The following is a 144,179-nucleotide window of genomic DNA, read 5'->3' on the forward strand; positions in this document are numbered from 1 at the left end:
AAGAGATAAGACTCATAAAAGGAGTTGAGGCAGTTAAAATAACAGTGAAGTCAAACGCAGTGTATCTGAGAATATCGCCTTATAACATGACCCCAGAAGCAACTACAGGAATAACTCCCATAATTTATCATTTCATCGAACAAGGAGTTCTAAAGGAAATCTTGTGAAGCCCATTGCAGATTGCGGAAGCCAAATGGAAAGTACTGCATAGCTCAGGATTTGAGAAAAGTGAATGAGATTGTCATTTCATGTTGTCCTGTGGTACCGACTCCAGCAGTGTTTTTTTCCATATTCCTTGTGAAGCAGAATGGTTTACGGCCATTGATATGTGCCAAGCATTTTTCCCCATTCTTCATGAGGACAGTCAGTTCCTTTTGCCTTTAAATTCAGAAGCCGTGTTTTCTCATGGTATCGTATGCCTCGAGGGTATACAGAGTCATCATCAATTTTTAATTTGATTTTGAATAATAATTTGGAGTTCCTTAATATGCCGTTTCGTTCAGTTTTGGTGCAGTACATTGATGATGTGATTGTTGCATCAAATACATGTGAAGCATGTAGGAGAGATGCAATTGCACTGATAAACAATTTAGGAGAAAATGGACATAAAGTTTCCCCAGCAAAGTTGCAGTATTTTCACATAGAGAAAGACACAAGGAAGGTGTTCCAAGAGAGAATTTCAGCAATAATGCAAATTAACCTACCAATAACACAGAGAGATATCAGAATGTTTTTGGGAATGGTTGGCTACTGCCACCAATGGATCCCTTTTGTCCAAGCCTTTACAGAGGCTGACACATAAGGATGTATCTGATCCGGTACCATTTGATGCGTGCCAACTCAGAGTTTAGAGGAAGCCTGTGCTGAGCCCCAGCTCTGGGAACGCCTGTTTTTCCTTGTTTTGCTGCAAAACAGATGGTTACGCTTTCTGTTTTGACACAGTTACACGGAAGTGCCAACAAGCCTGTAGCCTACTTTTCAGCAGCACCTGCCCCTATAGCGCTGCGTTGCCTGGCTCTTTAAAAGCAGTGGCTGCTGTAAGGGCAGTATAGGACAGTGTGCAGGTACTGTGATGGGTCATCCCCTGAATGTTTTTGTGTCCCATTCCGTTGAAATTCTTTTGACCCGTACGAAGGCCCAGTACCTGACCAATGCTCGTTTAACTCGGTATAAGCAGGTCATCTTGGGGTCAATGTCAATATCAGGAGATGTAATGCTCTTAATGTGGCAACGCTCTTGGTACCTGTTGAAAATGTGGATGATCGCAAGGAAGAGGTGGAGCATGACTGTCTCGATTTGACTGAACTGTGCACCAAACTAACACTCAATATTCAAGATACCCCACTGATGAAAATGACTATGGCCCTAATTCCAACCCTGGCGGTCTATGACCGCCAGGGCGGAGGGCAACGGTAGCACCGCCAACAGGCTGGCGGTGCTTCCAGGGCTATTCTGACCGCGGCGGTAAAGCCGCGGTCAGAAAAGGGGATCCAGCAGTTTCCCGCCGGATTACCCCTGGCCCAGCGCCGCCATGGGGATTGCAACCCCCTTCCCGCCAGCCTGTTTCTGGCGGTTTACACCGCCAGAACCATGATGGCGGGAACGGGTGTCGTGGGGCCCCTGGGGGCCCCTGCACTGCCCATGCCACTGGTATGGGCAGTGCAGGGGCCCCCTAACAGGGCCCCATTAGGATTTTCACTGTCTGCTTTGCAGACAGTGAAAATCACGACGGGTGCTACTGCACCCGTCGCACCCCTGCAACTCCGCCGGCTCCATTCGGTGCCGGCTTCATTGTTGCAGGGTCTTTCCCGCTGGGCCGGCGGGCGCCCTTTTGGCAGTCGCCCGCCGGCCCAGCGGGAAAGTCGAAATGACCCCCGCGGTCTTTTGACCGCGGAGCGGTCTTTCGACGGGGAACTTTGGCGGGCGCCTCCGCCGCCCGCCAAAGTTGGAATGACCCCCTATGTCATGTTCGTTAATGGCTCCTGTTTAAGAAATACTGATGGAAATCTGACTTCTGGTTATGCACTTTGCACAGTCTCAGGTGTGATAGTAGCTTCATGGCTTCAAGGAGTCTTTTCTGCCCAAGTAGCCAAATTGGTTGCTCTTACTAGAACATGCTCTGCTTCTGAACAGCTTTAAGTGACCATTTTCACTGACAGCCAGTATGCTTTTGGTGTAGTTCATGATTTTGGAAAATTATGGTCTTCAACTCCGTGGACCAGGGCCATGTGACGGTGGTTCTAACCTGTGCTGGATTGGGACCACGTTTCAGCAGGATGAGACGCGCACTCGCGTTGCGGTTATTTTTGGCAATTCTACCTAATTCTACGCGGATACGGCGATTCTATCATTTACGGTTTCAATTGAAGACGGATTATAATGATTTAGGACAAAAGACGAATTATATATGGCCATGAACAATAATAAGTTTCAACTAAAGTCATAATTTGGATTGGTGTAAATACGAGCCCTGAAAAAGTCGTACGGGAATTCAAAAGGAGACTTCCCTAGACGAAACACGTGTTGGTTGCAAATGATTGTTGGCTGAAAATAAGCTTGAAATGGGCTGGATTTGTATTATCAAGCCGCATTATTTGTATCACTGTATATAGGATAATATTATTGAAAAAATTTCAATTATTTTTTATTTTCAATTCTTTGCAAATTTTTCATTTTGGTTGTATTATAATTGTTAATTCATATTGGTATCATTTCGATCAAACTTTTGATAAATATTTATATCAAAAACATATTGTATATGGACTGTTGTATCCTTAACAAACTGTGGGTTGATATTTCTTTTGAATGAGAGAGCTGCCACGCATCTTTTGTTCTCATGGTGCAAGCCCCCTAATCTAACCCCACAGCAAGGGTACAAATCAACGGGATCCTTTCAGAGGCATTTCTCATTCGTAGGGGTATCAGACAGGGGTGCCCCGTGTCACATCTTCTGTTTGCGCATGCGATCAAACCCCTAGCACACCTTGTATGTATGGATAGTCAGATCCAGGATTGGAATTGGGGAGGGGGAAGAGAGGACCATATTGTACTCTATGCGGATGATGCCCTCGTCTACATGGTCAACTTGGCTATTACAGGCCCTTAAAGCCTTACTATCCTTCTACGCTTCGAGGAAGCGTTGTGCCTCCGATTGAACCCTTCTAAATCAGTGTTGATGCACCTAGCACCCACCATAGACTGTTTTGATTGGCAAACCAATATACCCGTTCGTAGACTCAGGTTAAGATACTTAGGCATCTGGGTGACTTTACACCCAGAACTCATCTGGTATCTCAACCTACAAACCTGCCAATGTAACCCATATGAAGGAGGTCTGGGAATTACAAACTTATACCTCTATTACTTAGCATCCCACCTTGTGGTGGTGCATGACTGGTTTAATGGTGGGTGGTCAAATCGCACCTTCAATCTAGAATTGTCACTTATGAGTTTCCCCAAACTCTTATCCATGCTGTGTGGATCTCTGAACCCCAGAGGTACCATCGCTGTTATCAACCTGGCACTGTCCTCTTGGAGAGCAGCACTAAGGCACGTCCAATGGGTGAACACATTCTCAAAACAAACCCCTCTCTGGCATTGCACCTGGCTTAGGGAATCTACAAAACTCCAGGTCTTTAATAAATGGGACCTAATAGGACTCTAATATTGGGGGGGAACGCACATGATCAAGATCTTCACCAGGAATATGCACTCACATTCACTCAATTCTATAAATATTTACAACTACGTCATGCTCTGTGCAAACAACTTCCACAGACCGACCCAAAAACCAGATTTTAATCCTTTAGAAGCCAAACTTTTTATGGGGTCAGTGGGCAGAGGAAAAATCTCCCAAATTTATTGCACACTCATTACAAATACCCCAGGCAATTTCGACCAGCTTAGAATACATTGGGAAAACTGGATCAGCCCTCTGGGTAAAGAGGAGTGGAGAGATGTCTTAATAGGCACCGAAAGCACTCACTATCTCCTCTCGGTTGCGGCTGATTTAACCCTATCATTCACACTGGGCTTATCTGACACCACAAAGGCTACACCGGGCGGGGCTTCTTTCTGAACCTAGCTGACCCCATTCCAGTGCCACCCCAGCTAATGTTTATTACATGGCCTGGATGTGCCCTCGGATCAGGCATTATTGGTCCACCATAACTGCGAAACTCACAGAGATCCCTTATCCTCCCTGGTGATCATACTGGGAGTCCAAGAGAGGGTGGATGGTACAAGAGCAGTTTTTTTTTTTTTAGGAACAGCTCTATTGATAGCCAAATGAAATGTTGCGGCTCACTGGTAGGCTCCTTCTCCCACACCATAAGTCAGTGGCACCAAGGAGTGGGCTAGAGATTGCCCCAAGAAACATGGCTGAGTGTGGGGGAAATGGTTGGGACAAATCCGTGACAGTGCAACTCGCGAAGTCAATAGAACTATGTTAGGCCAATCACATGTGTTCGGACTTAAGTAGGCCTTATACTTATTTGTGTACTGTAACTTAATGGTGTTCATGTGAAGGATATGGCCTGTGTGTCCTTTTGTTCAATTGCAAAAATCAATAAAAATTGGTTATTAAAAAAATGGCAGTTCTCAAATGTGCAGCACATCAAAAGTCAAACTGTTGCATCTCGTTAGGCAATGAGTGTGCTGACAAAATGGCATGTTATTGTGGTATTCATGGCACACCCTTTAATGAGGAATGGAAGCAGCATCAATGAGACAAATCAAAAGTTCTTTATGATAGCAATTGATACTTGGGAAGAAGTCAAAAGATTGCAAGAAGAAGTGGCAGAAGAAGAACGAAGAGGTTGGAGTAGAGCAGGTTGTGTTTAGAGAGATGATGATGTTTGGGTTTCCAGTTAGGGTAAAGCAGTCTTGTCCAATAGTTTGTTGTTCCCCGATGGCCAGTTATTACCACATGCCGGCTCATATAGGTAAGGACGCAATGATCAGAACATTCAGACAAACATGGTACAACCCACAATTTAGGTTAGTTGCTGAAGCAGTGTGTCACAGATGTGTAACATGTCAACAGATGACTGTAGGAAAATGCACTATGGTTGACCTGAGTCACATAGGTAGATCAGGAGGTCCTTTCAGCAGAATGCAACTTGATTTCATTGAAATGCCTATGTGTAAAGGATTGACATATGTTTTGGTTGTGGTGTGTGTCTTCTGGCATTCGGTCGAGGCATACCCAACTCGCAGGAATTATAGCCTCACAGTTACAAAGCTGTTTTTGAGGAAATTGATACCTCGATTCAGCTCTCCCACTTCTCTGGAAATTCGAATCCAGCTAAACATTTTGGAATTTGAAATTGCTTTAGAACTTAACTTAGAAATCTCATTGCCGCTCGATGAACAGAGACACTATTTTCTGGAGGTACTTATAAGTGATTATCAGATGGTTTATTATTAGAGACATTTGAACATTTTTAAAGCGATTTTAAGCATTTGCAAGTAGAGAAAAATATTGATGAACTTTCTGAAAAGGACGAGAACTTTGTAAATAAGAAGATACATTTTTGAATTTTGGTTTTTGTTTGCTCACATTAAAAAAAGAAAAGATGCTGTAAATTAATTGGGAGCCACTTTTGCATTTTTTAAATTTTTGAATTCAATAGATTTTGGTCTAAGTCTGGACAAGCTGTAACACCCAACCAAGGTAAAAAGTATATGTGTGTAGGATTATCAACAGTATGTGTGGTTGTGAGTATTTTATTGATAGTTGGATTGAGTCTGCCAGTGAAAAAGGAGATTGAGAGCATTATTACACCGACGCTAGGAGATTCAACTGCAGGACGAGATCCCCTGTACGAGGACGAGCGATTGCTACCTTCACCACCCATATTACTGGTGGCATACAGATGCTTTTGGCATAGCCTAAATATTACCAAAGCAGCGGTGGCAAATGCGCCAGCTTTGGCACTACAGGGCATGCTGCGAGGGAACAGATTTACTATGACGGCAGAACTGACCTTGTGAATGGCGGTAGAGGTAACGATGGTGGGAGACCTGTATGGAGATGGTGCACTTTTAAATGATGAGGCACTGACAGAAGTAACGGGTCTACCCCCTGGGCAATTTTCGCTGCATGCCTCTCTTATAGGCACTATGCTAGATCGCCAGCAAACCACCTGTGCACCTAAACATACAATACCTTCATGTCATGGGAGTGGTTCAACACTTGGTGCGGTTGGAATAGGTTGTTCAAAATGTTCTGGTTATGGATAAAAATGCACTGTGTGTTGTTGCTGATGCTGGAGATGAGATACTTATTCCTGCTACAATGTCGCTTACTGGAAACGTAAGATGCTTACATCCACATCCTGTGAAATGATCTAGTGGGGTGGCAGATATATAGTCAAGCGGGTACGAATACTGCAAAAGTTATTGACACCTGACATGGTTAGCACACAAATGGTAATTTATGCTAAACTTCTTTTAGTTACTGATAAGTGAAGAATATACTCCACACTCATACTGTTATTGTAAGCACTGTAAAGAGTAAATGATTTATTGTGCAATATCTTTACTGAAAAACAACAATAAACAGATTAAAACAAAAAAAATGAGAATGAGCGATTGTTACACACTGATAATTCAAATTGAGATTTGACGTCTAATGTGTATTATAAATTGTTGCATGTGAACATAGAAACTATGGAAGTGTGTGATTGCTATGCTTGCACCCAGATCCCTTCATCAGATGAGGAAGGAGTCAGTTATCACAGCTTACCATTAACATATGTAATTTCATGTAGCCTGTTACTAACAGTTGTATGACCTGAAGTATATCCAATACTTCTATTTCAATTATGACTTAGGCCCTCACCATGACCCTGGTGGTCCAAAGACCGTCAGGGAGGCTGTGGGGGTGTCACTGCTGATGTGCCGGTGGTGAATACCACCAAATTAGGAGTTTGGCGGTTTGGCCGAAGCCAAACCGCCGAGCCTCCACCCGACCCGCCACATTACCGCATTCTGCTGGGCTAGAGGTGAGCACCTATAGTACGGCAGAAGGTGTGATACCGCTAGTAGTATCATGGCCCGAGAGGCCATCGGCATTTTTCTGCCGGTCGCACCGCCAGAAAAAGCTGGTGATCTTGCACCCTGTTGACAGGAATAAGCATTCCTGTTGCCAAGATACACTCATACACACATCCATGCCCGCACACATGCACTCACATACTCCCACACACAAACACACCCCCACTCACCACACACTCTCGTCATACACCCCCATTCACACTAACATACATACACAAACACAGCAAACACGCACACACCCACATATACACCCTCCCCTAACCTCCCCCTGCATTCATGACATTCACATGCACACTCACACACGCAGACAGGAGCACCCCCCCACCACCCCCACGTCGGACTATCCACTTACCTCATCTGTTGAGGTAGTCGTCCAGGCGGGGATGGGTCCTGGTGCTTCCACTGCCAGCAGCACCTTGCCATCTGGACACCGCCATGCTGTATTACAGGTTGTAATACAGTGTGCGGTCTCTTTCTGGTGTGGCGGTACCAGTGGTGGCACCACCTCTGCACCGCTGACCGCCAGAATGACTGGTCTCGGAATTCCACCCAATTTCGGGCGGAATTCAGATCAGTCATATTAAGGTGGTATTTTGGTGCCGGAAGCTTTGGCTGTCTTTGGAAAAGACCGTCGAAATCATGATGAAGGCCTCAGTGTTTTCTTTTGTGCCATTTCTTGAAGCACCCCAGTAGTGTTGCTAAAGTCAAAAACGTTGGCATTTTGGAAGGTTTTTTTACACTGACCCTGACTTTTGGAACCACATATGCACACAAGAAAAATGTAAACTGCATTCTTACACCAGCAGAAAATGAGTTAATTGGACAAGTAGATGACAGAAGGAAAGCAATGAAAGTCAAGATAGAAAAAGAAGTAGTTTTACAACAGTGGCAAAAAGACCCTGTACATGCTTCAGGCAGCAATAACCAAAGATACTTAGCTTTAGACTGCAACACATAGGGAATGGCCTAAGTCAAAGGCAGACATACATTTTGGGGGTACTAGTAAGTGTAGACATGTATTTTTGTTTAAGAGTGTGTGGACCTTTATGTTAAATGGACAAGAGCCCACCATACCGGGTGTTTATTTCATTTGTGGAAAAAATGCCTATTACAAACTGTTGAAAGGCTGGTATGGTACGTGCTACCTGAGACAATTTTAGCAACCCAGTCTAGAAAGAGGAACAGAATTCCAGAGTTAGGAGAGGAGCTAGTGCTGCAGGGATTATAGGAGATATTTTTGTTGCCATCATTCCATCAGTTGGAGTAATTTTGAATGATGAAGAAAGAGTTGTGGCTGTGTAGAGATGGTGCGCACTTCCAACTGATAAGCTGGCGTGAGTAAGCAAAAAGCATAGATGATCAAGTCTCTAATGATGCGAGGGGTGCTCAGGTGGTGTAACACCCAGCCACAGGGTGCTTGGACTATTGCCTCGAGGAGGCCACAGTCGGTTTGTAGAAAAAGGAAGAACCACGGCACATCGTAGATTCATTGATAAGTCCATTTATTCTTTTGTGCAAGAGCAGAAAAGACATTCCATAGCCCAGTAAAACAAATTGTGTATCTTCGGGAGAGTGTAAATGCAAGGGAAATTGGGCGTCGGGTTGAAAAGGTATTTGTATTCAAGATCTTTTAGGAGACCCCTGTCTCTCCACAGAACCAATTTGGTTTCTATATCTCTTGTGATTCTGCCTATGGGGTTACTGTTAAGTTTACAATATGCCTCCTGGTCTTGCAGTTGCCTATCAATTTCCCCGATGTAATCTGCTCAGTTCATAATGACGATATTTCCCCCTTTGTCCGCCTCTTTTATTACTATGTCTTTGAGTAGGTCAAGGGAACGCAAAGCCTTGTGCTACTGTTTGCTCATGTTGTGTGTCCATGTCTTTCGTTTGGTCATATATTGGATTTCAAGTTGGTAGAGATCTCTGGTCACTGGTTTGTAAAATACGTCAATTGTGTTAACTGGTGATAAAATTGGTGTGTACCTGGAACGTGGTTTTAGGCCACTATCGCACGTTGCTGAAGCCGCGATGCCTAAGTCTGCTAGAATGTCGTCACAGGTCAGTGAGTGGTGGATGTTATCAATGTCCTCCAGTGAAAGTAGGGTCTGTATATTCTTTACATCGCCAACAGAAAGTTCCCATGGAACCATGTCCTCCCCACTAGGTGGGCCTGTCTGTTGTTCATGGTTGAAATGTTTCAGTAATTTACATCTACGTGTGAATTTAAAGAGATCAATATGCATCCCTGTAAAGTCCGGAAATGAAATAGGTACAAACCCCAAACCTTTCCTAAAAACATTTAATTAATTTTGAATAATATCAAGATTAGGAAATTGTGAACAATAGTAGATAAGCTATCTATGGATTATGCAGGAGCTATGTTTTTAATGGACATAGAAATGGTTGCTGTGAGATCAATGGTATTGCAAAATCATCTTGCATTAGACATCTTACTCACAAAGGAGGGTGGGTTGTTGCACGTACATACTACATAGTAGTAAGGAGATAAGGGAATGTATCTCAAACATCACTAACCTGAAGAATGACCTAAAAGAACTGACAGCCACCTGTGCATGGGGGACAATAGGTAATGTTTGGAAACTCGGGAAAGGGAGTAGTGGGAATGATCTTGAAACCAGTGTTGATTGTGGCTTTGTGTGCTTTAGTTGCACTTGGATTATACAAACTATACACAATGTGGAAAGGGAAAATAACTAAGACTAGACAGAGGAGATAGAAATGGAGAAGAGGAGAAGTATTTATTAAATTAATCTTAAGAAAATAGAGAATTACAGCTGACCTTACCGGAAAAGAAAACAAACTTTTGAGTTGTCTCATTGACATGAGAGTGTGTCCTTTTTGTGATGGCATAAATTGCCATCAAAGTAAGTATTCTTGGAGTGTAAATTTTAGTAATGATTTTAGTGACCCATATATCAGCAGAAGGTGAAAATTTATATCTCATGTTTGACTCCTAATGTAGAAAGCTGCACTGGCACGCATTTTTAATGTGCTTATGTTTTCATTGTTGATGGTCACAATTGTGCCTTCCTTATTAAACAACGTTAGTGAAATAAAAATGTTGTTAAAGTGTATTTTAGGCTCTAGGTTAATTTCTAGTATCAAAATGACTTTGCATTTCTCATACTTAGTAAAAGATAAATGACTTCGAAAATATGTGTAAATGAGAACAATACACTTCTGTTATACCTAATGTAATGTATTAACACAGTTTTACAATTTATAATGACATGTTTTATCTATTCTGATGGTATATTATTAATGCTGAATGTATAAGTTTGCATATTATTTGTGTTTTATTAACAAGTAAGTTCAATGCATTTTATATTTTCTTGTGTTAGCATAACTTAGGCCTGCAGTGTTTGTATCTTACAGTCATGTAAAAGTGATGAATCACTGTTCTTTCTAACATGAGTTTTTCTTTAGGTTCGGTTCTCATGAGAAGCTTTGCAAGTAGTAAGGTTCATCATTCAATTGCACAGAGACTTTTAGTTTAGTGACCTTGAAAAAGAGCATCTAGGTATGGGGACTTAACGTAAAATAAAATGTTGATTTATGTGTTTTATATTAGGGATGGACTTTGAAAGCTGAGAGCTGATCTTCAGACCCCTTGACCCTAGTCAGATGAGATTCTCTCTCTGCCCCTTGCCTGCTGACATGCCTGACTGGACTTTACTGCTGATCTAAATGAATTGCTGATGAAGAATCCCTGAATGCTGTCCCTTGGAGAGGTATATCTCTCTCAGCTGATTGCCTTTACCCCTTGACATGCCCCTTTTTCTAGAATAGAATCTATCATGCTGACATTAACTCTCTTATTTTTCTAACTAGTATTCTTTAGACCGCAATATATTTTTTCCAAATTATTTTTGTTCTCTTTTCGTATTTTGTCCCTATGTCTCTGTCCCCACAGATGCATTTCCTAATTTGGATAGCTGTAGGGCAACCTATGTCCAGCCCAAATTTGAATACTCGGCTTAATGAAGCTTGAAAAATGTTGATACAATCTGACCTGAGATATGTTTCTGTACCTCAGATAATTTCATTAATGATATGCCTGATTCTTCTTGAATGTCTAATTGAGTGAATACCAACTTGTTTGAATTTGTTTCACGGCTTTGGGCAACCAATGGTGATTATATACCTTTATCATTTAATTTTATCCATTGTGTTCATGACACAAATTTTGTGGTTGTAGAATAAAGCATTTAACCTTATTCCTGGTTGGAGTTTTCTTTCTGTGGCCACATTGGTCATGGTGTCTAAAGTGTTGGGGTGGTGTTGATGTAAATTTGTTCATGGTTCACCTCACTTCTTTCTGGTTCAAAAGTCAGTCAACCTTTGTAAAGCATTTGATTCCTGCAAAGGATGACCAATGACAAGTTTACATCAGGTTTAAATTGTTTGATGATTTCACATCTCCTGCCGATTGGGCAGGAAAGAAGAGCAGCCTGCCCGGGTGGCAGGAGAGCCTCATCGGAGGCTCTACACGGCCGAGAGGGTGTGCACAGTGCCCCCAGACGAGTAGGGGACACCTGAGGAACAGGACATGGGGAGGCAAGGGTAAGTCCCTCTTCCCCGGTCACTGCGATAGGAGAGCAGGAGCTCCGTGTGCATAGAAGTCAAGGAGTCATTTTCTATCCCCCCCCCCCCATGAGAGCCTCCCATGGACTCCGGGGGGTATTATTTGTGACTTGGGGGGAGTATCAGGGAGAGATTCACCCCACCAGTAAACCGCGTATGCATCGGGCCTGGGCCTGGGTGGCGAGCCATCCAGAGGTTACCAGCCCTGTCACCATCATACCTGCGTTACCCCCACTCAGAGTATAGGAGCTCCTGTGTTTCACCTATAGGGTTAAGGTTACAGCCCCTTGTATAATATGGGTGATAGGGTGTGCAGGATAATATCTTGACTTCCTGGTAATATGATGGTTTAGGTAGACGTCTATGATGTTATTCAGCATTTTTAGTGATGTGTTTCCTAGGACAAATGCATTCCAGATGATATGATTTTCATGACTTCCATATAGTTTGGCATGTTCCTTTTATGGGCACGTTGAATGATTTTTTGACATATGCATTATCTTAGTAATGTTTTCCTGACTACTGCTTACGTTGCAGAATAATTAGTAACCTGTGTATTATATTTGACCACTGCTGATTTCTGCAGAGTAACAGTACTGTGTAACGTTCTGAGAACTGCTTGGGTAGCAGGGTATTACTGACATGTTGTGTTTGGTCCAATGATGTTGTGTACAATACAGTTTATTTTTATATAACTTGGTGTTGTGTTCCCTGTGTGGTGCATTCATTGCGTCACATGTGTTGTGTGTGTTATGCAATCGCTTTACACATTGCCTCCAAGTTAGACCTGACTGCTGGTGCCAAGCTACCAAGGGGGTGAGCAGGTGTTATCTTGGACGTGTAATACCCCCTGCCCTGACTAGAGTGGGTGGGTTCTGCCTGGCTTAGGTGCGTACCCTAGCCAACCAGAAACCCAATTTCTAACAAAAGTTATTTAGACAGTTTTCTAACACTTTAAGGTCATTTCTTCATTTTGTTACTGTTTCAACTTTAGATTTCCACAGGTAAAAAATATCATATTTCACTGCATTTTCAAATACTTTTTTCTGGTAGGCACATAAAAAATACAGGCAGGTAACAAACCACCCAAAGACACACTACTCACGCACTTGATGGCAAGACAGACATTTATCTCACTGACACACTACTGAGCACTGACCATGACCTTGCCATCATCGAAACACACACACAAAGCAAACCTAGACTAAAACACACGACCTCTGGCGAAGGCAATAGGTCTAATCTTTGAGACCCATTTGCTCATACTGTACACTGCATGGCATAAACAACAAATTAAAAAAGGCTCAACGGTGTGGTGGCTAGTGGGTGCGTCATTTTGTATGTGCATGGTTGCACTCTTCAAAAATGGTGCAAGTCTCTTTTTTTATTGTAAGCATTTTTTTTTTTAGCAATGGAGGAGCTGTTGGGGCTGAGAAGCATTGAGAGTGGGTGGGCTAGGGGAAAAGTAACACACAAGAGCAAAACAGGGAGACAGCAAGAGCAATACAGAGTGTGGGGGAGGAATGGAAGCACACGGGCAAAAGAGAGCTACACTAAGCACTTTGAGAAAGGACAAGGATGAGACACAATGACACGATGCTGGGGGAGGAGAAGTAGAACTGGAAAAAACGTGCACTCTCATGGCGTGCTTAAAGAAAAAGAAAAAATAATTTCTTTAAACATTAGAACAGGAAGGACATGTATAAAGACACTATGCTCCAGGGGAGGGACTGACACATGATGGACAAGGCAAGCAATTGAAAAAGCAAGCAAATTAGATTAACAATAAAGCCAACCAAGGGTAGGCATTGGGCGACCATCAAGCCCTCTATAAGCTCTTGTACAAACGGTCTTTTACTAACAGAGCTGTCTGGTAAACTCGATCTATCAAATGCGTTAGGGTGTAACATGAAAACCCATGATTGGAAACTCTTTGTCAAGATAAAATGGAATTAGGTAGCCACACTATGATGTGGTTAGCTGCCATTGCTTTTGTACAAATCATTATTTTTAATTGTGTCAGCAAGAATACAGCACATATGATGCGCTGGTGTCACTTGAAAGTGCAATGCGAGATCTGCAGTGGAATGTGAAAATCTTGACTATCTGGTAACCCTGTTCTATAGCCACCCAATGACTTTCAAGTGTAACACCTTCAGCCAGTGCCGATATTTTAGCATTTGGCAACATCAGACTCAATGTTCACAATAACCACCAAAGTAACTGTTTAAACATTCTTACATGCATAGTTCTTGTGGCTAAACAGACAGAACTGCCTACAAAAGTAACGAATGATTAAAGTTAGCAACTCAACAGCTTTGATTTTGTATACTTAATTATGATTTTTATTTTCTTTAGACTAACTCCTGTTCGTCATTGTGTGGGTTTATGGCTTGTTTTGGACTTTTTCCCCCAACTAATTTTTAGTTTATTTTTCAAATCAGACCTGGTAACTCTGCACTAAATACAACACTATATGTAAAGAATAATGGGTGTCAGTTTATTCGGTTCGTCTTGGCTATTAAATGCGAATACGTCGTTTTAAATGTTCTCATTGACTTTCTGTTCGATTAATTTTTGGTAGTACGGCGCTTAAAGACATTTAGGATGGCCTCACGGTGATAAACATTATTAGAGTTGAGCTTTATTTAGTAGGAATTGCCTCTATTTTCGCTGTCTTTTTAGGAGTAATCGGACGCTCTTGGTTTTGGAATTCAGATAAGGTGGCAATACCGCACTAGGAGCTTATATGAACAGCGATTCACGCTTGTACCCCGGGATGCAGGGGGCTGCTTATTTTCCTGCAGCCCAATCTTTACACAGTTCTTTGGCTCCTCTTCCAAGACCCGCGGCACATTTAGTTCCTTGAAGCATGTTTTTAAATGCACGCGGTGCAGCAATTAAAACCCCAAATGCAGGAGCCCTTGTTTTATTATGTGTACAACTGAATTCCTTCCCCATCTGATCTTCCAGTGTTGCTGCAGAGGAAGGGAAGTGACTATAAACCCGCCCTCTCCTGCAGAAGAGGAAGCAGTCCCTGCATCCGCAGCTCCCACAATCCCCTGCGCAGGATGGACTGCCGTACTGTAGGAAAGACAATAGCTTCTGAGGTGCGGCAGGAAGAGATGGAGTCGCAGACAGAGAGGCGGGAGAGAGGTAAATTGTAAACCCACGACTAATCTGAAGAGAGAAAAGAGGACAAAAGATGTATGTCAAGCAGGAGAGGCATGCAAACATACCGACGGGCAAGGGGCACATTCATTAGGTATAGCCACGGAGACAGGTCTAAAGGAGGGGCAGAAACAAGTAGAGTTAAAAAGAGAAACAGCAGCGTAAAGAGCCACTGGAGTTAAATATATATGCCCGACAAGTGACAGTAAAAAGAGACCATGAGAAAACGTGAGCGAGCAGAGACGATACAATAATATTTTTGCGGGGCCAAGGCAGTGGTGTTCTGTGACTCATAACAGAAACACACGCAGACTTGAGCGGCCGCTTGCATTCCCAACATAGATGCACATGTAAGAGACTGGTTAGGAAGACGTGCACTCGCGTCCTATTGAAGCAAGCCCTTCTGCCCCACTGTCCACCGAGCCCATGTCAGATACTTTGCCTGCTCCGACCTTCGTTATATGTGTGCGACTGGCAGGTGTAGTGCGTGTTTGGGCTCACGGGAGGTGAGAAGGGTGCTCTAGCTCTCTAGCTAGGAAATGTACCCACTTGTTCAAGTGGTTGCCCATAACGTGGTGGTTCGAGGGTACAGTGCACTGTCCTTCACTTCCTTGTTCGGCTGTGTTCTGCTATTACTTTCTAGAATGTTGCGAACAGGGAGAAAAAGTGGGCAAACGGAATTTACTTGTGGCAGTCAGGTGCCCATTTTGTGATAATGCTTGATTCAGACACACGAACATTTGTATTTCAGAGTCTAGAGAACAGCAAGTGTATTCAGCAGATGCATGCTTCTTTTTGCACTATTATGCCACAAATAACGCACAGATGCATGCAGGCTTGTGCTGAGCAACAGTACCATAGGCTCATTTCGACAGTCAAGAAAAGAAGCCTTCAACAGCCGATGGCTTATCCTGGTCTAATAGACTCAAATTGTTACTAACAATTGTGTTTTAAACCGTATTGGTGTTGTTGTGAGAAGTCTGGTAAAGTCGATATTTAAAAATGGTTCACATTGGCCAAACGGTAGTTGCTCATTGATATATAAGGACTGCAGACCTTTAAAACCTAAATGTTAGACTCATACATGCCAATGTCATCCTAATTTAGCAGTAGCTTTTTAGCCCACAAGACTTTACATTCTGGTATTTAAAGTGTGGTGGAATAAGCAAACCTAAATGAGGAAAAGCGTTACAAAACCCAAAACCCGATGTAGTGTGTTCGCTAAATAGCCAGGAAAAGAGGAAGGTGACCTCATAACACACTATGGGGCATATTTATACTCTGTTTGCGCCGGGATTGAGTCGTTTTTTTTTACGCAAATCCGACGCAATGCTAACTCCATATTTATACTTTGGCGTTAGACCCGTCTAGCGCCAAAGATCTTGGAGTTAGCGTCATTTTTTAGCGTGGACACCTACCTTGCGTTAATGATATGCAAGGTAGGCGTTCCCGTCTAAAAAATGACTCCAAGGCATATGCGCCTTATTTAAACTCCCGTGCAAAAATGGCGCACGGGAGTGGGCGGGTAAAAAAAAATTACGTCCAGCCGCTTTTGTGTCATTTTTTAGCGCCTGGTCGGGGCAGGCGTTAAGGGACCTGTGGGCTCGGAAGGAGCCCAGAGGTGCCCTCCCATGCCCCCAAGGACACCCCCTGCCACCCTTTCCCACCCCAGGAGGACACCCAAGGATGGAGGGACCCATCCCAGGGAACTTAGGGTAAGTTCAGGTAAGTAATTTTTATTTTATTTTTTTGTGGCATAGGGGGCCTGATTTGTGCCCCCCTACATGCCACTATGCCCAATGACCATGCCCAGGGGACAGAAGTCCCCTGGGCATGGTCATTGGGCAAGGGGGCATGACTCCTGTCTTTGCTAAGACAGGAGTCATGTCAATGGAGGGTGGGAGTAAAAAAAAAATGGCGCAAATCGGGTTGAGGCAGATTTTTTGCCTCAGACCGACTTGTCCCATTTTTTGACGCCCAAGCTCCATTTTCCCCTACGCCGGCGCTGCCTGGTGTGGGTAATTTTTTTTGACGCACACCAGTCAGCTCCGCCGGCTAACGTCATTCCATAAATAAGGCGCCCGCATGGCGCTTTGGAATGGCGTTAGCCGGCGTTAACATTTTTGACGCACAACTGCGTTGGCGCAGTTGTGCGTCAAAAAGTATAAATATGACCCTATGTTTTTTTTTTTTTTGCAAAAGCCCACTTCTCTTCTTATACGCCACACAAAAATTCCAGCTATCTCACGGCCAAACGGAGGTCACTATTCTTATTTCTTAAGCCTTGCAATTCTATCCATCCCCATTTTCTTTCTTCGCGACTCTCACCTTCAAAATATGTTCCAATTCACTCGTCAATGAGCGTGAACTCATTAATTTAAGGTACTGCCATGGTGGTATGTCTCTACCTTCTCAATATTCGGAAATTGTGCCCACTCTTACGAAATAATTTGCCGTTAAACTTTAGGAGTTCAAATATATTGTAGGAAAACTATCTTAACTCAATTTGTTCAGAGAACTGTGATGCTAAGCCACACTGTAATAGGAATGTGCAGGGGTGCATATCCTCAGTACTCTTAAGACCGCAGTCTTAGAGGAGGGTTTGCATCACAGACTTGTGCTTAACCTACGCCTATTAAGCTCGATCGGAGGGTCCTTTCAATTGACGTACACATTCACCATTTGAGTTCTCAAGTTTGTTAGTAGCAGCTGAAGCCTAAGTTGTTTTTTTATGTGACTTTTTATTTCTGTTTAACCTTGCAAAGTTCACTTTGAGTTCAAACAACGTCAATAGTAAAATTCCTGTTCACCAATCCTGTAAGAGTAGATACCTTTTTAGCAAAGCTAAGGAATTATATTCACATCTTACTGACTGACTCATTTTTTCAATGATAAATTCATCTTTTCCATGGTATTCTTCAGTTGTCCCAACTGTAGTCATGTGCGTTTCAGTTTGCCTAACCAGTTCCATAGGGTGAAGATAAATGCGGCCGGGGCACCGTTTTCTCTTTATAGCATGGCTCTCTCTTAAAATAATAAAATGGTCTTTGATATAGCATGGATAAGAATTATATTTTAGTCAGCTCTGGGGAGCAAATGTTCTGTATCCTAAATGTATAATGCCACCTGTTAAGCTAAATGCACAAAATAGTGTCTATTGTTTTAAACACTTTATTTTAGGCTGTGCTTCTTCTACCATTGTGAACTTGATCTCCATGCTACCAGCTGTTATGTGAGAAGGCCGCAAGTAAAACTGTGACATGTAACCTGTTGTTACCATTGTTTTTTTCAATTTAAACATCTATTGTTTTCACTAATATTATTGATATTATGTTCCTTTCTGGACTGTACAATATATAGTATGCAATTTTGGGGATCGGTGGGGTCCTCCATGTCGGACACTCTCATGTCATTCGTACTGCGTTTTTGTTGGTGCTTGGCATAGCAGTGGGGTGAGGGATTGTGGACAAGATGTGACGTGGGTTCCTTTTCTTTTACTGTCCCTGCTTTCCTGTTTCTCCTGTCTTCAGTACTTCCTCTTCTTTACACCGTCCATCTACTTTACCAGTGAACGAGAAGTGCAGTCTGTCTACCTTCATTAGATCAGTCGTTAACAAAACTTTTGACAATTTTCGTATTCACTTTCAAAACTATCACTTAAAGAACGTTATCCAAACAACATCATGCACCTCATCCCTCATAAGCAGCACTTCCTACAAGGTATATGATTACAAAATCCTTCATGCCAACCTAAGCAAATATTACTGTTTATAACCTGAAATGTGAATGGTTTAAATAGTTGTTGCAAATGGCCATTTGTGCCGGTTTATTCCCAAACAATTTGCCTTTTACCTCTTGTTTTTGACTGTGTGCTGCATTTTGTGTTTGCTGGCTTTAGGACTCTGGGCATTTTACCACTGCTGACCAGTGCTAAAGTGCAAGTGCTCTCTGTCTAAATGGTATTGGTGATTGGTTTAGCCATGATTGGTCCCTAGTAAAGTGCACAATAGGTGCCCAGGGCCTGTAAATCAAATGCCACTATTGGGCCTGCAGCGCTGATTGTGCCACCCACACGAGTAGCCCTGTAAACATGTCTCAGGCCTGCCATTGCAGTGCCTGAGTGTGCAGGTTTAAACTGTCATTTCAATGTGGCAAGTGCATCCACTTCCCAGGCCCAACCTTCTTTTGTACTACATGTAAGTCACCCCTAAGGTAGGCCCAAGGCAGCCCCATGAGCAGGATGCAGCGTATTTAAAAGGTGGGACATGTACTGATGTGTTTTACTTGTCCAGACAGTGAAATACTATACTGCTAAATTCGTTTTTGACTATTGCACAAGAGCGGCTCCTTCACAGGAGCATTGACCCGCTACTGCTGTAAGCCACTACATCCCAGGCTCATTAATTTGTTTAACAATTAATGTAAATAGCCCCATACTCCCATTCTTTTTTCTTCCTTAAGTGGTGTGACTGGTGCTCTTGAAAGCCGTAGGTGGGTGGGATGAGCAGCTGAGGCTGATACTGAGTTGCGCATGTCAGGTTGGCCGGTATTTTTACTGTGGCCATCCTGACTTGTGCAGTTCAGGCTTCTGTGGAGCATGGTGTCTGCATGCTCCAGCCAATCCAAGCACCGCTGCTATGCTGTGTAGTATTAAAAGCAGCATAAAAGTAGTGCTTGGATTGGCTGGGGAGCTTGGGTTGATTTTTCCCCAGCCAGAAAACAGATTAACATATAAGCAGTGCGACCCTGCGAGGCAGGAGGATTTAACCTCAGAACTGGGAATCAAACGGGTGAAAGTGTGGTGATTCACATATTTCTGAGCTCTTTGTCAAGGGTAAGATCCACTTGCTTGTCACAGATGTATCAGGATAAATATTGAAATTTACCAAATCCTGTTTCTGTTGAAATCTGATAATATAAAACTGGTAAGGAGGACCTAAATCCTACAATTGTACGAGCACAAACTTTCCTTACACTCTTATACATTTGAGAGCCCTGAAGTTACCTTGTGCTGCAAATAGGAAAGAATGTTCCCTGCCATCCAGCATGGAGGGTGATGTTGCTCTGGCTCGTACATGGCCTAGCCACACCCAGGAGTACCATGGAGGCAAGGTATGCAGTCAGGCTCTGACATAAAGCTGCGGATCTGGGCTGCACATCACCACAGACCGCTCAGGTAGGCATTCCATGTTTAACCCCTACGGTGCCTTGGACGAGGTGCTCTCGTCCCAGCACACAGTTCACACCTCGTCCTGCACCGGGCCCACGGAGGAAGCGCTCCCCGCACGGGCCCCCCACCCACATCCCTGTCAGGGATGAAAGGGGAATCGCTTCCCCTTTCACCCTGACCCCCCCCCCCCCGATTTCCCCCAGTGACGTCTGATGACACCAGCAAGCAATCGCCTCCTGTGCTTCCAGCGCGATGCGGAAGAGAAATGCTTAGCATTTCTCTTCCGCTCGGGAGGAGGGGGGCAGGAGAGACATCGGAAGAAAGGAAAGGCTTTTCCTTTCTTTCAATGTCATTCGGAGCATTTCTGCTGCCCGATCGCGATGCGATCGGGCATCAGAAATGCCCACTAGACACCTGGGAATTTAGTTATTTTTTTCAAATTTACATGAGGGAAGTGGCCCCTTGGGCAAGGGTTCGCTCCCTAGGGGGCCAAATAATCTTTAGGTCGACTCCAGAGCAACTTCGGAACTGGCTCTGCTCTCCAACTATGCACCACTGCCTGCGCCGGAGCGGTGGTCCCTGCTGAGTGCAATGACTGCAACCTCCAACACAGGCCCGACACTGGGGCAGTGCCTCCAAAGTCCCTGACACTGGGTATTGATGATGGTTTGACGGACCTCTGACTGCCACCACAGGCCGAAACGTTGACACTACCTTCTCATTTGACAAGCTGAATTGAAAGTCCATGATATTACTTGAACTGGGACTGAAAAACAGGCAATTATTGTGCAGGACTGTGTCAAGAGGAGGGTTATAACCGCTTCCTGGATCTTCTGTTGGGATTCAATCTTGTGATCTAGGGAGGTTATATACAGTGTTGTTGTTCATGAGATGGACATTGGATGGATTTGTTGTACTTTTTTTAATTTCCTGAATCCTATTGATTAATATATTGGATTTTAACAGTACAGAGGTGTCTTATTCATTAATTGAAGACTGAATCATGTGTACACAAACTATATCTAAATAATTCATCTAGGAGCCTTTTTAAGTGAAACATTGTCTGTACCCAGATCCTAGAGGAATACTGGATTGCCCCTAAGTGTGTTTACTTTCTAAAGGTGGCATTTCTAAAACAGTAATAATGAATCTGACTTTACCAGTAAATAGGATTTATTATTACCATTCCAATGGTACTAAGTATAATGTAGCTACTCCTCTAAGATCAGGAATTACAGCTTAACGATTTTATAAGGAATTCCCAATGCTGGCCTATGAGAGGAGCATGCCTCACAGTAATGAAAAAAATACTTTAGGAGTTTTTCATTATTAGGACATGAAAACTTAGAGGTACGTGTCCTGCTTTTTGCTTACATGACACTGTGATGCTATTAATTCTGTTTGACCAATGACTTTGTGTTTCACCACTGCGCATATTAGTTGCTCAATGTTCACCAGTAGCACATTGTATGTTTTGTTCAGCCTAGCCGCCTATTGGCTTTGACATGGCATTAGCCATTACTTTCGGTATTCAATTTAGCTGCCTATTGGCTTTGACATTGCATTAGCCATTACATTCTGTATTCTGCCTATTGGCTTTGACATGCTGTATTCAGCTCAGCTGCCTATTGGCTTTGACATGATATTAGACATTGCATTTTGTATTCAGCTCAGCTGCCTATTGGCTTTGACATGATATTAGACATTACATTTGATATTCAGCTTAGCTGCCTATTGGCTTTGACCTGACATTAGACATTACATTTGATATTTAGGTTAGCTGCTTATTGCCTTTAACGTGGAGTTAGACATTGCAGTTGAGAATCCAAGCTGTATTTTTCCAAGCTGTGTTTTTGCACAAGATGAACCAAGATGTTTTTCTCACACCAGACTAGACCTGATAAGAGAGAGTACATTTGGTGTTTTCCTTTCTGCTCAGGCCTGGGAAGAGGAGCAGTCTAGGAGATCTGGCCAGTCTCCAAAGGCTTGCATAGTTTTCCCGAATCTGAGAGGAGGGGGCACGCTTTTGTAGGGATGGCTCGGGCTTCAGAGAATTAGATTATTTTCTGCCTGACTTCGGACTGGAACTTGGTGCCAGTTGCCAGTCTCCCGTGTGGGTAGATAATCTCTTTCTCGCAGTTGACCGGAGTCATCAACTTGCAGACCCCAGAAAGATGAAGCTTTAAATAGTTTCTCACACGGTGAAGTATTTGTTTTGCTTTGCATTATATATATATATATATATAACCTGCTGTGTACATTGCAACTGAGAAGAACTGAGATATATTTTGTTTTAATGCTGTGACTACTTTTGTGCTTGAAATCTATTAATTCGTCCCTCACGAACTTGTGGGTGGGGAAGAATTAACAACAATAAAGGTCTTCTTTGAACTCAGAAGTGCATTCTTGACATGTTCTGTAAGCTCTGATACGAGATAAGAAGGAAAGCAGAACATTTTGGTACCAGAAGTGGGGTAGGGTTGAATTATAGATTTCTACGTGCACAATTTAAAAGTGTAATTGTTTTTTTGTTGTTTGGAGAATTACAGAAGCACGGCAGACCATGTTTGAAAATGCATGTGTAGTTAAACTGGCTGATGGTGCTGTGAGAAATACGTTTTCTTTCTGTGATGAAGTATATTTAGAAAATGTGCCTTTTGAGAGCAGTGATGTTCCTTTTGTTTTTGACAGAAGGGTTTGGGAACTTTTATCTGCTTACAGAGAAATGCAGGAGAAATGTAGGCAGTTGGAACATGAAAATGAGAATTTACGTGAGCAAATTAGCCAGAATACATTAATGCAAGATAATGCTGAAAGTTATAAAAATGCTGTTTTAGAAGAATCTGTCTTTTCCCATTCCAGTAGTGAAGGGGTTAAGACAGCTGTGGGACAGTCTGAGCCGTGTGAGCCAGGTTTTTTGGCAGTCGAAGTGCATCCCTTAACTGATAACACGAACGGAGCTCAGAATGTGATTTACGAGTTGCCATCGCAAAATGCACAAGTAAAAGGAAAGATTTTAGAGCTTCTTACTGTTTGCACTAAGCAAGAGACACCGAGTTTCATTAGCTTGTTTGATTTTTGGAAACAGAATAGCCCTCATCTGAGTGAAATCCTAACACTTTGGTATATGGGAAAAATTATATGCAGCTTGTGATTTGGCAAATGAAATAATTCAGACTTTAGGTTTCTGCGCAGTGCAAGAGGGAAACACTGATTTACATGTAAATCAAGAACAGGGGAAGAAAAGAGTGCCCCTAGCTAGGATCATACACTGGATCTGGTACCTGCAAGTCAGGGCTAGAGTACCACAGGTAAAAGAGTCACCAGTGAAATTGAGTGCACCATTTGAATTTGTGTCCACTGAGGATAAAAAGCATGTTTGTTTAACTAATGATTCATTGACTGAAATGTTTTCTGGCACAGGAGAAGGAACAGCGTTGTACAATGGGTGTCAGATTTTAACCGCTTCTGTGCCTTGGACGAGATCATCTCGTCCAAGGCTACAGTTCCCCTGTGCCTTGGACGAGATCATCTCGTCCATGGCACAGGGGAAATTGGGGGCGCGCTAGTGCGCCCCCCGTGCACCCCCCTCCCCCCCCCCAAGTCGGGGATGGAAGGGGAAGACCTTCCCCTTCCACCCCCGACCCCCCCACCCCCCCCTGTGACGTCAGCGCGCGCGCGCTGATGTGTCACAGGGGCCTCCCTCGTCGCGCTGGAAGCTCTGCTTCCAGCGCGATTGAAAAAGAAATGCAAAAGCATTTCTTTTTCAATCACTTGGGAGGCCCGGAGGGGCTTCAAAGGGAAGGAAAAGTATTTCCTTCCCTTTGAAGTCCCTCCGAGGGTTTCAAAAGCCGGATTGCTTGCAATCCGGCTTTTGAAACCCCACTAGACACCAGGGATTTTTTTTTTCTTTGAAATTGACAAAAGGGAGCGACCCCTTGGGCAAGGGTCGCTCCCAGGGGGGGCATTTTTTTGAAAAGGCCTTTTCTGCCCCCCCTGGGGGCAGATCGACCTTATTAGGCCGATCTGCCCCCAGGGGGGGCAGAAACCTGTAGGCACCAGGGACAATTTTTTTTATTTTTTTTATTGAGGTGGGGAGCGACCCCTTAGGCAAGGGTCGCTCCCCTTGGGGGAAAATTATATTTTGGCCATTTCTGCCCCCCTTGGGGGCAGATTGGCCTATTTTGATGAGGCCAATCTGCCCCCAAGGGGGGTAGAAACCACTAGACACCAGGGATTTTTTTTATTTTTTATTGTTATTGACAAAAGGGAGCGACCCCTTGGGCAAGGGTCGCTCCCAGGGGGGGCATATTTTCGGGAAGGCCTTTTCTGCCCCCCCTGGGGGCAGATCGGCCTACTATTAGGCCGATCTGCCCCCAGGGGGGGCAGAAACCTCTAGGCACCAGGGACCATTTTTTTTTTTTTTTCATTTTTTTTTTTTTTGGTGGGGAGCGACCCCTTAGGCAAGGGTCGCTCCCCTTGGGGGAAAATTATATTTTGCCCATTTCTGCCCCCCTTGGGGGCAGATTGGCCTATTTTGATGAGGCCAATCTGCCCCCAAGGGGGGTAGAAACCACTAGACACCAGGGAGTTTTTTCTTTGCGTGAATTTCACGCAAAGGGAGCGACCCCTTAGGCAAGGGTCGCTCCCTGGGGCGGAGGGCAATTTATTTTAGGCCATTTCTATTATTAGGCCGATCTGCCCCCAGGGGGGGAAGAAACCTCTAGGCGCCAGGGCAAATTTTTTTTTTGTGTTTTTTTTTTTTGTTCTTTCTTTTTTTTAGAGATGGGGAGCGACCCATCAGGCAAGGGTCGCTCCCCTGGGGGGCAAATTGTATTTAGACCATTTCTGCCCCCCTGGGGGCAGATTGGCCGATTTTAGGTCAATCTGCCCCCAAGGGGGCAGAAACCACTAGGCACCAGGGATTTGTTTTTTGGCGCCAATGTCACGCAGGGGGAGCGACCCCGTAGGCAAGGGTCGCTCCCGGCGGGGGAGGGTGGGGGTTGGGGGGGCAAATTTATTTTAGGGCATTTCTGCCCCCCCCCCCCCCCCCCCTGGGGCCGGCTGAGCTACAGGCCAAACACCACAGGTAGGCACCTTGCAAAAAACACCTCTGTTTTCTGTGAAAAAATATGTTGTGTCCACGTTGTGTTTTGGGCCATTTCCTTTTGTGGGCGCTAGGCCTACCCACAGAAGTGATGTACCATTTTTATCGAGAGACTTAGGGGAACGCTGGGTGGAAGGAAATTTGTGGCTCCTCTCAGATTCCAGAACTTTCTGTCACCGAAATGAGAGGAAAAAGTGTTTTTTGGGCCAAATTTTGATGTTTGCAAAGGATTCTGGGTAACATAACCTGGTCAGAGCCCCGCAAGTCACCCCATCTTGGATTCCCCTGGGTTTCTAGTTTTCAAAAATGCACTGGTTTGCTAGGTTTCCTCAGGTGTCGGCTGAGCTACAGGCCAAAATCCACAGGTAGGCACTGCTTTTTATAAAAAAATGTGATGTGTCCACGTTGTGTTTTGGGCCCTTTCCTTTCGTGGGCGCTAGTCCTACCCACACAAGTGAGGTATCATTTTTATCGGGAGAATTGGGGGAACGCTGGGTAGAAGGAAATTTGTGGCTCCTCTCAGATTCCAGAACTTTCTGCCACATAAATGTGAGTAACATGTGTATTTTTAGCCAAATTTTGAGGTTTGCAAAGGATTCTGGGTAACAGAACCTGGTCCGAGCCCCGCAAGTCACCCCTCCTTGGATTCCCCTAGGTCTCTAGTTTTCAGAAATGCACAGGTTTGGTAGGTTTCCCTAGGTGCCGGCTGAGCTAGAGGCCAAAATCTACAGGTAGGCACTTCGCAAAAAACACCTGTTTTTTTCCAAAATTTAGGATGTGTCCACGTTGCGCTTTGGGGTGTTTCCTGTCGCCGGCGCTAGGCCTACCCACGCAAGTGAGGTATCATTTTTATCGGGAGACTTGGGGGAACGCTGGGTGGAAGGAAATTTGTAGCTCCTCTCAGATTCCAGAACTTTCTGCCACAGAAATGTGAGGGACATGTGTTTTTTTAGCCAAATTTTGAGGTTTGCAAAGGATTCTGGGTAACAGAACCTGGTCCGAGCCCCGCAAGTCACCCCTCCTTGGATTCCCCTAGGTCTCTAGTTTTCAGAAATGCACAGGTTTGGTAGGTTTCCCTAGGTGCCGGCTGAGCTAGAGGCCAAAATCTACAGGTAGGCACTTCGCAAAAAACACCTCTGTTTTTTTCCAAAATTTAGGATGTGTCCACGTTGCGCTTTGGGGTGTTTCCTGTCGCCGGCGCTAGGCCTACCCACGCAAGTGAGGTATCATTTTTATCGGGAGACTTGGGGGAACGCTGGGTGGAAGGAAATTTGTAGCTCCTCTCAGATTCCAGAACTTTCTGCCACAGAAATGTGAGGGACATGTTTTTTTTTAGCCAAATTTTGAGGTTTGCAAAGGATTCTGGGTAACAGAACCTGGTCCGAGCCCCGCAAGTCACCCCTCCTTGGATTCCCCTAGGTCTCTAGTTTTCAGAAATGCACAGGTTTGGTAGGTTTCCCTAGGTGCCGGCTGAGCTAGAGGCCAAAATCTACAGGTAGGCACTTCGCAAAAAACACCTCTGTTTTTTTTCCAAAATTTAGGATGTGTCCACGTTGCGCTTTGGGGTGTTTCCTGTCGCCGGCGCTAGGCCTACCCACGCAAGTGAGGTATCATTTTTATCGGGAGACTTGGGGGAACGCTGGGTGGAAGGAAATTTGTAGCTCCTCTCAGATTCCAGAACTTTCTGCCACAGAAATGTGAGGGACATGTGTTTTTTTAGCCAAATGTTGAGGTTTGCAAAGGATTCTGGGTAACAGAACCTGGTCCGAGCCCCGCAAGTCACCCCTCCTTGGATTCCCCTAGGTCTCTAGTTTTCAGAAATGCACAGGTTTGGTAGGTTTCCCTAGGTGCCGGCTGAGCTAGAGGCCAAAATCTACAGGTAGGCACTTCGCAAAAAACACCTCTGTTTTCTCCCAAAATTGTCGATGTGTCCACGTTGCGCTTTGGGGAGTTTCCTGTCGCGGGCGCTAGGCCTACCCACGCAAGTGAGGTATCATTTTTATCGGGAGACTTGGGGGAACATAGATTAGCAAAACAAGTGCTATTGCCCCTTGTCTTTCTCTACATTTTTTCCTTCCAAATATAGGAGAGTGTGTAAAAAAGACATCTATTTGAGAAATTCCCTATAATTCACATGCTTGTATGGTCACCCCGGAATTCAGAGATGTGCAAATAACCACTGCTCCTCAGTACCTTATCTTGTGCCCTTTTTGGAAATGCAAAGGTTTTCTTGATAGCAATTTTTTACTCTTTATATTTCAGCAAATGAATTGCTGTATACCCGGTATAGAATGAAAACGCACTGCAGGGTGCAGCTCATTTATTGGCTCTGGGTTCCTCGGGTTCTTGATGAACCTACAAGCCCTATATATCCCCGCAACCAGAGAAGTCCAGCAGACGTAACGGTATATTGCTTTCCATAATCTGACATTGCAGGGAAAAGTTACAGAGTAAAACATAGAGAAAAATTGATGTTTTGTTCACCTCAATTTCAATATTTTTCTTTTTCAGCTGTTATTTTCTGTAGGAAACCCTTGTAGGATCTACACAAATGACCCCTTGCTGAATTCAGAATTTTGTCTACTTTTCAGAAATGGTTAGGTTTCTGGGATCCAGCATTGGTTTCATGCCCATTCCTGTCACTGACTGGAAGGAGGCTGAAAGCACAAAAAATTGCAAAAATGGGGTATGCCCCAGTAAAATGCCAAAATTGTGTTGAAAAATTGGGTTTTCTGATTCAAGTCTGCCTGTTCCTGAAAGCTAGGAAGCTGCTGAGTTTAGCACTACAAACCCTTTGTTGATGCCATTTTCGGGGGGAAATCCACAAGCCTTCTTCTGCATCCACTTTTTCAATTTTTTAAAAAAAAAACGAAATTTTCACTGTATTTTGGCCAATTTCTTGGCCTCCTTCAAGGGAACCCACAAAGTCTGGGTACCTCTAGAATCCCTAGGATGTTGGAAAAAAAGGACGCAAATTTGGCTTGGTTAGCTTATGTGAACAAAAAGTTATGAGGGCCTAAGCGCAAACTGCCCCAAATAGGCAAAAAAAGGCCTGGCACAGGAGGGGGAAAAGGCCTGGCAGCGAAGGGGTTAAAGCAAGAGCTGCGTGAGATGTGTCATTTTTACGCTGATTCTTGGTTTACTGCCAATGGTTTAGCCGTTTGGTTTTCCACATGGCTTGTACCTAACTGATTCAATTCCCTTGCAGATGTTAAAGAGAAAAATTCAGAGAGAGAAGTGTTCACCCAGAATTCTGACTTAGTGGGGATGGCTAAGTGGATGCACCATAAATGTGAACAGCTGAGAGAAAAAGCCACTTACATGTGGGCAGAGATGAGAGGGATGCACATTCCCCTAAATTTGATAAAAACTGTGCAGCACGCACAAAAGAAATCTGTCCCACAAGCAGTCACAGAGAGAGGAAAGTTACCAGTACAAATATGGCAAATTGATCAGGTTTTAGGGCAAGTGATTGCTGCAGATTACCAAGGAGAAATCAAAATTATGCTGATACCTAGAAAATAATCTGATTCATTCATACAAATTGGAGACAGAATAGCCCAACTTGTCAAAAGTGCAATGAATGGAGGTTTGGTAAAGAAGGAGTCTGCCCCAGCCCTTCTGACAATGCAAGAAAAGGGAAGCTGTGGCGCAGCAGATAAAAACCTCAGTGCTGAGATGTGGGTTGAAGCCCCAGATAACCCTCCAGAACCTGCAGAAATCATAACAAAGGGCCCTAAAAACGTCCTGCTGATTATAAAACAGGGAAAGAAAGAGGAAGGGTACATTTTAAATGAAAAATTTTATTTGCAAGAAAAGTCATACTTGTTTCTTTTGCAGATCCTACCATGTTTCGCCACTGTCCCGGAGTGTGCTGTGTGGTCCCCCTTCGGGTGTGTGCGTGTGGGGTCGGGGAAGGGACCGAACCCCCAACCTGAACCTGACTGAGTAAAGTGCCAGCACCATGGATCCATTTTGTGCAAATGGCGCCTTCAGTTCAAGTTCAACTTGTTTGATTACATTCTTCCACTGGAACTAAGCAACCTTAACAGTTAACTGTCTGTGTTTTCTCGTATGGAACTCTGACTTTCACTTACCTTCCAGCAAACCTTTCAGGTGGACCGTGCACCTTTACATGAGTAGAACTCATGCTGCATCAAATTGCTATTTTAGAGACACTATAATCTCATTCAGAGTATAAAAGTTTCAGTCTTTTCTGTGTAGATGTATCTGATGTGAAAGGTTATGGGATCTATCTGTTAATCCACTTCCATTGCTTTATAGTGATTGCTTTGATCATTCAAATCTGACTTGCTGATAATGTTTTTTTTTTGTGCTGATGTTTTTTTTTGTTTTTTGTTTGAAACAAGAGATATGTGAAACAAAAATTCATTGGTCATCGGGTGGAATGTGATGCTATTAATTCTGTTTGACCAATGACTTTGTGTTTCACCACTGCGCATATTAGTTGCTCAATGTTCACCAGTAGCACATTGTATGTTTTGTTCAGCCTAGCCGCCTATTGGCTTTGACATGGCATTAGCCATTACTTTCGGTATTCAATTTAGCTGCCTATTGGCTTTGACATTGCATTAGCCATTACATTCTGTATTCTGCCTATTGGCTTTGACATGCTGTATTCAGCTCAGCTGCCTATTGGCTTTGACATGATATTAGACATTACATTTGATATTCAGCTTAGCTGCCTATTGGCTTTGACCTGACATTAGACATTACATTTGATATTTAGGTTAGCTGCCTATTGCCTTTAACGTGGAGTTAGACATTGCAGTTGAGAATCCAAGCTGTATTTTTCCAAGCTGTGTTTTTGCACAAGATGAACCAAGATGTTTTTCTCACACCAGACTAGACCTGATAAGAGAGAGTACATTTGGTGTTTTCCTTTCTGCTCAGGCCTGGGAAGAGGAGCAGTCTAGGAGATCTGGCCAGTCTCCAAAGGCTTGCGTAGTTTTCCGGAGTCTGAGAGGAGGGGGCACGCTTTTGTAGGGATGGCTCGGGCTTCAGAGAATTAGATTATTTTCTGCCTGACTTCGGACTGGAACTTGGTGCCAGTTGCCAGTCTCCCGTGTGGGTAGATAATCTCTTTCTCGCAGTTGACCGGCGTCATCAACTTGCAGACCCCAGAAAGATGAAGCTTTAAATAGTTTCTCACACGGTGAAGTATTTGTTTTGCTTTGCATTATATATATATATATAACCTGCTGTGTACATTGCAACTGAGAAGAACTGAGATATATTTTGTTTTAATGCTGTGACTACTTTTGTGCTTGAAATCTATTAATTCGTCCCTCACGAACTTGTGGGTGGGGAAGAATTAACAACAATAAAGGTCTTCTTTGAACTCAGAAGTGCATTCTTGATATGTTCTGTAAGATCTGATACGAGATAAGAAGGAAAGCAGAACAGACACCTTGCTCTATGGGCTTCTGAAGGCCTACCATAGGGGTGACATTTGTAATGAAAGGGGAGTTCTGGGCTTGGCAAGAAGTTTTAGATGCCAATGTGGGGTGGCAGTGAGACTGCACACACAGGCACTGCAGTGGCAGGCCTGAGACATGTTTACAGAGCTGCTTAAGTGGGTGGCACAATCAGTTCTGCAGGCCCACTAGTAGCATTTAATTTACAGGCCCTGGGTATATGGGATACCACTCTATAAGGGACTTGCAGGTAAATGAAATATGCCAGTTGTGGATACACCAATATTACCATGTTTTAGGGAGAGGCACATGCACTTTAGCGCTGATTAGCAGTGGTAAAGTGCGCGTTCCTAAGGGCAACAAAAAGATACAGTAACAAAACAGGAGATAAAGGCAAAAAATATGGGGTAAGACTACCCCAAGGATGCCAGGTCTAACACTTCCCCATTACAGCAAGCTGTGGTTGTGTTGCCCATAACATGCCCCCTATAAATATTGCCAAAGGATAACCTCCTCAGGAAAGGGCACAGAACAGACATCTCAAGGATCTTTCTTGGTAAGGGTAGTTTTAGGTTTGACAGGGATAAAAGACAGGTAAAATGTGAATTTGAGAGGAGGAATATGGGTAGGAGGGGAGGGAGAAGATTGGGTTTCTGAGCAAGAGGGAGCTGGAGTGGGTGATGTATGTTTGGCAGTTGCATGTGGGGGTGGTGTATGTTTGGATGTGTGTGTTTTGGCAGGTGTTTGGTATTCGGTGAGTGTGTGGTTGTTTTTTGTTGTTTTGTGCGTAGGTATGCTTTCATGTGGGTTGGTTTGGATGAGTGTGCTGTTGAGGTGGTTGTGGTGCATGTCTATATGTTTGGCAGCTGCATGTGGGTTTGGTGTATGTTGTGTTTGCATGTGTGTGGTGTGGCTGGTTGGTAGTCTGGTGAGTGTGTGTGTCTGTTTTTGGTTAGTGTTTTATGTGTAGGTGTGCTTTTGTGAGTATTGGTTTTGATGAGTGTGCTGTTGAGGTGGTTGGTGTGGTAGTGCTTGTGGCTGTGGTAGTGGCTGTGGAGCGTGTGGTTGTGGGTGTGCTTGTGGTTGTGGTACCTGTGGATGTAGTGGCAATAGTGGGTGTATTTTGTGTTTGTTTGTATTTGTTTGTGTGTTTGTGTTTATGTGTATGTGTGATTGTGCTGCTTGTGTCTATTGGAGTGGGTGGCTGCAAAGAAGTGAGTGTGCATGGGATTGGGGTGGTAGTTGGGATTAGGGTTGAGGAAGGGACTTGAGTTGGGGCTGAAGGCTGGGCTGGATGGGAGACTGTGGTCAGTGAGGAGGTTATTTTTGCAGCGACCTCTGCATGTTAGACATTGAACTGTGAATGGCATACAGAAATGCAACCATTTGTTGCAGTTGGCAGCTAAGGTCCTGGATAACATTCACTATAGCAGTCTGGTCTACTGAGATGCTGCATAAGAGGTCAATAGCCTTCTTTCTCAGCACAACCGGGGCGACGGGGGCAGGGGTTGAGGTGCCTGTTTTGAAGGGGACCCCTGCCCTCTTAGAGGGTAGGGTTTGGTCAACTTGGGGGAGGAACAAGAGGAATGGTGGAGATGGGTCTCTGGGTGGTGGACAAGAATAAGGTTAGTACATTGCCTGTAGGGTCCACTACCAGTAGGGACTGGTCACTTGTGGAGGCCCCTGAAGATGATGATGACTTGGTGGCCTCTGCTCCATTCACCTCATTCTTCATGCCATTGTGCCATCAGTGTCAGATCTTTCCCCACTCGAAACACTGTGGCCAACTGCTTCCCCGCCTTCTTGGTCAATGTCCCCTAAGCATGCTCCTGAATATGTTCTAAAGAGAGATACAATAGTTTTATTGTATCTGTGTAAATATGACTGATCATGAACTTTTTCCTCAAAACATGTTCCAGATTTTCATGTTTCAAGTGCTTCAGAGCTTCTAAACTTTGGTTTATTTTTATCATTATCTCATTTATGTAGCAAACATTTTCAGAAACCATTTGGTCACAGTTTGGTAGTTTCTCATTATTGCTCCAATATTACTTTTTATCATGCCTCTTACCATTTCAGTTCTCGCAGGGAACTGTTTAACACCTCTAAATGGTTCTGATTTGTTTTGAATAGTGAACCTATGTCACAAAAATTAATATAAATAAAAAATCCCTCTGAACATTGTGTGTATAAGGCAAAAAAGCTGTTTTTTAAAACAAAATATGAATAAATGTATCTTAGTATTTACTGCAATGTTGTACCAATATTTGTATAAACTGAAATCCTGTTTCTTTTTTTTTTTTGGGCATTTCAAAATGGTGAGATTTACTCCAAGTGACATAAGTATTTTTAAAATGTTTATGAAATCAGTACTTAAGTTGCTTATTAATGTATCACGCCCTATGTATTTACTTATGCTGTTGAAGAAATACAAAAATAATGTTGTTGGTATTTTCCAATTACCTCTAGAGCATAAGTAAATACATAGGGCTTGTTATATTTTCAATCCACTTTACAGATATTTAAAAGATGTTCTCTGAAATAACTTCATTTAATTATATTTTTTAAAACAATGTGAACATTTTAAGAAATTTAAACCTTGCTTTCAGGTTAAATAAATATTGGTACAACATTACAGTTAAATAAAGCAAACATTGATTCATGTGGAATTAAAAAAGAAAAATACATTCAAAATTAATTTTACCAGCTTTAAAATGTTACTTTGATGTAGTTCCTAAATTTCACAATTAATCATTTTTTGTGCATGATTTGGATTTTTGAAGATAAAATACTCCAAGATATACATGATGAAATTTCCCTTCCTCGAAGTCCAAGTGTATTGTAAAATATAGATCTTAGAATAGCTAGGACACATTTTCAGTTTTCTGTGTTATGGAACACTCCATCTGCAAAAGTCCCTTTAAGGAATCTGTTTTCATCATTTTCAATATTACAACGAGACATAACAAAAAACACTAAATTAAACTGTTTTTGCTATGTGTTATCCTGTCATAAATGTGTTCACATTCCTGTCAGTTATTTAGAAAAAACTATGCCTATAAAATCAATTTTTCTAAAAACAGACTGACTGACATGCACATTGATGAATTAGACATCATGGAAAATTGTTACATTTGACAAACATTGGCATGTTTTCATTATTAAAACAAATTTATAGTATGTTAACATTCAAATTTAAACCATTTATTCTGATGTTTTTGATCATTTTGACTCACATGTTTAATACTGATTGTTCGAAATACTGACTCACAGTTGTGAATTTTGAAACACCCACTGCATCAAAAGTGCATTTGATGCTGTCACTTGTAATAGGGGGAAAGTAACAACCTTCACAGTTGTGAAGGAGTATCAGACCTTACACAAAAATAAATCCTGCCCTGTTTGCTACAACTGTCCTGTTGGAAATGTCCCTCTCTACAGGGTCACTCCCAAACCTTTTGCCTTCCTCCTCCAACTTTTTGGTGGACTTTTGCTTATTGGCCTTAGAACTCTGTGCACTTTACCTCTGCTAACCAGGACTAAAGTGCTTGTGCTCACTCCCTTAAACATAGTTTGATTGGCATATACCTTATCGGTATATTTCATTTTACATGTATGTTCCTTGCAGAGTGGTATACCTTCTACCCAGGGCCTTTAAATTAAATGCTGCCAGTGGGCCTACAGCACATATTGTGCTTATGCCCTATGTAGCACCTTAAAACATGTCCCAGGCCTGCCATTGTAGACTGGAGGCAGTGTCCCACTGCCATGTCAACTTGGCATTTAAAAGCCCTTACCAAACTTTAGACTCTCTTTTTTATTACATAGAAGTCACCCCAAGGTAGGCCCTAGGTAGCCCAAAGTGTAGGGTGCTGTGTTAAAAGATAGAACATGTACTTTTAAGTTTGACATGTTCTAGTAGTGAAAAACTCCCAGATTTGTTTTTCACTACTGAGAGGTCTACCCCTCTCATAGTGTAGCATTGGGCATTACGTATTATATGTGATAAGTTATAATTCCTAAACCAGAGGTGGTAGACATGTCATGTTTGGTACCTATGAACTAGTAATGATAAACCCACTTTAACGGTAAAGTCGGATTATCATTGCAAGTTTGAAAATGCCACTTTAAGAAACTTGCCATTTTCCTGCCCTTAGCCCTATGTGCCTGCAGCCTGCCTTAGATCACATGACTGAATGTAATTGACAGTTGAGACTTTGTGAATTCACCACAGACATCCCACAATAGTGGGATTAGCAGAGCCTGAATGGGCCATTAACTGATATGAAGGTGGGGTTAAGCTAAGCACAGCCCCACTTGCACTTCAATAGGGTGGGCTCTGCCACCACACATTAGGCTGTATTGTCTGTACAGCCAGCTAGAAGCCAGGGCAGGGGAGGCAGGAACATCTTGGAACTCCAAAGAACCCTTCTAGAAACTTTGGTTAATTTCTAGGAGTAGGACACCAGGATATAAAAATAGGGGTCTGAGATACTCTTCAGTTTACTACTGGACCTTCAGAATGACTCTCAAAGGACTGCCTGCTGCTGTGACCTGCTGTGCACTCTGCAAGACTGCTACTGTACCTGCTTTGCCGCCTGTAGCCTGCCTTGAACCTTCAGAGGCCAGCCTTGCTGTGGAGCCCTGCATCTTTACCTGCACCCAGGACTTCCAGAAGTGACTCTAAGGGCTAGTTTTGCTGGTCTCTTGTTCAGAGCCATAGGGGCATAACAGGCTTCCCCCATCTTGAGCCCGTGCCTGGACCTAGTGTGAGTGAGCCCTGAACCCCCACGAGGTCTCAATCCACTCTTATACCCTTGGTTGTGGTGCTAAAGGTGCCCAGGTGGCCATTTTCCAAAACTGAAGATTTGCTGTTTTGAACCTTAGCTTTAAAAAAGTTATAACTCCGGTTCTACTTATTGGATTTTGATGCTTTTGGTGTCAAATACTTGATTACAATTTTCTTTGTCAGTGAAAAAATATAACAGTATTCTTTTTAACACACCATAGCAAAAAAACACATCATGATACACCTTCTGCAAACCTTTAAGCCTTCAAGAACATTTCTTATGCTTTGGTCATTTGTCACCCTTAATGTTGAAGCCAAATTCTGTTGCTGTAACAAAAAGTTATTTGAAAAGAACATTGAAAAGTAAACTTAAACCCTTCATCCTGCTGTCTGACCTTCAACTGCCCATCAAGGTAGGAATAGCCCACCGCAAGTATGTGGGCCATTCAGGGATTCAGGATGCGGCAAATGCACTTTCCTTGTTGGGAGGACTGGCTGAGATGGACTTAAGCTGAATTTTTGGTCCATCATAATAGGTCCTCCTAGGGGGTTCCTGCAGTGAATGCTGCACAGCTTGTACACCCCTATGGTCCACACCTTCTTTGCGATGGCCTTCCATTCGCCCTTTTTCTGATGGGAGTTGACCTGCATAGATGCAAAAATTGGAAGAGCAAAAGATTTTACTGACTTCTGTTTATTTATGTTTTTATGTAACACAAATTTGAGAAATCATTCACAAACATTCTTCTACATTAAACCAGCATATTATTTATTCTTTTTGATTTGTGTTTTAATTAATTTTACACAATAAAAAAACACAAATGTGTAGTAATTTAGGCCGAGTCATTTGTCAAAATCTCGACAACAAAAAAAAATGTAAAAATATGTATGTTAATATGCATATTAAATATGTTCACGTTTGAATTAACTTTTTTCAGTTTTTCAAAAAATTAAAGTAAATAATTCAAAATACGTACATCGAAATACACACCAAACAATAAATCTTTCAAGCACTCAACTCATACTAATGTTGTGTTGTATATTTAAAATGTGTTTAAAAATACAAACCATAATTTACTATCTAAAAATAAAAGGAAAGTCCATTTCAATCACTACACTTCACTCGGGAACTAAACAGGACATTCTAACATTCTACCTGTTCTTTTGGTGAGCCAAAACACTTGCTGCACCAGGGCAGGACCTCATCATCCAGCATTTCCAGCTCTTCTGGCAAAAAAGTTTGGGGCCCTGTCTCCTGATTCACCAGGCATTCTAGCTCCCAGAGTCAGTAAACGGCCGCAAAAGTTGAGGAGGTGTTGGCATTGGCACTGTTAGGAGGGAAGTGAGCTTTTTTCTGGAGACCGTGTACATGCACACAACATGCTAGACCATCAGCAAAAACAGACACTTCCATTGGCTCTCGTACATAGCTTCCACATGTTAGCCTATGGCTGTGTCCGTCATGGAACTGCACACCCACTACCCTGTCAACTTCCACTGACTTCTGTCTACTTACAAAAGTCTTGATGGCAAGGTCAGGTGTCCGCCAATTTAGGTAGTCAAATAGTGTGTTTGTCACCGCCACTCAAAACGGTGCCTAGTTTTCATAAATATACACAATGATAAAGTTATTTCCTTGTTTTTTTAATTATGGATTATGTTGTGCATTACTGTTGTAAAAGGCTATATATACGCAGTTTTCTTTACAATTGAATTGTAAATAAGATTTAAAAAATATTGAATTTGTAATTGATTAATTTAAAATGTCTAATTTAATCAATTTCTTTGTTTTTAAATTAATAGGCATAACAAAAATGAAGTTTAAAAATATATTTACAAATAAATGTTGTCTAAAAATATGCTGTAAAAGCATCTTTGAAATATTACTCAGGGCCTCATTACGACTTTGGCAGTCTTTTCTGAAGACCGCCGCAGTGGCAACTGCTAAAAGACCACCATGTTGGCAGTCACCTGACTGCCAAAAATCCGAGACCGCTAGGACACTGAGGGCAGGAAAGTAGCAGTCCCACCACCAACAGCACCACCAGCCCAATACAAATCCGCTCACCAGATTACGAACTACAAATCACCTCAGCGGTTCTTTCATGGCAGAAAACCATTGATGGTGCAAACCCACTACTGGCAGAACACAACACTACTTTGAACAGTTTTAATACCCCATACCTGACACACATCGTGGGCCTCTCCTCCTCCCCCACAGTTCACATCTTGGGATGAGAAGGTCTTGGACATCCTGCATTCAGAGGCCCTGACTGAAATACCTGGAGGTCTGGACTCTGGTAAGTACCCACAACTTCCATGTCACACAATTGTGTCCCCATTTCACTGTTTGTCCCACTACGCCTCCCACCTATTCACCTAATGCTCCTCTCCTGCATGCCACACCTCCACCCAAACCAACTGCCCTCACAGCCCTTGGCAGTAGCATGGATAGCATTAGCTAATACTATCACTACGACTCCCACAATGCACTAGCCCATATATGTGAAAAACTGGAATGTGCACATCACATCTCTTGCATGTATGACAATTGTACAAGCTACACCAGCTAGATGGTATGACTGAGGACCACTACATGGCAATGACAGCAATGCAGTGGCACAGCACAATGGCAACCAAGGCTAAAAACAGCTACATCACTGTGACAAATCCAAATGACCATTCATTTAGATTTCCACCTCTGAAATGGACTGAGCATGGTATGGAAAGTAAGATGACAAGACTCCATGCACAACATGCAGAAACAGGACATTTAACCTTCCATATTCACATACTGTCTTCACACTGGGACACCATGGTGCAATGTCAAGCCGTTTCGTGTGACATATAACTAGCCTGACTATTCACTAGGTAATAGTGCTGAACAGTCAAGTGAAGTATCAGACAGTACCTGAACCCATCTACAGTGCTAAATGTACCAAACCTGAATGACAGCACCCAACATGGAGTATAGAACACGTCATAGACTAGTATGTACCACCAAAGTTATACTGTGTAGTATCTGTCATTGCCATAGTGGGGATTCATGTTAAGACTCTGTATGCATCTGACAAAGAGATAACCAAACACTCTCTCCATATTTAACTCAGTGTCTCACTCCATCCACAGGTACCCCTTACCAGAGGCTGCCAGCCCTTGTCAGGATGAATGCCCCAGTGAGGACAACACGGCTGGATGTCTGGACGGACAGTGATGACCTAGCTGGCCCGTCTGGGACACCTGGTCTGTCTATTACTCCCTGCCTCACACTGCTCACAATAACCACCCCCGCCAGTTCCTACAACATCACAACCAACCTTTCATCCCCAAACCTGTGTGCCAAGGACTGTTTGAACTATTGTGAGCCTCACAGTACAGGGACCTGAGTCGATTCCATGATACCCCAGACAATGAAGGTCCTGCTGAGACTGGGAGTGGGCACACTGTGCCAGGGGCACAGGCACCTGGGGGCATGGGGTATGGGAGGGAAGCTGTGGGCCAGAGGAGGGACCCCAAGGGACTCGACTTACCAGTGAACCATCTCTCAAATCCTGGGAGAATATCAAAGTTCCCAGGACAGGATGGGCCAGATTATCACAATATTGGGGCAATACCAAAGGCTGCAGAGGTAATACCACCTGGAGGTCATGTAGCAGTTGCAGGCCCACAATGCCAAATGGCCCCCATTGCAGAGGTGCTGAGGGACATCAACACCACCCTGCGTGGTTCCTCGACCAACCATCAGGCCCGTTCTGCTAGCAACCTTACATCTACCCCATCTACATCAGTGGCAGCTAGTGGGATGGAGGCCCTGCCAGGGGAACCACAGGCCTCAGACAGCCCTCCCTTTGTAGCAGAAGAAACCCCCCCTGCAAACGTGGACGTCTACACAGACATCTGGCCGGAGCAAATGCCAAGACCAAACCCACTGCCAGGAAGTGAACCTCACCTGATTTGTCTCCCTTGTGTGCAACAGAGGCACCCTGTTGATTGTTCAGAGACATGACTCCATTTTCCCATGGCACGTGGATACTAGACCTGTGCAACCAACTGCTGTAGCAGCTACTTTGATGATTCCATCTACCATGACCTCACTCATCACCTTTATGTCAATTTATGCATTTTATTTTGACTTTCAATATTATGATATGCACAATAAATCATCATTCAACACAGCTACTGTAGATTTGTCTTTAATGAAAAATCTACAATAGTCATGCATGCCAACTGTGGTCTGGTTATGCCCCCCTGCATCGAATAGGCAGTGTAATGGACAGCAGAGGTAGGCACCCTTAGCAGTAGACAAAAAATAAACAGATATGTCCCAGGCAGATGTCAGAGAGGTAAAATCCAGGGCCACACAAGAGTATAGTTGGTATTCCAACCTGCAAAAGGACCATGAAAGAGAGTACCATCAGGATGGAAGGCATGGTGCACACAAAGCACATATGCAAATCATCGATGTCGTGCCTAGTGTAGAATATCTCCTAGGCAGTGGCCCCCAGATATTACCACTTATCACCAGTCACAGACTAATCAAACAAATCATTTGCCTGCAATCTGTCATGTACAGCCCTCATGCCTGGAATCATTCGGCAATGGCTAATGACTATGAATGCCTCAACCCATATGAAGCAGAGGCACAGATTATAAACCACATGGTGAGTGGGTGGAATGACATGAGAACAGGAGAATGCAGCAAACATAGCTCAATACTGGTTCTGTAGTGAACACACATGTTAGAGCTGAACTGCTATTATAGTGCACCTTACGTTAAATCAGTCAGCTTCCACAACTCACACATAGGGATAGGACCACATTACACCCCCCACTGATGAAGCACGTCAGGAGGACTTTTGTCATCATTCCACCTCTGAATGTGGACATTTAAGACTTGAAAAACCCACTCTACATACCTGTATGTCACTAGAAGTACTGATTGATGAGCTCTGTTCTAGAGTCTGCTGCACGTTCTTCCTCTGGCTCCTCATCACTTGCCATTTCAGTATTTTATTTCAAGACAGGAGGCTAGATTGTGGAGCATGCAGCAGGCAACGATGATTTGGCATACTTTTTGGGGCGAGTAGAGGAGGGCACCTCCAGATAGGTCCAGGCACCTGAATCTTGCCTTCAAGAGGCCAAAAGTGTGCTTGATTACACGCCTTGTCCTCCTGTTGGTCTCATTGAAACGGAGTTCCCCTTCCGTGGCAGGTTACCTCACTGGTGTCAAAGGCAAGGAAGGTTTGGATAGTCACAGTCACCTGTGTGCACAAATGTAGGACTTGTGAAATAATAGGTACAGTGACTGGGCAGATTGTGATGACAGGTGCCAAACAGACATCTACATATGCATACATACCAAGGAGTCAAGCCCTTTCTGTTTGTAGTCGTTCCATCACGTGCTGGACATTGCTATTCCGCAAAATGTAGGAGTCATGCACTGATCCTGGAAACTTGGCTGTCACTTGTGAGATGTACTGGTCTGCCAGACACACCACCTGAACATTTATGGAGTGGTAGTTCTTCACGTTCCTTTGCACCTGTTCATTGGCACTGGGAGGGACCAGGGCTAGATGGGTGCCATCAATGGCCCCTATCATATGAAGAAAGTGTCCCATATCATAAAAGTCTGCCTTCACATGGACCAAGTCCACATGTTGGGGGAACCTTATGTAGCTGTTCAGGTACTTTAAGAGAACACACAGGACATCCTTCAAGACACACCTGAACATGGGGTGAGACATCCCTGCAGTTAAGTCCACTGTATTCTGAAAGGGGCCTGTTGCCAGGTAGTGTAGCACTGACAAGACTTGTACAATGGGAGGGATGCAATAGGGATTCTGTATGGCTGGCAAGAGATCTGTCTCCAACTGTGTACATAGATCCATGATGGTCTGACGATTCAGATGATATGTCTGGATTACATGCTTGTCCTCCGTGATTGCAAGGTCAGTTAGTGGACGGTACATTCGTGGTTGTCTCAATCTCCTCATGGCAGGATATCTGTGTTGAGAGGAGAGAATGCACAATGAGTAAAACAGTTTGAAGTTTTAGCACCACGTGGTATATTAGTTCACACCTAACACTATACTGGATGTGTTGCACTGCTGACATATTCAATAACGACCATAGTTATGTACATGTCAGACCCTAATTGCTGCACATTGGTTGACATGTAAGTCGTATAGGACATATGTCATGTGTAAATGAACATCTGTGGCTGACTGAGCTGTGCTGCACTGATCACACATTTATTATTGGAATTGACCCATACATAGCCCTCACCTATGTGCCTCCAAGTATCTAAACATACCTATCAACATTCATACAGCCTCAACACGTCATTGTGTCATGAATGTCACAATTCGAAGCACTAAAGTGATGGCACAACATAGAGTTACACCACCATTTGGGCAAGTATGTTTATGGTGCACTTACTTGGGCGTATCCATCAATCAAAAGTGCAAAAAATGGCAGTCGCCTGCCCTGCTGTAGTGGACATATGGAAGTGACCTAAGTCCGTCGGCGGAAGTCATCATGGCGTTAGGCCATCGCAACCGCTGTGCAACTTGTCATTGGTTAACATTTCTTCCTGTGGTGGACATGGGTCAATGACGATGACCGCCGGTGGAGATGGTCTATAACTTGGCGGCCATGACCTCCATTTTCTGCAGCCTTGCTCACATGACTGCTGCTACTGTTGCTACTGTTGCTGGCTAAACCTCCACAACGTGAGCTACTGTATACTGCCTCTGGAAGGCATCATGCCACATCCTGCAGGTGATAGGGCCCCTGCCTTCACCCCGGAAGAACTGGAGAAGCTGGTGGAGGAGGACCTACTCCTATATGGACAGCTACATGGGGCACCAGAGGAGCAGGTGAGTCAAATGGATCAGCCATGTGTGATAGGGGTTGCATGTGATGTTGATTCAGGCATGTGTACTGGTGAGGGAGTATATGCATGCAGAGGATATATAGTAAAGGCGTATGGGCAGATAGGATGGGTATGTATGGGCACTTGCTGTGACAAATGTGTAGTGTCCACTCCTGTTGGTATGGTGCATGTGTACATGACTTTCTCCTTTTGTCTGTGTCATCCATGCAGGTGAACGCCCAACAGAAGAAAGGGATCTGGCGTGCCATCGCCAAGCACGTGCGGACCCTGGGGGTTCACAGCCGGCAGAGCACCCATTGTCGCAAGCAGTGGGAGGACCTGAGATGCTGGGGCCGGAAGGCCACGGAGGCCCAGCTAGGGATGTCCTCCCAATGAGGGAGGGGTGCTCATAGAAGCCTGACCCCCTTAATGGCCCGCATTTTGGCAGTGGACTACCCTGAGATGGATTAGCGTTTGAGGGCAGCACAGCAGTCACAAGGTGGTAAGTACTGACTGTATCCAGGTACTTGGCTCTGGTTGTATGATGTTTGCTGCCCCACTTTAGCTTCTGTGTCAATGTAGTAAGTGCAACATGCATGTAGACTAGTGGACATGTGTAGTTCCCACCTTGCCTGAGTAATAGATGGCTTCATGGTTTGCTATCAGTAAATTACATTTCCTGTATTAAGACTTCGCCATGTCTGTATGTGGAGATGGGCATATGACAATGCCACATGTGTTACTACATCCTGCCTTTTCTATGGATGTGAGCTTGTTTATCACCCTACCCACTGAGTATGACCTGGTTCATCCATCAGTACATAAGCATTAGTGACTCTAGGGTGTCTGTCCACTCCCATATGTATTGATCACATGTATTTGCAACTGGCTGACTCATCTTTTGGTACAGGGACTATAAACATCTAGTACTACTACAGGTATAGACTCCATGTGAGGCAGCCATCTCATTTCCACCACAGATATGACCTCTATAGGACTGTAGTTATGGCTTAGTAGTTGTATCCCCATTGTCAGTTCATCTTCAGTCAATGGGGAATGTGAAGGTAGCGACAGTAGGCTAATATGATTTGGGTGTCTGATTTGGTATAATAGGAGTCATCATGCATTTCCATGTGCTTGACTTGTGGGGATAAATCCTTCAACCAAAAGGGTTTGTTCTAGAGGAGGTATGTTGCTAGGCAGATTTTGCCTTTGACAATATGCTATAGCAATTCCATGTGTGCCAGTGCCATGCAGATTACTGTACAACATAGCTCATTTGCAGCCTACATCATGTCTCAATGGTTACTTGGGGGCACATCTGAAGAAGTGAAACAATGACTGCTAACCTTGGCCTAGCTGATGTGGGTAATTTTGACTGGATACGGTTTTCCTTGACTTATGAAATGGTGATATGATCTTTATGTTGTATCATCATTCCTGTAGCTGTCCTGTGTAGTAGTGGAATATGTTGTCAGTGCATTGGCAGTTGTGTAGGTCCACATGTGCATAATGCACACACATATTCCCATCTGACGTGTGTTGTCAAGACTCAGGTACAGGTAATCACAAGTCAGGAATGGTGTGAGTGATGTAGGTTTGCTCATGTTGAGAAGTAGAACTACTGTAACTGCATGTCAGGTTGAATGGTATGTGTCTTATAATATAAAACGTGGCTTCCCGAAGTTAATTAGTTGTGGCACTGCACTCCGTGATTGTCTGTGGATGTATCATGTGTGCTATGTAGGCCATTGTAGATGCACATTGATGTATGAATTGTTGTGGTGTATATGTGTTAGGTGTTTTCAAATCTTCCTCTGTGATTGTGTCAAGCTAATCACATGGCTGTATCCCAGACTTGTATTCTACACATCAGATGTGACCTGTGTGGGAGTCCAACTTGTAGTGGCTACATCAGTTTACGTATAGTGTGTTAGGTCAGCCATGTTATGTGACTGGCAGGTGTTATGTGGTCTGTGAGTGGAGTAGTCTTCACTATCAAGGGACATTACAGATGGACATGGACTGATCAGGTGTAGTTCCAGTACAGCTCAGGTGTGTATTGTTTAGTAAGGTGCTCTTCTAATAGGTGGTAGGAGTATGGAGAGGTCTATTCAGGAATTAGGTAGTCGTTTGTACTTCAGCCAGGGCATGATTTGCATGCAGACATGACTTTGCTGATGATCATTGGGATTACTCCAGTCACACTAACTTACTTGGAATTTGATGTGGGTGTGAGGCTTGAAAAATATGGGTGGCTAGTGGTGACATGTTGTGACATGATGTAGGATATGTGTAATGCCAACAGAGATAGCCTAGGCAGGAGATGTTTACCTACAGATGTGTTTGTTTAAATATGTGTATGTTATGATTACGTTAACTCTCTCTCTCTCTCGCACAGAGGGCAGGGGAGTGCCACGGAGGATACCGGATCTTCCACTTCATTTTCTGAATCCTCCTCCAGTGGACACTTCCTGGCAGTGGCTGACCCTTCTGAGACCACCCCAGCACCGTCTTTGTCTGCCACCCCCCTCACTACCACCATTCTCCCAATAGCTCGCCACCCAGTTTTCCGTGCCCGCTCACCCAGGAAGGTGGGTGTCTCCTTCCCCACAGGCACCTCTGCCCCTGCCCCAGTCAGCCCTGCTGCCCTCAGCGAGGAGGCTATTGACCTCCTGAGGTCGATCTCTGTGGGTCAGTCGACCATTGTGAATGCCATCCAGGGACTAGCAACTCAAGTGCAACAGAGTAATGCGTTCCTGAATGGCATTCACAATGCACTGGCTGGCCTACAGAGATCCTTTCAGGCTCTGGCCTCCACAATGATGCAGCCAGTCACCCTTTCTCTTCCGTCCCCCTTCCACCTACCTCTTCCCAACCCAACACCCCTGTTCCCCGTCCCAACCAAAGCACACAGACAGACAAGCATGCACTCACCTCAACATCTAAGGCTACAGCTGACAGACACAAGCACCACAAGACCCACCACTGGCATGCATACAAACAACACCCACTTTCAGACACACCAACATCCACTACCTGCACAGACTTCCCCACCAACCCCAACTTCACAGTCACTACACTGGACACACCTGTAGACACTACACCAACATTCTCCGATACAGCCACCACTCCAGTCCTACCCACAGTCACCACAATAGCAGACATCACAGCCACTGACACACCCACATGCAGCACATCGTCCATACCTGCAGACACCACCCCAAAAGACAGAGACTCATCCACCATGGCATCTCCCAGCACCTCCTCCCCTTGCCTCCCAAGACACATAGGCCTTCATTACAACCCTGGCGGTCAGTGATAAAGCAGCTGTAATACCGCCAACAGCCCGGCGGAAAAAAAAATTGAATTACGACCATGGCGGAACCCGCCAACATAGACAGCCACTTGAACACTCCGACCGCCAACAGACAGACGGAGGACAATGTACCGCCTATCTGCCACCTTTTCCGGGGCGGTACCAACGCTATCAAAAGCACGGCGGAAACAGGAATTGGAACAGAAACCACTCACCTCTCGACACCCAACGAGGAACAAGGACGCCATGGAGCCCGAATTACAGGTCCTGTCCATGCTGGTCTTCCTCTTCTTGTATCAGGAGCAGGAAAGACGCCGTCAACGACCACAGTGAGTACTGCACCTACAACACAGAGGAGGGTGGGAGGGAAAAGAGTGACACACACACACGCAACACGCAATACCCCCACCCTCACCCACAACACCATACACACAAATACATGCAGCAACATTACATATACACCCCCTCACCACCTGGAAGAATGCAACGATAAAAGGAAATGATTGTAACGATTGTAATCAATAAAAATCAGTATATACAAATATGTACACCAACTACACAAGTCCGGATATTATCCAAACATCGTCCATGGATCAGTGTCCCAAAATGCATGGGCAAAGCCCACACAAGATACCTGACTCGAAACAGAGAGAACACTGCGGGGGCATCAGATCGAAATGAAAAAGGCATCTCAGGGGGAAGGGGGGCACCTCAGCCGGATGAACGCACAACGCCACTGCTCCACGAGGGGGGTCCATGACCACTGCTGTATCCTGGGGAGTGCAAAGCCACAGTCTCACAAGTCCTTCCAGTGAGTGGTTTGCCCACTGCTGTATCCTGGGGAATGCAAAGCCACAGTCTCACAAGTCTTTCCAGTGGGTGGTTTGCCCACTGCTCTATCCTGGGGAGTGCAAAGCCACAGTCTCACAAGTGGATGTCAGTCTCCACTAATCCTGGAGGGGGCTTTGTGCCCAGAGTACTTCATCCTGCCAAGGACTGAGGAAGTGGATGCATCTCTCCACTGGTTCTGGAGGGGGCTTTGTGCCCAGAGTGCTTCATCCTGCCAAGGACTGAGGAAGTGGATGTATCTCTCCACTGGTTCTGGAGGGGGCTCAGTGCCCAGAGTGCTTCACATGCAGTGTGGCAGGTCCCATTCCCTCACATGGGTGTGTGTGCCACAAGATCGCCTGGGAACAGGTAGTATGATACGCCATGGAGGCAGAGACACACTCCACCCTGCTGCGTCTTCGCCTGCCACCTGCAGGTACAAACAGTGCTGAGAGTCATGCCTCGTGGACGCTGGGCAGGGTCCAGGACGTCTCCTGCAGCCTCGGACAGCTGTCCACTGGGGATGATTGCCATGCCAGCTGTGGTGGCACGTCGCTGGGCTGGTGGCAGTGGTTGCGGCGGTGTCTGTGGCGGAGGTGCTGGCAGTGGTGCATATCTGCACCTGTTGAGGGACACAGCAGGACGTCTCCTGCAGCCTCAGACGGCTGCCCACTGGGGATGATGGTGGGGACTGTTGGTGAGGCAGCAGACATGCAGGTGGTGGTGCTGGTGGCGGTGCTGGTGGCGGTGTCCACTGCCGTACAGGGTTGGTGTAGTGGTTGACAGAAGGGGTGACTCTGGTCCCTCAGTCGGAGCCACCGTGCCCTGTCCTGACCTGCTCTTCGGCTTGTGTCCCTTCCCCACCTTTGATGTTGCTGCTGGTGTCTTGTCACTGTCCCCTTTTGGTTTGGTTGAGCCCTTGCTTGCTGGTAGGTGCGGCTTCTCCCTCCGGCATGTGGGCACCTTCTTCACCTTGGCAGGTGGCGAAATGGCCTGCTCCTTGGCCTCGCTAGGTGGCACACTGGCAGCCCTGATGGGTGGCGCCCGCGATGAGACCGGAGTTGCTGGGACCACTGTGCTTGGGGATTTGGTGGCTGAGATGCTGGGCTGGGACCTGGACAGCCTGGCCCTTGGGGAAGGACGTGGGGGGGGAGGTGTAGGGAAGAGGTCAGTGTTAGCCAGGAAAAGTTTCTTAGACACACTGGGACGGGAAGATGGAGGGGGTTTGGGAGTGGAGGAAGAGGTAGTGGTTGTAGATGTGCGTTTACTGAATTTTGGTGAAGGTTCATGGGCTGGAGGCTATCGTGAGGTGGATGGCTGTTGGGTGGGTATGTGCCTGCGTTTGTGTACTTTGGGAGGAGGCCTCACAGACACACTGGGAGAGGACACAGGGGATGTGTGAATGGTAGTGGGGGGTGGTGAGTGTATGTGAGCAGTGTGTGGTGATGGGCGTGCTGGTGATGGAGGTAGTGGCTGAGGATATGGTGCATGCAGGTGTGAGTGGAGACGAGGCAGGGAGGGAGGAGGATGAGGACGTGGTGAAAGGGGACACAGTGGAGGCAGTGGATGTTGCTGTGTCTGCATGGGGATTTTGCTTGTGTGAGTGCCTGTGGGATGTGTGGTGCTTTTGTTTGCCATGTCCACTCTTGTGTGTTGATGAGTGTGCATGCTGGTCTGATGGTGTACTTGGGATAGGCTGAGGTACAGGGGATTGGGTCTGGGTGGAGGAAGCTGGAGGGGGGAGGCTGGACATAGGGACAATGGAGCGAAGGAGATGCCCACCCTCCTCGGCACGGGATACACACTGAGGGGCTGCTGGCAGGGCGGTGCTGGTAGGGGGGGTGGCGGCTATACCTGTTGATGCGGTGGGCACAGAGGTGCCGGCCACCGGAAGGGAGCTCTCATCGGAGGAGTCGCCGCTGTCGCTGGTGTCTCCTCCTGTCCCTGTTGTGGAGCTCCCCTCGCCCTCCGTCCCACTGCTGCCTTCAGACTCCGTTACTTCACCCTCCAGGGCCATGTTGGATGCAGCTCCCTCCTGCTCCGGTGCCACTGCTCCTCCGCCAGATGATGCTAATGCATGCAAGAATAGGGTGACAAAACAAAAAGGGGGGGGGACAGAAGATACACATGGTCAGTGCATGCAACACTACTACTGTTGGTGGACACAACACACAGGGAGCAGCCCTATGCACTAAGCCATGCACTAACAGTGCAGGGGAAAATCACATGCCCAAGGGGGACTATGTCTAGAACCCTTTTCATGCGCAGCTGGCACCCATGGGAGCCTGACTAGGTGTAGAGGAAAAATACCACCTTTGGGGTTGGACTGGGAATGAGGCTGCAAAACAATGTATCTACCTTTGCGCGTATGCCCTTGCCTAGGGGAACCCACAGGCCACCACCCCCACCCAGACACCTCGTCAACTGCGCAGAGTCAGCGGACTGAGCGTGTACTCACACCCTTGTGGCTGCTGTGATGCCCTCAAGCGCCCATCCAACTCCGGATATGCCACCGCCAGGATCCGGTTCATCAGGGGGGTCATGGTGCAACGGCCACCCCTTCCACATTGGGAGGCCATCCCCAGCTGGACCTCTGCCGTCTTCTTCCTCCAGCAGCGCAGGTCCTCCCATCTTTTCTGGCAGTGGGTGCTCCGTCTATGGTAGACCCCCAGGGTCCGCACTTCCTTGGCGATGGCACGCCAAATCCCCTTCTTCTGGTGGGCGCTGACCTAGAGGAAAAGTGAAGTAAGAATGGATGTTACTATCCCGTGCAGTTCTTCTCACGCATTGCCTAAAAACCTCCCACCCTGGCCCAGACATACATACACACACACTATCCTCACATGCTGGCCTGTCCCCCTCCCCTCCCTCTTCCATCCACGACCGTACAGTTGCGTGTACTGAGGGAGGACCCCATCTACTAGTTTCTCCAACTCCTCCGAAGTGAAGGCAGGGGCCCTTTCCCCAGACACTGTAGCCATTGTAGCTTCCAGACACAGGTCACAGCAGCACTTGCAGTGTAGGTCCTCTCCTGTTGAAGGTCAGGTATCAAGTGAGTGAACTGTTAGAAAAGGGCGGCCATGTCTGCCGGCGGTTCGTACCATCACCGCCGGCTTACATCGTCATTGGCTCCTGGAACCCACGGGGCCCAATGTTAACCAATGCTGAATTGCGCCGCGGTCTTCGACCGCCTACCGCGAATTGTACAATGCCAGCGCAGTTACATCATTTCCCCTTGTCCCACCTTACAGGTCAGGCAGCCGCCATTTCAGGGGCCACATGACAGGCCAAATAACCTATTTAGGCCAGGAATACGGGCAGACAAAGGCACATGGAGAAATTGTAACATTTTTGCAAAAAAACATTGTGATACCTAAGTGTTGTGTGACCCTCTGCTCACCGTTCTCCTCCTTAGGGCACGTCCGCTGGGGCAGGTGATGAGATGGCGGCATCCTCCGGTGTACAGACCCCTGGTGGACCTGTCGACAAAGGAAGAGAGACACATAATTATCACTTACAGACTTGATTGTGCAACAATCCAGGAACTGTGTGCCCAGTTGGAGCGAGACCCGATTTCAGCTATCCGCCATCCCACAGGAATACCCCCTCTAGTGCAGGTCCTGTCTGTACTCCATTTCCTGGCCAGTGGGTCTTTTCAAACAACATTGGCCATGTCATCAGGGATGTTCCAGCCAATGTTCTCTAATGTGTTGTCCAGAGTGTTGTCTGCCCTGCTGAAACACATGCGCAGCTACATTGTTTTACCTCAAGTGGAGGATTTGCCCACAATGAAAGGTGACTTCTATGCCCTCGGACATATCCCCAACATCATTGGTGCCATTGATGGTACACATGTGGCATTTGTCCCCCCGGAGGAATGAACAGATGTACAGAAACCTGAAAAGCTACCATTCAATGAATGTGCAGATGGTGTGTTTGGCATCCTTTATGTGATGGGGCAACTCCAGAGGTACCGTGTGTGGCTAATAGGTGAGCCTAAAGTCCCAACACAGTTTCATTTGGTGTCTGGGTATGGGAGATTCCCTAATGTTTGGAGTATGTCTAACAGTTGTCCCTCGATATTTGCAGGTGACTCAGGTTACCCCAACCTGTCATGGCTACTGACCCCAGTGAGGAATCCCAGGACAAGGGCTGAGGAACGGTACAATGAGGCACATGGGCGAACTAGGAGGATAATAGAGCGCACCTTCGGCCTCCTGAAGGCCAGATTCCAGTGCCTCCATCTGACAGGTGGATCCCTATACCACTCACCGAAGAAGGTGTGCCAGATCATCGTGGCCTGCTGTATATTGCACAACCTGACTTTGCAACGCCAGGTACCTTTTCTGCAGGAGGATGGGCCTGATTTTGGTCTTGTGGCAGCTGTGGAGCCTGTGGACAGTGAAGAAGAGGAGGCAGAAGAAGAAGATGTAGACAACCGAAACAACATCATCATGCAATACTTCCAGTGAGACACAGGTAAGATGATGGAACTGCTTCCCACATCTCATACTATTGTAGGACCTAGCATAAGTCTGCCTTTTTCACTCTGTGTATGGACCCTGACTTGCCACTTTGACTTTCCATTTCACAGATCTGGGTCCCAATTCGTGCCCTCTGCTATGTTTACTCCTGGCCTACGGCTGTGTAACATTGGTATGTGAACAAGTACATTGACATTGCCATATTCCAGAGATTTTGCAATTACACATTTGTGAAAGCACAGACTGGCTCCAGATTGTTTTGTGATTCAAGGGTGTTTATTTCTGTGCAAATAAGTGGAGGGGGTGTGAAATGGGCTGGGGTGATGGTGGGGGAATGTCCATGGCAGAACCCAGTCTCTTGGTCTCACAGGTGCATTGTCCAATGGGGCATAGGAAGTGGAGCTATGGCAGTCTAAGGTGACAGGGTGACAAAGTGGGACACAATGGTGATATTCAGGAGGGTCTTATTTCCTGGCGGGGGTCTTGGCAATGTTCTTTGTCTTGTTCCTGGATCTCAGGGATCGTTTGCAGGGTGGTTCTCCTTCTGCAGGGGGTGGGGTGCTGGTGGCCTGGTAGTCCTGTGGCGGTGCCTTCTGTCCACTAATGCCGGCGGAGATGGAGGGCTGTTCATCGTCCAGGCTAGTGTCAGGGACCCGTTTGCCACTGTGTCCCTCATGGCGTTGACAAGGTCTGCCAGCACCCCAGCAATGGTGACCAGGGTGGTGTTAATGGACTTCAAATCCCCAGGTAGTGTTCCTCTTGCAGCCGCTGGGTTTCCTGAAACTTGGCCAGTACCATGCCCATGGTCTCCTGGGAATGGTGGTATGCTCCCATGATGTTGGAGAGTGCCTCATGGAGTGTCGGTTCCCTGGGCCTGTCCTCCCCCTGTTGCACAGCAGTCCTCCCAGCTTCCCTGTTATCCTGTGCCTCTGTCCCCTGAACCGTGTGCCCACTGCCACTGACCCCAGGTCCCTGATTGTCTTGGGTTGGTGGGTTTGCCTGGGGTCCCTGTAGTGGTGGACACACTGCTGATTGACGTGTCCTGGGACAGAGGGATGGGCCCGTTGGGTGGGTGCTGTGGTGGTGTTTCCTGAGAGGGGAGGCTCTGTGGTGGTTTGGGACTGTGTCAAGGGAACCGACTGTCCCGAGGGCCCAGATGGGCCGGGCTGGTCATCTTGATCCAGGCGTGCAGAGCTGCTGTCATCACTGTGGGCCTCTTCTGTGGGGGGACTGGATATGTCTGGCACCTCCTGTCCGGTGACGTTGGGTAGGGGTCCTGTTGGGGTGTAAATGCATATTTTTAGTATCTGTGTGTGCCATCTTGTGGATTGGGTGAGGTACCTTCTACTCATGTGCTTGCGTCATTGTGTTAGCCCTTTGGTGATAGTTGGTTTGAGTCTGTGTGGATTTCTGTACTGGACATGCTTTGGTGACGGTGGTCCATGCATAGGTGTTGCATGCACGGCCTTGGTATTGAGATGTGTGGGTTGTGATAGTGGGGCATATGGAGATGATGGTGTGATGGGGGTGAGGGTAAGAGTGGGAGTATGTGATGGCATGCAGGTGGGGTGGGGGGGTGAAGTAGTTAAGATATGACTTACCAGAGTCCAGTCCTCCTGCTACTCCTGCGAGGCCCTCAGGATGCATTATTGCCAAGACTTGCTCCTCCCATGTTGTTAGTTGTGGGGGAGGAGGTGTGGGTCCACCGCCAGTCCTCTGTACAGCAATCTGGTGTCTGGATACCACAGAACATACCTTTCCCCCGTAGGTCGTTCCACCTCTTCCTGATGTCATCCTGTGTTCTTGGATGCTGTCTCACTGCGTTGACCCTGTCGACAATTCTCCGCCATAGCTCCATCTTCTTTGCAATGGATGTCTGCTGCACCTGCGATCCGAATAGCTGTCGTTCTACCCGGATGATTTCCTCCACCTTGACCCTTAGCTTCTCCTCTGAAAACCTGGGGTGTCTTTGAGGTGCAATGATGTGGTGTGGGTGATGTGTGAGGTGGTGTCTGTTGTGATGTGTGGGGGGATGTGTTGGTGTGTGTTGTTTGAGGTGCGTGGATGTTGTATAAGTGATGGTGTTGTGTGTCTGTGGATGCTGGTGTTGTGTTAGCTAATCTCTCTCCAAATTTTTGGTTGTAAGGGTTTGTGGGTAATGTGGGTATGCGCTTTAGATTGGATTGGGTGTGTGGGTGTGGTGTGTGTATGTGTATTAGGTGTGTGTATTTAGAATTGTCTAATGTGGTTGTGTTTTGTAAGTGTGTGTTTATTTTGAGCGCGGCGGTGTGTACCGCCAATGGATTACCGCGGTTGAAAGACCGCCGTGTTGATTCATGGGTCGTGATAGTGTGGGCATATTCTTGATGGCGTTACAGTGTAGGTTTTGGTATTGCCAGTTTATCTCTGACCTTTGGTGTGGCAGACTTGTGTGGGTGTCTGTATTATGGCGGAAGATGAGCTGTGGGTCGTAATTCCTGTAGCAGATTTCTGCCGCCGCAGCGGTATGTTGGCGGTCTTCAGCATGGCGGAAAGTAGGCTTTACCGCCAGGTTTGTAATGAGGGCCTGAATGCCCACACACACACCCAACAGACACCCAGCACCCACAAGCATTCCTCCCACAAACATGCACCCAAGACATCCACCAAGACACCTCCTACAACCACTCCCTCTCCTTCCACTCCTAAATGCTTTTGCCATGACCGTCCCCGTGTGTCCACAAAGGTATTCCTCTCAGAGGTTTCCCGCTTCCCTACTCCTCTCCCACCCTGTGATAACCCTAAACACACTGTATCCCTCTCCCAAGTCCAGCCCTTCCACCTCCATGTCCTCTCCTGCGTCCACTGCTAGTACCAGTGCCCCTCCCCCTGCAAACAGTTGACCCCTTCCAAGTGTCCCCAGCCCTCCCCTAAACCTCACCCTAAGTTCCCCCTCCCAAGCCCTTACCCACTCCCAAACCGAAGCCCAACCCCCCAATCCCTGAGGTGCCTGCCTGCCCCCTTGATGCCATTACCCTGTTGAGGTCATATAGCAGTCATGCGTCTTGTAGGGACACACTGATGTGCCACATGTGCATTGTGCACATTGTTGTATGGACTGGCCTATGGCCTTTTATTTTGTACATAGTTCCTTATTTATTTCCATATTTATTTTTATAAACAATCTGGGCCAACCAGATGTTGGTCACATATTTGTTTTGCCTTTTTTTCAACATGGCTGTTTTGGTCTTGCCTGCTTTGGTTCATGTGTGAGTAACTTTTGTGTCCCCCGTAATATGTTCCAGCACAGTCTGACCCTGTTCTCGTGGAGAGAAGAACAAGTTCTATGTGGAAAACAAGTTGTGTGTGGGGAAAACACCTGCACTGCCCTGCAACCGTGGCAGAGAACAAAATGGAATCACTCGCACAAAATGGAGTTGATGGTCAAACATGGAGTCAGTAGTTAAATACACATAGCATCAATCAGCTATTTTCCAAAGAACTGGGTTGTTCGGCTTTGTACAAACACAAAATAAGGTTAACATCTGTGGCAGTACCTGTTGGAGCGAAAGTACGAAGGATTCTTCTATCCATCCAAGACAGTGTTGGTAAAGAGTTACAAATCTGATGTAACTTATGGTTATTAAACTAGTTGGGGCCACCAAGCGGTTGGCTCTGATTTTAGTGGCGTGCACAACATCTTGAAAGATTTGTCTGCGCATTGACTTGTGGGCGTTGAACAAGGAGATGGTGGTAGACAATTTTCTCTTGACAAATATTGATAAGATGGTTGCTGTCTTGGTTTGGTCAAAGTTCTTTACAACCTTAGATTTTATGTTGGCATTCCTTTATACCTTCAGGTGGAATTAGAAGAGATTTTACAAGAACGTATTGCTTTTGTAACCTTGATGGATGCTTATAAGTTCAAACAAATGCCGTTTGGCTGGTGGCTTTTGTTTTTTAACAAGTGATACCCAGAATCTTAAAAGGTATACAGGGGGTAAGATTTTACCAAGGTGATCTTTTGAGCTTTACTAGCTCAAGCAAGGTACATGATTTGCAGGTCAAACTGGTTCTACCAAGACGGATGGCTTCTGGTCTGACTTTGAAGAAGAAGTGTCAGTTTGGAATGACAGAAGTAAATTATCTGGGTCAACACATTTCAGGCAAGGAGGGGTACCTAAGGAGGATTTGGTCAATTATATTATGGGAATGCAGGTACCATTTAATAATGAAGGGCTTTATATTTCCTTGGAATGATAGAGTATTACAGTAAATTTAGTAGAAACTATGCTGACAGAACTGTGAATGTAAGTGCATTGATTGGGAAAAGACTTGAATTTGTGTTGTCAGAGAGTGCCAGAAGTAATTTGAACAGCTCAAAGTAGAGCTGAAAGAGGCACCCTGTTTGCAAGTATTTATACCAGGTCATGAGACTGATTATTGCTGAGACACGGTCAGGAACAGTTAATCGATTGTGCTTCTAGATGTTTGCATGATGCAGAATTGAATTATTCTGTAATAGAAGGGGAGTCTCCAGCTTAAGGCTCCAAGAAAGTTCATGATTTTGATTTGGGGTAACAAGAGTGTATTCTGACTGTAAACCTTTAAGAGAAGTGTTTATGAAGAAAGGTTTGAATGCTGTGTCCTGGAGGATCAGAAGATGGGTGGTAGTATTACAGGTCTTTGATTACATAGTTGACTGTACTCCTAGTGTAAAAAAAATTCTGTCAGCGGGTTGTTTGTCGAGTTGGTCCCTGTATCAGAAGAAGGTGACATTACTCATGACTTTCCAGATGAGGTGAGCATTTGTGAGATAATCATGGGACTCATTTCTGAAGAGCAGTGGAAAGAGGAGCTAGCAACAGGTCAAGAGAGTATGGAAGTCTTGAAAGAGGTGCAGTCACTCATTAGGCAAACCATGGTTCATGATTAAGAATTAATTCTCTGTAGATATAGGTGTGTTGCGCATAGGTACAGGTTAATTCCTTCGGTGGGACTCAAGGAGAAAAATCATTGATTTAGCCCATGAAAGTCACATGGGGATTGCCAAGATGAAGGTGAGGGTTTTTGGTGACCTGGGTTGGATGTGGAGTTTGAACGTTGGTTAGGAATTGCATTGAGTAATGCATTAGTGATAAGAGTTTGGTCACCAGGCAAAGCCCTTTGGTCTGTAGACATTAGGCGGAATTCCTGCGGAATGAAATTGAGATTGATTTTGTTGGACCTTTGAGGGGGGAGACACCAAACATCTTATTTGTTAATAAGCTTGCACTTCTAAAGAAGGTGAGTGTAGGTTTATAATGTTCATGATATCTCTTCAGCAGTGATCATAATGTTTCTTGAGGGTGCATTTAAAAGGGCATGTTTTCCTAGGTCAATTTTATCAGACAATTGTATGCAATTCTGCTTGACAGAAATTGCAAATTACTTTGAGGCATGTGGAGTTCATCATAAGAAACATCATTGTATCATCCAGACACCAGTGGGGCAGTTGAAGTACTGAATAAAATGCTCAAGAAAAGTGTCCAGTTGGTTAAGGTGAATTATTTGGATTTGAGGAAATGTTTACAGCAGAGACTTACAGCTTATTGAATGGCACCACATTCTTCTACAGGGAATTCCTCTTTTGAACTCTTTACAGAGAGAACTCCTATTAGTTGTCGTGTACTGGTTGGATGAGTTGGGGTAAGGGTGTAAAGCATAATAGCGTAAAGGAATGGAGACAAAAAGACTAGGACTCGCAACTGAAAAAGGAAGCCTTATTTTGATGAAGATGGAAGGCCAAAGAAACAAGTTGGGTGTTTTGTAAAAATGTGTGCTTCTATTGTTGTTTATAATGACCACAATTTACCGAACCACTTAGAGTGGTGAAACGGTTTAAAAATGCAATACAGACTGTAGATGAAAGAATTTGGAACAAACAGGTGGTGCTTTAAGATGAAAAAGGATGATAATGATAGTAAGTCTAGAAGGTAGAATGTTTTAAGTGAACTGGCTATTTTTTTTAATTTTTTTAATCTCTTTATTGAATTTTACAGTTAACAGCTCTAACATTGATTTAATAAACAGTGTAATTATTATGCAATTGTGAGTTTCTTTTTTTTCCCATTATTTTGCTTCTGATCAATTTATACATTTTGTTCTACATGTTTTGCAGTTAGAATCTTTATTGCATTTGGTTAAAGGAGCATTGTAAAAGTAATGAGAAAACTGGAAAGAGGAAAACAAAAGAGAAAGAAGCCAGATTGGGGCTGTGGAAACAAAGTTATATATATATAATGGGTCGGGGGAGGTGAGAAAGATGCTAGTGGTGGAGATGCGTTGGTGGGGGAGTTGACGGTTTCTTTGTGGGTGTTTGTTAGGGCGGCGAGGTCCGTGTGGGATTTGGGGGGTTCTATATTTCAGTCTTGTGTGTTTCTTTTAGAGGAGTATTGCGAGTACTTGTATATGGTTTACGGTTGTAGTGTCTTGTTGCTGTAGTCATTTGCCGTTATCTTGCATCATTGTTCTAAGGTGGGAGGGTATCATCCTTTTCGAGTAACTGCTCTAGGAAGATGTCCCATGTCTCCGCATTTTTTACTACAATCCCTATATCTTTTAATGAGTCCAATACATGTTTTTCTGCGTTGGCCCAGTGTATTAGGTCTTTATGCCATCTGTTTATATCCTGGGTACCAGGAGACTTCCATTGTGTTGCGAAGAGACGTTTAAAGATAATAAACGCTAGATCTGCGCATCTATGTTTTTGCCTGTCTTTATTGCGTCTGTGTCGTATGCCCAGTATGCAGGATTCGGGGGTAGGATTCAGCTTTAGACCCGTCCATTTATTTGTCTGTTGTGTGACGGTGTGCCATGTACGAAGTAGTGGTGGGCAGCTCCAGGTCATGTGACAAATCTGCTTCCATGGTTCCGCAACGTGGACATTCAGATGTTGCTTGTGGGAACATGCGTTTTAATCGAAGTGGGGTTAAATATGTCTGGTGTAAAGAATTTTGTTGGGTGTATCCGAAGCGGGCGTTGCGGGAAATTTCTCGCGTGGTTTGTAGGGGCATGGTCCATTGTTGCTCTGTGAGAGGTGTTTGCAGGGCCTTATCCCAGTGCGATTTAGCTTGTGCTTGTGTTTTTGCAGGGTAGGCTTGTAGTATTTGGTATATGTGAGATATACTTGGTGGCGTGTTAATATCTGCTAGTACTTCGTGTAGGGCGGGGGCTGTTGGTGGTTCTGAGTTGCCTTGGCCCCATACTTTGCGTATCAGTCCTTTGAGTGCCCCGTATGTTATGAATTCCCCTGGTCCTAAGTTGTATGCCTCTGCCAATTTTGTATGTTATGTATTGCTTGTCTACATATAGGTCGCCGATCTGCTGTAGATCTTTTGTTATCCACGTCGCTAGATACAGTGTTTCGTGCAGTTTATTTATCCCTGGTATGGCTAGTAGGGGAATCTTTGGTGAGTATTGTGATGCGCGGGTTCCCTGAGATACGTATCAGTTCCAGGTGCGTTCGGCAACTGCCATTAGTGCGTTTTTGTGATGTGAAGTGTGTGTCCCTCCTATGAGCCAATCTAGTATCTTTGTTCTCCCTAATTGTGTTCTCACTTTGTGTCCCTCCGGATTTGGGGGGTCTTGTAGCCAGGTCATGATCCAATGCAACTGTGCTGCTGCATAGTAATGCTCGAGGTGTGGTACCCCCATTCCTCTCTTTTCCATCGGGAGGTAGAGTTTATCAATAGCTACCCTTCTGCGACCATTTGCCCATATCAGTTCAATCAATAATTTGGTTAATTGTGTAAAGAGTGTTTTTGGTAGTATTAGTGGTAGTGCTGTGAAGTAATAGAGTAGTCGAGGTAGTACTATAATTTTGGCCAGATCCACTCTTCCCATAGGTGAGAGGGTTAGTGAGCACCATAAGGGTATTGAGCTTTTAATTGATCTAATGGCTCTGTCCAGGTTGCCTTCCTTTAGATCTATAGCGCTATGATAGATGTGGACTCCTAAGTATTTAAAAGTGGTATGTTCCCATTGCAATGCATCATCAGTTGACGTTTCGGCGTGTGGTGTTGGGGACGGGCACATGGGGAATATCCATGATTTGGACCAGTTGACACGCAGACCAGATAGTTCTCCGAATGTGTTAAGTAGTTGTAATATATGTGGTAGAGATTCTGTGTGGTTGCGTAGATATATTAGTGCATCGTCTGCATATAGTGATATTATGCGGAATTCTTCGCCATCTGGGATACCCCATTGTACTGTTTCATTGCGTAGTCTTGCCGCGAGTGGTTCTATTGCGAGTGCAAATAGTAGTGGTGATAGCGGGCAACCTTGTCGCGTTCCTCTTTCTATGTCAAATTTCTCTGAGATGATTGCGCCGGTTTTGATCCGTGCTTTGGGGTTAGTGTATATTATGGATATCCAGCGTGTAAAGCCTGCACCAAATCTAATTTTTTGTAACGTTGTCATCAGAAATGGCCAGCCCAGAGTGTCAAAGGCTTTTTCCACATCCAGTGACACCGCCACGCTGGAGTGATCCTGTTCCTGAGTCATGGACATAATGCGTATTAAGTTTCTTATATTAATAGCGGTATAACACCCTGTATAAAGCCAGATTGATCTGGGTGTATTAGGGTAGTCATTAGCGGCAGGAGGCGATTGGCTAGGATTTTCCCCAGTATTTTATAATCTGAATTTAACAGAGATAAGGGTCTGTATGAGCGGACGTTTAAAGGGTCACAACCTTTTTTATGTAGGACTACAATTGTCGCTTCCCTTTGCGTTTCTGTGAGTTGTCCTCTTTCATATGCTTCTTGTAGCATAGTTTGGAGTGATGTAATTATCTGTGGTGTGAAAGTTTGGTAGTATTCAATGGGGAGTCCATCCGTTCCTGGGGTCTTATTGTGTGCCAACTGTTTTAATGCCTGTAGTATCTCTTCCCTTTCGATTGGTCTATCAAGGTTAATTATTTGTTCTGCATTTAGTCTTTTCATTGGGGCTTGTTAAAAGAACTTTGCCAGTTGTGTCGGATGTGGGGGGAGGTTCAGCTGTGTACAGTGTGCTTTAGTATTGTTTGAATGTGTCGTTGATCTCTTGTTGTGTGTTTATCATTGTGCCTGTATCTTGGAGTATAGCGTTTATGGGAGTGACTTTCTGTGTCCCTTTTGCTAGCCACGCTAGCAGTCTGCTAGAGCGGTCACCTTCAGCGTGTAGACATGCTATGTAGTGTTTATGATCGAATTTACGCAATCGTGTCTCGGTTGCATTCCATTCATTTTTGAGGTTAGCTAGTTCGTTACTATTGCCTCTTTCCAGAGCCAATTCACATTCTGTGTTGTGAATTTTACTTTCTGTTTCGTGTAGTTCTGCACTTAATGCTCGGCGGACCCCTCCTGCCGTTGCTATACACATGCCCCTTATAACTACCTTGTGACCGTCCCATTCTACAGCACGTGATGTTGTTGTCTTTGTATTAATTGCGAAGTATGTTTCTATTTCTTCTGCTATTTTAGCGTGAAAAGGGGGATCTCGTAGTAGGGTGGGTTGTAGGCGCGATGTTGGTATGCATGTTGATTGTATGCCCCATTTTAATGTTACTAGTAGCGGGCAGTGGTCTGATAGAGATTTGGCCAGGTATGTTGCGTTATGTATCATATGTGCTAGCCTGTTAGTGCATAATAATAAATCTATTTTCATATGGAGATGGTGTACTGGTGAGTAGAAAGAGTATTCTCTATCTGTGGGGTGTAAGCGTCGCCATATATCTTGTAGTTCTCTTTCTTGTATCCATTTATTGAATGCACAGGACAGTGTCTTGCACTGGGTGTCTCTCGTTGGGGGGTGTGATCTATCTAATGACATCTCAATTACGCTATTAAAGTCACCTCCCCATGTAGTGGGTATGGTCGGGTCATATGGGATTTGCGTGGTGATGGTTCGGAGGAATTATCCCCGTCCTGTGTTGGGTGTATATAGTCCAATTATTGTTAGTTGCTTTCCGTCTAACTCTCCATCTAGACTAGTGTATCTTCCATTGTTGTCTGTATGTACGTTTTTGATTGTGTACGGTACACCCGGAGCTATCCATATTAATACTCCCTTCGCATATGTCGAGGTTTTGGTTCCATGTGTTATTCCCGACCATTTATTGTCTATGTCACGCAGTTCGTGTGCTGTGGCATGCGTCTCTTGTAGGATAACTATGTGTATTTTGTGTCGTTTAAGGTATGAGTGTATCTTATGTCTTTTAGTCATATTTGCTAGTCCCCTAACGTTCCAGGTTACTATATTATATACCATCATTTTGTGTGGATTGCTTAGTATAGTGTGTTTCATGTGTCCCGGGTCCCAGGCCGTTACGCACGTCATGCCCCAAGTCTCCTTTGTGTGGGATATAAAGCATCTTGTGGGAGAGAATAAAAGTAAAAGAGAAAGTAGAACTTACATTGGTTAATCTTACTGGGGGCTGCAAGGCACAACTGGTACAACTTTTTACATTTGCTACTGCAAGGTCCATTCGGTTACCCATTGGGTTGGTGGGGGGGGGGGCGTTGTTCTGTTTTCCGGAGTGTCTCCGATTTCCAGCCCGGTTGTTTGTACTTGCATCCCTTCACGTGTTCTATTTTGTGCCAAGTCTGGTTGTTGCTCCAGGCTTACTTGATTTTTGGGGGAAGAATTTCTGTGATATTTTCATTGTTCTGCTTTTGTGCCTTGTGTTCTTGAGTGCGCACTAAGGAAGTCCTACTATTGCAGAGTTAAAGGTCATTCGCCGAGCGTGGGGTAAACGTTGGCCCCGCGGTGAGTGCCGACGCGGTTAGGCCTTTTTGACTGTTCGTTGAGTAGGAATCTGAATTGTTTGTGTCTTGGCTGGATCGAGGCTGTATGGATGAAAACCTGTTCGCCAGTTTTAAGACTTGGAGTTGTTCCGCCTCTACTTGCGATTTCGTTGGACCCAATTCTGTCTTATGTGTTGATTTTCTTTTGCGTCGCGGTTGTGGAGTCAGCCACTCTTTTTGTTTTCGGGTCTCAGCTGTAGGGTCTATCAGGCCTTTTGCGTGTATCCAAGTCCATGCATCTTCTGATGTTGGGAATATATGCGACCTTTCACCGTCCAATACCCACAGTTTAGCTGGGTACATCAATGAGTATGAATAGTTTTTATCTCTCAATATTTGTTTTGCTGTGTTGAAGGTAGCGCATTTGCGTTGGACTTCAGCTGTGTAGTCTGGGTAGGCCGTGATTTTTGTATTCTCTATGTCAATTGGGACTGTTGTGCGGAAGTTTCTTAGTATCTGGTCCCTGTCTCTGTAGTTAGGAAGTCTCGCGATTAGTGGTCTTGGTAGGGCTCCCGGACGGGGAGGACCACCTGGAACTCGGTGTGCTCGTTCCACTATTAATAGTGGTGGGGGGTCATTTGTAAATATGTTTTCACTAAGCCAGCGCTCCAGGAATAGTTCTGCGTTTGGGAGTTCGATCTTCTTCGGGAAACCGAGGAATCTCACATTATTGCGGCGAGAGCGTCCTTCCGCCTCGTCGGCCCGTTTGTTTAGGCGTAGTATTTCAGTTTCCTGTTGTTGAAGCCGTTGTTTTAGGTCTGTTATGTCTGGTTGCGCCGATTTAAGGGTTATTTCAGTTGTTGCAACCCTTTCTGTGAGTTTTCGTTGTTCCATTCGAAGCGTGTTGACTTCGGCCACTACAGTGTCTATTTTTCCTTCTAACGATGTTTTGGTGTCCAGTATTGCTTGGAGTACCTTTTCCATCTGCACGGAGTGGGCGGCTAAGGTCTCCTTTACTCTGTGTAGGACATTTGGGTGAGGTTCTGTGTCCATTTCTAGGCTGATGAGGGTCCAGTTTCAGTTTGTGTTTTTTGTGCTTTCGGTTTCACCATTTTTATATTAACCTTGAGTTCAAGTGTATCAGATTCTAAGTTTATGCAGATTGTCCTCCGCGGTAGCAACCCGTCTCGGGACCGTTGAGCAACAACGCCGTTCTATCCGGTGGCCCTGATTTTATAGTTGTATCTGCTCGTGTGTTTGGTGATATGTCCCGATTTTGGGTCTAGATGAGGTCGAGATCCTTGTTATTTTGCGTGTGTATGCAGTGGTCACTTTGTGGGTCGCTTAGTTCCTTATTCAGCCGTGTCTATCCTGTGACATCCGGTTTGCGCCCTTCGACGACTTTCACACTAGTGAGTTTCTCTGTGCTAGTTGTAGAAGAATTGTAGAAATGTGTAACTATAGTGGAGCGGCGCCGCGCCGCGTGCCCCGTCCGATTTGTCGGGTTGATTTAAGCGTCGGTGCTTATTGCGCATGTCCACCGATGTCGGTGTCGACTACGGGTCTCAGTGCGGCCAGCGGCCGGGGCTCTACCTCACCTCCATCGTTTCTTTAGGCCCTTTGCTCCGTACCACCCCGCCGATCACGTCCAGGTTTAAGCGATTTTGAGCCCTCATCACTAGGTGGTTCCGCTCGCCCTGGGCCTAGTTCCGCAAGTTGTTTCGGCGTGGGTAGTGGCGTTAGCAGCGGCGTGAGTCAGAGCCCCGATATATGTCTCGGGCCGTGCGCTACTCACCTCCGTCTCGTCCCGCTCCGCCGGTCAGATTTCTTCCGATTCAGGTAGGCCCGCATGCGGGCGCCGCCTCGGCTCCTTTGCAGGTCATCCGGTCTGCGCTCACTGCGTCGTGGGTTTCCGTTGTTCGGTTTTCCTTATTGTGTTTTCCACATTGCACTCATTTACGGTAGTTTTCATGTGCAATATCTGGGATTTCGATGCTTTATCAGGATCTCTTGCCGGCTGTGGACAGAGCTCACTTTAGAGCGTCCTTTCACGTCGCCATCTTGACCACGCCCCATAAGTGAACTGGCTATTAAAGGAGAAATATTGTTGGGAAAGAAAAGGGTAAGATCTTGCAAACGTTCACAGTATTTGGAGGACTAAGTGGGTAAACTGAAAGGCAGAATCTGCAATGTTATTTGTATTTTGTTCTTTCCTTACAGATCTGCTATATAATTTGTATTTGTTCTTCCCTTGGTTATTTCTTACATTATTAAGCCAAGGGTAGTTTCGTATATGGAGTTATTGTTGCATGTTGTAAAAGGGAGAAGTATAATATCTCGCCTTTGCATAGATTCCAGAACATAAGAAGGTTTGTGTCGGAATGTTCCATTTTGTGTGGAATGCTTGTATTTGAATGCTTTGTCAGATGCCTCCTGTCTGCTGATGGATAGGGTGTTGAATAAACGAGCTCTGAACCTACTTGCTAGTTTCCTACTTTATTGGTGGGATCTCTCTTCTTTACTCCTGTTTCATAGTCAGGGTTTTTGTACTGGGTAACATCTACATCCTTTCAAGCCGCATGAATTAAGGCAGCATTCAGAGCGCTGTGTTATTATTTAAGGCTGTCTTGTGGATACATTTCAAAGTGCCCAAGTATTTATGCTTCTCTTAACATGTAGGGGGATCGTTAAACATTTTACAGATTTCCATCTTGAATTCAATAATTTTGTAATTCCTCTTTCAGCATGGAATTTAAGTGTTGTTGCTGGTCCCTGCAAATAACCCAAAGGTTGTCCGCATATAAAGCTATCCTAGACTTCCAGCCAGTCTTGGGGAAATGTTTGTTGAACCTCAGCCATACTCCCTGTATAACAGACATCTGGGCTAGGAAGGGTCCCATGACTGTAGCTGGCATATATTCCCACATTTATTCATTCATTCATATCTAAAGTGGCCTTTAGATTACTGTAAAGATCTTTTTATTGACCTGACACAGTGCTGTAAACTGGTTTAAAAAATGGACCTTTTTCATGAAACATTGCTCTTCGTTTTTCCTTCTTGAGGTGTAGTTCTTTATATACAGCTTCCACTTTGTCTGAGGCACCTTTGTTTACTTCTCAAAGTAAGGAATACGAAAGTAGCTCTGTCCAGTAATATTTTAGTTTGTATTGACTTAGCCAAAAAAAATGTGTTATTTCACCCTCAAATCACTGCCTTGAAAGATCCAGTCAGGATTCTTATTTTTTTTACAAAAATCTGAGATATTTAAGAGACCTTTGTTGAGTGTATTTTCTGGGATTGTAGAAACACTTGAAGGCTTTTTATCTTTATACTTCTACTCACATAACACTATTCCCATTGTCAAGATCTACCTTTGGAGGCCAACTGCAGTTTTCTCCAATGTGACAGAATGAAAGTAAGTAATAATTTATTTGACCAATTATATGATCATAAACAGAGTAGAATAAACAAATACATCACCATATATAATGTTTTTATTCAGCAGGTGAAACTTTACATTATATATGTATATGAATCCAAATTTCATCATTGCCTACATTAATGTTTTGACATATTAACTTATAGCATACAATTGAATTTTTCATATTTATCAAGATTTACTTAATCTCCTTCCTCAACTGCCCCTACCCTCCGCCTAATCTTCCGCCGAATTACTAATTTTGGCCCAAATCGCATGATATCCTTTCATAGCTCCTATCCGCTGAGCATACAATTTTTCTCTAACCCTTGTAGATTCCATTTTCACCTCCCATAGTGCGTATGTTGGGGGAACTGATGATTTCCATGCCTGCAGGATAAGTGATAAAGCTACCACTGTACCTGCAAATACCATCTGTCCTGATGCATTTAAAAGATTAATATTTTGCGTCATGCCCCAAAGCGCAACCAAAGGGCTAGGAGTGATCACATGGCTTATCCAGGAGCTTAACCTCTGAAAAATCTGCCCCCACTACCTTGCCAAAAATATACAGCTAAAACACATATGCATCCAATCCTCCTGGGAAGTTTGACAACGTGGGCAGGAGCCTGATGTCTCAGGATGCATGTCTCTTACTACAGCGGGGGTATAGTACAACAACCACCTAGAAAATAAAGTAATCTTTTTAAAGTTGGCCCCTCTAAGTGCTTTGTACGACACCTCGGTGTGTTTTCTCCAATGCTGTATCTCTATCTTACATCCTGTCATATTGGTTGCCCCTGCATCCTGAAGTAGTTTAGACCATTTTCCAATACCTGGTTGGTTATCATAGAAGGCCTGAGCGATGGGTTTATTCACGCAGTTCGATGGTTCGTTGCACTAGATGCAAAGAGTGTTGAATTTGACAATATGAAAATTTTAAGTTTTCTGGAATATCGCTTGCGCCCATTACACAGTGTGCCCATGTTTTCAAACGATCCACTTAGTAAAAATCCTCTATGGTCTTAAAACTTTTCCCATTGCAGTATGTTGCTTTGACTTAATTCTACTCCTAAACACCCAATGTCCCTTACTCGGAGGAGCGAAAATGCCTCATTAATTTGATATTCACACGTTAACTGTGATATAATTGTTTGAATCATGACTGATAATTTATACCTGACCCTTTTTGGTAGGCGAGGGAATTAAAAAAAAAAAACGCGAAAGACAGACATTCATTTCTAACATCATCTGATTGAGATAAAAATTAAATTTTGGCTTTTGCGCTACTCTCAACACCCAATCAAATACAGCTGCTTTGTAGTAAGCTACCATATTGGGGAGAGCTAACCCTCCGTCTTCCACTGACAAAGATAACTTAGCCAATTGGAGCTGGGGCTTCTTGTGATTCCACATAAATGGTCTAATTAATACGTCTAAGTTACCCAAAAACATTTTCGGAATTTACAGAATCACACTTGAAAAAAGAAATAGTAGTAGTGGAAGGATCGACATTTTGACCAAAGCAGTCCTTCCTATAATAGTCATAGGAGTCTACTGCCATTTAAGTAAGAATCCTTGTATTTTTTTTTAGAACATTCATGTGGTTCAGTTGAAAGAAATCTGCCGAACTCGGAAATACGTATATCAAGATATCTAATGGGATGCGAGGCTGAAGATGCAACATGAATACCTTGCGGCAGGACCAGCATCCCTGCATTATACAGCAAAACCTCTGATTTAGATTGATACATTTTGTAGCCCCCTAGCTCGGAAAATGCCCTAATTTTTGCAAATGTTCTACTGATATTCTGTTGTTGTGCACTAAGATATAAGATCATATCGTCCGCAAATAGTTTTACTTTGGGAGCTAGAGCTACAGGGGCTTGAATATTTAAGTCCTGTCGAATCGCTGCAGCTAACGGCTCAATGAAAAGCGCAAACAAAACTGGAGAGAGAGGGCAACCCTGTCGCGTGCCTCGCATGATTTGTACTGATCCTACTGTCTGTGCATTGACTGAAATTATTGCTTGAGGCCTGTATAGAGAGTCTGTATAATCTGAATACATTTCCCAGGAAAACCAAACTTTGCAAGCACCGAGAATAACACTTGCCATTGAACTCGGTTGAACGCCTTTTCGGCATCGAGCATCATAATTACCGCTGGATGACAGCAATGCGATTAAATAATATATGGCTTGTATTAAAAAATTAGTATTAGTGGATAGTAGCCTACCCGGCAGAAATCCGCACTGATCCTCATGTACCAATGCTTGAGCAACCTGAGCTACCCGAACTGCCAGAATCTTAGTAAAAAGTTTGTAGTCCTGGTTTAACAAACTAATTGGACGGTATGAACCAGGATATTCGGGGGTGTGGCCTGACGCCGATGGCAGTGGAAGCCTCTCCGTGAGGCTCCTACCAGTGATCCCCACTCCGGTCCAGTCTGAAAGGAGGTGGACCCCCTGCACGCCCCACGGACTATCAGCAGGGTCGGGGGGGTCCGGAGACTCATTTGGCGGGGTCCGACCCCGGAAAAAGGAGAATTTCGGGGCCGAATTAGCGCCCGACGGAGTGCCGCGAGGAAGGGAGAGAAAAAAAGAAGATGGCGGCCGCGACTTGAACGGCGTTTTTGGAGGCGGAGGACCCAGTAAAGGCAGGTTCTTGCTCCCTTCCAGTGTATCCCCCCGGGAGTCAGAGAACGAAGGGTGCACTAGGGGATACTTTTGGGGACTCATAGCGACGAACAGAGAGGTCCAGTATTGCGGCGGAGACCAAATAGGGACCGCGGGGCGTCCCGCGCCCTAAGGCTGAATCGGATGGGACTCGATAAGGGGCGATAGCGCCGGGATCTCTCCTGGGGCTCCAGAGACAACTTACCTTTGGCGACGACTGCTTGGGAGAGACGCGGTGGATCCGGGGGGCCTTTTCCGGTGCGGCCCGACTCCTTGGTCCGCCGGAGGGGGGCTGGAACGAGAAAGGCGAAGCTAATGGTTAGAAGGGGCGAACTCGAACGAGACAGAGAAGCGGCGCAAAAGTCCCCGTACTGCGGAGATTCCCCCTGATGACGCGGCGCTGTGTGCACAAGAGCGCAGGAGATCCCCAAGTTCAAGTCGAGAGCCACTCCGTCTTGAAGGTGCTCCCCATGAACAGCGAAGTAATCGGGTTGGATGAGATCGCACCCTGACTCACGGACGAGACGGTGAAGCGGCACAAAGGACCCCGTGCTGCGGAGATTCCCCCGATTGCGCGGTGCTGAGAGCATAAGAGCGCAGGCGACCCCAAAATCCAGGATGAGAGCCAGTCAGACTTGAAGGTACCCCCCATGACCGGTGAAGAAATTGGGCTTGATGTGATCGCACCCTGACTAGGAGGAGGGAGTGAGGGGCCCATCCTTCTGGAGTGAAATACCCCTCTGGAATGTTCAGTAGCCACACGCGGGCATAGTGTGCTGGAAACAGCAATTTATTAATGAAGGACTGGAGATCCCCCTGGCGGAGCAGGGCACCGAGTTGGGATGAAAGAATAAATGTTTAATGACCATTGAACAGTCGTTGTTGAAGCTACACCTCAGAAAATGGGTAAAACCGGTCGCCGAAGAGACACAGAACAAAAAGAGGGGCCCACAGTTGAGACACAGGCAGATACGCCCGAACACAGAAATGACGCCTCGGGGTGAACATACCGATCCCACACTTCAAGATGTCCTGCAAGCTATAACGGCTTCCCGGGTAGCACTGGAGGGGAAAATTGATGCATTAGCCACGGATTTTACAGTACTACGAGACGATCACCGCCGCCTGGCTGAAAAGGTGTCCACCACAGACAGACAACTTAAAGAGCTCTTCCCGGAGGTCAAGGATTCTACTAAGGCCACAAAACTGCTGGAGTCCAGAATTAGGACCTTAGAACTAAGAGCAGAAGATGCCGAGAATAGGTCACGGCGCAATAACATTCGGGTGATTGGAATGCCTGAAAGTGTCCCTCAAACAGGCCTGGCGGAGTTCCTCGAGCAATGGCTTCGAGAGGGCTTAGCGGGCGATGGACTTTCTCCCTTTTTTGCCATTGAAAGGGCTCATAGAGTACCGGCGCGCCCTCCCCCACCGGGAACCCCCCCGAGGCCTATAATAGCCAAGCTGCTTCATTACCGAGACAGAGACTACCTATTGCATCAAAGTAGAACCAAAGGGGATCGTACAATGGACAACCACAAGGTTCGTATTTTCCCAGACTTTTCCCGGGAAGTTTAGAAACAAAGGGCCACCTTCAGTGCTGCAAAACAGAAACTGCGCCAATTAGGTCTGCAATATGGCATGATGTTCCCGGCAAAACTTAGAGTAATAACCAAAGAAGGGACACAGTTTTTCACTACGGCGGAAGAGGTATGGCAATGGCTTGACCAGCTTCCACAAGAGGGGAATTGTCCTCCGGGACAAGTCCCCGGTCATGGGCGGAAGAGAGAGGCTAAACGCAAAACGGCCCGTACTGTAAACAGTCCTTCGCATGGGGAGATGCAAACGGAGAGGCGAAAAGCCATGGAGGCAGCAGCTTCATTGAACGGCTCGGATCGCGGGTCACAAGTGCAATCTGCAGCGAACTGTGAACCATCTGATTCAGAGCATGAGTCAGAGTCCTCTCGGGTATCCGACGGATCGGGACCAGTCATAACTCCGGGCACCTCTGACTGTATCATATGAAAGCCCTCATACCAAACTGCTCTTGTGGCAGTTGTCCTAGTAATGAAGGTTTCCAGTGGCGGACATCGTGGTGCTTAGTGAGGAGGGAGCACTGGCTGTTGCTGTGGAGGTTATCCTCACCAGATGGGCGAGAAAATGGGTCCACAAGTACTACGACACCCTGTAATCCGGTAGTGGGGATCAGAGGGATGGCCCACTCCTTCGAAGAACTTGGAGTAACCCCAATTACAATAAGCTAGTTAAGATTTTGAGTCGTTTGGATGAGAGCTGTTTTAACTTTTGTCCTGGGGAGAGGGAGTTGGGGTGTTAATTGTTGGGGTATGTTTAGGGGGAGTGATGAATGGTGGGTATCTATCACTGATCTACTGATGGTGTGTGAAGTGAGAACAGGGTTCCTAGTGGTAAATGCTAGCCCTACACGGGATTGGACACAGATGGGGCTTGAAACACAGCTATGGCGTCATTAGGCAATTATACATTTTTATCATGGAATGTACGGGGTATGCACACAATGGCTAAAAGATATAAGGTATTTTCTCATTTGAAGCGGAGGGGGATTCAGATTGCGCTGCTTCAAGAAACACACTTAACCCAGTCTGAAGGGCTTGCTCTGCAGAAAAGGTGGAGAGGCCAGACATACTATACCTCTTATTCTGCATTTGCCAGGGGTACCTTGATATGGATCGGAGCTGGGGTCCCATTCCAACTTTTGGACAAGCTCATAGACCCGGAGGGTCGTTTTGTAGCAATCCGAGGGCGATTGGAGGGAAGGGATCTGGCGTTGATTAATGTCTATGCCCCGAACGGGGATCAGGGGGAGTTCTTCACTCGCTTATCGGGCCACTTGGCCGCCTATATGCAGTTCCCCCTCGTGATGGGGGGCGATTTTAATTGTGTGGCCGATCCTTCTAGGGATCGCTCCCACCCCCCGTTACACGATTCTCCGTTGATGAGAGTAGCAAGATTATTTTCTTCCTGGCAGGCGAGTTGGGGACTTGTGGATGTCTGGAGAAAGCTGCACCCGGGGGCCAGAGACTATTCCTTCTTCTCCCCTTGGCACGAGCTCCATGTCCGTTTAGATGTGTTTTTCTGCTCGCCAGACATTTCCCCTCGAGTACATAATGTTGAATACCTGTCCCGCACTATCTCCGATCATAATCCTCTTTTATTGGAGATAGGCTGGGGTTCACCCCCTTCCCGCATCCCCACCTGGCGGCTGAAGATTGAATCTTTAGAAGACAAACCCTTTCAGGAAGAGTTAAGACAGCATATTGTCCATTACTTTATAGATAATGAGGCTTCGACAAATAACCCATTGATTGAATGGGACGCTTTTAAGGTGGTAGTGCGAGGGCGCTGTATTGCTGGTGCTGTGGGGGTCCGAAGGTCTTTACTTAGGGATACTGAAAAAGCAGAGAGTGAACTGCGGGAGATGGAGAAAAAAAGGCCTGAAAATCTGCTCCTTCAGCCTTCTATCTTAGAGCTTAGAGCAACGGTGGCTGACTGTGTGGAGCGCCTTAGATGTTTTGACTACCAAAACTATATTACACGGGCACATGAGGAGAGAGACATAGCAGGTCGGATGTTAGCTTGGGTGGTATCGCAAACACATAAGACGTCGCCCATCCTGGAAATGATCTCGGAGGATGGGAATTCCCTTTACTGGCAGGAGCAAATTAACTCTCACCTGATGGCCTTTTATGAACGATTATATAAAAGCACTCTCTGTACAGACGGTAGCTCTATCGATAATTATGTATCTGGACTGCAGTTGCAGACACTGCCGCCAGATGCTACACCACAACTTGAGGGCCCCATTACACAACCAGAGATTCGGAAGGCCATTAGTGAGCTATCGAGGGGAAAGACTCCGGGTACAGATGGTCTCCCCATCGAATTCTATGCCGCATATATAGATCAGTTAGCTCCTAGACTCGAGATTCTATATCAATCTGCCAGAGATAGGGGAATCTTACCGGCAACAGCGAGGGAGGCAGTAATAATACCCTTGCTTAAAACAGGGAAAAATCCAACGGAAGCTGGGGCATACAGACCTCTATCCATGCTGAACTTGGACTACAAGATCCTCAGTAAGGTTCTGGCCACTAGACTGCTCCCCCACATGACAACACTAATTCATACTGATCAGGCGGGGTTCATCCCGGGGCGCAGCACAGCGGATAACATACGCAGATTTATAGCAGTCATGAATGATCGAAAATCGTCCAGCTCAGCCCCCGGAGTCCTCGCAGTCGATATAGAAAAGGCCTTTGACAGCTTGGAGTGGTCATTCCTTTATACAGTGTTGTCCCATCTTCGATTTGGACCGGAATACATTGCCTGGGTCAGACTGCTGTATACTAAACCCATTGCTAGAGTACGTACGGGACGGATCATATCCAACCCCTATGTCGTTGAACGGGGTACCAGACAGGGATGCCCCCTATCGCCGCTGTTGTTTGCACTGGCTATGGAGCCGTTGGCGGCGGCGGCGCGGGGGGGAGAGGGGGCCCTGGTATAGTGGCAGGGGACAAGAGACATCAAATAGCGTTGTATGCAGACGATCTATTGATTTTCCTAGACGATATACACAGAGACCTACCCCGGGCCCAACAGTTGCTTTCGCAGTTTGGTGAGCTTTCTGGTCTACGGGTGAATTGGGGTAAGACCGGCTTGTTTCCTTTGAATGCTACAGTAACACCTCCATTAGAATTGGGAAATGTCCAGTGGGTTCCAAGATGCCTCTCATACTTGGGGGTCAAGGTTTTTCACGACCCACAGGATATAATCGACAGCAATATTGGAGGCGCACTGAGTTCTACCCGATCCAACATGGCTTTTTGGCGAACCTTGCCTTTATCTGTGGCGGGGAGGGTAGCCATCCTTAAGATGGTGGTACTGCCTCGTCTCCTGTACTATTTCACAGTCCTGCCGGTATGGGTTCCTAAGGCCATATTTACAGAACTGGAGACCATAGTCATAGCATTTATCTGGGGAGACAGTCGAAAGCGAGTTGCTCTGTCCAAACTTCAGAGGCGTTCAATAGATGGTGGCTTAGCAGTCCCGGATTTTGAGGCTTATTACTTGGCAGCGCAACTTCAATGGTTGGCACAATGGATATCCAGCAGGGCTGCAACAGGGTTGAGGGTTAAGGCGTTTACTCCCCCAGAAGCTAGATTATACGAACTGTTACTAGGGTACCCGAGTATGGGGAAGAATGACTCCCCTGAGTTTAAAGTCCTTGCGCGATGTTGGAGGAGATTTTTGCGTAAAATCAAAGTAAGGGCTCCTTACTCCCCGGACCTGCCCCTCATGTCCTTAAGGGCTTTACCTCATCGTGGAGACTGGGGCGGCCTCCGGTCCTGGGTGGAAGCTGGGATACAGTCGGTGGGAGCACTGTTTAGGGAAGGAACACTGATGTCATTTCAAGCACTGCGGTCACAATTTAATCTACAGAGGGGACACTTTTTATTATTTGGTTCTGTGGCGGCTAGTATCAGAAAACATTGGTTAACAGAAACTGGGGGGCCCGCAACACAAACAACCTGTACATATTTGGTGACCTCTTCGGGGGCCTTTAGAGCAGTTTCTAACCTTTACAACAGAATTCGGGAGGATATGGCCACACCTTTGTCTCAGCTCAAATCGTCCTGGGAGGTAGACCTGGGCACAGCTATATCCGACGAGGATTGGGAGCGTACGCTTGGTGGTTTCCCTAAGATGACTCGCAATGCCAGATTTAAGCTGATTAATTTTTATGTCCTACATAGGGCTTATCTGACTCCTGAACGGATCAGCAGATACAAACAGTTAGGAGCGCACCTGCCTGACATCCCAGCAATTAATCTGCCCCATTGCATCATGGTAGATGTAGTATCTTCAAAAAACGAACTCCATTACTTTTTAAATATTTCACCTTTAAGTAGGTACAGCCTTTACTGTGCATCTCTGGACACATGTGTTTCTGGGTTAGTCCCTTCTTCAGCAGAGAACATATTTGCGGGGTGCTGGGAATGCTGCCATAAATCCCCCGGTTTCAGTACCTCTTTCCTGGCATGCTGGTGCCTGCTCCAGAGCTCGTCAGCCCAGTAGCTCAAGGGAGCCTTTAAAGTCACAAACAGTTAGGAGCGCACCTGCCTGACATCCCAGCAATTAATCTGCCCCATTGCATCATGGTAGATGTAGTATCTTCAAAAAACGAACTCCATTACTTTTTAAATATTTCACCTTTAAGTAGGTACAGCCTTTACTGTGCATCTCTGGACACATGTGTTTCTGGGTTAGTCCCTTCTTCAGCAGAGAACATATTTGCGGGGTGCTGGGAATGCTGCCATAAATCCCCCGGTTTCAGTACCTCTTTCCTGGCATGCTGGTGCCTGCTCCAGAGCTCGTCAGCCCAGTAGCTCAAGGGAGCCTTTAAAGTCACAAACAGTTAGGAGCGCACCTGCCTGACATCCCAGCAATTAATCTGCCCCATTGCATCATGGTAGATGTAGTATCTTCAAAAAACGAACTCCATTACTTTTTAAATATTTCACCTTTAAGTAGGTACAGCCTTTACTGTGCATCTCTGGACACATGTGTTTCTGGGTTAGTCCCTTCTTCAGCAGAGAACATATTTGCGGGGTGCTGGGAATGCTGCCATAAATCCCCCGGTTTCAGTACCTCTTTCCTGGCATGCTGGTGCCTGCTCCAGAGCTCGTCAGCCCAGTAGCTCAAGGGAGCCTTTAAAGTCACAAACAGTTAGGAGCGCACCTGCCTGACATCCCAGCAATTAATCTGCCCCATTGCATCATGGTAGATGTAGTATCTTCAAAAAACGAACTCCATTACTTTTTAAATATTTCACCTTTAAGTAGGTACAGCCTTTACTGTGCATCTCTGGACACATGTGTTTCTGGGTTAGTCCCTTCTTCAGCAGAGAACATATTTGCGGGGTGCTGGGAATGCTGCCATAAATCCCCCGGTTTCAGTACCTCTTTCCTGGCCTGCTGGTGCCTGCTCCAGAGCTCGTCAGCCCAGTAGCTCAAGGGAGCCTTTAAAGTCACAAACAGTTAGGAGCGCACCTGCCTGACATCCCAGCAATTAATCTGCCCCATTGCATCATGGTAGATGTAGTATCTTCAAAAAACGAACTCCATTACTTTTTAAATATTTCACCTTTAAGTAGGTACAGCCTTTACTGTGCATCTCTGGACACATGTGTTTCTGGGTTAGTCCCTTCTTCAGCAGAGAACATATTTGCGGGGTGCTGGGAATGCTGCCATAAATCACCCGGTTTCAGTACCTCTTTCCTGGCCTGCTGGTGCCTGCTCCAGAGCTCGTCAGCCCAGTAGCTCAAGGGAGCCTTTAAAGTCACAAACAGTTAGGAGCGCACCTGCCTGACATCCCAGCAATTAATCTGCCCCATTGCATCATGGTAGATGTAGTATCTTCAAAAAACGAACTCCATTAATTTTTAAATATTTCACCTTTAAGTAGGTACAGCCTTTACTGTGCATCTCTGGACACATGTGTTTCTGGGTTAGTCCCTTCTTCAGCAGAGAACATATTTGCGGGGTGCTGGGAATGCTGCCATAAATCACCCGGTTTCAGTACCTCTTTCCTGGCCTGCTGGTGCCTGCTCCAGAGCTCGTCAGCCCAGTAGCTCAAGGGAGCCTTTAAAGTCACAAACAGTTGTGCCAGGAAAGAGGTACTGAAACCGGGGGATTTATGGCAGCATTCCCAGCACCCCGCAAATATGTTCTCTGCTGAAGAAGGGACTAACCCAGAAACACATGTGTCCAGAGATGCACAGTAAAGGCTGTACCTACTTAAAGGTGAAATATTTAAAAATTAATGGAGTTCGTTTTTTGAAGATACTACATCTACCATGATGCAATGGGGCAGATTAATTGCTGGGATGTCAGGCAGGTGCGCTCCTAACTGTTTGTGACTTTAAAGGCTCCCTTGAGCTACTGGGCTGACGAGCTCTGGAGCAGGCACCAGCAGGCCAGGAAAGAGGTACTGAAACCGGGTGATTTATGGCAGCATTCCCAGCACCCCGCAAATATGTTCTCTGCTGAAGAAGGGACTAACCCAGAAACACATGTGTCCAGAGATGCACAGTAAAGGCTGTACCTACTTAAAGGTGAAATATTTAAAAATTAATGGAGTTCGTTTTTTGAAGATACTACATCTACCATGATGCAATGGGGCAGATTAATTGCCGGGATGTCAGGCAGGTGCGCTCCTAACTGTTTGTGACTTTAAAGGCTCCCTTGAGCTACTGGGCTGACGAGCTCTGGAGCAGGCACCAGCAGGCCAGGAAAGAGGTACTGAAACCGGGTGATTTATGGCAGCATTCCCAGCACCCCGCAAATATGTTCTCTGCTGAAGAAGGGACTAACCCAGAAACACATGTGTCCAGAGATGCACAGTAAAGGCTGTACCTACTTAAAGGTGAAATATTTAAAAAGTAATGGAGTTCGTTTTTTGAAGATACTACATCTACCATGATGCAATGGGGCAGATTAATTGCTGGGATGTCAGGCAGGTGCGCTCCTAACTGTTTGTGACTTTAAAGGCTCCCTTGAGCTACTGGGCTGACGAGCTCTGGAGCAGGCACCAGCAGGCCAGGAAAGAGGTACTGAAACCGGGTGATTTATGGCAGCATTCCCAGCACCCCGCAAATATGTTCTCTGCTGAAGAAGGGACTAACCCAGAAACACATGTGTCCAGAGATGCACAGTAAAGGCTGTACCTACTTAAAGGTGAAATATTTAAAAATTAATGGAGTTCGTTTTTTGAAGATACTACATCTACCATGATGCAATGGGGCAGATTAATTGCTGGGATGTCAGGCAGGTGCGCTCCTAACTGTTCGGATCAGCAGATACTTTGGGGTGGAGGGATTGGGATGCCCGAGGTGCGGGTTGGAGAGGGCTGAATTTGGACATATGTTCTGGAACTTCCCTGTTGCGGAGGGATTTTGGGCAGGGGTGTGTAGACTGGTGTCTGGAGCGATGGGAAGAGAAGCCCCTTGCACGATAGGGCAATGTTTGCTAGGGTGGTTTCCACGCACGGCTAAGTACAAAATAACCAACAGATTCAGGGATCTGGCCTTCGTGTTGGCCAAGAGGGAAATAGCGATATCCTGGAAAAAGCCGATTGGACCAAGATTGTCCCAGTGGTCCAGGGAGCTAATTAGATGGGCTGGATGTGAGAGCTCTGTCCTTCATAGTGAGGAGAGAAGGGGTAGACGGCCCCTGGGGGCGGCACAATGCTGGGATGCATTACTTGATTCCTTTAAAGAAGAAAGCCGGGTTGAACCAGTCCCCCTGTGCGAAGGGTGATAAGATGCCATTTTGAAACTGTCAACAGTCCCAACAAATAGTTGCAGTGCAAGATGACCCAGAGGTGAGATTCTAGGTGTAGGCTATTCGGAGAACCACGTACACGTTAAGAGCAGAGGGCTGACTCCTTCATATCACATCTACACACAAAACGACAATCTAGGCATACTACTAGTATCATCACTGGGGGGAGGGTACAGTTGGGGAGGTTGAGGGAGGGGGAGTAGGGTAGATAACAGGACAATAGAATGCTAGTTAAGTGAGAATGAGTAGGTTGGAGATCACTGGTCTTATGAGTATGTAAAAGTTGTTTTTTTAATTTTTTATTGCTATGTACTCACAAGTGTTGAATTTCCTACTTATTGCCGTTAAGAAATGCAATAAAATTTGTTTACAAAAAAATGAACCAGGATATTCCGGTGGTTTGTCTTTTTTAATAAAACTAACCACAATTGCTCTTGAAAATTCTGAGGGAACCTCTACTCCTTCTAGCATTGCATTAAATAAATTTGTTAATATATCAACGATTTTATCTTCTAAAATTTTGTAAATTTCTGCCGGGAGGCCGTCCTCACCTGAAGCTTTACCGTTGGAAGCATCCCTTATTACTCTAATAACTTCTCGGGAAGTAATAGGAGATAGTAATAAATTCTGTGCCTCCGCATCTAGCCTAGGTAGAAATATTGTATCTAGATATTGTTGAATTTGTAAATTATTTACTTGTTTTTCCTCTGTATATAGCTTAATGTAGTGTGAGAGAAATACTTTTTTGATCTCCTTAGAATGCATGACCATCCTACCCTGCTCTTCATCGAAGATGGCTTTTACTAAGTTAATACTGGCACGCTTTTTGATTGACCAAGCAAGAAATCTACTGGCGTGCTCACTTTCTTCATATTGACGTTGATAACTAGTATGCCTATTAAGTATTTCCTTAGAAAAAAAGACATTTCTTAGATTAGCCTTAGTCCGGAGTAGAAAATAGTTGCTTTTTTCTTAATACCTGTTCTAGCTCATTTTGCAGTTTAGAGCTCTTTTCACAAGCTGTTCTACCTAGATGGGCTTTGAAAGAGATAGCCTCCTCTCGTATGAAGGACTTAACGGCTCCCCAAATATAAAAAACAGGGGCGGTCCCTTATTTATCTCCAAAAAATCAGTTACTAATACTTTGAGTAGGTTACCCAGTCTTCATCTGCCAAAAGCCACCTATCAAGGTGCCATTGTGAACGACGATGCTGATTAGCCGAATCCTTGAAGTCCTCAAAATCGACCCAAGGAACTGAATGGTCTGAGAAAGAGTTTGCGAGTATTCCTGTTCAGTGCCATTTTAATCTAAATGAGACCAGAATAAAATCAATTCTTGAAGCCGTATTATACCTTTTAGAATAACATGTGTACTCTTTAACATACAGATGGTCAGCTTGCCACTCATCTACTAAACCTAACTCTTGTATCAGTTTTGCCAGATATTGAGAAGTTTTTGGTTTCTTCTGTGCTTTATTCTTATGTGATGAGTCCCACAAAGTATTTGGCATAACATTAAAGTCCCCTCCTATTATTATAAAATACCCTTGAAGAAGGGAAAGATGCGTATATAGTGTCTCATTGGCTTTATATCATCCTCTATCGGACCATAATAGCTAATGAAATGGGCCTCCTTATCTACCATTGTTGTGGAGACTATTATCCATCTCGCCTGTGGGTGTCGAACAACCCTATTTATTTTCCCTACGAATCTCCTGGAGAACAAGATTGCCACGCCTCGTACTGCGGCATCCACTGAAGCATAAAAAGAATTGCCAATGTATGGCGGAAGTCTAGGTAGCTTAGTATTAAGCTTTAAATGTGTCTCCTGTACAAGAAGCACTTGAACCTGTGCTGTTGCAGGCCAGCTAAGCGCAGCACAAAATTTCACATTGTTGTTGGCCCCATTCAAATTACAGGAGGCTACTCTTAATTTAGATTCCATCCTTACACAAAATGCTATTCCTTCCTGCTAAATCCCATCGCCCTCGTACTATTAGTTTAACTAAACTTTTGTCTTGTGTTTTTTCCTCAGGCAAACAATTAAGTTGGATGACTAGCACCTGCATTTTTCGTTATAAATCCCTTTTAAACCCTCCCATCCCCCCTGTAAAACTCTCCCCCTCCCTTCCCCTCTCTACCCCGACAGATCCAACCCGTCATGAATCCATCAGACAGTGCACCTCCCCCCTCCCTGTGCTAAAAAAACCCCAACATTAGGGTGCATTGACGTGGCACCGGTAGAGCCTTGGCCTCAAAAAGAGCAGCAAGGCGGAGGAACCACACTGACACCAGCATACAAAAGCTAATTGTCCAATCGAAGAGAAAAAAAAAAATACCTTGAGCGACCCTGACACTTCCCCCTACCCCCTCCCCTTACCCCCGTACATTTCACATCCCCTACACCTCTTGTCAATAACTACTATCCTTGTGCCCTAGCCTACGAAGAGAAACAGATGTAAGTTCCTACTTAACCATGAAAAGCATACAATATTAAAACACCAAAACATCAACATGTAATATGCGAAAAATGGCCTGATGTACTAAACATGAAGCCTTCTCCTTTCACTAACTGTTTCCTTGCTTTTTTACATGCTGCAAAACGTTCCTGGCTTCCTAGACATTTTGGAAGACTTTTGCTTGACCCTTGTACAATACTTTCAGTTTCGCTAGTTGCACTATACCAGCCGGGACCCCCATCTTTTGAAATCATCAGTTAGTCCGACAAACTCCCGACGCCGATGGGCTGCTGCCACTGACAGGTCTAAAAACACACGAAAGCTAGAACTATTGTCCAATTTAAATTCGCGTACTTTCCTGGCTTGAAAAATAATTTGCTCCTTTATTTTAAAGTCACCAAAATTAACCAGAATAGTACGTGGATACTTTGAATTAACAGGACGCACAAAGGGTACTCAATGGGCCCTCATAATGGATAAATCTCCTTCTGGTTATGCCCTGTCCGGAAGAATGATTTTACCAATAAGTTCGGACACCACCTTAGTTACAGATGAGCCAGCTTTCATCTCCTCCAGAACCCCTACAAATCTAAGGTTGGAACGCCGTGATCTGTTTTCCATCTTGTCCAGCTTGTTTTGAAGATCTTTAGTTCGGATTGAACCCGAGATGTTCTCGTCGCCACTTGGTTATTGGTGTCCTCTAAATCCGAGACCCTTTGTTCCACCTGTGATACTCTAGTTGAAAGAAGAGTTAAATGAGTATTAAGTTGATTCAACTGTTCCTTTGTTTCCTTATGAGTTTCTTCCTGAGAAACTTTTATGGCTCGAAGTTCCACTAAGATCTGGCCCATCAACTCCTCCATTGTTGCGGTAATATTAGTGACCCCTTCTGTATTCACCGTAATGAGGGGGTTCTGTAAAGAGCTAGATGTCGAAAACAAAGCATTGGTTGCTAGGTTCTCTGAAGTTGGATTAAATATCCTTGATCCTCTTGACACCACAGCAGTGGCATTGGCGGGAGGTATTGTGATGTTAGTTGCAGTTTCTTCTTTTGGCAGAATTGTACTCTCAGGTCCTCCCTCTTTTAATGAGCCTCCTGCGGTCGCTTTAGGTGGTTCTTTAGCATTGCTGGAAAAATTTGAAATAAGCGGATAAGCAAGTATCGCCAAAGATTTCCCCTTATATTGAGAGGATTTCGTAGAGTGAGCAGGAGGGAGATTATTTGATAATACTAAGGTTGATGATAAAGAGGAAGTCGCACCTGTCGAACCATCTTGAAAACGCGGATCGGGCGAGTGCACTGCTGATTGTGCAGAATCTTCCACTATGCCGGGCTCGAACATGACAGAGAGACCCGGTAAAGAAGGTGTAGAGTCCTGGCTCCCTGCAGAGTCTCTAAGAGCGATTGATCCATCTTGTTGATGAGAGCTGTGCCTATATCTGCCCAAGGCAGGAGTCAAGAGTTTCGTGTGTTTTGCCACTGTCCGTGCTTTAGGGCCACCATCCTGAGTCATACGTTTCATTGTACTCGGGGGAGGGGGGAACCCTATGAGGGGGATAAGTCCAGACGAAACTGAAGTGGGGTCAATAAGGCTATAGGGAGTGGCAGCCAAATAGGTAACTTGAATGCCTTGAATACGGGGGTGTAGAAACCAAAAAAGTGAGTGGCAGGAGTAGCAGGGGTTGCAAGGGAAAGCAGCCGCATCCACATAGACACAAACCACTTCTGTCGTGCTCCCAAGACCCCTGTACCATAAACCGGGCTGAATGCAAGAATGGCCGAAGATCGAAAATGGTCAAAGTTTTCCCTCTTTCTGGGCAGGCTTGCGACGTAGCTATTCTGCCTTATTGTTTACTGTCTTTTTTTTTTTGGGGGGGGGGGTGCAATACTAATTTTGAAAGGACATCTGATGGCTGATTGTAAAATGCCCCTGCCCACACCTGACCTGCCACACTTTGACCTCACACCCCTGCCAGCGACTGGTTATTTCCGAATTTATTTATTTTTTGCTGTATTTTTCACTCCTTCAAATCCAGGAAAAGTATCTGCAGTAGTCTCCTTACACTGACCCCCACAACTTCTGGGGACCACCAGCCGCTGAGCCGCTTGATTCAGTGCGGCGCGATCTTCCGCGTCCGCCCGCCATTGCTGCTCCAGGCAAAAACTCATAGTCACGGAGCATGACAGGAGTTCCATGTCACTCCCCTTGTTTTATATATTACAGAAAGAAAAATGCAATACAGCACCAGTTTAAACCACATCATCTTAGAATCACAATTATGTGACACTGTAGATAAGAACAAATCATTAGACTCTCACTAAAATACCTAGCAATAAAGTGCTCATGCTTACGCAGCTCACAAACATTCCATGCATTAGTAAACTAATGCTGATGCATGTATAAATTTTATACATTTGTCAAATTAGTACATAAAAAGTATTTTAACAATATTGCACAATAACATTTTTGAGACGGTCAATTCGACTGCTATACAAGTTTGGGAACTGCATCATCTGGATTACCAAAGGTCAAATACCTTTATACATAAAAGTGCAAATCTTGTAGCATCTACAACACTTTTAACAAAATGTACCAAGGGAGAATGCATATACAAAGAGGTAGTAGGCATGCGGTAGCTTGAGTGTTTTGAGTTTACCATTTATAGGCCAAGCATACATCAAGTATCTTGATACTGGGAATACTCTTCGCCCTATGTTTTTTTTAGGATGTGCATTGTTACAACATGTTGTGAGACAGAGTGACCGACACACAGAAATTATCCACCTTCTCCTGGTTTTTAAGTAAGCAGGACAAAAGAATTGGAAATGTTCCAGCGATTCAGAGGTACAATTACATGCTGGGCAGGAGTTTGTGGAGCCGACTTTCCAATTACTTTTTACTTTGTTGACAGGTAGAGTGCCATACCTTAATTTTAAACAAAATGATCTAGCAACTGGAGGTTCAAAATGGCCCAAAATTATCTCATACATTTTATATCAATAAATCCATTTGTTAAGGTGCCATGTGCTGTTACAAATAGCCAGTCAGCTAAGGTATAGTCTCAATATATTGCCTTTAGTTTTGCTGCCAACCCGTCATCCTGCTTTTCCAGGTTGTCGCAGGTTTCTTCCAGGTTCAGTTTATACAGCAGCATTTTGGAGCCAAGGGCTCTTCCCCAAACATTTAATGCTTTTAACCAAGACACAGCTTGCTTAATTGTTATCTGTGATTTACCTTTCCAAATCTTAATCCAGTATAGCAATGGTTTCAATATGGCTGTATGTGATATAGACTTCATTCTCAAGTCAAGAAGCATCGGGACAAGTGGGATACTGTTCGGCATTGACAAAATGGCTCTCTACCATCTCTAGCCTTTTTACATTACCAAAGCCCCATAGTTCTGCTCCACAGAGGGCAGTTCTTAATCCCCGAGTGCGATAGATTTCCAGTGGGGGGGAAATAGGACGATGATTTGACTCCCTAAGTCTCTTCACCACTGCGACTCTGACATGTTGAAGAAACATTTAACTTTTCAGGATTTGGGCTGACCAAGACAAAATACTTGCCAGCCTTACACCTGAGTAGTCAAATTATTTGACCTTCTCCAGATACTTAAGACCAAGCTTCAATTTGCCCTTAAAGGACTTTTTGGGGCGGAAGGTCATGAACTTAGTTTTCAGACCATTGATTTCTATACTGCACAACTCACGTACCTCTGTGCACCTGTCCAGAATATTTTATAGGCCCACGCAAGTCTTAGAAATGAGTAGTGTGTCATCAGCGAAGAAGAGAGCTGGAACTGGCTGGCCTGCTAGTTTTGGGGGATCTCCCTTAGAATCGTAAAGCTTGTTAAGTAGCCTGTTCATATATAATATGAAAAGGGTTGGGACTAGCACACAGCCCTGACAGACCCCACAAGCGAAATTTATAGTGCCTGCCAGTGTGCCTTCTCTACCACACCTGACGTGTGCAAAATTCTCCTTGTGTAGGCGGATTACCAAGTTCAACAGTTCTGTCAGGATCCCCAATTCCTTTAGTGTGGCCCATAACTTCTCTTTAGGTATTTAAACAAAGGGCGAGTTAAGATCCACAAATACAACATATAGGTGACCCTTGCTGATTAAACCCCATTCCATATGACCAGCAGAAACCAAAACACCTGATCTATGGTGCTAGTATTGGACCTAAATCCTGCTTGTAGATGTGACAATATCTGTTTTTCCTCCATCTAAGTCTGGATCCTGACCAATAACTGTTTGCTGAAAATGTTATAGGCCACATCTATTAAGCTGATAGATGTAAAGTTAATGGGGCCTCCTTAGTCCCCTTTCTTGTAAACGAGGGATCATTTCCACTGGTTTACAGGCTTCTGGAATATCTGCCCCTCTAGCGATCAAATTGGAGATTTACTTCTTTCTTTAGGCTCAAAGCTATAGAAGTCACTAGGAATTCTATCCAGGCCAGATGCCTTCACGTGTTTCATACTTTCTATGGCTGCAATGGTTTCCTCCATAGTGAAGAAAATTGACTCAGGGTTCCCCCTGTCTATCACATTGATCTCGCCTCATTTGACAACTTGTGCAGAGAGCACTTCTACTACAGAGTATAATTTATTAAAATGTGATTCACCGCGATGACGGTGTATAAAAAAATCATCCTCACTCACTACCAAAGGTAGCCATGAGGTGCCAAAAGGTTTCATTATCCGTCAGTAGGGCTGCCCTAGCTAATTTCCACCAATTGGTCTCCTCCCAACACTGTCATGGAATAACAGATTTACAGTTGACAGTAGCAAAATTTCAGTACCCTTATACTTTTATCTGCGCAATGCACAAGTCAGTTTACCTCAACCTGAGGTAAAGGTAAACAGACTTTTGCTTCAGAGGTCAACAAAAAAACAAAATCTTTTCACTGCCTGGAAACCACCAGTCTAGGTAGCTGCATGAGAAAGATTGTCAGTGGTTCACATGCAAGTGTGTTAGCAGCCTAGACTAAAGGTAAGCTGTCTCAGGCAATCACTTTGCCAGGTATCTAATTATCAACATTTAATAAATCTTCCTTGGTGAGTTTAGAAAAAATACCGTTTTGTAAGTACTGGGTCAGGCTTATTTCTGCTTTGAACTTTCTTTATCACAATATGTCTATGGAATGTGCTTTTTGTTCCACATATTTAAACAGAAGAGAGGAAAAGCAAACTGCAATAGAAGCTGTTTTTATTCATGACATTAGATATAGTGCAGCCTTATGGCTATACTTAAACATGACTAATCGCGTCTTTAATACTTAAAAAAGGATGGTTTCTTCCAGGCATAGAGGTATTAGGGTGACCAGACGCCCCGGATTTTCCCAGACAGTCCCGGTTTTTAGAGGACTCTCCCGGTGTCCCGACGCTTCTCTTAATTTTAAATAAATGTCCTGGTTTTGGGGACAAAGGTCTGATCATTAAATAAATGTCCCAGTTTTTGGGACAAAGGTTAAATCATCTAGGGAAGCACAAGTTAAAGACGCCTACAAAGTATGAAATCATTAAAATAATGTATCTGTTACTGTCAGGCAACACAGTCCCCAGTCTGCTCCCAGCAGAGAGAGGGAGTGGGGAGCAGAGATAGGGGCCGGGTTGGAGGTCAAACCTTATATGTAGTTTTGTAAATGTGTGTGTGTATGTGTATATATATATATATATATATGTGTGTGTGTGTCTATATATGTGTGTGTATGTACATGTATATATGCACATGTGTATATGTGTATATATGTGTGTGTGTATATATATATATATATATATATATATGCACACATGTATAGGGACACATGCTACACAAAAAATTGGGACAGGCCAGATATAAAAGCGACAGTAAAGTATTTAGTCCTTCTTTTATGTCTGACCCTAAGAGGTATTCTATGTTTAGAGGGAGGCGTGTGCTTCCCTTCTTTGTCATAGAGATACGCAAGACTGATTAGAGCACTATTTCAGGCAGTAATGTATTGTGCACTGCCTATCGCACCCTAGCTACAATCCTTTCATGTGGAGCATACCATTTGTTTTTAGCAGATTGTATTGGGGCTCTGCGTTGACATAAAGTATGGGCCTCCTCTGTAGAGGAAGGCTTTGCCCTTTTTCTTATGGCTGTTGCGCTGAGTTTAGAGAGCACATGGTTCCTCTTTCTCCAAGGATGTATTGCACATTTCATTACGGCAGCTGCAATATGATATGAGAGTATGGGGCCCTTTGTAGTGAAATCTGTTGTCCTCGGTTCCTAATGGCGTTTCCAGCATCATCTGTATTGAATTACTATGTAGTGGAAAGCATCACCCCCATTTTAGCATGGATTCTGCTTGAAGGTCCTAGAGAGAGCAAGCGTCCTCCCTATTGAGGTTATTTTTGGTTCTCTGATTGCATACGCTGCTCTGACCTCTGACAGGGGTCTTTCTTTGCAGTGAAGGGGGTACTTTCATTCATGATTAGCCTAGGATGCTGTTGGAGGTACAGTGGTTTTACAGGTATAGCAGTGTCATTCTCACCATTCATCATGACTGCTGCATTAAAGTCCGGATGAAAGGTCTTGTAGCAGTTGATGAATCAGCGGTGCCTCCCTTCTTTGTATTTCTGAAAGACTACGTTTTCTTTAATGTAACTGGGATTCACAAGTGAACATCTTGAAAGTGGCCTCGGGGCATTTGTCATTATAGCCTTAGAACCCGCCGTAGCGGGCTCTACTGGCCATTAAAGGCCTGCTCCCGTGTTAAAGGCCCGAGCCGAAGGCAGGTTTTAAGGCTATAAGAACATTCTGCCAAATTCCCCTCAGTCTCTGTGAGGCTTTGTTCCCAGCTAGTGCTGTAAACAAAGAACATTGGAATGTTGACGCTCTGGGCTTGTACCAGCAAGTAAAAGCCCGTAGCACTCCATTGTCTGCAATGGAGCCCCCAACATTCCAATGTTCTAATTGACATTAAAAATAAACAGTTTATGGTGGAGTTACATTGCCCCTTTTCTCCCAGAACAAGCACCCCATCTCACAGTCTGTCTGTCCTGTCCCTTCCGCAATTATACCTCTCTTATTTGTGTATCTGTGTGAACACTGAAATGTTTGTGCTGCACAAAATCTTTGACTGTCAATATTTATTGGAGGAGGAAAACATACAATGTAGTGTCACCCATAGGACAGTAAATATACTGTATACAGCAGTATTGCCTTTGTAGAAAATGCCATTCCTCCTCCTGCCTCCACTTACAAACAAATGAGACTGGCTGTCTCCTCTAAGCACCTCTACTCCTGAGGCTACATTCACAGGGTCATGGTTAGAAATTGCTATTTTCATTTTACTCTAACTCATTGATCTTCTCGTAAGTTGACAAATGAAGCGCCTGGCCCTGCCTAGAGCAGCGTCCAGGATGATTAGCAACGGCTACACACCCCTTGTGATAGCCCTGGTTTTAGCGTTCCTTTCACAGTGCCTCTCGCAAACTCTGAAATATTAACCCACTTAAAAATGTGTTTGTTGCTGGTTAGTAAAGCAGTATGTATATTTTAGGCAACACACTCCGCATCTTGTTTTACTAATTGTCAATGTTTGATGTAGATACTTGCATAAGCCTTTTCACGGTATGTTTGTAAACATTCGATCAGAGTGAAGATTCTTTTAGGATGTGTTGTATGATATTAGGACAAGGACAACACATGGAGTTAAATTTTCTTTTTAGACTTTGAAGTAATATATATTTTCTTCTCTTGCTTCTGTAGATGATGGGAATATGAATGACAATTGTACCTGGAAAGGTCCTGTGAAAACCGAGCCAAACATGAATTTGCCACACCAAGAAAAGAACATTCATGACATGCTTTCTCAGGAAGGAACTGAGGACTGGACATCCTGCAAAGTGGAGAACTGTGAAATCTCCATTGAAAATTTGCCCCAGGAGTCATCCCCACTTGAGCACGTAGGCCACCAAACTGAAAAAGTTGTATGCCTCGTATGTGGAAAAGGCTTCAATCATCAGCACAACTTCATAAAGCATCAACAAACTCACACTGGAGAAAGGCCATTTGAATGCTTGGAGTGTGGAAGAAACTTCATACAGAAGCAACATTTAAAGAAGCATCTACAACTTCATACCGGGGAGCGACCATTTGTTTGCAATGAATGTGGGAAAAGGTTCAGCCTGAAGCATAACCTAATCACACACCAGAGAATCCACACTGGAGAAAAACCATTTGAGTGTCTGAAATGTGGTAAGCATTTTAGCCGAAAGGAGACTATGATGTCACATCAGAGAACACACATGGGTCAAATACAACCAAACTGTTCATTTAATCAAGTGGAGGACATTATAGCTATTGAAAAGATCCCCAAAGAGGAAAACATATCTGTTGATGAGAAGTGGGTTCATGACCCCAATGTCAATGATCTTCCAGTACTTCAGGCAAATGCTCCTTTAGGTGTGACATTATATACTTGTGCTCAGTGTGGAAAGAGCTTCCACCACCAACAGAGTTTTGTGCATCACTACAAAATGCACACAGGTGAGAGACCATTCCTCTGCATGACATGTGGAAAAACCTTTGTACAGAAACAGCATCTCACCAAGCACAAGCGAGTTCATACAAGAGAGAAGCCTTTCTCATGTAATGTATGTGGAAAAAGTTTCAGTTTAAAGCACAATCTGCTGAGTCATCAGAAAGTCCACACTGGAGAGAAACCTTATGTCTGGGAGGAATTTGACCAGGGCTTCAGCCCTAAAGAAAATTTCACAGCCCTTCAGAGAACTCATATGGCACAAAAACATTTTAAGGTTACATTAAGTAGCCGGAGTAAAGTTAATGGCTTAGAAAGTGTAGCTACAGACAAACAGCATCTCCAGGATGAGAAAACAACAATGATCACCATAAGCGGGCAGAGTTTGAATGATGAGAGTATGCCTTCAAGACCATCAAACCTGTGTTCTGGTTTCAGACCCTATAAATGTACTGTTTGTGGCAAAAGTTTCATTCACAAGCACAGTCTAATGAACCATCTTAGAATTCACTCTGGTGAGAGACCCTACCCTTGCTCCGATTGTGGGAAAAGTTTCATCCAGAAACAGCATCTTACCAAGCACTTGAGGCTTCATACTGGTGAGAGACCATTTACTTGTAATGTTTGCCATAAAAGCTTCAGCCTGAAACACAATCTTATAACCCACCAGAGAATCCACACAGGTGAGAAACCCTACTGGTGTATGGACTGTGGGCGAAGGTTCAATCGCAAGGGGACCCTGAAAGCACACCAGAGACTCCACACAGACAAGAAGCCTTTCAGAGCTGCTTTCAGTCATAAGAACAAAGAATTGAGCACTGAAAAATCTACCCAGCAAGAGATATCACAAACACATAATTGTTACCAAAACCCCTGTAATCTTAAATGTATTGCAAGGCAAACAAAAATAATTTCAGGTGGAAGGAGGCACAGTTGTTCTGTGTGTAACAAGAGTTTCACCCACAAACACAATCTGATAAATCACCTTCGCATCCACTCAGGGGAGAGGCCATTCCCATGTTCTGAGTGTGGAAAGTGCTTCATCCAGAAACAGCATCTCAAAAAGCATCTTAGGCTCCACACTGGTGAACGACCATTTGCCTGCCAAGACTGTGGCAAAAGCTTCAGCTTGAAGCACAATCTAAAGACCCATCAGCGAATCCATACAGGAGAAAAGCCCTACCGATGCACTGATTGTGGTAGGCGTTTCAACCGTAAGGGAACACTCATCATTCATCAGAGAACACATATGAGACAGAGACAATTCACATCTGTTTCAAGTCGCAAGGGAGTGCTGTTGTCTGAGGGATCTCTCCAAGATGAAAAGTCAGATGTTCTTGATGGAAAGGAGGTGGATATGAACCTCAAGAGAGTTAAAAAAACAAAACCGGGATTCCTGCCTGACGTGAGGTTACCCTATTCTTGCAGTGAATGTGGTAAGATCTTTATCAAGAAACGTAGCTTGATAAATCATAACAAGATCCACACAGGGGATAGACCATTTGCTTGTACTGAATGTGGAAGGAGATTTATTCAGAAACAACATCTTTTGAAACACCAGAAAGTACACACAGTGAAGAAACCATTCACATGTGATGAGTGTGGCAAATGTTTTAGTCTTAAGCATAATTTGATTACCCATCATAGAGTCCACACGGGGGAAAAACCCTTCCAGTGCTCAGACTGCAAAAGAAGCTTTAGTCGCAAGGAATCTTTAATGACGCATAAGAGATTTCATACAGATCAGAGTCCTCCCAGTTCTACTTTCCATTCCAAAGGAGAGGGAGTCTTGCAAGGAAATGATCACAGAGAAGAGGGTATAACTACCTTAAAACTGTCTCTAAAGAGCATTGTGCGCAAAAAAACTGTGATCCTGCATTCTAAGGCTCAGTCAGGTGACTGTCTCTATTATTGCAGTATCTGTAGGAAAAACTTCATTCACAAACACAGTTTACTTAACCACCTTCGGATCCATTCTGGTGAGAGACCATTTTCTTGCACTGAGTGTGGAAAACGCTTCATTCAGAAGCAGCATCTCACTAAGCACTTGAAGCTCCATACTGGGGAACGCCCATTTTCCTGTAATGACTGTGGGAAAAGCTTCAGTTTAAAGCACAATCTAAAAACTCATCAGAGAATTCACACTGGGGAGAAGCCCTTCTCGTGCGCAGACTGTGGCAGAAGCTTCAATCGCAAGGGAACTCTTCTAGCACATCAAAGAATCCACCTAAGTGAAAAAACATGGAATTCTACTTTAGTTCATAGGGAGTGTGTGATTAAAATGGAAAAAGTCAAAGAGGAAGGGCAAACAGTTCCATTTCTGGAGGGGGATAAAATATTTGACAGCACAAATGCCACTCATAGTAACAAAAAATCTTCATCTGACAGGAGACCACATAAATGTTCTGAATGTGGCAAGATCTTTCATCATAAACACAGTCTTACAAACCACCAGAGAATTCACACAGGAGAGAGACCATTTGCCTGCATGGTATGTGGAAGCAGCTTCATCCAGAAGCAACATCTTAAAAAGCACCTTAAACTCCATTCTGGGGAGAGGCCTTTTTGTTGCTCTGAATGCGGTAAGTGCTTCAGCCGGAAGCATAATCTCACGACGCACCATAAAATACACACTGGAGAACGGCCATTTCTGTGCAGTGATTGTGGCAAAAGCTTTAACAGGAAGAGTACTCTCAACACTCACCAAAGGACCCACATTATGGAAAGAGCATTCCTGTCTATGGCTAGTCACAGTGGAAATGCAACTTGTGACGAGTCCCTTAAAAGAGAACCCAATTAAACCTATTAAATCAAATGCAGCCTTGCCTTCTGTTAAGGAGGTGGCACTTCGACACACCTACAGAAGAGTTCAGAGCCTCAGGCAGTAGTGGCCCTTAGCCATACATCAAAACATATATTGAAAGATCTGTACTCAATTAGACTCATTGAAAACATTTTCAAGCCAACTACCCAGTCTTTTAGTTGTAAAAGTACACATGGCTTTAGAGGCCAAGTGAGCCCCAGTTGAGAAGAGCAGCCCACAACCCGGAGTGTGTTTGCCTTAATCCCTAGGTTAGGCATTTGTAAAAAGTACTGAGAAGAAAAGAGAGTGCAGCAGTGAATGATTAGAGCTCCCAAACCTGGGTTATACAGTGTATAAACTGTGCATGCAATACCTACTGGTATTTGGTGACTACCTACTGGTATTTGGTGGCTTGTTTAACTTTTCTTAATTCATGAAGATTAAACTGTGCACACGTTGCAGTTATTTTGGAAGACCAAAAGGGCAAATGGCAACAGCAGTCAGTCACATCGAGTGGAAGATATTGTCAGCTATGAACCATAATAAGAGCAAAATATTACAGTTGGAAGGTGCTCTAGCGGTTAGAACAATAAAAATAATCTATTATTGTGATACCTGTATTTTCATTAGAATGTCCTGACTCAAGAATAATTTTCATTTTTGCATATGTATGCAAAAACATACCACTTTGGAGAACCTAACTTCAACGACTTTGGTTATTGGTCAAGCACAAAAGGTTTAATTTCACGTTCAGTGTAAATATGTGCCATCTCAAAGATAAAACCTGATGGAGAAATATCAGAGGCACAATTAATTTGAACTTTTTTACATTGTTGTTGTGTGTAGCTTTAGAATAATAGCTATATTGATGCTTTAAATACTGTAGGAAAGAGTCATTAGCATTCATTAATTCAAGCACACACCATATTCTTCTCAGTTTTAGTTGTTTTCGACGTAAACATGCTCAGCCTTTGAGAGAAGAATTGTATATTTCAGTGTGATGTTTTTATCAAATGTTATTTATGGAAATCTGTAGACATTGCAGGATGTCTAATATTTTGTGTACAAAATAACCTTGGTATGGGTTGTCCAAGTGAAGTTGGTTGAAATAACGATCAAAATTGTTGGGAATTAGTTTTTGTTCACGCTAAAAGTGTAAAAATGTAAGTGAATGAGTGGGGTTATATAGAAGCTAAATTACTTTGTAGCACTAGCTCATTTGCCGACTGCCTGTTCCTCATGTGATAAAAGACAGTATTCAAACCCAATGTCTTGTTCATTCAAAGCTCTTCCATGTTTGGCAGTTACTTCATAAGAACCAGAGCATGCAAAATCAGGCAGCTTCCTGAGTATTATTAAACATGGCCAGATCCTTAAAATTGTGTCTGATAACTCATGTAACTTGTATATTGAAATACTAATTTCACAGTCTAATGATTTCACAAAGGAAAACCACTCAATGGAATTATTAGTTATTGTAGAATGTGGAAATGAAATAATGGCAACGTGCAAAACAGGAAAAGTTCTTCCTCTCAGGACTTTGGTATTAAAGGCCAATAGAAAAAATACTTTAAACATTGATATGACAGGCAGTGTTGAAGGACCAATTACTGGAACACCTGCATGTCAACAAATATGGAAACTTTAGAGACAAATTGGTATCAGGGCATGGGTTGTACAGTGAGTTATTGGACATATGAAACTTAATTTCTCCTTTTGTGTACATTCACAAAGCCCACTGTGAAGTACTAATATGCCCTTCGATAACAGAGTTTGACATGTCTGTATTTGGGTGCCAGTGTTATCGTGAAGAACCACAGTAGCTCTATTATTACAAGAAGACTTTGAGCGCACAGAAAATAAACAGCCCTACAACGAAGTAGTCCAATCTTCTGTTCTTTAATATAGTCTTCAAGCTTCTAACCAGTACGCGTTTTGTCGTACAGTAACCAAAAATCTTCCTGATGTTAGGAAAAAAACAAATGATGGATGACCTACATGCAATTATTTTACACTACTAGGGTGATAGAACATACTTGTATAATAATTGGCTTTTTTTTTAATATTAGAAAGATTCTTGGTTACTCTATGATTGCAAACTTGTTCGGTACTAAAGTGATCCATTTCTCAGTAAAAAATCTTTGGATACAACCTATATTTGGTAAGTTTGCACTTTACATTGTCTGACTATTTCATGACTATACATAGTCTGTATACAGTTATTCATTCTGTTTTTATTTAGTTTCGTTTAGTAACCATGTAATGAATTAACAATTGGAGGTATGTGCTACATTGTTATACTAGGTGTATTTATGGTTCACAGTATATGCAAGTTTGATACACATTTGTTTTTTTATTTCAGGACACTTGGGAAGTCTTTTCTTTATTTTTTTTAATTAAACTTGGTGATGGAGGGACACTTTTTAGATGTGCCACATTTGATTGTTTTGGATAATCCGATGAGGTAAATGGCAGAAATAATAAGTATTTTAATTAACATATTTTTATATTCTAGGTTTCCACAAAAAAAAATAACAAGCCTTTGTTTTTGTACATGTATGGAATTTGGTGTAGTCAGAAACATGTAGGAGTTAGGAGAGTTGCTAAATTGAAATTGACTGTACCAAAAAAGGAAATTTACCAATGTGAAATAGTAGATATGTGTATTTGATAAATGCCAATCATAAATAAGTATTAAAAAATGTAGGAGTTAGGATTGTATAATAGAGTTTAGTGGAGATGATTCAAAATCAGTTAAGATTTTTGATTGTCTTTAGCCCTGATGAAGTCGAAGACCTGCAGCCATTAAGATGAAACCTGTGTTGGCTAGAGGGTTGAAGACTGTATTAAAGAGCAAAAGATTGAACTAGGTTGTCATAGGACTGTTTATTTTTTGTGTTCTCAAAGGGTTTTTCTAATAAATAAGATGCCCCTTATAAGCCCCAGTTATGTTAAACCAGCCTGTTGCCCAAAGCCTAGGCCTCAGCCTTCAACTTCAGCTTTGCACTTTAAAAAGTAGGAGTAGCCCCACCCTCCTACTGCTGTCTATACCTCATGTGTACCTTCTGACAATCATCAGTACCAGTGATATTTTCATAGCCATCATATTCCTCATCAGCTTTTTATGTGATCCATGCCATCTCCCTATACCTTGGCCTCTGTATGTAACATATTGCTCTTTCGAAGATAATCCAAACTGCCCACCACAGTTGTTTAATAATTAAGTTTTGTTTAGACATCAAACATAGTCCAAAGGCCTTCTGACACCTTTTAAAATGCTTTGCATGGTCCTCGAAGTCAGCCACAGCAAAGCATAAAATAACTCTACTTCCAAGTCAGAACTCGTGACACAAGAGATTTACTTCACTCTTTCAAAAAACATATTTCAGTATTCAGGGATGCAGCACCACTTAAACGGATATGGCATTCAAGTCTTTTAACTCTGCCAAAAGTGTCCCACTATCAATTCTTACCTAATGCTTCATTTAAACCCTTTTGGATCTCTGCTTCATCTCTTTTAGAATAAGGGACTACCAATCGAACAAGGTTTGAGAAAAATATACGTTCCTGTAAGTCAGTCACATGAGTCTACTCTAGTAGGAACAACCAAACTAGATATGCTTTGAGATAATTTGGAAAGAAATGTAATAGTTATCTAAGGAGCTTTAGCTGGCAAATTGAATTTTTATGGTTTGTTTGACTTAAGGAATGCAGGATATCATTTACAGCTTTGGTGATTCAGAGGTACTGTAAACTTGCTAATGGACAGTTTCCTTTTCTGTCAACATCTGTACTGAAGGGTATCTTTCACCACTCCTTGCTGCTTTTCAGTCAATTTTGTTCTCAATTGTTTTTAATATGGAGGGTATGAAAATACCTTTTGGTACCTCGCCTAACTACAGCTAAAAGTGATGGAGCCTACAAGCTCCGATAGAGTGATTATCTAAGCAGATAATAGTAAAGCCCAAAATGCAACAGCCACAAGATTATCATCAAACCTCTTATAAGCTAAACATTGAACGCATGCTCTTGTAGTCTTCCGTCGAAAGTACTACAGAAAAACAAATAAAATCCTGTCCAAGGGCCATTGAATATCTTCAATGCATGTGTATTGGCTGTTTATGATGTGTTTACTGTGAGCTTTTGGTATGTTTTGTACTCTGGTCATCCTAAAACTAGCTATTCTCCAAGCTGTATTTATTTCAGGTGTGATGTGATGAACTTCCATTGGTGGACAATGTTGTGCTTAGCCAACAACCCCAATAGAAATGCTCCAACTAATATTCTTCAGCTCTTAGGCCCTGTCCATTCATCCATTAGAACCTAGGAGTGCTGTTTTGGGACCAATATCTACTGGTGTCAGCATTATTCTAACCAGGATATTATGAAAATGTGCCCAATATTCCCCTTTAAATCAGGCATCCCCTCTCCAGATGCATTAGCATGCACAGTGCTGTCTTACACCTGGGAAAGTCCAGCACATGACCGTCACTTCCAAGGCGTATAGTATACTCAGGGCATAGGAATTATGCTGCAGATCAAATTATGTGGCAAGGTTCACTAAATTATGCAGCATGAACAGGCAAATTCTGTGGTGTAATGTGGAACATTTTATGATAGTATTACCTTAGATTTGTCATTTGTACACAGTAACATTATCTGGGCAAATGTTTCACCTTATTAGTAGTAGTTTGACTACCAAATACAGCAGTAAGCAACAGAAAGGTGACCAGTCAAGGGCCTTCCACTGTGCAACAACATGTGTCACTGCATTTTTAGTAACTTTTCATCCATTCGAGATAGAAACATTTTTTGGTAAAATCTGCTGATTATGTAGCAGATGATAGATTATGGGGCAAATCAGTAACTAGCCGGAAATTGCTGTATGTGCAATATTGCATTATTCCAAGTGGCTCTTAGTATACGCTATGAAAATGTTTGAGATGTACCTTTTGTAAGTAGGCCGATACTGCTGAGAACCTAGGCTCTATTTTGGTCTTGTTCCATTCCCATACCAGTGGGTCGGCATCTCTTCCTCATTTTTCACTGCGGGCCCAAAAGGGTTCGGGATGTTAGCAACCAAGGATCTGTGTATGCAAGAGGGTCCCTCCCTTCCATGGATAGTTACCATTTTAGCTTCCAATGGGCTAAAGTCTGATAATTTAATTATCTCTACTTTAGGAACATCTAATGCATGTTGTACATGTAATTAGCAACATAGCTGTGTGTTATGCAGGAAGGCGTCTTCCTTCAGCTCCCCAAATAACAATGTGTTTACCTGCCAAAGATCTCCCATACTTAAAACTCCTATTAATTCATACGAGCGAATCCCCTCGAGCTTGGTTGTTCTTTAAGCCATATTCCCTGCAGTAATCGGGCTTCTATTGTGAGTGTACCTTTTCTTCTTATCCAGGTTAGTACAAGAGGCCAGCTAGCCGTATTCACTATATGTGGTTAGGGGAGTGAAGGGGAGAGGCCTGAGCCATTGAGTATGTCTAGTATCTCAAATTCATCAAGATTAAGTCTATAGGCAAGTTTGTTTCTGTCACCAAAGAACCAGTCATTTAGTGGAAGCATTTGGGATGCCAAGTAGTAGAGGTTTACATCTGCCCCTTCCAGTCCATCTGTGTATGTTGATTGTATATATTTATTGAATGAACCTCTGTCTGGGTTCCTTGACCACAGAAATGTGCTGATCCTTGTCTGCACTGTCTTGGAAGGTCTTGGGGGAGTTGATATTAGGTAATTATGTTGTAGATGTAGTAGGTTAGGGAGGAGGGCTTATTCAAATAGGGACATGCATAGGCCCTCATTACGACCCTGGTGGTCGGTGATAAAGTGGCAGTCATAACAGCAACAGGCCGGCGGTAACTACTACCAAATCATGACCATGGCTGAAAGATCTCTGATAGACAGTCAATGTACCACACCGACCGCCAGGGCGGAAACAACAGCCACCACGGCGGTAGCCACCTACAGCCAGGCGGAAGTCAATGTTCCGCCCACCATATTAAGACACAGGAAACTGCCACCTTTTTCCGGGGCGGTTCCAACGACATCAAAAGCCTGGCGGAAACTGAGCTCAGAAGGGAAAGGACTCACGCCGCCATGGAACCAGAACTGCATGTCTTCCCGATGATCTAATACGTTCTGCTCCACCACGAACACCAATGCCGGCAAAGATGATGGTGAGTACAGCCGCCTAGCACACAAAGGAGGGGGGGGAGGAAAAAGAGAGTGACACACACACGCACAACACACACTGCATACACACACACCATACACACAAGATGCATCATAAAAACCCCCAAAAAAGTACCCCGACACTCGGCTGAATAATGCAAGGACAAAACGATTTTGCAAAAGTGAATGTAATGAGATCAACACAGAATGAAAAATAAGTCAGGCAAGATAATAGATATATACATATGTACAGAAAAAGGGACACAGCCCAGTCCACAATTTGAGTAGGCTACATGGCCACAGGCCAAAGTCCAAGGCCACACGTCACCTGCTCCAACACGGAGAGAACACTGCAGGGGCATCATTTGGTAAATAGGCAGGCACCTCAGGGAGACGGGGGACAGAGGGGCACCTCAGCCGGAAGATGAAACAAGATCACTGGTTCTGGAGGGGGCAACCCGCCCTGTGCTTGATCCTGGGGAGTGATGGGCCACAGTCTTCAAGTGGGTGTCATACCCACTGGTTCTGGAGGGGGCAACCCGCCCTGTGCTTGATCCTGGGGAGTGATGGGCCACAGTCTCTCACCTGGGTGTCATACCCACTGGCTTTGGAAGGGGCAGGCCGCACAGCAGCCCATGGAGACAGGATTACATACTGTCTGCCGGTGGTGACGGCTGCACAGTGGTAGTGCTGTTGGTGGGGGGAGGCTCCTGCCAATCCCCTGCAACCTCGGACGGCTGCACAGTGGTGGTGCTGCTGGTGTGGGGCGGCTCCTCCCCATCCCCTGCAACCTCGGACAGCTGCACAACCATGGTTGGTGATGGGGGCTCCGTCACAGTTCCTTGGTCTTCGTGCCTGCTGGTGCAGGCTCCTTAGTCTTCCTGCCTGCTAGTGCAGGCTCCTTAGTCTTCCTGCCTCCTTGGTCTTCCTGCCTGCTGTTGCAGGCTCCTTGGGCTTCCTGGTTGCTGGGGCAGGCTCCTTTCCCTTCTTGACTGCTGGGGCAGGCTCCTTGGTCTTCCTGCCTGCTGGGGCAGGCTCCTTTCCCTTTAGGCTGCCTGGTGCAAGCTCCTTCCCCTTCAGGACATGTGGCCTGGATCCCTTTCCACTACGAGTGGGTGTGGTGACAACTGGAACTGTGGACTGTGTGGCTGAGGCGCTTGGCTGGGTTCTTCCTACCCTGCTCATAGGTGCAGGACTGGGGGGAGGGATAGGGAAGAGGTCAATGGTGGATAGGAACAGTTTTTTAGGGACATTGGGGTGGGAAGAGGGAGAAGGAATGGTAATGGAGGATGAGGGAGTGGTTGTTAGAGGTGTCTGCTGCTTTTGTGTGCAGGTGCATGGGCTATATGCTGTTGTGAGGTGGATGGCTGTTGGGTGTCTGAGTGCTTGCGTTTGTGTAATTTAGGAGGGGGGACAGACACAGTGGGAGAGGATGTGTGCATGGCTGTTGTGGAGGTGTCTGCCAGTGAGGTGTGTGTTCAGCTTGGTGTGGTGATGCTGGTAGTGGATGATGATGTAGTGCATGCAGGTGTGAGTGTGGACGGAACTGGGTGGGAAGTGGTGGAGGGGGAGACAATGGAAATAGTGGATGTTGGTGTGTCTGCAAATGGATGGTGTTTGTGTGAGTGCCTGTGGGATGAAGTGTGGTGCTTGTACATGCCTGTGACACTCTTGTGTGTTGTCTTGTGTGCATGCTTGTCTGCCTGTGTGCTTGGGATGGGTTGGGGTTGTAGAGAATGGGACTGGGAAGTGGAAGTTGGAGGGGGGAACGGTAGAAACGGGGACAATGGCTGCCATCAGAGAGGAGGCCAGAGCCTGTGTCGATCTCTGTTACGCCGCCAATCCAGTGTAAATGCCCTCCAGGAATGTATTAGATTGTTGCTTCTTGGCTGCCAGCCCCTGGATGGCATTCACAATGGCTGACTGCCCTACAGAGATGGCTCTCAGGAGGTCAATAGCCTCCTCACTCAGGGCAGCAGGGCTCACTGGGGCAGGGCCTGAGGTGCCTGGGGGGAAGGAGATGCCCACCCTTCTGGGTGAGCGGGCACAGGCAACTCAATGAGGGGCTGGTGGGAGGGCAGTGCTGGTACGGGATCTGGCAGCCTTTCCTGTAGATTAGGTGGTCAAAGAATTGTCCGCCACCACCAGGGAGCTTCCATCGGAGCAGGTATCTGTCTCAGAACTGTCCCCTCCAGTCTCCGCCATGGTGCTCCCCTTGCCCTCCGTCCCACTGGTGTCCTCAGCGTCGGTGGACTGTGGCTCCTGGGTCCTGTGGGATGCAGCTCCCTCCGCCACCAGGGCATCTGCTCCTCTGCCAGATGATGCTAATGCACATAAGGAAAGGATGACAAAACAAAAACGGTGGAGGGAGAGACAAAGGATACACTTGGTCAATGGCTGCACCAACACCACTTTTGGTGTACACAGCACCCTCACACACAGGAAACAGCCCTAAGCAATATGCCATTGCACTACCAGAGAAATAGTTAGCGGCCAAGGCATGGGGAGGGACACACACTGCCAAATGCAATACACCTGGGACCCATGCAGCCCTGACCAGTAGTGGATGCCTACGAGCTAGGTTGCAAGATTTTCCCTTCTGAACCCTAGCCACCAGGGAACCTACGCTGCAATGTCAGGCCTGGCCTAGGGCACCCACTGACACACATCCCCCACCCGGATACCACCCTACCATGCGTAAGTTGTAATGATGGGCACTGTACTCACCCCCTTGTGGCTGCTGTGATGCCCTCAAGCGCCCATCCAGCTCAGGATAGGCCACCGCCAGTATGCGGGCCATCAGGGGGGGTCAGGGTACCACAGGCACCCCTTCCGCATTGGGAGGCCATCCCCAGCTGGGCCTCCACCGTCTTCCGTGCCATAGACCCTTCTTTTGATGGGCGCTGACCTGCAGAGGCAATACACACAGGAAAATAGATTTAGACAAACAGTCCTGCCTGTTAAACATATGGCCCACCATACCCGTTTCCATCACCATTTACACACACATGGCGCAGCACACAACCTGTACGCTGCCCAGAGGACATCCACCCATCCCCTTACACAAGACCTTCACACACACACACAACTCCATGCCACATGCAACGTGCCCGCAGTGTACTCACCTGTTGGTCTGGAGGCCTATACAGCAGTCCGTACTGGGGTAGGACTCCATCCACTAGTCTCTCCAGCTCCTCCGAAGTGAAGGCTGGGGCCCTTTCCCTGGTCACACAGGCCTTAGTAGGTTCCAGACACAGGTCACAGCAGCACATGCAGTGTAGGTCCTCTCCTGTGGAAGGTCAGGTAGCAAGTGAGGAATCAGATAAAAAATGGTGGTCACATCCGCGGTGGTGCATACCGTCACTGCCGCCGTAGATCACCATTGGCCACTGTACCCCCATAGAGCCCCATTATAACCAATGAGGAGTTGCCCGCCGGTTCCAGACTGCCTCCCGCAACGGCGCACAACATCAGCGTAATTACCTCACAGGACAGGACAGGCGGATGCCATTTCAAAGAGGGAGGCAGGCCCTGGAATAATGTTGCATCACAGGAGGTATTTGGACATACTGGACAAATCATAGTTACCCATTACAAGTTTAAAGGATGCAAAGTTCTGTTGTAGCTCCATTGTTCAGTTTGAGACCGGCTCCTCACTCTTGTGTTCCGTAGATTCCTACCACTGCTGGTGGATAGAAGATGGAGATATACCCCCTTGTACAGACCCCTGGTGGACTTGGCAACACTGGAGGACAGGCACATTATCCTCACCTATGGACTGGACAGGGCCACAATCACAGAGCTGTGTGCCTCATTGGAGCCTGACCTGATAGCTGCTATCTGTCACCCCACTGGGATCCCCCTTCTTGTGCAAGTGCTATTACTGCTCTATTTCCTGGCAACTGGTTCTTTCCAGGTGACAGTGGGCTTGGTAGCAGGAATGTCACAGCCGATGTTCTCAACAGTGCTGACAAGAATGTTGTCTGCCCTGATTAAACACATGTGCAGCTACATTGTTTTCCCCCAGGTTGAAGATTTGGCCACAGTGAAGGCCGAGTTCTATGCAATGGGACATATCCCCAACATAATGGGGGCGATTGATGGAACACATAGTGTTTTTGTCCCCCTCCCTGCCAGATTGAACAGTTGTTCAGGAATTGGAAGAGTTTCTACTCTATGAACGTACAGATGGTGTGCCTTGCGGACCAGTACATCTCCCATGTCAATGCTAAGTATCCAGTGTCGGTGCATGATGCCTTTGTCCTGGGCAATAGCAGCATCGCAAATGTGTTGGGCCAACTACACAGGCACAGGGTGTGGTTAATAGGTGAGACCTGGTTCCCACCCAGTATATGTTGGTGTATGGGGATGGTATGGATCATATGATATAGTGTGTGGCTAAATGCTGCCCCTCAATATTTCTGGTGACTCTGGTTACCCCAACCTATCATGGCTGCTGACCCCTGTGAGGAATGCCAGGACAAGGGCAGAAGAACGTTATAATGAGGCACATGGGCTAACCAGAAGGATAATTGAAAGGACCTTTGGCCTCCTGAAGCCCAGGTTCTGGTGCCTCCATCTGACAGGTGGATCCCTGTGCTACTCATTAAAAAAGGTCTGCCAGATAGTGGTGGCATGCTGCATGTTGCATTACTTGGCCCTCAGATGCCATGTCCCATTCCTGCAGGAGGAGGAGGCTGAAGATGCCCGTGTGCCAGCAGTGGACCCTGTGGACAGTGAGGATGAGGAGGCAGAGGACAAGGATGAGGACAACAGAACATCTGTGATCAGATAATTCTTCCAATGACACCCAGGTAAGAGAGTGTTACTTCACATTTCAGTGACATTTGTTTGAATTCCTGTGGCACTGGCATGCTGATATTTCCCACTTCTATGTCCACTTACTGTTCCCTCTGGCAATTCATTTTGCAGATGTTGGTGACCTCACATATACTCCTGGTGTGATCACCGCAGCCAGCTACAGGTAATTAATCTATGCTCATTTTCTGTACAGTTGATTTGCAATGTTTTTACCTGTTTCAATGAATACATATTTGATATACATGACATACTCCAAACTTATTTTTTTTTCCAAGGGGGTTTATTGAAGTGCTACAAATTGAGGGGCAAGTGCAATGGGATGGTGTGATGATGGACGAAAGTCCAGGGTATTGTTCCAGTCTGTTTGTAGCACAGGTGCATTGTCCAAGGGGACATAGGAAGAGGAGCAATGGCAGTCCAAGGTGTACAGGGTGACAGGGTGGGACACAAGGGTGACAATCAGGAGAGTCTCATTTCCTGGTGGGGGTCTTGGCAAGTGACTCTGGCTTCTGTCTGGATCGCAGGGAACGTTTGTGGGATGGTTCTCCTTCTTCAGGGGAAGGGGTGCTGGTGGCCTGTGAGTCCTGTGGCGGGGCCTCCTGTCCACTAGCGGAAGTGGAAGGCTGTGCAGATGTGTGGCTAGTGGCAGGGGCCCGATGATGTGAGACTGCCTCCCTCATAATATTGGCCATGTCTGCCAGCATCCCTGCTATGGAGATCAGGGTGTTGTTAATGGCCTGCAAGTCCTCCCTGATCTCCTGCAGCTGCATGTTCTCCTGCAGGCTGTCCAGGATCTGGCCCATCGTGTCCTGGGAATGTTGAAAGACTCCCAGGATCTCTGCAAGTGGCTCCTAGAGAGTCAGTTCCCTGGGCCTGTCCTACCCCTGGTGGACAGCAGTCCTCCCAGTTTCCCTGTTGGCCTGTGCCTCTGTCCCCTGAACCGTGTGCCCACTGACCCCTGGTCCCTGATTGTATTGGGTATGAGGTGTGGCCTGGGGTCCCTGTGGAGGTGGGCACACTGCTGATTGACGAGTCCTGTGGACAGAGGTGTGGCTACGCTGGGTGAGTGCTGTGGTGGTGTTTCTTGATGGGGGAGGCTCTGTGGTGGTGTGTGACTGGGCCTGGGTAACCGGCTGTCCAGAGGTCCCTGATGGGCCAGGTAGGTCATCCAGATCCTGAAGACCAGAGTTGCTGTCATCACTGTGGGCCTCTTCATTTGGGGGACTGGATAGTGCTAGCACCTCCTCTCCGCTGACATTGGCAGGGGTACCTGTGGGGATGTAAATGATGTGTTATGGTTTCTGTGTCTGACATATTGTGTATCCGTGGCTTCCCGTCTTTGGTTGTATTTGCCCTGGCAGCTTTCACTTGTGTACGTTGGTGTATGGTGGGATAGTGGTGTCCATGCATTGGTAGAGCATGCAGTGCTTGGCATTGGGATGAGTGAGATGTGATGGTGGGGTGTGTGGGATGGAGTGGAGTGATGGGAGTGAGGGTGGGGGTATGTGATGGCATGCAGGTAGGGGGAAAGTAGTAGTAGTAGAGAGTTGACTTACCAGAGCCCAGTCCTCCTCCTACTCTGGCCAGGCCCTCAGGATGTAGTATTGCCAAGAGTTGCTCCTCCCATGCTATGAGTTGTGGGGGAGGAGGTGGGGGTCCACCGACAGTCCTCTGTACAGCGAGCAGGTGTCTTGCTGCAATAGAACATACCTTCCCCCAGAGGTCATTCCACCTCTTCCTGATGTCATCCCTAATTCTGGGGTGCTGTCCCACGGCGTTGACCCTGTCCACGATTCTCCGCCATAGCTCCATCTTCCTAGCTATCGATATATGCTCCACCTGTGCTCCAAATAACTGTGGCTCTACCCTGATAATTTCCTACACCATGACCCTTAGCTCGTCCTCAGTGAAACGGGGTGTTTGTGGTGCAATGGGTGTTGTGTGAGATGTGTAGGTGAGGGTGTGTTGGGTAATGTGTTGGGGTGTGTGATGTGGGGTGCGTGAGTGGTGTATAGGTGTGAATAGTGTGTGGCTCTAGTTGTGTGAGTGGTCTTGATGTCTCTGCTAGCACTGGTTTGAAATGGTAAAAGGTTGTGGGTAATGTGGGTGTGTGTTTTATAGTGGTGTTGGTGTGTGGGTGTGGTGTGTGTATGGGTGTCAGGTGTGTGTTTGAATTGTCCAGTGTGATGGTGTTTTGTTAGTGTGTCCATTTTGAGCACGACGCTGTGTACCACCAGTGGTTTACCTCTGTTGAATGTCTGCTGTGGTGATTCGTGGGTCATAATGGGATGGGCGTTGTTCTGTTGGCGTAACGGTGTGGCTTTTGATACCGCCAGTTTATCACTGACCTTTGGTGTGGCGGATTTATGTATGTGGCTGAATACTGACAGATTGGTGTGTGTGTGTCATAATATGGTGAACAGATATCCACCGCCGCGGCAGTAAGTTGGCAGCAGTCAGCGTGGTGGTAAGTGGGAATTACCACTAATGTCATAATGAGGGCCATAGTTTTATTCCAGAGGATCTTAAGACCTGAGTTCTCTGCATAGAACTTCTATGTATGAATTTGGTCCCACTTCTTTAACTCTGTCCTCTGCAATAACAGAGCCATAATTTGCATCTAGGGATAGTCTCTGTTCCATTTTCTGTTTTTACCAAAAGATCCACACGTTGGCATCCCTTCTGATTCACTCAGTGAATGGCTGTATGAGATGGGCAAATAATAAGAGAAATATGGGACAACCCTGTTAGGTGCCTCTTTCTTTTAGGAAGGGTGAGGACGGAGAACCATTTACCTTGACTTGGGCCTAGCTGTATATAGCACCTTCACAAGTCTACAGAAGTAGAGGCCAAAGTTCATCCTCCTCTACACTTGGTGAAGAAAGGGCTAGTTGATCAATTCAAAGGCCGTTTTGAAATTGACAATAACTAGGGCTCTCGGAGTGTCTAGTCAGAGTCCTCTGGCTATAGGTGTCTTAGACAATGGTGCATAGTATTGCTGGCATGTAACAGTTTTGGTCCCATTGCACTAGGGTAGTCACTCCCAGGGTCCGTCTTCTGGCAAAGACTTGTAACATCACCTTGACTTCTATAATTTACTAATGATATTGGGCATTATGATAAGCGAAGGGCCACTGGTCTCACAAGTCCCAGTATGACTGAAATGAGGGCTCCTCATAGAACTGGATAAAGGCATCCTTCAGAGGTGGTCTCTTCAAAGGTGGCCATTAAGTGTGGTACCAGAAAGAAGCAAATTTCTTCTAAAATTTCTGGGGCCAGGATTCTGTTGGTCATGGGGCTTTCCCTGACATCAGGCCTCCAGTTGCCTCAGTAATATCTTTCACCGTCAGAGGAAGGTCAAGTGCCTGCCTGCCAAGTTGTTGAGGGTTTCGACACACAAATCGTGAATTATTGAGCTATGAAGTTCCCTTTGGGAATAGGTCTAACTGTTTATAGTTGCTTACAGTAAATTAAAAATGTCTCAATTATTGCAAGGCAGTCTACGACCTGTACTCCAGAGGAGTTTTTAATGTAGAGAACTATCGTAGGAGCCAGATCTTCAGTTGCCAACATGTACATTAACTTGCTGACTTTATCAACCAACTCATAGCTATAGTGCTGTGTTGCTATCCATTCCGTTCTGGTAGCATCTACTGATATTTGCTTTAATTTGAGTTTGGTTGTTTATGACTGACAAAGCACTTTGGTGTTTCATGTGGTCAGGAATTGTCTTTCAGGGTCCATTATCACCTATTCTAAGTGTATATTAACAGAGTCCCTTTCTTTAGTCTTACCATGTACCCCTTCCATGACTTTCCTCGAATGTTGGCTTTAAAGGCTTCCCAGCATACCGCTGGTGATTGTATTGTGCCTTTGTTTAATTAAAAATAGGAGTGAATTTCTTCCCTAACATGTTAGTGAATTTCTTTTTTGATAAACAGCTTTATTGATTTTACTTGATGTCAACAAAGTACAGGTCACATCTATAGCAAGCATAGCATCACTACCACTGTCATGTACATACAGTACAACATGCAATATCACCCATGATGCCCTGGGTATGAGACAGCAAGTCCAAACACCTGCCAACACACCCCTCACAGGAAGATGCCAGATGTCCCCGACCACTTGCCCCATACAGGGCATATTTAGCAAGGCAGCCCTGTGCCTCATACACTGGTTTCTCCTGCTGGGCACCCCAATCCACCCCCCCTCAGTCATTGCGTCAATGTAGGAGGCTCAGGGGCTCACCACCTAGATGCTATATCCTGTTTGGCCACCATAGTGGCCGTGCCCAGTGGTGCTCGGTTGGCTCATATACCACCCACACCCTCAGTCACCCCAACAGCAGCAATAGTGGAGACAATCCCACCTCCCATCCCAGTACCCCTGAGAGTTCTGCAGTATTGCTTTATGACAGGACATGACCAGACCATGTGGTAGAAGTCTGCAGCACCTGAGGACATTGTGAACATGTAGGGTTTCCCAGGAGGCCCTCTTTAAACAGATGTTTGGGAGTGAGGTAGGCACAATACAGATAATATGTATGAACAAGGCGCAGTCTGGAAGATATTGAGATGACTCTGGCAGCCATCACTGCATCGCGCCAGTCAACCTCCAGAGGTCCCAACCTTCCCTGGGTTCTAAGGTGATCCAGAGTGTCATGGGTATTGTTGACCAATGTACGGTAGCTTAGCTTCAATGGGGCTAAATTCGCGGAATGACATGCCTTGTGGGATGTGCCAGTGAAATGCATGTCGTAGCTGCAAATATTTGTGGAACTGTTTCGCTGAGAGTGCATATTCTGCGTGAAGTTCTTGGAAGGAAAACATATAAGAACCAGACCAAACATCTCCCAACTGGGTGATGCCGATGGCATCCCAGCGATGAAAGTTCTCCAGCACCACAACATCCCTCAGCCATGTACCCTGCCATAGCAGATCCTGCTGGGTGGGTTTGGAGCTCCATCCGGTATGTTGCAAGGCAGCTCTCCACCCAAAAATTTGCAAAAAAACTGAAAACCGTTCTCTCTCTAGGTGAGGAGTGGTGGATCCTTCCATATTACAAGAGCATTCTTTTCCATCAGTGTGCAGCCTTGTATTTTACACTTAGGTGTTCCTGTGCAGTAGGCCTACACAATTCAGGGAGTGGACAAGGGAGGGGAGGGGGCTCCTGTTCCACCCCTCCAGAGCTAGGTCCATCCCCTCCATAGGTAGGTCCGCCCCCTCCGTGTATCCCTTGGCATTCAAGGTCTGGCAGGAATCTTGGACTGGTGGCCACCGTGGGCTGAGGCGCAGGGAAGGAGAATCAGTTTAAGCATTGCATCGCCCCCACTGGGGCCTGATCCTTTTCTGTTGCCGGGTCGCCTCAGCACCACTCCCCAGAATTATGTGCAGTGGGATGCTTATGGACTACTTTCTCTTCTGTAAGCCAATCCCAGGCCGATTCTAGTGTCTCAAAGTAGACTGTTCTATTGGCGTGGATCACATTGAGTCAGGCTGGGGAAGAGCAACATGTAAATGAGGTTAAGGTCCCTGAGCTTTTGATTAACAGCTTTGTAGGATTGCCTCTTTGCCTGCACCTCTCTGGTATAGTCCGGAAAAATAAGGAATTTAGAGTCCCGATGATGCAATTCAGGGAGGGACCGAGCCTCTCTCTGGATGGAATCTCTATCTCAATAATTCAAAATCCAGGCAGTCATGGGCGATGTGGTGCTCCCGGGGGAGGTTTAGGAGTGATCGTCCGATGCACCAGCTCCTCCGCAAAGCAGGGAGAAAGTTTCTCAGCTAGCATCCAAGACTTAATCCATTGCTCCAGAAAGTTGGACTCCACTTCCTCAGGAAGATCCACAAACTGTAGATTGTTGCATCGGTAGCAGTTTTTGGCATCCTCTGCATGATCATGGAGCTTAGCTGTCTGAGAGAGGAGGCAAGCAACATTCGTTTTGAGATCTGATACCTCATCTTTGATAGTCGAGAAAGGGCCCTCTGCTTCTGTGATCCTGACAGTCACATTGTGGAGATCTTGCTGAAGAAACACTACGTCGACTTGAACTTCACCAATTTTAGACTGTACTGCGGCCTGGGACGTGCGGATAGTTTGTAGTATCATGGCCACCTCTCCATTTGTTATCGACCCTTTTTTCCACTGCTCCTCCCCTGGTTTCTTCGAGCCCCGTGGTAAACTGGCCAATCCGATGCTGGGAAGTTTGAGGCTGTAGGGTCTTGTCTTTCCCCATAATTATTATGATGGAGGAGGTCCCAGTAGGGCACACAAGGTCCTAGGCTACTTGCCATGACTGTGCAGCAACATGAGCAGCCAGGCCCTGAAGGTGAGTGTCCAGGCCTGCAAAGAGGGCAGAAACTCGTGGTTGGATGAGGTTCCCAGGCAGCTCAAATTCTCTCCCTTTAGGTGGGGAGAGTAGGGTGACCTAATTCACCATTCAGGATGGGCAGGCCCTTGTTTGGGGTGGCCTGATTCAGCGTCTCTCTGGGAGGTTCTCATGGCCTTGGCCCCATGTGCAGGTCCAATTGGGCAGGCTGGCCTGAGAATCTGGAGAAGTGGCAAGCCTGAGGGTCCTGGGGGCCATTAGGTCTGGGGAGAGCTGTCCAGCTAAGAGCTGCAGGGGTACCAACTCAAACCAAGGGTGATCCAGCACGAAAGGAGGAGCCCGGGCCTTCACCGCTCCCAAGCCGGATCATAGAATGAAGCTCTCAGGCAGTCAGGTCCTGTCTGCTAGGCCCCGTGGAGAGTCAGGGAGCGTGGGCACCCGCCTCCAGCAACCGCTCCTGTTACAGGACGATAGGCAGCAGAACCAGGGCAGCTCGGCAGGCATGCAGGGACAACCCTTACATGCCACCACTCAAGGGCTCCAGCCCATCTTCCGCCTCCATAAGCAGCTTGCCCCTAACCACACCTGGTCTCTCGGCTCAGGTAGGCCTCAAGGTCAGGCATGCAGACGTTTCACTTGGTGTCCCCTTCCCCTTGCTCACTGCTTGTGCCCAACTTTGTCAGAAACAGCCTCTGCGGAGTCCGTAGCCCAGGCCATTGGGGCAAGCCTCTGTTACATTTCTAATAAATACCACTGTCTTTGGAATATTGAGTGACGGCCGGTTGGACTGCTTCACGGTGCTTCCATCTTTTTGCCGGGCTCTTGCGGACTCAAACCCCTCACAAATGGCCAATCACATTGTCTCAGATCGCGCTAGGGGAACACTGCAGAGAGCAGTAGACCAGCGGTGATCGGCAGGATATAAAAAGTCACATTGATGAACGGCAGATGGAGGTGGATGACGGATGTATCCGGAGCACTGTGACTATCATCTTGATGCCCCAAGCCACGCCCTCTCATGTTCAATGAATTTATCATCAAAGAGCCCCCAGTTGTGGAGGTGTCATACCCAGAGGCACTCTTTAGCCCTGCTTATTGTCATCTCTGCAGGGTTTAAAAGACTGCAGAGGAAAATCTGTACCACAGTCACATCCTGAGTAGGTCTCTTCATTGGTAGGAATAATGAGGGTAGTCACAAGAAGGAATGATACCTGGCTGAGCAGATTGTATATGCTTTCTCCCTTTGATCCCACAGGTGCCATACATCTGTCAAGCTCAATGTTGTAGCCTGCTTTGAGACAACCATGCATTTGCACATGTTAGTGGCTTTGGACCTCTCAGCATCCATTCTTTCATCCATAATATTAAAATCTCTCGCAGTTACTATCTTACCGGTGGTCACTTCTAACAGGAGACCAGTAAGTGACTTTAGCGTCTCTGAACAAATGCGGTCAGCATATAAGCGCTTAAAAAGATCATGGTTCACCCTTCAAGGGAAGCAAATTTTGGAACATGTTGCCCCAGCTTGTCAGCATTTACTATGGAGACCTGGAGTGGAAATGATTTATGCAATAAAATTGCTACCCCTCTGGAACCTTGAGGTAATCCAGAGTGGAAAGTTTGTGTGTATCTCTGTTGGCCAATAAAACTACAGTTTAGAAAAAAAAAAAGATTTGATTACAATTTTTGAATTAAACAATAACATTAAGGCAAAGGTGCTTAAATTGCTGTTCCCCCCTCCCTCCCCTCATGCTACAGATTTTATAAAGTTATTCACAGTTGGCAGGTCTCAATACGGTTAGCTGTTACAGTCCACGCTCGCGGAGCCTTAGGATTCCTGTGTTGCGTTTGAGTCTGTGTCTGAGTCCGTAGTGGTTCTGTTTGCTTCTTCGGTGAGTGCATTTGGTGATTTTAGTTTTTTCAGGATTGATTCCCATTGGGATGCATCGTCTCTTGGTCTGCGTTCACGTAATGCCTCGCGAAGCAGTGTCGTTCCTTCTGCTTCTGCCCACTTCTCTAATGAGTTTTGCCATCTGGATATTTGTGGGCCCGTTGGTGATTTCCAGTTTGTGGTTATTTCCCATCTTGCCAAGATTAGAGCTAGGTCTATGAATTTGTTCGAGATTTTAAAAGCTATCGGGCGTGGAAAATCCCCCAGTAGTGCCACTGCCGGGGACTTAATTAAAGATCTATCAGTGCAGGCTGAGGTTTTTGCAAAAGTCTCTTCCCAGAATGTGTTAAGTTGGGGTCAGCTCCAGAGCATACGTATGAGGCTGGCTGCAGGTTCCGTACATCTGGGGCAGTGTAGTGCTTTCCTCTTATTTAGTTTCTAAGCACTAACATAACACAACAGAAATGCACTTCTGAGGTCAAGGAAGACTTTTATTGTTATTTTATTCTTCCCCAACCACAATGTTTATGAATGAATGACGAATTAGTAGCTTTCAAGTCCGCGTTAATCAAACAAAATATATCAGTTTGCAATATACACAGCAGGTTATATTTATAAGATATTGAATGCAAAGCAAAACAAATACTTCACCGTGTAGGAACTATTTACAGCTACATCTTTCTAAGGTCTGCAAGCTGAGACCCCTGTCAGCCGCGAGAAAGAGTGTCATCTACCCACACGGGATGCTGGCAACTGGCGCCAAGCTCCAGCACGAGGTCCGGCAGATTCGAATCTGACTCTCTGCAGCCTGTTACATTCGTTACAAAGGTGTGCCCCCTCCTCTCAGACCTGGGAAACTGAGCAAGCCTTTTGGAGACTGGCCAGGTCTCCAAGACTACTCCTGTTCCCAAGCTCAAGGGAAGAGAAACGACGCCCATGTACTCTCTCTTATCAGGTCTAGTCTACTGTGAGAGCAAAACATCTTGGTTCTCTGGTGCAAAAACACAGCTTGGAAAAATACAGAACTATTCTCAACTGCAATGTCTAACTCCACGTTAAAGGCAATGGGCAGCTAACCTAAATATCAAATGCAATGTCATGTTAAAGGCAATAGGCAGCTAACCTAAATATCAAATGCAATGTCTAGTGTCATGTCAAAGCCAATAGGCATCTAAGCTGAATACAAAATACAATGTCTAATATCATGTCAAAGCCAAAAGGCAGCGGAGCTGAATACAAAGTGTAATGTATAATATCATGTCAAAGCCAATAGGCAGTTAAGCTGAATACAAAATGTAATATATGATATCATGTCAAAGCCAATAGGCAGAATATCTAATAGCATGTCAAAGTCAATAGGCAGCTAAATTGAATACATCATGTCAAAGTCAATAGGCATGCAATGTCAAAGCCAATAGGCGGCTAGACTGGATACAGCATGTCAAAGCCAATAGGCAGAATACAGAATGTAATGACTAATGCAATGTCAAAGCCCATAGGCGGCTAAACTGAATACAGAAAGTAATGGCTAATGCCATGTCAAAGCCAATAGGCGGCTCAACTGAACAAAACATACCATGTGCTACTGGTGAACATTGAGCAACTAATATGCGCAGTGGTGAAACACAAAGTCATTGGTCAAAACAAAACTCCATCAAATAGCAGGACATTCCGCCCTTTGACCAATGAATTTTTGTTTCACATATCTCATATTTCAAAAAAACAAAAAAAACATCAGCACAAAAAAAACATTATGATCAAAGCAATCCCTGTAAAGCAATAGAAGTGAATTAACACATTGATTTCATAACCTTTCACATCAGATACATCTACATAGAAAAGACTGGGCAATTATTATTTTTTTCTCTGAATGAGTCTCTAATTCAACAGTGTTAGCAATTTGATGTGGCATGAGTTCTGCTCATGTAAAGAGGCACGGTCCACCTGAAAGGTTTTCTGGAAGGTAAGCAAAAGTCAGAGTTCCATACGAGAGGGGAAAAAAAAAAAAAACACAGCAAACAAGTTGAACTTGAACTGAAGGCGCAGTTTGCGCAAAATGGATCCATGGTGCTGGCACTTTACTCAGCCAGGTTCAGGTTGGGGATTCGGTCCCTTCCCCGACCCCACACGCACACACCGGAAGGGGGACCACACAGCGCACTCAGGGACAGTGGCGAAACGTGGTCGGATCTGCAAAAGAAACAAGTATGACTTTTCTTGCAAATAACATTTTTCATTTAAACTGCACCCTTTCTCTTTCTTTCCCTGTTTTATAATCAGCAGGACGTTTTTGGGGCCCTTTGTTATATTTTCTGCAGGTTCTGGAGGGTCACTTGGGGCTTCAGCCCACACATCAGTACTGAGGTTTTTATCTGCTGCGCCACAGCTCCCCTTTTCTTGCACTGTCAGAAGGGCTGGGGCAGACTCCTTCTTTACCAAACCTCCATTCACTGCATTTTCGCCAATTTGGGCCATTCTGTCTCCAATTTGTATGAATAAATCAGATTCTTTTCTAGGTATCAGCATAATTTCGATTTTTCCTTGGTAATTTGCAGCAATCACTCTCCCTAAAACCTGATCAATTTGCCATTTCTGTTCTGGTAACTTTCCTCTCCCCAACTGCTCTGTGACTGCTTGCATGACAGATTGCTGTTGTGCGTGCTGCACAGTTTTTATCAAATCTAGGGGAATGTGCATCTCTCTCATCTCTGCCCACCTGTAAGTGGTCTTTTCACATTTCTGGGGCACCCACATAGCCATCCCCACTAAGGCAGAATTCTGGGTGAACACTTCTCTCTCTGCATTTTTCTCATTAACATCTGCAAGGTAATTGAACCAGTTAGGTACAAGCCATGTGGCTAAAACATCATCAAAGAACCAAAAATCAGCATAAAAATGACACATCTCATGTAGCTCTTGCTTTAAAATCTGACACACATTATACAACTCTGTTCCTTCTACTGTGCCAGAAAGCAACATTTCAGTCAATGAATCATTAGTAAAACAAACATGCTTTTTATCTTCAGTGGACACGAATTCAAATGGTGCACACAATTTCATTGATAATTCTTTTATCTGTGGTACTCTAGCCCTGTCTTGCAAGTACCAGATCCATTGTATGATTCTAGCTAGGGGCAGTATTTTCTTCCCTTGTTCTTGAATTACATGTACATCAGTTTTTCCTTCTTGCACTGCGCAGAAACCTAAAGTCTGCATTATTTCATTTGCCAAATCACAAGCGCGCAGCTGCATATTATTTTTCACAGTGACCATGTACAAAAGTGTTAGGATTTCTTTCAAATGAGGGCTATTCTTTTTCCAAAAATCAAACAAGCTAATGAAACTCGGGGTGTCTTGCTCTAAAATCCTTCGTTTTACTTGTGCACATTCTGGTCTCTCGTCCCTGTTATCAGTTAAGGAATGCACTTTGGCTGCCAAAAACCCTGGCTCACACGGAAACTCAATGCAGCTCGGAGCTGTCTTAACCCCCTCATTACTGGAATGGGACAAGAAAGATTCTTCAAAAACAGCCCTTTTATAACTTTCCGTCTTATTTTGAATTATTGTATCCTGGCTAATTTGCTCACGTAAATTCCTATTTTCATGTTCCAACTTCCTACATTTCTCCTGCATTTCTCTGTAAGCAGATAAAGGTATCCAGACCTTTCTGTCATCATTACTTCCAAAACACACTTTTTCTACATATATACAACGGGAATTATTTCTCAAAACATTATCAGGCCTTTTAGCTACACATGCATTTTCTTCTGTAATTCCCCAAACAGAAAACAATTCACAGTTTTTCTTAGCACCATCAGGCAGTTCATCAACACATGTATTCTCAGACATGGTCTGCCGTGCTACTGTGATTCTCCAAACAGAAAACAATTTCTGTAATTCTCCAAACAACAAAAAACAATTACACTTTTAAAGTGTGCACTTAGAAATCTACTAACTCGTCAAACCCCTTTAATCACCTCTTAATGACCGACCCCACGACTCCAGGTACCAATTGTAGTGCTTTCCTCTTATTTAGTTTCTAAGCACTAACATAACACAACAGAAATGCACTTCTGAGGTCAAGGAAGACTTTTATTGTTATTTTATTCTTCCCCAACCACAATGTTTATGAATGAATGACGAATTAGTAGCTTTCAAGTCCGCGTTAATCAAACAAAATATATCAGTTTGCAATATACACAGCAGGTTATATTTATAAGATATTGAATGCAAAGCAAAACAAATACTTCACCGTGTAGGAACTATTTACAGCTACATCTTTCTAAGGTCTGCAAGCTGAGACCCCTGTCAGCCGCGAGAAAGAGTGTCATCTACCCACACGGGATGCTGGCAACTGGCGCCAAGCTCCAGCACGAGGTCCGGCAGATTCGAATCTGCCGGACCTCGTGCTGGAGCTTGGCGCCAGTTGCCAGCATCCCGTGTGGGTAGATGACACTCTTTCTCGCGGCTGACAGGGGTCCCCAGCTTGCAGACCTTAGAAAGATGTAGCTGTAAATAGTTCCTACACGGTGAAGTATTTGTTTTGCTTTGCATTCAATATCTTATAAATATAACCTGCTGTGTATATTGCAAACTGATATATTTTGTTTGATTAACGCGGACTTGAAAGCTACTAATTCGTCATTCATTCATAAACATTGTGGTTGGGGAAGAATAAAATAACAATAAAAGTCTTCTTTGACCTCAGAAGTGCATTTCTGTTGTGTTATGTTAGTGCTTAGAAACTAAAATAAGAGGAAAGCACTACAGGCAGCTAGTGGAGTTTGTTCTGTAGAATTTGGAGATCATGTGTGGGGTCATGTAAGCTCTGTGAAAGATGTATAGGTTTATTCATTTGAACCTGCCATTTCTGGATTCTGGATAGATATGAGAGACAATCCGATCCCATTGCTTTTCATCCCAAGCGATGTCCAAGTCCGATTGCCATTTGGTTTTAAGTTTTGCTAGGGGAAGGCATGTGCTAGCTTGTAGCGCTTTGTAGATTCCGGATACTACACCTTTTAGATCACCAATGGAGCAAATGGTATTGCAGCTATTATGAGTGGGGGGTTCAAGGTTTCCAGTTCTCCAGGTTTTTTGAGCGATTTTGATGATGGCGTTGTGGGTAATGAATAAGCCGGGGGGGAGGTTATATTGTGTTTGGAGCTCAGTGTAGGTGAGGAGTTTCCCTCCACCGTATAGGTCTCCTAGTTTAGTAATATTATGTGATATCAGTTTGTTGAGGCCTGGGATATTTTGCTTCCCTGAAATATGGATCATGCAGGACAGTGGAGCCTCTGGGGCGTAAGGAGTGTTAATGCGGGAGCGTTTCAGATATTGGGACCAACAGTGTCTAGCAGACTCCCACTCTATCGGGAGCAGTTGCTTGGTATTCCGGGGGTTCAGTAGTATGCCCAGTATCCTGTCTATGGGGCAGTTTAAGGGAAGGCATAGTTCGGCGTCAGTTGGAGGGTTGCATGATAATTTTGCGACCCATTGTAGTTGTCCTGCCCAGTAGTATATCTCCATATCAGGGGCGGCTAAGCCACCCTCAGCTGTAGGTCTCTGGAGTGTTCTTAGTGCCATTCTATGTCTACTCAGACCCCAAATGAAATTTGTGGACATGGACTCTATCTCTTTGAATACTGCTTTCGAGATTATGAGTGGGATGGTTGAAAAATAATACAACAGTCTGGGTAGCACTATCATTTTAAGAAGAGCAACTCTGCCAGTGACTGTTAGTGGTAGTGTTTCCCAGAAGCGCATACTGGCTCTGATCCCTCTGAGTGCTCCTTGTATGTTTCCTTCTAGTAGGTCATTTACTGAGTGGTGAATCTTTACTCCTAAGTATTTGAATGTGTTAGGTGACCAGGGAAGGCCTCTTGTGTCATTTGGTTCTGGGGTTTCTTTATGCAGTGGGAAGATGGTGGATGTTCTCCAATTAATCCGAAGTCCAAAGGCAGTTCCGTAACTATCCATCATTCCCATGGCCCCAGGTAGGTCTGAATCTAAGGTTTGTAGGAAGAGCAACATGTCATCCGCGTATAATGCGATGTGGTGGGACCAATTATTTATTGGGATGCTCCTATAGTAGAGGCCGGTTCTTGCCATATGCGCTAGGGGCTCTATTGCGATTGCAAAAAGAAGGGGGGATATGGACATCCTTGTCTTGTGCCCCTACCAACCTGAAATAAAGGGGATATGTAATTGCCTGTTTTTACTCTTGCAGGAGGGTTAGTATATAGTAGTTTGGACCACCTTACAAATCCTTTGCCCAGACCCAACTTTAGCATAGCTTGTTCCAGATAGTCCCATCTTAAGCTGTCAAATGCCTTCTCTATGTCGACCGAGATGATTGCTGCTTGTGGTAAGTTTGGGGGCAAGGAGTGGAGTATTGATATGAGGCGTCTAATGTTTTGGGATGCGCTGCGATTGAGTATGAAACCCGATTGATCTTGATGAATCAATGAGGGCATATGGGGGAGTAATCTGTCAGCTAGGATCCGGCTTAATATTTTGTAATCTATGTTGAGCATTGATAGGGGGCGATAAGAGCGAACATCTGTGGCGGGTCTATCTGGTTTCAGCAGGGGAATCATAATAGCAGTGTTGGTGGATTGGGGAGGGTGTTACTATTCCACGCCTATGCATATAATGTGCAGAGGTGGGGGGCTAGCAGGTCTTGATACTGGTGATAAAATTCTAGTGGAAGCCCGTCCGCTCCTGGGACTTTACCCCTGGCCATACTTTGGATTGCAGCTTTTATTTCCGCGATCGATTTAGGCGTCGCTACAGTTGAAATGTCTTCTTTTGACAGGTTGGGGGTGGTGAGGGTCTCTAATTCACGCAACTGGGTAGGGGTCAGTGTTATGGTGGGGGGGCATATAAAAATGCATAGTACTCTTGGAAGACAGAGTTAATTTCTTTTTGGGTGTAAACGTGTGTGCCCTGTGAGTTTTCGACTTCGACTATGACAGTTTGTTTTTTGGGGGGTTGCGCGAGCCAGGCTAGTAAAGCGCTAGCTTTGTCCCCTTCTGAGTGTAGTCTGGTTACGTGTTGTTTATAATCGAAGCGAGCGAGTGTATTAGCAGCTACGTGAATTTTTGTCCTAGTAGCCACTATTGAAGGGTGTAAGTTAGGTTGTGTGGGGCACTTTCTTTCCAGGTCTCTAAGAGAGTCTTCCAGTTGAAGAAGTTCTGCTTCAATTGACTTTCGGGCACCTATATTTTCAGCAATACACTTTCCCCGGATTACTATTTTAAAAGTTTCCCATTCAATGGATCTAGTAGATGCCGTACCCTCGTTGTGTTTGAAGAATTCCCCAATAGCTGTATGTAATGTATGTTTAAACGCTTCGTCTTCGAGCATTTCCGCTCTGAGGCACCAGGTTGGGATTGTCGGTCTCTCTCAGCCCCAGGATAGTGAAGCTATCAAGGGGTTATGATCAGATATCATTCGGCTAAGATATTCCGCTGCCACCACTTCGCTCTGTATTTCATGGGATACCAGGATGGAATTGAGTCTAACATGTAGATCGTGTACAGATGAGTAGTATGAGTAGTCCCTAGAGTGTGGGTTAAGTGTTCTCCAACTGTCTATTAAGTGCCATTCTATGAATTGCTTCGCCGTTTTCAGTGATTGAGATTGTGATACTGGGGGGTGCGATCTGTCCAGAGTGTTACTAGCAATGCAGTTAAAGTCCCCTCCAATTATATTTCTGCCTGCCAGAAGAGGGCCTCATTCTAGTGATAATCTGTCGAGGAATTTGCCTTGGTCGTGGTTAGGGGCGTATACTCCTCCTATTGTCACTTCTCTACCACCTAATCTTCCACTTGTTATCACGTATCTTCCCTCTTTATCAATAACCTTGTGGAGTATTTGAAAAGGGACCCCAGGACGGATCCACATAAGTACTCCCCTAGCAGAGGCTGAGTAGTTAGTGGCAATTATTTGACCTCTCCATCTTTTGCTGAGGGCTTTAACTTCCTGCTCTATCAGGTGAGTTTCTTGTAGTAGGGCTATGCGTATACCCCTTCGTTTAAGGTAGTTGTGGACTTTGTATCGTTTGGACATGTTATTTAGGCCTCTTACATTCCAGGTTATTATTTTATACTGTGTTGTCATTATCTTGGTTAATCTTGGTTGTGTTGACAGGGTTACTCATGGGCTCAGCGATGTGTGAGGCTATGTTAATCGACCTATTTTTAGTTTGAGATCTGCCTTCTATAGAGATTGTGTTTGCATGAGTTGTCCCATTCCCAACTCTAACTCAAACTTTCCCCAACTCCCTCTCCCCAGGACCGGATAACAAAACTTTCCCCGTCCAAACCATACAAATTATCTTATTTCCTATTGGAGGTGGGAGGCGCGTCAGGGCCGTGAGCTTACACCCCGGGATGTTCCGGGGACCCGGCTGAAGCATATCTGCTGCCCGTGAATGATTATTCGGGGTTTACTACACCCTAGTGGTTGCCTAGTGGGTTCACCTCTGCAGGGGTTGTATATAGGGTGTGATCGCTTGGTAAATTGGGTGATCGCTGTCAGGTTCTTGAGGGATTAAATGAGTTCTTCCGCCGTTCTGGGGGTCACTTTTGGTAGGTTAGTGCAAGTGTCTTGCGATGAGATCGAAAGACTCCTGCAGCTCGAGTCATGGTCCGAGGCATCGCCTGAGGTTTGCGAGTGATGTGGGGCTCCTCTGTTCAGGGCCGCTTCTGCATCTACTGCTTCGTGCATACCTTGTAGTGATTGGTGTCTGGAGGGTGCATTTTCTAATGCCCTTTTAGAGGATCTACCAAGTTTCCTGCCAGGTGCGCAGGAGGATCTACTCGGTGCATTTAGAGACGTAAAGTTTAGGGTTTCTAGCCAATCTCCTACCAGCTGTGGGGTTGAGAAAAAGTGCTTCCTGCCCTCGTGTTCAACTCTCAGTTTAGCTGGAAAGAGCATTGCATATTTGATGCCTTTCTCGCATAGGGTTCGTTTATGGTTATTGTATGAAGCTCTCCGAGTTTGAGTTTCTTTAGTGAAGTCTGGGAATATCATAATACGCTGGTTGTTTAGTATGATTTCCCCTTTAATACGAGTTTGCGAAAGGATATAGTCCCTGTCCTTAAAGTGCAGTAGTTTTGCTACTATCGGGCGGGATCTGGATCCCGGTGGAGGGGGTCTGCCGGGGACTCGGTGGGCTCTTTCGATCGCAAAGAATGCCGAAAAGCCCTCCGGTGGGACTGTGTCTTTGAGACAATTTTCTAGGAATGTCTCTATGTTCGCTGCTGAGAGTTCCATACCTTCCGGTATTCCGATTAGTCTCAGGTTGCTCCTCCGGGAGCGATTCTCGGCATCCTCAGCCCTGGATTCCAGGGTTTTGAGTCTGGACATTAACTCGGATGTCTCTATGGTCATTGTCTTTTGTGTGGACGTCACCGCATTTAATGTTTTTTCTGTGGCCCCCACTCTTTCTGTGAGTTTTCAATGATCGTCTCGTAGCAGTGATAAGTCCACCGTTAGATTGTCTATTTTTTGTTCAAGTGCTTCACGGGATTCCCTTATGGCTTGTAGGATTGTATCCAGGGTTGTTTCTTGTTGAGTTGATGTACTCTGGGAGGCCAAGTGGGGAGGCTGTCCGGACATCTTGTCTGTCGTTAGTTCTTCTTGGTCTTGACCATCACGTTTTTTGGGTTTGACCATTTTGTTAGTCTTGTCATATATTGGCAGAGGCGAAGACGTCTATTTGCGGCAGTTTGGGATATGGGCGTCCGATTATGGTCTTGGGAGGGCTCACCTTCGGTAAGTTGTTACTTTACGTCAGTTAGGTGATTAGGGTTTTAAGCGAGGGGGTTAGCTTTTTATGCAGCCCTCAACGCGGCGGGCCACCCACTGGGGCGCTGGCGGACAAAATAAGTTGCAGTCAGCACGCAATTCTCTTCTTATGCCCTTGGTTCGACAGGGGCGCTTAGGCCAGTGCGCGGCTGGGTCGATTTACGTTAATGTTACTAAATGTTGGGGTCCGGTCGCTACCGTGGAAAATCTGGAGTGGCCCTTCGGGGGGGGTTTATGCTTCTGGGTGGTGATTGGATCATTGGTTACTCACTGCGCTTGAATTGGTTGGGTGCTCAGTTTGTTCCCCCGTTTCCATTTCCGTCTCTCCGATCTCCGGGTGGTTGGTCGCTCGGGTTCTCCGGATCCGGGCTGCGATCCCGTTCTTGGCCGCGGATGGACCACGCCTGCTTGCTCAGGTCCCAGTCGAGGCCGCAAGCTCCCAGCCGTGTCGGGATGGGGGCCCCCAGTGGGCGCCGCCGTCTCCAGGTGCGTGGTGTCTCAATGTGCCCCCTCGTCCCGGTGCATATTCCGCCTTGGGTTTTCAGACTTCCGGGCTCCGCGCCAATACGTTCACGCCGCTGCTCCTCGTCTCTCTCTTAATGTGGCCGTAGGGGTCGCCGCTTCCCCACTGCTTCAGTTTGGGGTATCGGGTTGTCAAAAATGCGTCTCCGGGTCAGAGAACTTTGTTATTTCTACGATGTGGGGCCCGGATCCCCACACTGCCACCATCTTGGTTTTCTGGAGCTCCGGGGCTTGATCGTATTTTCTTCTTTCTTACTTGTTCGGGAGTGTCGCTGCTGCTCCGTGTTCTGCTCTGGGGACCGCCGATGTTGGGATCGTATTTGATTGAGTTTTTCGGGGCTTATTTATGGCTAGGTTTCGGTCTGGGTCCCGTTCCCAGCCCCGGAGAGCCGCTCTACACGTGCAGCTTCATTGGCTGCTGGCCACGCCCCCGCAATAAAACTACAGTTTGTACCCATGAGATGCATTTTTTGTAGTAAAACTGAATCTGGGGAATGATGTTTCAAATTTTAAAATATTGGAACACTGTACCTGTCTTTATTTTATTGTTTAGGCCACTAACATTTCAGGTAATTATTTGGTAATCAACGGGGCATGCCATGAGTACTTATGAAGCAACGTGCCAAGATCAGATAGTTTGATATGTGCATACATTGCCGCTGCCCTCAATTAGGACATTTCTGAAACTTAACTTCATATAACCAATCCTCCCTATACAGTTCCACCCCAGATGTACCTGTCACCCTGATCCCCTTGGAATTCCTTTGGGGAACTCAGCCACACCTCCGCAATCTCAGGAGTGTGTAGTGCTTTATACTATTCACCATCCCCAACTTATATGTGTAAAAACGTTGGTGTTATTTTATACCTCATTCAGCAACATTCACAGCTCGCCTATCAGTCACGGTTGTTGCTGGTCTATCTTATTATATTTATTATTTAGGTTAGTATTTGTGCACAAGCTGGGACATGAATCCTATTGCATGTCACAACTGCTTTTCCCCTTCCCAAAATGAACGTTTAACTCAGACCCTACCTATTCCATTGGCAGACCGCAGCGCCTGGTGATTGGCTTCTTCCAGGCACCGATCCTTCTCTAGGTCTACGCAGTCTGCTCTGTGGCCTCCATCACCACTCATGGTTCTGGGAGAGTCAAGTGAGCCCCTGCAGCATTTCACCCTTTTGTACTGCTCTTAGGGTATTGATCCGGGCCTTGTAGCACTGATCAACCTGGTCCCTCTCACTAGTCTCATTTTGCTGCAGTCTGCTTTTCCTTGCCTCTACCCAGCCCCCACGTCTCTTCTGGTGTATAGAAAAAGTATGCATTCCCACCACACAAAACTTAGCATTTGACAGCTACATCAAAGAGTATGTGAGCTGCACTGCACACAGCTTCTGTTTTCATGCCAAATAGGATTTCCTCTGTCGCTGCACCTGGCAGATGTAGTTAGGGAAAAGCATGACTTTCTTGCCTCCCAGTGTCACTTGACCTAGCCATCTAGCAGGCTGCAGTATATTAACCTGGTGTACACAATTAAGTAGGTGAATAACCATAGGCCTGGGCAGCGCACCTAGAGCTCGCCCAGACAACATATCTCTGTGCGCCCTTTCAATAAAGAAGCATTGTAAGAGTTTAGCGGTAGGAATCCCTATCTTGAACTACTCAAATTCGGGAAATGTTCAGAGCAGGATCCTTTTACCCTTCAGCATTACCCACCAACCTAACATGTTTTACAGAGGGCCTGCTCTGCATCTTCTTGCCTCTCCTGGAGGTGCTTGGCCATTTCTATTAGGCATGTGACCATTGCTTGCATTGTTTGAACTGTGTCTTCTGTTTGCTGAGATGTATATCCCTGCCTCTGTCACATGGTCAACACTATTCCGGAAATCTTGTAGAGGATACCGCCAATTGTACCCCACCAATTCAACACTCCAGCATTGTGCTTCTGGTCTGCTCTTTTGATCTCTTTGTGGTGGATCTAGCTGGTCATTGGCCTCCAGCTCAGACTTCATGTATTTGATTATCTTCATCTATTGTGAGGATTCATGACCCTTCTATCTGGCTGCTTTCATTTTGTGGTCTAGTGTGGTAAAAGTGCAGATAAGGGGGAGTATTTTCAGCCCAGAGCAGATTCTCTGCCAAAGCTCCTTCTCAGAATGAAAAGACACTCAATTCTTCCCCACCCATGAAGTTGGTCCCTCAGGCAAGTCACATATGCATTCTTGCCTGTATGTGACTCTTTTTTGGTGGTTTAAAACATTTGCTTACTTTGTGGGAACCCATATTCTGTGGTTCAGACTGGTCTCATATACAGAATGTTGAGCTTGTGCATGCCTTCATGTTACGCCACCACAGTACCTAGCAGATATGAGCAGAGGGTCGCTAACAGCGATCAATTCCAAATACCTGACATTAACCTGCACGCCTTTAATTAGCATTTTTTCTTATGCATGCCATTACATCTGAAAATACATTTACTTCTATATAAATGTACTTTACTATGTATGTTTTTACTCCACGTAATTAATATATTTTCTTTTTATATTTGTTTTAATTCATTTACATTAATTAGACATTTGTTTTTAAAATACTGTATTTGTGTTGCTGTTATACATTGAAAAGTATGTTTTTAATTGCTTACAACAAGATGGTGATTAACTTAAACAATAAAGAAAGTTCAAAAATACCATTAAATGTATTTAATCTATAAATTTAGGTTTAGCTATGAAGACCTTTTGAAAAAGTCGTAGATCCCTCATCAGTCTTTGTTTAAAATTACGATTTATCCTTAAAAAGTTTTATAAAAGAAGATGTCCACCGTTTTGTAGCCAGTCTGATGCCTGTCTTTAAAAGAATCACACGACCTTGAGAGGGTTAGACTGCCATCTGTCTGACAGGAGAGGTCAGAACACCGTAGTTAAAAAAGCATACAAATATCTTAGTATTTTAAATATGATAATACTTTACCCATTTAATTTTTATTTCAGGGTATTTTTTTAAATTCATATGACTGAATAATAGTAAATTGTACTAGTGGTGAAAAAGAATGGACTGGAACTAAGTTTCAACATAGCTTCTTGAGGTAATTACAGCATGCCATATAACAATTTATTTCAAATATTAATTAATTTAACTAAAATGTTTTCAGAATAAAGAAAATAATCATTACATATTTTAAATTAAATCATTTAAATAATATATTAACTTTTATTTATAGATGACTAAGGCAGGGGCTGCAGGATAATTACCTGGCTTTATAAAGCACTACTTGAGATGACTTAGACCTCTCTTAATCCACTGAAGGATAAATGGGAAAGCGTAGTTGGTCGCCCCTGTAGCCATAGGGAATGGCAGCAAGCACAAGTGCCTCTGAAGAAGGTCCCTGTAATGCTAGATATATCCGGTTTAATAGATTACATAGGGCATACCTCACCCCATACAAGGTGGGTTGGATATACCTGTTGGCACTGGCGACGTGCCCTAGGCATGGGCATGAAATTACCAACTTTCAGCATATGCTTTGGAACTGCCCATTCTGTATACATTTTAGAGCACAATGCCTAAAAAACGTATGACGGGGAGAACCAATATTGGAAATATGGAAAGTTGCCTAGCCAGGATGCATGCCTACCCCAAAACACACACAGAGTGGAAATGATATTTACTGACCTGGCAGGGCTGTTAGTCAAGAGGGCCATCATTGTTCGATGGAAGGCACCTAAATCTCCCAGAACGGATGCCTGAAATTGGGAGACCCAACATTGGGCGGAAGCTATAAGCAGGGAACTAAGAAGGGAGGAATTGAAAGGGTTGCATAAAAAAGCCCATTGCTCACCTGTGGGATGAAATAACGCAGACCTTCAAAATTGATAGAGACAATGATGGCAGACCTCCATGAATGCACAAGGTCTTTTTGTGGCATACCCCCAATGCTCGGAGAGTCAATGTCTATAAACATGCTTGTGCCACATACTTGGAAGCTATACACACATTACAGTACATGATGGTTTGCTGCCTGGTGGAAGGGATATATACCCAGACTGCCCCAGGCCTGGAAAATTCTACTAGCCCATTTGCTATGGCGAGTCATATTTTATCAGGTCGAGCTATTTTTAGGACCCAGTGGACCCTTCTGGTGAGCTGACAAAGAACAGGTGTTCTGTTCAGTCAGAAAGTGAAGGAGGCCTTTAAATCTTCTTCTGGTCACATTTGCCCTGTGTTCAGAGACAGAGGTCAAAAGTCAGTTTGCCTTACAATTAATTTTCCTTCTGCCTGCAGAGCTCCAGGATTTTGTCAGTTTTTTCCTAACAACTTTTAAATAGCTAAGCCAACTGTAGAAACATTTCAAAATATATTTTGGTAGTTATGAAAGCCCATTGTTTGTACTTCTTTGTGATCAAAAACATATTTTAATAGGATGAAAACAAATCAGAAACTTTCACTTGGTGATGTGCAAAGAATAAATGTTTTCTGAAACCCAATTTTCAGAGATTTGTTAATACATTATATAGTTTTATCAGTATCTCAACCTACCCAGCCTAAAATATTTAGAGGCTTTTTTATGAGTTATGATGAAACTATGTGTTGAAGCAGTGTTGTGTCAAAACAATTGCGCTGTGTTGCAACATTTGCTTGCAACATGGATGCACCATACTTATGGTGCAGCACACCATGTTGCAAGCTCCGAAGGTACGTCAAAGATTCCGACGCATGAGGGAGAAGACTGAGGCAAAGTGTTGTAACGCAACAGCCATCTTCATGACGCAAAGCTGATTTGATGTTGTAAAGCACTTTTACGTGCTGCAAAGCCACATTGAGTCACTTAGGAGTGCATTGCATTGTGGAAAGTGTAAAAAGAAACCAGATGCATTTCAAAACGTAGAACTGCGGAATGAAAACAACTTTAAAAAGTGGAAGGAGCACCATCTTCTAGACAGGAGGACAACAAACCCAACCCCAGCCATGATGACCAGACAGCAGTCCAGGGGCGAAGGAAGAACAATTCAGTGAGGAGAAGAACCAAATGTTAATGTCCGATGTGACAAAGAAATAACACCTTATGTTTGTCACCTCCAAATTGCTTTTAGGGGAAAGGAAGCCATTTGGCAAAAACACATACTGGATAAAATCAACAGTGTAGAGCAAACAAAAAGGGCAGTGCTGGAGTTGAAGAAGAGGTGCTCAACTAAAAGTGCAGGGCCAAGTAGAAATTGGCCAAGAACCTTAGGGCAGCCCTGAGGACTGGAGGAAGAACTGATGTCCAGGAGGAGTTAGACCCATTGGAGGAACAGGAGGTGTCACTCATTCCAGTGGAGTTGGTGGCAGGATTTGCCGGATAAGACAGTGTTCTGGTTGAGGCCCAGGAAGACGTACAGGATAAATGAAAACAAGGGACCATATGGTTAAGTGTCTTGCTGCACTGTGCTGCATGACATTTGTTGCTGTGCTGTGTGTATGTGAAATAGCAGGAATGTCTCACATTAACTTATGCATCACATAACTGTGAATTAATAGCCCAGTCATATACATTTTTGTCCAGCCCTCCCAAGTTTCTTTAATCTATGTGTGATCTGTTGGCCCAGTCCTTGTCCTTTTTATCCTGGGACTTGTAGTGTAATCTACAGCATGATTGTCTAGGACTACAAGTCTCACAGTAGAAAGCAAAACTCCGGGACGGGAGCAGCACATCATGTATGGACCTTGGAAACTGTGCAGATATGTCAGTTCCAATGCTGGACCCTTGCACCATGAAGCAAGTGTGCTTGCTTTGGAGGTAAGCAGCTAAAAGTGGAATATATTGTTATGTAAAGTAATGTTGTTTGCCAGAGGGTTAACTTCTCAGGTGAGAGGGTATCCAGATGCTGTCACACCGCACGTCCCGGCAGCATGGTCGGGTCGCGGCCGGGGCCACGGTCCATTTTACATGCCGCGGGGCCCGCCAAGCTCCTTTTTTCTGGCTGCATGTCGTTCTTGCCGCTGCGGCGGGAGCCCGGAATTGGGCTTCTGTTCTTGCCGTGCAAACGACCCCCCCCCCCCAGCCTCTTTCTTACCTGGAGTTTTTCTTGGTTTTTCTTTCTCCTTTTCTCCTTCTCTTCCTGGGGGAAGCCATCTTATAGCTATCTTATCATACTTTTTTCTTCTCTGGTTCCCTGCTTACATCTGTACCCTTCTTCCTGTGGCATCTTTCCTATCCGTTCTATTACTTTTTTCCCAATCCAAGATGGCAGTCTTTCCTTTTCCTGTTTCTTACTTCCTGTTTAGGGGTATATAAGGGCCTTAATTTCCTTTCTCCTTGCGTTGCAACACTGCTCTGTGGTTATTACGCTCCTGCTGGTTTTCTCTCGGATATCCAGTTTTTTCTCTTGTTTTTTCCTGCATTTGACCTGGTTCAAGATTTGGATTTTTCTTTGTGTCTTCCTTTCTTCCAGGGAGTACCCATCTGGAGGTGTTTTTCCCCTTTTGGGTTTTTCTCAGGGACGTCTTCTGGGAGGCATGGACTGTATTGACGTACACTGTCAATGCACCGTGGCTACCGGAAAGGGTCGCTCCTACCTCAGCCAGAGCCGGACCTGCAAGAACCGAGGTCACACTCCATATCCCTCTGGTCTGGACGGTAAGCCTAAACCAAAGCTTGACAGGTGCTGAGTATGTGCCAGCTCTCTGAGTAGGATCACTTGAAGAGACAGATGTACATTCACTAGCACTAAACCAAATTTTATGCTGCTGTCCTGATGTTCTGAGTGAGGTTTAGACCGGTCTTGGCTGCCATGTAAGAGAACACCCTACCTGCTGTCTTGCTCATACAGATATTGGAGGTAGGGGTGAATGCAAGTGATGCACAGCAGAGGTCCGGGGTAGTTTTTGGAAGCATAGATGGTGTGTGAGCTAGGTGAGGCCCGGGTAGTGTGATGCCTTGTATGTGTGGCAGAGCATATTGAACTAGCAGTGTGTCTGAATGGGACGCCATTGTATCTTAAGGAGGAGACGGGTGATGTGTGTGCTGCAATGTAGCCTGAGTATTAATCAGACACTGCTCTGATACTTTGCCACATGTGTCGCAGTTGTGCAGAGATGTTGTAGTGAAGGGCATTGGTGTACTACAGTCTACATGTGATCAGAGCCTGAGTGATGGTGTCATAGGTGTCAGGAGGGGACCAGAAGAAGAGAGGTCTGACTGTGCAACATATGTAAAAGAAGGTGAAGGTGACAGGATATTGTGGAGTGTCAGGATGAGCTAGTTGTCCAGGATGATAATTAGGTTTCTAGAATGGTTGGAGGGTAAAGGGTTTGGGCCTAGTCGTGTGGGCAGCCAGGGTAGGTACATGTTTGCCCAATATTCTCACTAACATCTAGTGAGGTTCAGTATGACCCCCTACTCTCACATATAGGTAGTCATGATCATCAGTAGCATAATGTAACAAATGTTGGTGGTATTTGTATCTCTTGAGCATCAGTGTATAAACTGGGTGTCATCAGTGTGTGAGATTAAGTAGAGTCCCTGGGTCTGAAAGATTGATTTCCAGAGGAGTCATGTACGAGTACAACTGAGTGGGGATGAGTGAAGAGATTAGCAGGACTCTGCAGATGAATATCTTGGATTCTGAGGAAATGGAGTGAGCTTGATATTTCCAAGTGTGGGTGTAACCTTCAGAGACTCTACTGTTCTGGAATCTGGAAATGAGTGTGTGAGATAGGAAAATACAGGATTCCACCAAAAATAAAGTATGTCATTTACATTCTCTAACTCATTCCTGCAGTGTAGCAAGTTTGCTTGCTGGGTGGAGGTGTGGCAGTTATGACCCCTAGGTCACATTTTTTGTACAATTGCACGCAAGACAGTACAGTAAGGCAGATTGGTGTGTTTTACTCTGAAAGGCAGAGTGCAGGACTATTTGTAGACATAACCAAATAACATGACTTGGTCAGTGCTGTGGTGTTAACCGATGGCTAGAGAGAGTGCAGGCACCCTGGTGACATGGTGCAATGGTCTCAGCAGTGGTGTAAAGAAGCTAATGATAAAGACAAATGCTGGTGGGGACATGGGAGCCACATCTTCTGCCTCTGATATGTGTGTGCCTCGGATGCCTCCCATACAAACACCACCAACTGTAGGGGAGGCACAACATCCATCAGAGCAGAGAAGGAAGATGTGTAGATCCCTAGTTTCTGTCAGTGAACTGCCAGATACAGTTTGTCAGTGCCTCCTGGCCATTTGCCTACTGATCCTTTGTTTAACATTATACCACCTCCTTTGTCACCTAGTACCGTACGGTTTGTGTACCTGTTAATGTTATCCATTTGCGGACTTTTAAACAGCCCTACCTTCCTTAATGGCAATTTTTACCTCCTTACTGACCTACTCCTCATCGTCATATGTTGCATGACATGTCTCCCAAGCTGACTCTGTCGGGTCATTTAAGCTTTCAATAACTATTGCTGTTGCACAAAAATCTACAATTTGGATCCCAAAATATATTGTGAGGGACCTACAGTTGTGAATAAAAACTCTTAAATACCATTTTTTTCAAAACCACAAAGAGTATTCAATCTTTTTTTGATTAAAGGACTACCTATATCATGGTGGAATTGTAACATCTTAACCCACTTGTTTTGTATCAAGAAAAATGAGCTAAAGTCAATTGTGCATGCTGTCTTTGGATATACACCTACAATAAGTACATCCACTGCAATGTGATGATGAGGAATGTGTTGTCTCCCAATGGAGTATCAGAGTGTAATAACAGGCTGCAGTTACTTGAATGACACCCAGTGAGAATCAGTTTTAAAACCTGTAAATGGGATGTGTGAGGCATGTGACCACATATATGTTGCTCAGTGAACAAGGCAAGAGGATAATCCTAATATGATAACCTCACTAGTCACACTGAAGAGATTGTACAGGACATCAATTTGAATGGTTGTACTAATAATAGCCGGATACTCATGCCCGTATTCCTCATGAATTACCATATCTGTGCCGCACATGGATGCACATCACCAATCCAATACCTTAAATGTCAGGAAGCAAGAAATGCAAGGGCTGCTTGTCAGGGCCCTGTTTTAACTGATAAATGAGGAATACTGCTAATCTGTGATGAGTAGGGAAAATGTGTCCCTCTGCCCCTGAGGCCTCATATGTGTTGAGTTTGAGTGCAACCATACATTACATCTTTTGTACATGGTACATACTTATTTTTGCATAAAAGCCAGACCACAGAATCAGAAACAATACAACTCCTCCCCAGGGGAAGAGGACATGGGAGATTTAAGGGCAATTAACCAAGAAAGCTGCTTTCAGTGTCACGCTTAGCAAGTAGTCAGTGCCAGTGGTGATGGGTGTCCTCCAGGCAGTTGTGGATACACTTATAGTTTGTAACAGCCAACAATGACCCTCTTAGAAAATGGTGCAAGGGTGTGTGTGGTAGTGCTAGATACCAGTGTGTGTCCCAGCGCAGCCAAGGATCTGCAAACTGTAGTGACAAAACTATCCAAACTGCTACATTGCTATGTACAATACAAAAATAAACACTATCCTATACATATACTATCTACACATTCATTCATAGATATATATATGGTATGTTTTTGGTTTTTTGTTTACTTTTTTTGTATTTTCTGTTTTTATAAACACTATGTATCAACCACCCACCTACCTAAAAATAATACTAATAAATAACTGTTTTAAAAACAACTAGCTAAGAACACTTAACTACTCTAAACCTGCACCTATACTAAACCCTAACTGACTCTATGCCTAATAACAAGAAAAAAACAATTAACATATTAATAGTAGAGAAAGGGAATGTCCAGAGGGAACGTCTCAAATTTGTGCAGAAATCTTCTCTTTGGCCTCCTGCAAAGGTTGGCTTTATTTCCTGGAGGCTGGCCTGCTCTTGTTCTATGCCTTGCATTCTAAGGTAAATTTTGTGCAACTCCCTGAGAATGATATGTTTGAAGATTGATCCCCTGGAAGGTGTGGGCCTCCGGCACATGTTGTTTGGCTGCTACGAGGCAGTTGATGGTCCTACGGTAGACTGTGTCTGGATTGGCTGCGGCTGCTGTTGGACACTGCCAGACTTTATGGCCCACCGGATTGTGTGTTGCCCACCTTCCAGGTAGCCAATGTCTTAGCCCTTCGATATACCTTATCCATCTTCTGGTATGCCTTTGTGATATGGCAGATGTGGTGGTAGAGTTCCTTCCTCAATTAGAAGGTGTTAGCTTTGTCAGCTGTCACGTTATCTAGGGAGTTAAAGGAAAAACTTATATGTAGCAGTCTAGACCAACACCAAAAATTGAGATAGATATATGGACAATATACCTTGAGGGCAAATATATCCCCTAAACGAACAAGGCAAACTGAGTCAGGTGCACTCAGTGTAGGTGTACAATAAGGAAATGTAGTTAAAATATGATTACAACCATATCATTCAGAACAGTGAGTCACACTCATGATGATGTGTCAGTAGGAATTTGGACACATGGTCCAGATATGAACACTTTTAATGTTGGTATGCATTATGAAATTGGGCTGAAACTTACTCATGAACATACATGAAAAGTTATAAGCTAAGCAAGTCTAGGTAGTGTGCTTCTGTATTGCATGACTCGTCTGGAGTTACACAAGGCAGCACACATTGCTAACTTTACTTAATCAGTGTCAGGTAGCCAATACATGGATGGAGGGTGGTTAGTTACCTCCTCAAGACATTACTATGATACACTTCACCAATTTACCATCAGACAAATGCACTGAAATCTGACAAATAGCTTCTGGCTTTCAGTTGTTACAATACCATGATGACCTTTACATATTTTTCATCAACACATTTCTGTACACTCATTCTCCCAGGGCTGCACTCGTCAGCGTACAATGTTAATAAGACAGTGTATCTCAGGAGTATGTGTATGCATGCTGGAATACTCATCTGTATAAGAACTTTGTGGGGTATAATTCAAGGGCCCTTACTCCATGATACAAGGGTGACTGCTTTGGTGCTAGCTAGTCTAACCTATCTCACAACGAGGTGAGCAGTGGACTGTACGCTGCTAACACTGTGCATTTCTGCATGTGAACTTTTACAAAGTGCAACAACATTACTTTATACCTTGCATTATGTAAATGTCTCAGAAATGGAACATAGGCAGTGCTTAATTTATAAATAAAAAGGTGCCGGTGCCCAAAGGCCTCCTCTTAAACACACGTCTGCTGGAATTTAATGTGCGAACACGGAATGCTGAGACAGCGTTATCCTGAAGCCATCTCGGGCCTCTTTAATCTATTTACAACCACTCCCTGTCCCCTTTAGTCCACTCTTTAAGCTTTCTCCTATTTTGACGCTTTTTCGTTTTTCTCTTCCTCCGTCTTCCCCATAAGTATCTTTTTCTTGCGGTAAGTGCTTGAGACAGAAAAGTCATTGCCGGCCCTCAAAAATAAGTGCCGGTGCTCAGCACCGCAAACAACAAGCACAAATTAAGCACTGAACATAGGGCATATTTGGGGCATGACTTGGCCATTTCAGTGCCAATCCATGAGTATTCTAGTGCATTTGTCCAGCTGGCCACACCATGTCAATGATACAATATCCATGCTTTGAGGCCTACTGTGCTCCATAGGTTTAACAGCAATGACATTTGCACAATGTGGGCCAAAATATACACATTGTAGTGAGATATGAAGGCTGACACCCAATTTAGATCTGCAAAGCCATATCACCAGAACCCTGGTAATGATTTGTACAAAACACTGGTTAGAGTAGGAGGCCTACTTCCCTACATCCTCCATGGCATTTGTGTAATTGCTCCTCTGTCACTCCATTTCACATAGGTTTGACATGGATTATTCTGAGGGAGGCTCAACTACCCCTGAGGCTGGATTGCAACAGCCATACTTCAGGTTAAGTTAAGTAAATTATGATTTATAAATACTTATGATAATGTTCTAATGGCTTTATAAAAAACATATGTTGTGATGTCATTTGTTCTCTGTCATGGGTCAAATCCATGATTTGGAAAAACTTTGCCCTATCACAACAACATTCACAGCATCTCTAATAGGGAAAATGGTTTGATTGTGATGGTTACCCTGCTGACACTGGTCTATATGATTTAACAATTTGGCTTTTGATTTGACACACACACACACACACCTACAGGGTATGTGTCATCAAACATTTTAAGTGTTGGTCAGCAGGATTCTGTACCAACACCCATAGTCATTCACACTGAAGTTATGTAGTAGGAGAGGTTAAATGTATGCAGCATGTATGAGCATGGAATGTTGACAGATGAAGCAATGTATGTGGCAAATTGGTACACATTTTCCAAATATCAGATTTCATGACACTGTCATGTTTACACTTGGTAACACAGTGTGAAATCTTTTTCCACCTCATCAGCACCATTTGCATACTCAAATATGGACATAAGCAACAAAACCATGTCTAGACAAGCTTAACCTAGCTCATTCCACTTTGCTGCTACATCTGTTAAAACATTGTTATGTTTGTGCCATTTGTCGTACAACAGATTTTGATTGTGTTGAAAATCTGCAGATTCAGCGCCAGATGATTTCGTGCGCCAGATCCATCTAACCTGTAGATATGCAAACATCACCACAGCTGTAAAAGATGCATGAATCCTATGAGGCTTCCTACATTGTTGCGACATGCACACTGACATGCATCCTTGTCAATTCAGCATTATTTTGTGGACAAGTTCAGTTGTGTTGGCACACTGCCTCCAATTTGTTTTCAGGTGATTTATATATTTTCATGCACATAACAATGTTACACCTATCATGGATCACACACACAGACCTTACAGAGCCACACTCATTCACTCTTTACATTTACTGGTTGCATTGGGATCCCAGAAGGTGTAGTCTTCTCCCTGGATCAATGGGACATGTTCACCTACAAGACAAAGATTTGAACATTTAATTGTAAATAGTGCAGCTACACACAGTCTAGATTCCATTATAAATACTATGACATCCGAGTGATTTAAGATATTCAACATGCTTGACACACCCATATATATATATATATATATATATATTTATTTATATTTATATACATTGTAATAATATGGGGTCCAGCTACTCACCTTGCATGAGAAAGCTGGTTGGATGTTGCAGCTCAGATATATCCAACATTACATGCCTGAAGTATGCATGAGGGATGTGATGTCTTCTGTACTACTGGGCATCGACATCTAAGGCCCCTTGCACCATGACACAAGGGGGAAACCAATGGCCCTAGGTAGACCAAAATTGTACCGCAATGGGAAAGAACAGGTATACACCATGTGTAACACTGTAAGGACCATATTATACTTTCCATGGCACTAGTGCACAAAGTCCTGACTAACGGCAATGCATGCTACCTTGCAACATGCTGCAAGGGAGCATGTCTTGTAAACAGGTTTGTATTGTTTTGTCCTGGATGCCACTTTCTTGCACAAAAACAAATTACCAGAGGTATTTTTATCTGTCTATGCGTGCTGCACAATGCAGCACACATAAACAGTTTAATATATATGGAAATGGAACATATATTTCCTCCCTAGCCATCACCTGTGCAGGTGTACCACATTTTTGGATCATTTGCTGGTCAATCACATACGTTAAATCAGGGAATATTTCTAAATCCATGCATGTTCGATGTCAACAGCCACCCAAAACTCATAGAACAGTCCCCTGGGGCAGGGTATATCAATGCAGCAATTTCCCTTACCTTGCATTACACTGGATTTATGTACCCATGCCGAGGCACTCCGAGGCCACACAAAATGGCCTTGTGTTGCTTACATAATAGCACTTTAATGTTTTCATTGTCCTTGAAGCAATTTTCATGGTACAAAATCAAACAACCACATGCAAAATGTTTCCCCTTTCATGTTTAAACTTTTTCTTAAACAATATTGTAACATTACTACATGTAGATGGTACATTCATACATACATTCATACCTATGGGGCCCCCCATCTCCAATACCACGGATGTCCACCAAATCCGCCTCATTGGCCACAACTTAAGTGCAGCGATGTTTGAGCTGGGAGACAGTGTGATCCGTTCTGAATACCTAGCACATGCCCCAAAGCACCCTCTCCTAGCAATCCTTCCTGTCCTTATGAGGGTAGCCCTGGCCCAAACCTATCCCCAGAGGACAGCATGTTGGAAAAGTAATGCATCAGGGGCCATATGAGGCCACCAACTTGTTCCTCACTGTAATTTTTACTCCTACCCTCTCCTAACATGACCCAAACCCTCCTAAATCCACTACACCAAAACCATGCCTACCCCTAATGTATAAAACCCCTAAATAGATGAACACCCAACAGTACAATGACAAATACTAATACAATATATGACAAATAGACACGAAAGGTACACAACTGACACAAGACAGGGACAGATCAGACACCAACTAGACCGACATTCTTTCAAAACTGGCAGACACTCTCAAAACACCTCCAACACACAGCACAAACTAACAGACTGCAATGTGCAACTAACTTTTACACTTCCTAGTATGCAGCCTGCCACACCCATTATGTCATTTCCTGGGTGTGCCGAGCACTTTTCCAACGTTTGTGTTGATTTGTTTATGACACATTGCTATGCAAATGGACATTGCGTGATGGATGGATGCACTGCACAGTAGCACTTCTGCAGTACAGTTGTTCCACACAATGGCAGGGATGCATGGGTTCCAACTCGCACAACTGGTGCAATGTGCAGGTCCAGACCCAAACAACAGAGGCAATGCATAGATTCTGACCCATGTAACAGGGGCAATGCACGAGATCTACAGTAGAAGCATATTCTATATTCCCCATTGGATATATACAAGATTTAGTGAGCTACACAACTATGCATTTGGGCACTCAGGGCAGGGGTACAGTACTTGACCAAGCAGAGTTTGTTTCATACCCAACATCTCCATTCCACAGTGTTCAATGAGTTTCTGTATTTACACATACATGTGTCCTTGACTTTTGACATGGCAGCTTCACACATTTACTACATCTATATTCCTGATGTGATGTGATGGTTGGCAAACAACTTTATTGCCTTACTTTTCTGGTTAACGCCACACATTGCTACTTCAGCAGTTTTTAATATATTTTGTTACAGGCCTTTGTGGCTCCTTGCATTGCAGTGCAAAACATGGTAAATGTGTATTTTCATAACTGGCCAGATGTGGTATTGACATCAATCTGCCCAGGAAAGGTGTCACATGTGCAGTGTTTTGTGGATCCCAACACATGCAAGAATGCCTTCTTTACAATTGACATTTTAACATCTACACCTGAGACCAGGCATTTGCCCATGACAACTATCACTCATGATCTGTGTGGTACCGGCTGCAACATTTGCTCCTGCAAAGTGCTAGCATTCTGCATGCTGGTACATATGTGAAACTCACTACAAATTAGCTATTAGCCAAAATGCTGTTTTTTGGGAGATTTGTGTAGCATCATACGCTGCTGCAGAACACAGCAAAACAGCTTGTTGTGTTGTACTGCAGTACTTTAGTGTGTGAGGACAGGAATGGCAGATATGTGGGAATCTTGCCCTGCCTTGTTCATGCAGTACCATGCATCACATTGGCTTGCTGCATTGATTTCCTATTATTTGGATGTATGGCCCCATGTTAATCAACAACTCAGACAACATGATTCATACATGTTGAGGCCTACAACTAGTTGGGAAGATGAGAGTGACTAGATTTTCACACTGATATGCACACACACACAACACAATGGATGTGTTAAGAAATATTGGCTGATAAGTTTACAAGTTTCCATCACTATTACCATCATGTGAAAATGATTAAGAAAGCAAATTGGCATCAGTTTTGTGATGTCTGCCACGGCCTGCATGTGTGTGTTGGATCTCGCCGTCAATCTCTTTGAGTTCTTTTGGACTTAGTGGCTCATCGTTACACAGGAAATTACTTTTTACACAAATATTGTGCAATATTGCACATACAAGAATTATTTTACAGACCATATGGGGTGAGCATAACAGTCTTCTGCCTGACGTATCCAGGCCTCCGAACCTGGAATTTAGAATGCCAAAACGCCGCTCTACAACGTTCTTTGTCTTGGTGAGGGATGTGTTGTATTTTGTTTCTGCCTCCACCTGGGGATTGATTGGTAATTCCCAATGGTTGCAAGCCATATCCTTAGTCACCTGAAAAATACAAACATGCGACAGTAAATTAATTTGCATATTGATGCGTAGACATAAGTGTCCATGAGTAGTTTGTATGCTGCCAATGTTTTACACATTTGTATACTTTTAACCAATATGTGTTAGATGCTGTTGACCATTGCTTTACACATGTATTTTCAAGTTCTATGTGTCATTACACATATTGCCCATGTCCTGAGACATAGGACACTTCTACATGTTGATTGTCATGTTTAAGCAATAGATTTCTATGATAGGTGCTTTAGAACGTTCTTAACAGGTCTATGCTATTTGCACTCACTATGGCCCATATTTAAGAAAAAGTGGCACATCAGCTGTGATGTGCCACTTTTTCTGCAGCCCCCTACCTGCACCTAACAACATCATGGTTGCACCGTATTTATAATACAGAGCACCATGGTGGTCGTTAGCACAATAGCATCAACATTCTTGATGCTACTGTGGCGCTTTCCTTCACTAGCGTCAAAATGTTAAGGCTAGTGCAGAAAAGTGTAGGGAGGAGTTGGAATGTCACTAGGGGCTCTTAAATATGCCCCAATATTTTTTGTCAAACAACAGCTAATGTTTTTTGTATGGCAAGGTGTCTTGCTGAATTTAGATTGACACATACATATGGTAATTTAGGCCGTTTTTATATTGGACAGACTGATGTAGATAAATGTAACTTTATACTACAGACCTGTAAACTGCACTTTCAAATTTTGCATGTATGTATGTGAATTTGCCTTGTAGTTTATTCAGCACTTGTATCCCTTGATTATGACATCTTTGATGTAACAAGATAGTGTTGGGTTTAGGATCCTGAGTACAGTGTGATACCTTACCCTGGATGCATTTAATTCTGAGTTACTTACTGGTGTATGGCATGTTTGAGAGCATATTAAGTGACTGTGCCAGTTTAACATTGATGGAATGAGATGCAGGAAATGTAGGTAATTGTAGGTAACTTGATGCACAAAACTAGACAGCTGTCACATAGATGACGTTTGTCTGTGTGGGTTGATAACTATGTGAGTGTTTGGACCTATACAGTAAGAATGTCTGAGGCATATGTGTTCTTTGTACTTTCTGTATCACATATGTCCCTAGGTGAGAAATTTCTAACAGACATGGTAGTTACACTTACAAGTGGTCCATTAGTGCTCCTGGTACTTTGGTCAACATAAACATTTACTGCCATATGTGACACATTTACTTAGGAACACATGATTTGTTCAACACCCATTATTTTAGTGTAACCTTGAGAGAAATTTCCAAGACTGGATAAACCACTGAACATACACACGTCTCACACTTAGCTAATATGTACCCTTTCTACTAATATTTACCTCATTTGTGAACTGCATGATTATTGTGTTGATTTGTAATCCAGTGCAGTAAATGTGTTTCAGTCCATTCACAGTGTGAGATGACCCAATACTTCTCTCGGGTGATTTTTGCCTGATTCCCTTGCAGGATTAGTGAGGGAATGACACAATAGGACATACTTGTCTACATGTTAGAGTCCATTATTCCCACTATGTGCATATGACACATGATCCTTTCACAAACATAGAGATGGCTATAATGTCATACATTCATCTTCTTAGTTGGTCTTAAATAAATCAGTGGTTTCATTACCAATGAGTAAGCAATTTACATGGGTCCCATTCTGAAACCGCTCATTGATGATATTGTGGCGGACGATGAAGGCATCATGTGCACTCCCTAGATATTCAGCCAGCACACTGATGAACATTCACTGATGATCCATTATTGCCTTGACATTGATGGACTATGTTTGCTTCTGGTTTCTGTACAGGTGGATTGTTGCAGCAGGGGGCACCAATTGCACAAGTGTGCAGTCCATTGCACCAAGAATGTGGAAATCCTTCTTTGGCGTAGAATCCTTGCTTGGTAGCCAGTAGTTGTTGTTAGGGTTTTGAGAAAAGAGGGCATTGGGGTGTTAGTTTAATGATGGCAACCAAACCAGAGGCGGGGGAAGGCAGAACATGCTCCCTGTGATCTGGAAGGAACTGGATGACAGCATGTGGAGCACAGCCATATGTTTCACATGTGGGGGGATATTATTGGGCCTTGCAGTTGGTGGCTGAAGACTTGGCTTTATCATCTGCAGTAGTTCAATGATAGACTCCCTATTGAGTCTGTAGAACTGTATGATCTCCTCCTCCCTGAGGTCAATGAGGGATATGCGCTGCTGGAACACATGCTCCCTCCTCCTTCGATGCCCATGTGGTGGTGGTGGTCTCCTAGCTACTCCACGTTGCAGAATGGCAACCTCTGTGGAGTAGCAGAGCTTGCCAAATTGTTTTGTGGGTTTGATCTTTTTATGCCACAGCCACTGCATCATTTCCTACGCCTGGTTTGCCGACGCACAGCAAGTCTGGAGCTTTTCAGGCTTTGTGTTGTGCATCCCAATGATGTGTGACGCATTGGTAAACCCATAAATACTGTGTTAAATATGCTTTGTATTTTGCGGAGGAATGCCTGCATTGCATATATTAAATCATGCGTGGCTCCGATGGTTTCAACACAGCTTTTGCCGCATGAACCCCCTTAGAAAACAACACATTTTGCAAATGTGTTGTTTTCTAAATATGACTTACTGTTTGCACTGCTGTTGTGTCACAATTTGTGGTGCAACACCGGCTCAAGCCTCTCACAAATATGCCTTTTAGTGTCGAGAAGGGTGTTTAATGGGGAGAAGGGTGTTTTGCACAAAAAATGATGATGGGCTGGTTAGAGGCAAAAAAAGAAAAATGCCTTTAACCAGCCTAGCGTCATTTTCTGATGCAAAACCATCCTTACCACATAACTCCTGTCTTATAAAAGTCAGGAGTCATGCCCACCACCCCAACGGCCAGTACAGGGGACAAGGATCCCCTGGGCATGGCCACTGCACTCTGTGCCATGTAGGGGGGCCCATTTCAGGGCCCCCAATCACACTTTAAAAACGTTTTAAATATATTTACCGCTACTTACTTGGGATGGGGTCCCCCATCCTCTGTGTCCCTCTGGTGGGGGTGTTCCAAGGGTTTGGGGAGGGCACCTGTGGGCCCATTTCATGGTGTCTGACCATGGAAATCGTTCCACAGGTCCCCTAACGCCTGGTCTAACCCAGGCGTTAAATAATGGTGCAAAGCCAGCTTTGCACCATTATTTGGCCCCTCCTCCCACCTGTGAATCATTTTAGCATGGGGTAAATATGGGGCTACAGAGATAGCACCATTTTTTAGATGGGAACGCCTACCTTGCATCTCATTGGCACAAGGTAGGTTCACACATCTAAAAAATGGTGCAAACTCCAATATTTTGACATTAGACATGTCTAATGTCAACATATAAATATGGAGTTAAGTTTGCACCGCATTTGCGTAAAACAAAAATGTGTAAATGCAGTGCAAGCAAGTATAAATAGGGGCCTAAGAATCTGGCTTAGGTTTGCTTTCACACACACACTTGTTGTAAGTGAACCTAGTTCAATGTACCAGCAATTGAATGTGAAAGAACAGTTTGTTGCAGCCCCACATAACTCCATTCAAGGCATAGTCGATTGTGGTGCCTGTGCTTTCTAGGTTACTAACAGTCCCTAAACAGTGATTCATGGATGCAGTGGTAATTTGAAAACCCAACTTTGTTCTTTACAATATCACACACAAATATTGCACTAAGAAAAAACAGGCAATGCTTAAAAGTGTTTATTTCAACAGGCTCATCCTGTCACTTAGCATATGTAAAATAACACAGGATATAATAAAAGCAGCTATTATGCGTGGTGTGAACGGGGAAAATAGTATAATAATTTCTTCCATAGAGAAAACACCTAAAACCTACTTTTGTGCACTATACTATGAGAGCATAGTGTACTGTAACTTGGATCTAGAGTTTCTCAACACACTGCATACAAGTGTACTGCAAGAGGCTGTAATTATCAGTAAGTGGGAGAGTGTTCCCTCAAAAGGAAACCCCACATCAGCCCCTCTCCTCTTAGCTCGGAATCAGCTTTCGGCGCAAAATGGGATGCAGCAGCAGATTGGTAATCTGGAAGTCTCTGTGAGGATCTTCTGGCATAATCTTGCTCGATAATCTGGAGTGAAGGACCTAACCTGCCAAGTGGTCAATTGACAGGACGTTTTACTGTGGCTTATCTGACATAACCTTAAGAATGTCAGACATAACCTGTGTAAATCAATTTGCTAGTTTTAAAAACATTAAAACCAAATAAGGTAAAAACAGGACATTTCATACTACATTGTTTGTTATTATTATTATCAGATCTTAAAATAGAGATAATAAGGCGTGTGTCCCAAACTGATGTTGCATCAGGTGTCTTATCGATGTCATTGTCTGAATGACTTGACACTTTCACAGGATCTTGGAAAGATAAGGACGGAAGGAATCTGTGTCAAAGGCAGACATGCTGAAAATATGGCAAAAATAGAGAAAATTGAGTTTCAGCCTGCTCAGTAGAGAGCCTGGCCTTGGGGACTTTACGTCAATAGAAGACAACAAAGAATCCAGTGTTGAGCCAGGCAATTTTACATTTGTCTTGATATTGAGAGTGAAGTCATTGAGATTAAAGACTTTGAGAACATCTGGCATTAGCTTTCATTTTCTTGAGGGGGAGAAGAATATAAACTAAGTGTTTTCTGGATTTAATAAGAAGATTTGTTGACATCCAGCTTTGAATTGTTATTAGGCATGTTCTTAGACGGACAAAGTTCTGACGGTGGATATATTTAAATAGAGCTGAGTGTCATCTGCATATTGAGGGAAATACACACATATGCAGTTTAGTACCTTGCTTAATGATTGTATGTAGCAGTTGAAGCAGTATGAAGTGAGTAATGAACCCTGAGGAACTCCACACTTCATTTTAGTTTCCATGGAAGTAAAATGTCTGCTTTTTTATCACTTGCTTGTGGTTACAAAGTTAGGAAGCAAACCAGTTAAGGAGAAGCCCTTTAATGTCCAGGTGGTGTTTCAAAATGTCCAGGAGTCTTCCATGGTCTACCATATCGAAGGCTGACAATAAATCTAGTGAGGCAAGTGAACAAGAGTCCAAGACATCTAGGATGTGATGAATGTCATCAAGGATTGTGAGTAGCTGTCTTAACACAATGTTCTGAATGAAATCCAGATTGAAATGGAGACAGCAGTTGTGCCATTTTTTAGGTATTCCATCCGATCCGTGGCCTTACATTATTTAGTTGTTCCCCTGAGCCAAGTGAGATTGGCAGCTGGTCGATAATTGGCTGGGGTGTTGATCAAGCGTGTTTTTTTTTTAGAACTGGCTTTATTTTGTTGATATTTAGAAAGTCTGGGAAAGTTTATTGTGTGAGCAACTAGTTTATAATGTCTAACCCAGTTGAATTGAACATATCAAGGTTAGCGTTTATGACTTTGGAAGGAATATGGTCCTATAAAATTTAGTCCCGGATTTAAGAGGGCCTAGTGCCTCCCTGCGCCACACTAGCAACACTTTTTATGACACTAATGTGGCCCAATGAGGCCAAATTTGCTACGCCTTATTTAAAAATTGGCACAATGCATGCATTGCACCACTTTGTAACCCGTTGTGCTGCATTATGCCTGGGCCGGGCATAATGTATGCAAGGGGTGTGTTCTCCCGTTAGGGGGGACCGCAAAAATGGCACAGTGGAATCTAAGAGATCTCTTAGATTCTACTGTGCCATTTAAGCTATTTTCAACACCGTCACAGAGCAGGCGTTAAAAGGGGCATACCATTGTTTTCAAAGGGCCCCTATGTACTCTGCAAAATTAGCGCCAACATTTTGGCGCTAATCCTGCACAGTAGATCGATCGCATCCAAAAGTTTGACTCTATTGCCCCTACTCTGTGCCATGGTGCACCGTATATTAAATATGTGCACACATGGTGGTGGTAGGGGGGAGCTAAGGGGCGCAAGAAAAGTGTTGCTGCATTGGATACAGCGCCACTTTTCTTAAATTCAGGCCTTAGTTTTAGCTTCCTTATGATGAGTTGTTACCAATTAGCCAGAAAATCTCCAAAGAGTACAGCTTTTTGATTGGTGGGTATGTATATTGACGATGGAAGGTTAAATGTTGTTTCTAAGTGTGACAAATTTTTATTTTGGTTGAAGGGGGCAATACCCACCTCAAGTAGTAATCTAGTAACTTTTTACTTACACACTTTTAAATACCTGGCAACCTGTCATAGGGGCAATAAGAACTACTTAGAGGTGACTTATTAATATTTAAAATAAAATGAAGGATTTGACCTTCATAAATGGTTTATTTTGACAGGTCAAATTGGCAGTTTAAAACTGCACATCAAGGCTACAACGGTAGGCTTGGAGACAGGCCTGGAGACATGCATGCTAGTTCACTACAGTGGGTGGCACAATGGGTGCAGCAGCCCACTTGCGACATTTAACTCACAGGCACTGGGTTCACTCCCTGCCACATACAAGGGCCAAATAGGCATATACCAAATTAAATATGCTAAAGGGGCAGAGCACAGGCACCTTACCACTGGTTTGTTGGTGTATAGTGTGCACAATTCTATGAAGATAAATAGGGATAAGCAAAAAGGCAAAAATCCAGGTTGTTTCTGTCAAAAGTGCTAATTTTTAACACTTATGGTGTGGAAATTGTCTGAGAAGTATTTAGAAAACTTGTCACAATTTGCTTCGAATGAATTAATGGAAGCTTCCAATGAAAATGAACTGGATTTTAAATGCCAGAAACAAGAGTAGATTCTGTTTTACACTGTGTTGACCGTTCCTAAATGTAGTTTACTTTTGCAGATGTTTGTATTCCACTGATATTTTCTTTTAATCTAAATAAATAGAAGTGTAGGTGTATAAATTGTCACCATTTGTTTTTACTGCTTATAATACTTTATTTTCTTTTGTGGAGTTGGTCAGATGACCATGGTTGAGTGGGTCTTAGTTTAGTTTTGGAGTGCCTTAGCGGGGCAACAATGTCTATGGAGGATTTTACTATCTAATTGTAGTGCTCCATTGATATCCCTTCACTGGTTGATATGGTTAAATGTAAGGGTAAGGTGGGGTTTTTGTGATTCTGTTCTGAAGTTACCTGGCAGGTGGGGCTATTCGAATTAACTGGATGATTTAGAAGCAATGTGTTATTTGGACGACATAATCTGAAATTTAAGAGGGAACAGGTCAGACCAATCAAAGTCACAAAATACTCTATTCGATTATAAACATATATTCATAAAAATCACAGTACAGTAATCATATTCATAATTAATAAAATATTATAGAGTAACGTTGTTGTATGAGTGACTTTAGGCTACAACCGCAAAACAAACAGCAGAGTCAAACAGCATTTGTAGAAACACAATGCTATTTTACATTTGTGACTATTATGGGGCTCATTTACAAGGTTGTTGCGCTGCGGTACGGTAATTTGTTTTTTTACGCTATGGTGGTGCGAACTGTCCCCCACTGTGCGTCACATTTACAAACTAGCACAATGGTACCATTGTACCAGTTTGTAAAGCATTGCACCACATCATATCTGTGTCGGGTATAAT

At 44.6% G+C, this 144,179-nt stretch overlaps 2 protein-coding genes across 2 annotated transcripts; one reads left to right on the forward strand and one right to left on the reverse strand.

Moving 5' to 3' along the window:
• The first annotated feature begins 14,728 nt into the window (after positions 1-14,728).
• On the forward strand, positions 14,729-93,713 carry LOC138261606 (zinc finger protein 585A-like). Its single transcript, XM_069210717.1, has 2 exons — positions 14,729-14,823; positions 87,273-93,713. The coding sequence occupies exons 1-2, from the start codon at positions 14,739-14,741 to the stop codon at positions 90,842-90,844; spliced, it is 3,657 nt and encodes a 1,218-aa protein (XP_069066818.1). The 5' UTR covers positions 14,729-14,738; the 3' UTR covers positions 90,845-93,713.
• Positions 93,714-110,491: 16,778 nt separating this feature from the next.
• Positions 110,492-114,468, reverse strand: LOC138261607 (uncharacterized). Its single transcript, XM_069210718.1, has 2 exons — positions 112,790-114,468; positions 110,492-112,263 (listed from the first exon to the last, which is right to left on the reverse strand). Exons 1-2 carry the CDS (start codon positions 113,920-113,922, stop codon positions 112,152-112,154), a joined length of 1,245 nt encoding a protein of 414 aa, XP_069066819.1. The 5' UTR covers positions 113,923-114,468; the 3' UTR covers positions 110,492-112,151.
• Between the last annotated feature and the right edge of the window lie 29,711 nt (positions 114,469-144,179).

Source organism: Pleurodeles waltl, chromosome 10 (assembly GCF_031143425.1).
Source record: "Pleurodeles waltl isolate 20211129_DDA chromosome 10, aPleWal1.hap1.20221129, whole genome shotgun sequence".
Lineage (NCBI taxonomy): Eukaryota > Metazoa > Chordata > Amphibia > Caudata > Salamandridae > Pleurodeles > Pleurodeles waltl.

Excerpts from the sequence above, each read along its gene's own strand:
- LOC138261606 (XM_069210717.1), top strand. The coding sequence starts at position 14,739 with ATGGACTGCCGTACTGTAGGAAAGACAATAGCTTCTGAGGTGCGGCAG. Across the intron at positions 14,824-87,272 it reads GACAGAGAGGCGGGAGAGAG|ATGATGGGAATATGAATGAC; the intron begins GTAAATTGTAAA and ends TTGCTTCTGTAG.
- LOC138261607 (XM_069210718.1), bottom strand. The coding sequence starts at position 113,922 with ATGTCTGAGAATACATGTGTTGATGAACTGCCTGATGGTGCTAAGAAA. Across the intron at positions 112,264-112,789 it reads TGTGAAAAGACCACTTACAG|ATCCGACCACGTTTCGCCAC; the intron begins GTGGGCAGAGAT and ends TTTCTTTTGCAG.